Here is a 144,179-nt window from a genome sequence, read left to right as displayed (position 1 = left end):
AAGAACAGTTCCAGGCGGGTCCTGACACAGCCTGGCTCCTGTGTGGCTCCTGTGGGATGACACCTAGAGCAGGGGGTTCCGGGTTTCTGAATGGCCACAGCAGAGCTTCTCTGGGACCTCCTCCCCAGCATAGCCAGGGCACAGCCTCAACAATCAGGCCTGTCCTAGCCTCATACTTGGAAACAAACTCCTCCCATTTCCCTGCTGCCAAAGAGCTGAGGTGAGAAAATCAAGAAAGCAATGGAGGGCTTCCCTGGTGGCGCAGTGGTTGGGAGTCCACCTTCCGATGCAGGGAATGCGGGTTCGTGCCCCGGTCCGGGAGGATCCCACGTGCCGCGGAGCGGCTGGGCCCGTGGGCCATAGCCGCTGGGCCTGCGTGTCCGGAGCCTGTGCTCCGCAATGGGAGGGGCCACAGCAGTGAGAGGCCCGTGTACCGCAGAAAAAGAAAAAAAAAAAAAGCAAGGGAGTTTTAAAAAGAAAAAAAGAATTTTAATTTTCTCTTGCTATGTGCTACCCACCCAAAGTTCCAGGAAGCAAGGCTCCCTGCCTGTTAGGTTGCATAATCCTCAGCCCTAAACCGTCCCACTGAGGGGCCGGCTGTGAATATAAAACCCTCTCCCACTCGAGAATGTGAGGGATGGCCCCTGACAGAAAGGGCCACACAGAGTGCCTGCTGCCTGCCCCAGGCTCCTGCCCTTGGGGACCACAGGGGGAGGTCAGCCAGGCTGGGCTGCAGGCACATCCCTCCCCAAATCAGATGGGGCAAGGCGGAGTCCCTGGAAGAAAAGCCTGAAATACATAGCACTGCATTTTCTTTTGGAACAATCTAAAGCTCACAGAAAATCTGCAACTACAGTACAAAGAATATTTTTCCCCTGAGCCATTTTCAAGTGAGTTCTCGACCTGATGCCCAAAGGTTGTGCTTTAGTGCATGTTTCCTACTGACAAGGCCACGCTCCTCCATAGTCACAACACACCATCCAAACTGGACAGTAACATCCAAGGGGTACATCCCTGCCACGTGCTCCTCAGACCCACCAAGTTTCTCCAGTTGTCCCAAGGGCGTCCATGAGAGCAGAAGGGTCTGGTCCAAACACGTTGTGTTTGTTGCTCTGTGCCTGCAATCTCCTTCAGTCTGAAACAGTTCCTCAGACATGTCCTGGACAGTTCTGAAAGTTGCTGGGCAGTTGTTTTGTAGAACGCCCCTCAGTTGGGCTAGTGTGGTGTTTCCTCGGCAGGAGTCTCACGGAGGTGACGCCGCATTCTCCTCACCGCAGCCCATCAGGCGCTCAGGTGCTGCAAGCTCTCCATTTGGCCCATTACCGACGATGCTTACTTTGGTCACTTCTTTCAAGTGACATCTTCCAGGCTTCTCCACTGCGAGGTGACTCTTTCCTCTTTGTAGTTAATAAGTGTTTTGTGGGCAAGTAATCTGAGATGATGAAAATACCCCATTGCTCAGCAGACTTCCAGTGTATTCGCTTATTTGTTTGTATCTGTGTATGCTCATGATTTCCTGTTTTGCTGTTACTGTCACTATTTTGATGTTCAAACTGTCCCTGATTTTGGCCCCAAGAAGCTCCTTCAAGCTGGCTCTGTGTCCTGGCACGTTCCCATCCTTCTTTAAACAATTCCTTGCTTTCTGGCAAAACAACTTGTTCTGGGCTCATTTTCTACTTTTCCTGCCCCAGCCCTGAAATCAGCCATTTCTCCAAGGTGCTCTGGTTCCTTTTAGTGGAAAGCTGTATTTATTATAGAAGGTGGCACTTGGATGCCAGGAGTGCTCGAGGCTTTGGAGGCAATTCTGCTCCACCCAGACAGCTGGCAGGCTGATGCACACATTTCCATTGACATTTATAGATTCCTCTTTAGGTGTCAAAGTCCACAACTGCACACCGATAGCTCCAATTTTAATCCTACACCATAGGATTCATTCTAGTTTTCTCTCTATATTTCTACCTCCCTTTTCTGACAATGAGAAACCTGGCTCCCATGGTCTTTAATAAATGTACTTATTCGATGGGTGCCCCTGTATGTAACCACTCTCTCACCTCTGCCACCACCCGCTCTCCCATGCGGACCACCTCTTCTCCTCGCTTGGACTCCAACACTCCATGTAGGACCTCTGCTCCCCTGGGGGTGCCCCCCTCCACCCTGCTGTGCCCTGACACCCCACACCACGCTGCTCCTCACGGGGACATTCTTTTCTCCCCGCTCCATCTCTGGCACCACTCTGGGGCACCATAGCTGCCCCTCTCCCACCGTGGTCACCTCTGCTTCAGGCAGGATAGTTGAGAAACAGAAAGTGAAAAAAGGAGAGGACTCCCTTGTATTTTTAACCAAAGATATATCAAGTGCATAGAGACAGAACCACAAAAGAATCACAGCAAACATTCTAGACAACCCAGCAGTCAGCCCCAGCTCACTCTGTAAGGAGACATCATTGTGTGACCATTCTGGAGTCACCCCGCTTGGGGTCAAATACTGGCGCTGCCCCTTACAGCTGGGTAGCTTGGGTTCCCTTAACCTCACTGAGCCTCAGTTTCCTCAACTGTAAAATGGGAAAATGACAGCACTTCCCTCATATTGCTGGTGTGAGGCCTCCACAAGGCCAGGGAAAAGTATGACCCAGCGCCTGCCCAAGGTAACTGCTCAGCAGATGTGAGCTATGACAACTAGCGTGTATTTTTCAGAATCCTAGAAAATAATGACTCTGTTTTAGAAGGCGGGGCCAGGATGCTGGGTGGGTGTTCCCTGGGCAGCGAGGCTCTGTGGCCCCAAGGGCTTCCTCCTTTTGCAAGCTTTTTTTTTTTTTTTTTTTTTGGCACTCCCGCAGCCAACTCTGGGAGGGTTTCCTGGACAGAGGTCGTCGTGGCAGTTGCCTTAAGACGTGCAGCCCAGGCCACAGCCACTAGTGCTCTCTGACCCAGGTCCACTGCAGGCGGCAGCAGCAGCCCCAGCCGGTGCAGCAGCATGGAGCTTTGGGGGCCCTACTTGCTCCTCTGCCTCTTCTCCCTCCTGACCCAGGTCACTGCTGAGACACCTACCTCCAAGGTCAAGAAGGCTGCAAATGTTAAGAAAGGTAAGGAGGGGGGTGGAGCCCCTCCCCATCCTCCAGGGAGCTGGTCGCCCTCTCCTTTGCTGGTCCTCACTCTCCTTCCCCTGCTTCACTTTCCTTCTCCATGAGTCCAGGGAACTTCAATGAAGTACCCCCTGGGACCTGGGAGAGTCCTCCAGCAGCAGGGGCAGTTGTCAAAACTGTAAGAGTCACTGGCTCTTAGAATCAGAAAGAAGCTTCCAGATCACCTAAACTGACATCCACTCCCCCACCACCCCAATATTTTACAGAAATCAAACCTTTGGCTCAGAAGTCTGGAGATGTCTGACTCTCATCAGGAGTGTTGGCAGGCTTTGCCTTGTCATCTCCAAACCTCAGGTTTCTCAACTGTAAAATAGGGATTGTGCCATTTGCTCACAACGCTGGTTGTAAGGATTTGATGATAGAAAACATGTGAAGTGTCTGGAACATAGGATATACTTGATGCACGGCGGGGGCGGGGAAGGAACAAGTTAATTCTTAGTTCTATAGTGTATCACAGCCTCGAGGAAATAAAAATGTTCAAACCCAAACTCGGATAGTGGAGGCAGCTTTGCTCTCCCTCTGTTGCCTCTGGGTTTGGGGTGTCCTTGGATTGCCTTGGCCTCAGCAAGGCCTGCCCTTGGAGCCCTGCCTGCAGTGAGGTCACCGCGGGCTGTTTTGAGACAACATTAGTGAAATGTCATGGCAATGAACTGGGGCTGTCACCCCCCACAGGGCTCCAAGGCGAGGAGAGAGAGTTCCAGGGGATGAGAGTGCTGATTAAGCAGAGAAACAGGTGGCTGGGGCCAAGAGCACAGAAAAGGCAAGGCAGAGGGGCATGGGCCGCCCTCAGGCCCCTCTCTGAGCCTCTTCTGTAAATGGACAGCTGCCCACTGGTCACGGACAATGTACATAAGGGCACATTAGGACCATGGAGACCCACAGGCCTGCAACACAGAATGGGCGGATCTGGGTGCTGATAGGAAATAATCCCCAAGATTCAGTTCATAAAGTAAACAACAAAAAGTTCAATACTTTGAATGGATACTATGCTGACATTGGTTTTGAAAAAGGGACTTATATAAAAATATATATTTACTTGTATATGCATAGAATTTTCTGGAAGGATCCACAAGAGTTAGTAACAGTGATTACCTCTGGGAAGAAAAACTAGGGAGCTAAGGGCAGACTTGATTGGGAAGGAGACTTTTACGTTCTGAACTGTTTGGGTTTTTTAAAGTTATATGGCTATATTACCTTTTACAAAACGTTCATTAAAAAAAAGAAGACTCACAGCATGCATGGTGTGTCCACGAACGTTAGCTGAAATTGCCACCCAGGATGTTCTTTATAAAGGATACACAGTTCCAAAGGCAAATAACAGAATTTTTGAATGTGGAAAATAGTTGCTAATTTCTCAAGTTTACCAAAGATTTAGTATGTATTTATTTAATCATGTAAATCATGTATTTGATCATACGGACAAGAAGGTCAAACCAGACAATGCCCTGGTCCTCTGCAGCTGTCACACTTGAACCCTAGCTCCATGTGGTCCCCATGGAGGTGGCCCATGGAGGTCCAGGACTCTGGAGGCCCGCAGAACAGCTGACAGAGCAAGAGTGGAGTGTCCTGTCCAGCCCTGCCTCTTGCTGAAACCCACTGCAGCTTGGTTTTTCTTCCTTCGACCTGCTGCCCACCTGCACCACACATGCTTACAGAGCTCTTTCTCCAGGTAGGGTCCAGTATACGTGCTGAACACTCTAGCAGACAATCAGCATCCCTGCTCTTAAGATGTGAATCAATTTGAGAACCACGGTGGTTCTCCCTCAGGCATCATCAGCATCATCTGGGAAATACATTAAAATGCAGGCACCTGGGACCCACCCCCAGAAATGCTGGATCTGGGCCTGGAATGGGCCCCAGCATCTGCCTTTCCCACCAGTCTCCAGTGATTCCTGGGAGCAGCCAGGACTGGAAATCAAAGGAACAACCTAGTACAACCTAGTCATAGGGACCAGTGCACAAAAGTGGGGGAGGGTGTCCGGAGGAGGGACAGTCGTGCCCAAGGAGACCCCTCAGTGCCCGCTGAGTGGTGGAGAACAAGCTGGCAGGATGGACGCGGGGAGGAGAGGACAGAATGTGCTGTGGCCCCATGCTGGCCCCCAGGGTGGGATGAGAAGGGGGAGAGCCCAGGCTGCTTCTGGGAGCTCATCTGCCCCTGGTGTGGGGTGTGGTCTGAGCCAGCTGTGTGGGGGTCAGCCAGACGTGAGGCAGGGAGGGCTTGGGTGGCTGGAGCTCCAGGGGCCACGTGGCCACACCTGGCAGAGGAGCTAAGGTGGGGAGGATGGCCTCACAGGGGGTCACAGACTCTTAGAACAGGGACCTGAGGGCATCCATTTCAATAACATGCATCAGGAATCTGAGGCTCAGAGGTAGTGAGGGGTAGCACAAGGGCTCCGACTCCTAGCCCAGAGCTGTAGGAACACCCAACTCCCACGCCTTCATTAGTGGAGTTCTGTTAGCACCTTGCTCCTTGGCCAGTCCCTGGAGGGCCCCTCGTACACTCGGGCACCTTGGTGCAAATCACAAAAGGCTCCCCGCTCTGAGCTGACAAATTACAGAAGAGCATCCCTTTCTCTGGTGTGGTCAAACAGCACAGCCAGGGCAAGGCTTAGGGGCTGGACACGGGCCCCACCTGTCCCCTCAGCTGAGTGCCCTTGTGCAGTACCCAACTTGCACAACTTTACGTGGTGCCCTGTGCTGGTGCATCACGGGACTGAGTACAGAGCTGCTGTGAACCACTGAGGCAGAGGCCCACTGTGAGGCACACATAACCCAGTCAGGCTAGTTTGCCAGCCCCAAACACTCCCTTTTTCGCCTTGCTCATCTGGGTGTTAATTTCCTCATATTTGGTAAGTTACATCATGAATTTCTATATATGCCAGTATGTTTCTTGCTCATGTTTCCTGCGATTCCCCTGCAACGGAATCTGGGGTGGACAAAGGTCTGACTTCACCCCTCATACCGTGCACTTTATGCAGGCACAGCCAAATGGACCATGGAAGCGCTTCCCCGCCCTCTACTCAAGCTGAGCTCAGCCTTTCCTGAAGCTCCTGGGATTTCAGAAAGACTGGGGTCCACCCACTTAGCTCTCAACTTACATACGCAGAGAAAGACATTTCACATCTGCCTCTCATGCATAACTGGCTCCGAATGGGCCTTTGTGCTCAGGAACGCTCACATTAGGAAACCTGCTGCCATCACAGACGTGGGGAGAACAAGCTTGGAGCCGTGCGGACTCGGGTTCGGGCTGCTGGCTCTGCCAGTTCAGGCAAGTTGCTTCAGTCTGGCCTCAGTTTCCCGTCTGTGAATTGGTGGTGGTATAGAAGAGACACAGTACCCACGTCACAGGGCTGACAATGAGCCCAGCGCTGGTCACATGCTTTCTTTCTCTTAGTCTTTATTCTTCTTCAGAATCCTTGGAGGTGGGGCTATTATCATCCCATTTTGCAGATGAGGACAGTAGATTCAGGGAGGCTGTGGAACTTGCCCAGGTCACCCACATGCATGCAACCTCAGAGCCTGTACACACGTTCACCTGTGCTGCTGCACACAGCCCCAGGCCGAGTGCATGCCCTGCTTGGTCCGTGTCTTGTTCCTCCAGCCTGGGGAAGTGAATCTGGGAGGTCTCAAGGGCCGCTGGCCCTGCTTCCTGTGCTCTGTTCTCCTCTAGAGCTGGGAGGGTGGTTGGGTGTCACCGAAGGAGCTGTCTGCACCCTCCACCCCGCTCCTGCCAATCCTGACCCAATCTGATCCCAGCAACTCTCCTAAACAATGCAGTACAGGTCTCACTTTAGCAAGAGCAAGAGAAGGATGGTCCCCCGGCAGAAGGAAAATCACGAGCGATCACTTAGACTACCACCGGCAGGGACAGGGAGAGAGTATGCCAAGACATCAAGGTCAAGGGGAGTCGTTTCCCTCGTCCCCTTGTGGCTGACAGTGGTCCACCCCTCCCAGTCCCTGCCCTGCCCCAATCCCTACTGCCTTTCTCACGTGTTTGTGATTGTCCCCATTTCCTTCTGACTTCATCCTAGATGCCGTGAGCCCGAAGATGCTTGAGGAGCTCAAGACCCAGCTGGACAGCCTGGCCCAGGAGGTGGCCCTGCTGAAAGAGCAGCAGGCCCTGCAGACGGGTGAGTGCACGTGGCGGCCTCTCCAGGGAGGGGTACATGAGACAGAGGGGCTCAGGCCAGCAGCCAGCAACCCACCTGTAGCCTCGAGCCAGCACCAGGGCCCTGGCTGGCCCCTGTAGTCCAGGGCACTGGATTCAAGGAGCCCCCTCCTCAGCCTGCTTCTCTCAGGAAGATCCCCTGACGTGTGAAAGCAGCAATGTCCCAAAAGGACAACAAGCTCTCCCACAGGAATCCATTACAGCCCACTGGAAGTGCAAGCCCTGCAGCACTCATGGAGCAGAGGCAACCCTAATGAACCCCAGGAGACCCTGCGCTCAGCCAGCCCCCACAGCCCTACAGGGCGTGAGCCTCATTCCCTGTGTCAGCAGCTTTGCTGAGGCTGCCACTCTTCATCATCATCATTATGCTGAGGCAGGATTTATCACCCCTATTTTAAAGAGGGGAACTGAGGCATAGAGAGGTTCTGGTTTTGCCACGCCCACCTGGCTAGTTAGTGCAGTTCAGGATGGGAATGGAAGCAGCCTGCCTGGTGCGTGCTGGGTGTGAGGAAAGGTGGGCTTTGGTCTTCCTGGCCCTGCACAAACCAGCTAAACCAGGATGGACAAAATACATGGCTGCGGAGCCTGGGGACACAGCTCGTAGCCCCCTGCCCTAGCACTGCCTGGCCAGCCTGCCTGGGCAACCTGTTCTCTTTCTCTCCACCAAGTTCCTTTCATATTGTCTCTATTTTCCACACATCTCAAACTCACCTACTTCTTCGTGACCTTGCCCTGGAGAACACAGAATACAGACTAACAATAATACTTAACACATGGGGGAATGTTTAAAATGAGCACAGTGTTGTTCAGGGCCTCAGTTTCCTCATCTGTAAAGTCGAAGGGCTGGGGGTGGACTTGCAGGGCAAGCTCTAAGGTCTTATGTCTAAGCTTTGTGCTTGTGCCAAGACCATGCAACCCAGATGCCACTTGCCTCCTGAGGTGGGTGATGTGGTGGGGACCTCCCCATGCAAAGTCCATGGCATATGGAGAACTAAACACCCCCTCCATGTCTGCTGATTCCCAGGAGGTTCACGGGCTCCTGGCCTCCTTGGGGACCTTCTCCCTCTCATCACCCTCTCCTTTACTACCACTACCTGCAAATCACCTTGTCAATAACCCCACACAAAGCACTCCTGAGCTCTCCTGACCTAACTGAAGAGTTGAGAGAATCAGAGGTTAGGGGAGCAGCCCTCCCCTCCCACCATCTGCCCCTTCCCTCCCCCAATCAGCAAACACACATGAGGTCCTCCCCCCAGCGAGCCTCTGCCAGGCACAAGGAGGCAGAGGTGACCCAGCCGGGGTCCTGCTCTGGGAGCCTCAATATATTCATGAAATCAATATATTCACTGGAACCTGCATGTGTAGGAAGATAAAGAAGGATTCCAAGCAGAGGGCACGGTAGGAGCAAAGCTATGGAAGGCCAGCAAGAATTAACGGGATCGGGCTTCCCTGGTGGAGCAGTGGTTGGGAGTCTGCCTGCCGATGCAGGGGACAAGAGTTCGTGCCCTAGTCCGGGAAGATCCCACATGCCGCGGAGCGGCTAGGCCCATGAGCCATGGCTGCTGAGCCTGCACGTCCGGAGCCTGTGCTCCGCAACGGGAGAGGCCACAACAGTGAGAGGCCCGCGTACTGCAAAAAAAAAAAAAAAAAAGAATCAATGGGATCATGAATAGGCCAGAGTGACAAAATGTCAGTAACGATGGTAAGGCACTGAAAACTGATACTTACTGAGGACTAACTATGTTGGAGGGAGTGCTGCAGGTGGGGTTCCCAAGAAGCGGCCCCGAGGTAGAGTTTAGCCTGCAGGAGGTTTATTAGGGAGCACACCCAGGATCAGCACCTGGGGAAGGGAAGAGACAGAACGAGGCAGCAGTGGGAAGAGCGCCCTGCGCGTCTCAACAAAAGCCTCAGCCAACTGCAGAGGGAGCCCTGATGACGGAAGGGCCCTTCAGAGCCGTCCTGAGTTGGGGCAAGAGGGCTCATGGGCCAGTCACTGGGTGCAGGCTGCTCTGGGAAGGGGGCACACCATGGGGGAGGGGGCTGTCTTCCGCTGATGCAATCCCCAAAGGGGCTGAGAATTTGAGTTGTCTCCCAGCAGCACTCCCAGCAGCTGGGGTAGTCAACCCTTCACCCCAAGGGGGTCTTGGTGGCGTGTCAGTGTCCCCAGCAGGAAGGAAAGGCAGTGTGGCGCCAGGCTGGGAAGGAAAATGAAACCCAGCTAGGATGAGTTGCAGGATAGCCCACGGTAGGGCTGGCTGCCTTGGGATGGCATCTGTGAGTAAAGACACCTCTGTGATGCTGCAGGCCCGGAGTTCAGAGTTCCAGGAGTGTCAGGTGCTCATGGGGACATGGAGATGTGTGTTAAGTGAAAGCAACTGAGTGAGAGAGTGAGTGAGTGAGGGGATGGGGGTGGGGTGGAGTGCAGACCCGCCCCTAACACTTTTGGGGTCAGCAGTAAGAGGACAAATGGAGGCATGTACCCCAACTGCCTAAACATTCAAGTTACAAACCCAGCTGAAGAACAAACTGCTAGGACTTCCCTGGTGGTCCGGTGGTTAAGACTCCACGCTTCCAATGCAGGGGGCCTGGGTTCGATCCCTGGTCAGGGAACTGGATCCCGCATGCCGCACGAAGATCCCGTGTGCCACAACTAAGACCCGGCGCAGCCAAATAAATGAATAAATATTAAAAACAAAAAAACCCCCAAACTGCTAAGTAAAAACATTCTATGCTCCTAAGCTGACCAAATATATACCTTCATCACAACCTTTGAGACCAGATTCAAATTTAGAATCTTGGACTCAAGTTCCATGCCTGAGAGAGCTAGCCCCTGGCCCACCGCCTGGGCCATCTCTTCTGTCCCAAGGGCTTGCCCGTCTCAGCTCCGTCCTCCCAGTCGCCGCCCCAGAAGAGGCCCCTGGCAGACTCTGGGAGCTTGCTTGGGCCCCTGGGGCAGGGCTTTGGGGTCCTGGGTACCTGCAGTGTGGTCTAGGTTCTGGGTAGGGATATCCCCTGGCCCTGCAGCTTCTTGATCTTAGGGAGGGTGGGGCTGGAGGAAGATCAGAGTAGATGGCTCCGCCTGGGCTCCCCGGGAAGCCCACTCTGAGATGGAGTTCATTTATTAGGGAGAGCCTGGGGTCCCAACTGTGAAGGGAGGGGTTGGAAGCAGATTGGGCAGAGGGGGAGCTGAGTAGCAGCACAGGCCCAAGGCCAGCCTCTGCCACCCTGTGGAGCCTCCAAGCTAAGAGGTCCCTTCAGAATTATCCTGCTTGGGGGAGAGATGACCCTACCTCTTCCCCTGGGCACTGGATGGGGCACCCAGGAGAGGGGTGTGACCTTGAGGGAGGGGCCGTGTGCAGCTGAGGGGGCTGACCTCACTCTCAGCAGCAGGGTCTCCACCACCTCTTGAATGGGGATCTGAGATGTGCATCAGTGCCCACCACAGCACGGCCCTCTGGCCTGGGTCTGGAGCCTGTCCAGGGAGGACAGGATGTACAGGGATGGGGTGGAGGATGGTGTGACTGCCCCTGGCGGTTGGCTCTTGGCTCCGGAACTGGAGACCTTGGGTGACGTCCATTTCCCCCCCTCCCTCCCAGTCTGCCTGAAGGGTATCAAGGTGCACATGAAGTGCTTTCTGGCCTTCGTCCAGGCGAAGACCTTCCATGAGGCGAGCGAGGACTGCATCTCGCGAGGGGGCACCCTGGGCACCCCGCATACGGGCTCCGAGAATGACGCCCTGTTCGAGTACCTGAGCCAGAGTGTGGGCAGCGAGGCCGAGGTCTGGCTGGGCTTCAACGACATGGCGGCCGAAGGCGCCTGGGTGGACATGACTGGCAGCCATATCACCTACAAGAACTGGGAGACAGAGATCACCGCACAGCCCGACGGCGGCAAGGTCGAGAACTGCGCTGCCCTGGCCGGTGCGGCCAACGGCAAGTGGTTCGACAAGCGCTGCCGGGACAACTTGCCCTACGTCTGTCAGTTCGCCATCGTCTAGCGGGCCGAGAGGGGCGGGGGGCGGGGGCAGAGTCCGGGGGCGGGGCCATGGGAGGGTGGGATCCTGAGCCCCGGAAGAGGGGCCGTGGGACCTTCCCGCCCCGCATCCCCGCCCCCGCGCGCTGGGGGCCTCCTCTTGCAAATAAAGTGGGTGCAGCTTGGCAGAGAGTGGCTGCGGTCTGTGCCGGGTCCGAGGGTGTGGGGAGTCCAGGAGCCCGGCCGGGAGCCCAGGGAGAGGTCGCTTAGAAGGAGGCGAGTAGGGAGGTGGTGAAGGATGGCGAGCTGGGCACAGAGGAGGGGGAGGAGGAAAAGAAGAGGGGGGACGAGGGAACCCCTCACTGCTGCTGCCTTTTTAAAATTAAATCACTTTATATTTCATTGGATCTCCCACTTACGGAAAAGTTGCAAGAATTCCCGTATACCCTTCATCCAGATTCCACAAATACTAATGTTTTCCCATATTTGCTTATCCTTCTATTTTTTCCTGAACGTTTGACAGTGAAATGCAGACGTGATGCCCCTTTACCCCTAAATATTTCAGTGTGTTTCCTGAAAGCAAGGACATTTTCTCACGGAAGCAGAGCACTGTTATCAAGGTCGGGGAATAAACAGTTACAATACTGTTATCTAAGTTACAGCCCTTATTCAGATTTCCAGTCTTCTTACTGCAGACTCCACTTCCTCGTGTTGGAATCCAGCGTCCCCTCCACAACTCCAGAGGAGTAGGGACACCCCCACCTGACACCCTCCTGTTGGGGATTCATTTCTGGGGTGCACTGACAGGCTGAGTCCTGTCGGGGTGAGAGCACAGGCTGCCCACGGGGGATATTTGCATCCGCCTTCTTGCCCAACAAGGGGGCTGGTTCAGGAGCCAAATATGACAGTGGCCAACATTGCCTGACTGGTGTGTCCCCCTCCTTCCCGCTCCTCACAGAAAGTTCCACCCTAGCAATACCAGCTACTACTTATTGAGCCCACAGACTCGCAGGCACTCCACCCAGGACAGGCGTGTTATGATCCCAGTTTTGTAGAAAAGGAAGTTGAGGCTCAGGGAAGTTAAGTGACTTCCGTTGGTCACACAGCTAGTAAGCAGCAGAGCCAGGATTACAAAGGCCTTGGCCTTTCCACCACCGTGATACTTGTCTCATATTACTGGACCTTCCCTGAGATAAAACATCAGAGAAGTGGCCTAGTGACCCCCAGAGGCTATTGGCCAGCTCCTGGTGTGACCTGGCCCATCCAACCATGTAGGCCCAGCTCTACTGACACCCTTAGGGGAGGTCTTCCCTATCACATCAGCCATGGTATCATCCACTGTGTGGACTTTGCCACATCTTTTCTCCCTGGTTGTCTTCTAGTGTGTCTTGCCTTCAGTAATAAATTGATGATAGTTTGATTTGATCAAGGGGAGTGGGCTGGGTTGGGGTAGGTAGCTTACAATGAACTGTGTGTGCACTTTGTGCCAGAGAGCCTGCTTGGCATTGTCACAGAAAGCATCTCGTGTAATTCCACAGTTATAGGAAGAGGTAATGATGGATGAGATCCATTATAGGTGCAGAAACTGAGGCTCAGAACAGTAACGTGATTTTTCTCAAGACGGCCTAGTAAGTGAGAAGCAAAAATGCGATGCAAATCTCGGTCTGGCAGCTCTGAATCCTGGGCTCTTTTTACCCCACTCAGCTATCTAGCAGGATGTAGGCGGCCACAGATTTTGTGAAGTTCCCTGCATTGGGTGGATGCCCGCAAGAGGGCAGCAGGCCTCTGTATGTGAGCACGGGTCCTGGTGGAGAGGTGCCACCGTGGCATTGCCTGCTTCCAGCAGCAGGTGGAAGTATGAGCAAGAGAATCGTTACGCATCTTTAATCAGCCGGGAATGCTCTTACACTTGAGACAGAGACTTGTGGACTTCAAGCTGGGGTACACCTGTCCTGGGATCCTGTCTTTAAGCTTTGATGTGTTTTTTTATCACAGATTTTTTGCATTAATTTTTTTTTTTTTTTTTTTTTTTGCGGTACGCGGGCCTCTCACTGTTGTGGCCTCTCCCGTTGCGGAGCACAGGCTCCGGACGCGCAGGCTCAGTGGCCATGGCTCACGGGCCCAGCCGCTCCGCGGCATGTGGGATCTTCCCAGACCAGGGCACGAACCCGTGTCCCCTGCATCGGCAGGTGGACTCTCAACCACTGCGCCACCAGGGAAGCCCTGCATTAATTTTTATTTTTTAAAACATTGTGTTCAAATATTTTTTATCATAATTACTGAACTTTTAGGTACTTCCTTAAATTTTGTACCCCAGGGAGTGTCTCACTCACCTCACTATTCCTGGCCCTGTCTACAAAATTTGAATTTTCCAAGGCATATATAAACAATGATAAGGTATTGGTTTCTAGACCTTCAAGGGAACTGGTTTCTACATCTTCAACTTCTCCATTCCTCTTTACTAGAGCTGATGGTAGAGCCCTCTTTCACAATCATACATTTCCCTCTTTACCGTGTGTTGCCCTGGTGTGTAAAAAACTCTGAGGATGCACAACAAAGGGATAATTTGAAATACTGCTGTAAGGAGGCAAAAGACTGGGTAAAAACTCCTTTTGCAAGTTCAGTTGTTTCCAGTTCTTTGCCTTCAACAGCCTTGGAGAAGAGCCTAATGCTCACAGACCATGCAAAATAGATTCTGATGACAGAGCGCTTTTGACCTGTACCTTAGGAGAAGTTCAAGTATTAAGTGACATCACTCTTTTCAGTGACACCAGCCTACTTATCTGAACAAGATTGGAGTAATATTGATGCTGAGCCCTGCTTCACTCTAGGATACATGAACCAATGAAAGAAAAATCCATCCATCTGATTAAGAGATTCCTATTTAATCATGTGAGAGGGCGGTTTCTGGAAGGGTCTTTCTCTGTCTGCTTTTTGGCCCTTAACCAGTGTGCTGGAGCCATGTGCTCAGGCTCCCACTGAGCCTTGCTCTCTCCGCCCTGTCCCATCACCGCTGCTACTCCTATTCCTAATCCTTTTGCATTTGGCTGTTCCTACCACCTTCCTCAGCCTAGCTCATCCCAGCCAAGGGAAGGGAGAGTCAAGGGGAGGAAGTACAGATGGAGGCCCCCGGTGTGGAGAAGGGGGTGCCCTGAGAGACGTGGGGCTGGTAATGGTAGCCCTTGCTATGGGATCCTGGAGAAGGCCTGTGGGGCATGTTGGTCCCCAATTTCTTCACCTGCAAAATGAGGTTTAGCTTAGATGATCTCTTAAGCCTCTTGAGTCCAGGATTCTGCCCAACTATCCTCGGGAATGTCTTTTGTAGAATTCTCTCCAGAAAAGAAAGCCGTTTGGTGGTTGTTTCCTCTGCCCAAACAAGCCCCCGCCCCCTGACACTTTACTTTCTGCAGCGATCGTGGGCCCTGCTCTCTCTCTCTCTTAAATCCCAAACAGGTACAAATTCAGATGCCTGGTGGACACCACCACCTAGGAGTCCTTAGGCACCTAAGTTAACATGTTTCAAAAGAGAACTTGGCATCTCCCACTCAAGTCTGCTTCTCTTCCTGAGATCACCATCTCCATGGGAGGTCCCCACCTTACCAGTCACTCAAGCCCCAGGCCTGTGAGGCATCACAGGTGCCTCAGTGTCTGTCATGCTTGAGATCCAAGTCATCAGGACTCCTGGTGATTTTACTTGCTGAGGAAGTCTCAGATCACCTCTCCTGTTCTGCTGCTACTAGGCCCAAGGCTCCTGCTTGACCCTTAAAAATAATATCCTTCCTGGTTCCCATTTCCCACCACATCTCTCCCAGCCTCCCTAAACCATAGCCTTTCCTGTGTAACCACTAGCTAGTTATACAGCAGAGAAGGCTGGTTCAAACTTTGGTCAGAGTCGGCCCCTGGAATGCGAACTTCCCTCCCACACACGTACACATATTTGCTTAAACTGAAAGCATTAATGTGTCCTGGATGCCTTAAACCTCTAGGCACATTCTTTTGATTTTGGCTTTGCTGAGAGACAGTGGAGATATTAATAAAAACAAAGAAAATGAGCAATGTGTGCATTCCTGATGTGTGCTGGGCACTGACCCACAAGCCCCTTACTATGTCCTGACAACAACCCAGGAATTACCTCATTTAATATTCATAATAACCTAGGAGAGAGGTATTATTAAGCCTATCTTACAGTTGAGGAAAATGGAGTACAGAGAGGATAATTTTTCTAAGAACATCCATGGATGGGGCTGGATTTCCAGCACAGGTCTGTTGAGTTCCAAGGCCCATGTGCCATCTACTATATACATTCAGTTCTTCCTGAATCGTGAAGAAAGTTTTCAGATAATTCATGATGTGATTGTGAAAGTTTTGTGAAAAGGAGTTGATGGTGATGTGCATTGGTGTGTATTTGAGATTGCTGGTAGGGAATCCTGTAAAAACACATTTTCCACCCAGATTTTGCAGGGCTATTTCCGAAGCTTAACATTAGATTCTACTTTACCTGCTTTCATGGGTGACTCATGAAAAGCATGGTTTATGAGTGTCTCTTTCAGGCTAAAAATCATGACACAATCTACGAAGAAACTAACCATCTTCTCCACTAGAATGTACTGCTATTTCATACAGTGTGAGAACACAGCCAGGGGAGAAACATCTCAGAGATTAATGCAATCTCCAGATGAAAAGACCGAGGCCCAGGGAGGTTAAGTGACCAGCCAAGGTCAAGCAGCTTGCAAGACAATGAGCCCAAGAGTCTCACTTTGTTAGTAGAAAGAGCTTTGTGTAAACCATTTCTCCAAACAGCCAACTAGTAAGTACTGAGTGCCTTCCATGTGCCAAGCACTCTGCCAGGAGCTGGGCCATGAGACCTGGGTCCTGTTCTTGAGGTGTTCACCTGCTTGCTGAGGGACTTGGCATTTTAAGGAGCTCAGAAACAGAGGGATGGGGCTGGTTTTTGCCCCTAAGAGTAGCTCTCCTGTTTCGCATTGTTGGGAAAACAACTGTGCAGTAGTCGTAGGAAAATGTCTTTCAGAATAGGATAGACAAGCCAAATAGCTAGGTCAGAGACAAATTGGAAAACTAGTTTTTCCTCCAGTTCGTCACCAAGTTTCATCAGGAAAACCTTACACCAGGTTGAAGTTACTCACTGGTAGTGAAATATGGTCAGGAAGAAACCCTGGATTTGGATTCCAGCTCTGCCACTTTCTAGTTCTGGGACCGTGGGAGAGTCACAATCTCTGAGCTGTGGTTTCTTCGATTGCATGGCTTGAAATGGGAGAACAGAGCATCAGAGCCAAGCTCACAGACATGGATGGAGACAAACTTCTTAGCCTCTCATGTTCACCAACCATGGCTGCCTTAACTGTGGTTACTGCAGTCTCTTCCAATCCCCTCTGAATTATTCTCTCCAAGGCCATGGGAGAAGGCATCAGAGAAGGGCCTGGAATCCATATCTGTTAAGCTGTCACCCACTCTGCTTCCAGAAACCAATTCAACTTTCTGGGGTGATGAGAGGATGTGCCCTCGGAGGTGAGAGCAGAAAACCATCCCTTGGGGACGGTGGTGACCCAGCTCAGGATGAATCTCTGGTGTTGTTTCCCCATCTGTAGAGAGGGCATAATGCCTCTCTCACACCACTGTTGTGAAGACTAAATATACGTAAAACCTCTTGCCCATTGCTTGGCACACAATTTTGAAGACCATGAGAAAGTGGTACTGTATTAAAAGAGTTTTATAAATAAGACTGCCGTATATAAAAGATAATAAAAAGCCATGACTTTTACCCGGGTAGGAAAAGCCACAATGAGCTCAACTGTGACCTAATATCATACTGAAAAGACACTTCTCTTGGAAAGATAGTCTGGCAATGTAGTTGGAGCTGAACTAATACGGACCAGGTCAAATTGAAGGTTAGGTCAGTGGTTCTCAAGCCCAGCCAGACATCAGAATCACCTGAGGTACTTAAAGAAAAAACCAAACCCAACAGCCAGGCTTCACTGTAGACTGATTAAATCAATCAGAATCTGTGGGGAGTGGGGCCAGGCACTGGGAGTAGTTAAAGCTTTCCAGGTGATTCCAAGCTATAGTGATTGAGAACTACTGACTTAGGTGAAGCTACCTAATCTTAGGTTAAGATTTTGAAAGAAATCCATCAGTTCCAGAATATCTCCCTCCATGGTCTGCCTCGGTCTGAATTTCCTACCATTCTAAGCATTGAACAGTGGTACCCTGCACAGTAACCAGGATTGGCTACAGTCAGTTTGGTTACTGTTCTATATTGATTTTGACAGGAAGTAGAGGTTCATTTTGAAGGACTTGGTATAGTAAGTTAATTTCAGTACGAATGTTTATCAGTTAGGATTAGATTTTGTTGCATATAATGAAAATCCAAAATAAAAGAGTCTTAAACAAGACAGAGGTCTAGAGGCAGGTAGTCTAACACAGGTATGGCATCTCTATGGTCATAGGGGACACAACGTTCCTTTTATTTTCCCACCCTACCGTTCTAGTGGGGGCTTTCCATCTTTGAGGTCACTTCATGGTCCATGATGGCTGCTGGTGCTCCAACCATTATTATCCACATTATATCCACATCAAGTAAAAGAAAAAGGAGAATGGACAAAAAAGGTCCAGTCAGCTTCTTTAAAGAGCCTTTTCTTTTTCTTTTATCTCATAGGCCAGAACTTTGTCAAATGTCTATCAGCAAGGAAGGCTGAGAAGTAAAACGCTTTAGGTAGCTTCCTCTATACCCCAAATAAAATTAAACTTTATTAAGGAAGAAGGGGCAAGTGGTAGGTGACCAGCAGTTTGTGCCATAGAGCCATTGCAGATCCAAAGCCTGAACGTGGGAGGGAACTAGAGGCTAGGAGGCAGGAGAATTAAGAGATCTTGAAGAAGGAATGGTGATTCATTCATGTGGTTCCCAAAAACTTGCTGCCATGGGTCTTTCAGTAAGGGAAGCTTACTTTCAATAGCGTAGCTGGGTCAAGCCTTCATTCCTTTCAACAAGTTCCTAGTTTCTAGGCATGGCCATCTCAGCCGTAGTTTTGGATCAGTCGTCTCATAGGCCAGCTCTTTTCTTGAGGAGCCTGGACCTAGAAGGCTATTACACCCCAGGTGCCTTCCTGCCTGCCTACACCTGGATGGTAGAGTCATTATTGCTGGTCCTGAGTCAAAAGCCACAGGGCATATCTTGACAGACCTTGGCTGAATTCTGTGAAGCTTTTTCTTTTCTGCTCCTCTGAGGAGTTAGATGCACCCTGTGTCAGTTACGGTACCAGCAGGAAGCAGAATCCAACTCAGGTAGTTCAAAGGACTATAATGAAAGGGGTACAGGCAGTCGTTGTTTTGCACAGCTCTGATATGCATGAATTTCAATGATCAATAATTTCAATTATTTTAGTTAAGTAACACCAGTCCCCCAACAAGATGGTTAAAATTTCAGTTACATTTGTATATGAACTGTGAGCAATTGTATAAAGCTGCAGTTGCTAAAGTATAATTGGACGGCTAGCTCATCAGTCCACAAATCACTATGTAAATAACAAATGCACAGCATGATCATGACCAATCATGTCACCTCTTTCAAAGCCTGTTGGTGACTGGTCACTGGACATCTGTTATTCAATTCATGCACAGACAGCAAGTGTGTGGTTGTGTTGCTTCCTTGTTTCCCAGTGATAAATCCATGTGACTTTTTACAAAATGGTTAACTGAAAGAGGGAACTGACTAATAAAGATGAAAATGCAGCAAGGAAATGAAAAGTGATAATACTGGAACTAAAATTTGAATAGCATATTGACGGAGTTACAGAAGAAAGAGCTGACTATGGGAGTGTTGACACTGCTGCCATTGGAGACTGGATATGCAGCTGGAGGAACTTAGGGAAGGTGAACTTAATACATAAATGAATAAGTGAAGAAAATGATGGAAGTGATGAAGATGTCCCAGAGGAAGTGATGCCAGCAAAAACCTGCTGGTTCTAAAGGAACTCTCAAAGGTATTCTGTGACACTGAAAGTAAAAAGGATAAAATAGTGGCAGCTGATCCAGACTTAGAGTATGTCAGTTTGCCAAGGCAGAGGAAAGATGTTCACTTTCTATCAAGATATACAACAAGGGGGCCTCCCTGGTGGTGCAGTGGTTGAGAGTCCGCCTGCCGATGCAGGGGATACGGGTTCGTGCCCCGGTCTGGGAGGATCCCATATGCCGCGGAGCGGCTGGGCCCGTGAGCCATGGCTGCTGAGCCTGCGCATCCGGAGCCTGTGCTCCGCAACGGGAGAGGCCACAACAGTGAGAGGCCCGCGTACCACAAAAAAAAAAAAAAAAAAAAAAAAAAAAAGATATACAACAAGGAGGAGCAGGCAAGCTCTGTTCAAAGCGTTCTTGGTAAGATTTTTATGAAGAAATACTTTTTATCCTCAATGTTTCTAATGCTTCAAATTAGTTTATTTAATATTAATTTTTACTATTTTTTCTCTTACCAATAGTAAGAGGGCTTTAGTGTTTTGACAAACGTATTGAAAGGTCACAGAATAATCATATTTTTTTCCCACTGATTATTAAGGTTGTTTTGCACAGTCATTTTTACAGTCCCAAAACTACTGTGCAAAGTGAGGACTCCTGCATTTACAGAGATGGGGCGCTATCAGCAAACGAGCAAGGGATGGCAGGGCATTCTAAGGCTAGCCACGACAGAAGGCACACGGCAGAAGGGCCAGGGGAGCAAATAGTGCATCTGGAGCCATGAAGCAGGTACACATGGGAAGAGATCTCTGTGTGGAGGGACACAGCCACAGACAGAAAATGCAAGCACAGAGGGGACTGGGAGAAACATCCCACCCTCCTGACTTTGCAGGTGCTTTTCACTGGGTGAATCCAGCTGAAAGGCAGCTTGCAGTAGGACCAGACAATGCAGTCAGATCAGACTAGGGCATACAAGAGGGTGGAGGTGGGTGGAGCTTGGAAGGGGGGCATAAGTACACCTAACACTGTGCTGTCATTTTTATGTCCATGTCCTACAGTTGAGGACAGAATTACCTGCCTCTCTGATGCTCAGTAAAAACTAAGTGAACACAGATGGGAATCTAGGTTTTCATTCTCTCAATGTAAAGCCCCTTCTAACGTCCACTGTGCTCCAGAATTCCCTTAGTGTTGCTTGTCATATTGGCTGGGACAAAAACACAGAGAGTTAGAGGACAATTGGGAGGAGAAAAAGCAAACTCAATGTTTAAAAGAAAAATTTCTATTGACAGCCCCCCAAACTCAGTAGATTTTAAGCAAGATGGGCTAGGAAAGTGTCAAGTTACAGTCTAAATACCACTGACAGAATGTCAGGGCAGGCGTGGGTACATCTCTCTCTCAGATGTGACTGAATATAAAGCATGTTGCTTGGGATCAAGTTTTAAAGCATCTTACTTTCTAACAGAGTTTCTACAACTTATATAAGCGATTTTGTGTGTTTCAGTTATGTCTTTGGAAAGCTACTGGAGGTCTGGGGCATTCATTAACCAAAAACTTGCTATTTAAATAGGAAAGATGCTCTGGTTGCTCTTCTTCAGAATGCTTGATTGCTACGAATGGTCTACTGTTAGGAGATGACTGTACACATTGCTATTGCTCTGGGGCTAGTCCATCCAGGAGGTCCCAGTCCCTGGGGTCTACCCACTAAGCCCATTTAAGTTACTCATGCTGCCAGCTTCCTTGCAAAAGGATGGAGAGCATCAACAGGGCAGAGTTTCTCACCCTTGGCACTACTGACATTTTGGGCCATATAATTCTTTGTCATGGGGGCTGTCCAGTGCATTGTAAATATTTAGCAATATACCTGACCTCTACCCACTAGGTGCCAGCAGTACCAGTGTTGGAGCAGGCAGATAGCTAGATAGGAACAGAGAAAGGGGGACACAGGCCAAATGATAGGAAACCAAACATCTTGTAGTCAACAGGGGTCCTTGGGCAAAGAAAAGCAGGAACCTCCGGACTGACGGGGAACCATACATTTTGGGGTGACAAGTGTCCTGGAGGCAGGCAAAGAAAGGTGGGAAAAGGCAGGAATTTCTGCTGTCTGAAGGTAACCTTTTTCTCATTATGCTCTCATTACAATAAAATTAGCCTTGCAGATAAGAAGTTTCCATAATGCACCGAGGCCATGATACTTCCGATCAAGACTAAATAAGGGGCTTCCCTGGTGGCACAGTGGTTGAGAGTCCGCCTGCCGATGCAGGGGACACGGGTTCGTGCCCTGGTCCGGGAAGATCCCATATGCCAAGGAGCGGCTGGGCCCGTGAGCCATGGCCGCTGAGCCTGCGCGTCCGGAGCCTGTGCTCCGCAACAGGAGAAGCCACAACAGTGAGAGGCCCGCGTACCGCAAAAAAAAAAAAAAAAAAAAACTAAATAAGGACAAAATTCCCTCCTCCTCTCCACAAGGTGGAGCTGGGGTGAATATCAGGGGCTACAAACCCAGACCCCACCCTCCCCAGTGAATATTCTGCCCCTTCATTTCTACACCCCCGTATAACCTGCTTGCCAAAGAAACTCAGCACAGCTACTCACCTGACACTGCCCACTCTCCTTTTGAGAATGTGCTATCAATTAAATAAATCCTCACTTTGCTTTCTTGACCTCCCTGTCTGTCTCTGAATTCTTTCTGCCATAAGACAAGAACCTACCCTCCGATCTTTGGCAAGCAACAGCCAGGAGACTTGCCTCAGCTTCTCGCCTCTCTTGAGCTTGAGAGGCGCTGCCTTACTTCCTGCCATTACTCTCTCTCTCTTAACTCTCTCTCCCTCACTCTCTCTCTTTTGCTTTCTTATTGTCTGTCGCATTTTCAGACCTACTGCCACAATGATGGGGTCAAGCCGTAAAAGCCACTAAGGTGCTCACCACGAGAGATCTCCCTTCAGAGGATGAGTGGGTCGTGCAGTGGACTACAGAGACGGTGGGTCTGTCTGCCCACCTCAAGACCATTTCCACGCAACGTTTTAGGCACACAGTTAAAAGCATAACCCTGGGCTTCCCTGGTGGCGCAGTGGTTGAGAGTCCGCCTGCTGATGCAGGGGACACGGGTTCGTGCCCCGGTCCGGGAAGATCCCACATGCCGCGGAGTGGCTGGGCCCGTGAGCCATGGCCACTGAGCCTGTGCGTCCAGAGCCTGTGCTCCGCAACGGGAGAGGCCACAACAGTGAGAGGCCTGCATACCACAAAAAAAAAAAAAAAAAAAAAAAAAAAAAAAAAAGCATAACCCTGGGACTTCCCTGGTGGTCCAGTGGGTAAGAATCCGAGCTCCCAGGGCAGGGGGCTCGGGTTCAATCCCTGGTCAGGGAACTAGATCCTGCATGCATCCTGCAACTAAGAAGTCCGCATGCCGCAACTAAAGAGCCTGCATGCCACAACTAAGACCTGGCGCAGCCTAAATAAATATTTTAAAAGAATAAGAATAAAAATAAAAGCATAACCCTGGCCCCTCCTCGCAGTTACCCTTAGAGGCTTATTACTGGTCCACCTATGCCTCACTAACCTTGTCTCGTCTCTGTGCCCCTATCTCACTCTTACTTTCGCACCTTACTCTGCTGGAAATGGGGGGAAAGAAATCTGTCAGGCATTTTCCAACCTTGTCGCTAGGTCCTGCACTTCTCATTGTGCAAGGCGTGTCAGGAAAACTTTCCGGCCCTTCTCACAAGCAGCTAGGGACCCCAACCATAGGACCTTTGCGTCCTTTGGGTTTGCCTTATCCACCATTTAATTAACCATCATCAGGTTCAATTGTGTGGAAATATAAAATACAGCCTTACTTAGAGTTTGTGCCCTGGCCATGGCAGCTGAGTTCCTTCAGGAGTTCCCTCACTCTGTGGGTGGTCTATGGGTGTACCCAGGGGTGCTGGGAAGGGGGACCCATGGTGGTAGGAGGACCCCTCAGGCCACCATTCTTCTCCACCCAGCATTCCGCAGGCCCCCTCCATGGTCCCTCCCATCCCCACTCCTGCCTCGTCCTGTAGGGGCGGGTCTGCTGCGCTTGCCTCCCCAGGCTTGAGGGATCCTTAATGGCCAGTGCCTGTTTTGGGAAACTTACCACCCTTTTAGAGGAAAGATGCTTCCCTGACTAAATAGGTCCTAGAACCATGAGGATGTCCATTCCAGGGGGACATACCCTGGAACACAGGGATTAATACTGCCATAGAGTCTATAGAGAAGCCTTCAGGAAGGTCACTCCTCCTGGGTTCCACGGACGCCAGGATAGGACACAGGCCCCAGGACGCTGGGGCCAGCAGGACTGCCATATGGGGGAGTAGCTAACCCCCATTTTGGCTAGAGTTGACAGGACTAGGTGGAAGGGGACACCTGGAACCCCTCCTGCCTTAGGGAGTCCCTACAGGCCCTCCGAACCCTAGTGCTCCTCTCTGTTATAGGAGCAGCCTCTACCTGAAGGAACGATGGGAAACACCTCCTCCATCTCCAAGGACTCGACCCTCCAGTGCATTCTGAGTCACTGGAATAAGCTTTCTCTAGATTCTTTAAAATGCAAAAAGCTTGCTTTCTTTTATGAAACAGCCTGGCCCCAATATAAACTTGAGGACGATGAGGTCTGGTCCAAGAATAGAAGCCTCAACTGTAATACCATCCTACAGTTTGACATTTTTGAAAAAGGCAGGGGAAATGGACAGAAGTTCCTTATGTTCAGGCTTTTATGGCCCTAAGAGAGAACCCGGAGCTATGCAAGTCCTATGTTAGGGAACCTTGCCAGCTGGGACCCATTCAGGCTACGAAAGCCCTCTCCAGTGGCATCCCTGGAGGAACAGGTGCCCCAGACAGAAAACCCAAGCCCCAGTGCTCTTTAACCACCTTCAGCCCCTCTCCTTCCCTATGAGTCTCTTTACCCTTCTGTACCAGAAGTGCAGCTGGAGCTTCTTTGCCCCCTTCAAGAAGTAGTACACCCCCTTTTCTTTGTCTGACCTCAACCAGTGCTGTACTCATTTGGGCAGATTCTGGGAGGACCCTAGCCAGTTCACCAAAGAATTCCAGGGACTGACGCTCTCCTTTGATTTTACCTGGAAGGACCTAAATATTGTCCTTTCCCACTGCCACCCCACTGAGGTAAAGACCCGTATTTGGGCACAGGCTGAAACATATGTTGATGGATTACATGCTGTCCAACCACAACAATACCCTGTGGGCATGATGGCAGTGTCTCTAATGGATCCCAATTGGGACTATAAACCAGGCCAGGCTGGTATCACTAGAAGGGACCACATGACCCTTTGCCTCATTGAAGGGATGAAGCGATGCATAATTAAACCTGTTAACTATGATAAAGTTAAAGAGATCACCCAAGGCCAAGATGAAAATCCAGCCTTATTTCAGGCCCGATTGGTAGATGCCCCTAGAAAGTATACGAATGTGGACCCATACACGTTTGAGGAATACATTGTATTTGCAACCCACTTCATTAGCCAATCAGCCCCTGAAATCCATTGGAAGCTTCCAAAGCTTGCCATGGGGCCCCAAACCCCTCTCAACCTTCTAACTGACACAGCCTTTAGTGTCTTTAACAACAGAGACCAGACTGAGCAAGAAAGGAAGGAACAGCGTGACTTAAGAAAGGAACGAGGGCAAGCCAGGCTTTTGGCAGCTGTCATGACAAGACCTCCTGGTCACCCAAAAGTACTCCCAGAAGACCCCCCCACCAGGAAAGGGAGCCTGTTTTAGCTGTGGGAGCCCCAAACACTAGAGCAAGGAATGCCCCAGAAACACGTCCCAGCCTCCACCCAAGACACCATGCCCACTCTGTAAGAAGATGTGCCAGTGGAGGAGGGAACTGCCCCCAGCTCTGAAGGGAGCAAGGAAATTCCCCCATGCCGGTCATGGCAGTGGTTGATTGACGGGACCTCGGACCTCCCAAGGCTCCCAAGAAGACAGTCATCATCACACGGGAGGAACACAGTCATCAGTGGGTGACCACTAACGTGGCACATAAGCTTGTCCAGTTTCTAGTGAACACAGGGCTACTTACTCTGTCCTGACTTCTCATGCTGGGCCCCTTGTCCCTGAAACCTGCTCTATTGTTGGGGTAGAAGGAAGACCAAATCTAGAACGTTTCACCACCCCTCTAACTTGCACCCAGGGAAAGACCCTTGTCACACAAGTTTCTTGTCATGCCTAAATGCCCCAGCCCATTTATTGGGAAGGGATTTTCTCTCAGCCTTGGGGGCAACTCTTACTCTCCCTGAAAACCAAAACCAAGGCCTATTTTTGGCTGGGTTATGCATTATGGACAGCATAAAATATGCCCCCCAAAAACAAAAAACAAAAAACCTTACAGATCCACAGGTCTGGGATCAGGGAATCCCAGGGAAAACAAAGTTTGTCACTCCTGTAAAAATCACCTTAAAGGAGGCTAATAACTTCCCTTCCAGGCATCAATACCCTCCCTTTCCGGTAAACTCTCCAAGTTTCTCTGCTCTTTTGCTTCTCATGAAATCATGTCCCCTTTAACCACACCCATCCTAATGGCCTTCCTTGTTATTCACATTGGCACAGCTCCGCCTTACAAACATCCACTCGCAGACACCATAAATGCCATTGCTAAAGTTACTAACTCATCTGCCTGTTGGATCTACCCCCGCAGCTGTACCTCCCCAAAGGACCTACGTCTTTTAGGACTCCCTGCCTCCTTGAAGGACATGGTGGCGCTAACAGCAAAATATTCTGGGTTCTCATTTACCACCCAGTGCGGTAAGGAAGGACTGGGGCAGGAACCAACTGGAGGCCAAACTCTCTGGAACAGACACCCTCCTCCAAAGCAGAGGGAAGGGTATTTCAGCTTTTAGGTAAAGCTAGCCTCTGTTATTTACTGCTATTAGCATTCAGGGACAAGAATTAGGATGGCTTAATGAAACACAGTACAATCACACTCTACTTTTTATTTATTTATTTATTTATGTTTGCGGTACGCGGGCCTCTCACTGTTGTGGCCTCTCCTGTCGTGGAGCACAGGCTCCAGACGCGCAGGCCCAGTGGCCATGGCTCACGGGCCCAGATGCTCCACGGCATGTGGGATCTTCCCAGACCAGGGCACGAACCTGCGTCCCCTGCATCGGCAGGCGGACTCTCAACCACTGCGCCACCAGGGAAGCCCCCTCACACTCTACTTTTTAGTAATCACAGTTGGGTGACAGACACCAACCAGACTGCCAATATCCAACATGTGGGGAACATCACTACCTGGTGGAAGAACCTAGTGACTGGAATAAATAAAACTAAAACTCACAATAAAAGCATAATATTCGGGCCTCCCTGGTGGCGCAGTGGTTGAGAGTCCGCCTGCCGATGCAGGGGATACGGGTTCGTGCCCCGGTCTGGGAGGATCCCATATGCCGCGGAGCGGCTGGGCCCGTGAGCCATGGCTGCTGAGCCTGCGCGTCCGGAGCCTGTGCTCCGCAACGGGAGAGGCCACAGCAGTGAGAGGCCCGCGTACCACAAAAAAAAAAAAAAAAAAAAGCATAATATTCAGTAATAGTTAACAATACACAAGAGAAGCCAGCATAGGGATTGGACAATATTCCAGACTAATGTTTAATATAACTAATAACTGTATTCAGATATACTCCAACATCTCCCTGTTACAGCTGCTGTATCGAAACCTGAGGTGTTGAGGGAAAAAAACTCATGGCTTCAGAAAACTCCAACTTCAAATGATGATGTGGCAGGGATTTCAACCCATCTCACCTGAAGATGAGGACTATCACCAGCCACTGGATCTACTCCCCACTCTCCATCTCCACCACTGTAAACAACCCCGAGATCCCTATCTCTGACAGACAGCAAGGAGATCTGGACCCACAGGTAGGGACAATGCCCGTGCTCACTCGAAGCAGTTACAGAAGATGGACCATCAACCCTTTGCCCCTAAAAAGATTTTAAGGGTTCAGACTCCTTGAAGTGGGAACGTTAGAGCAGGCAGATAGCTAGATGGGAACAGAGAAACGGGGACATGGACCAAATGGCAGGAAACCATACATCGTGTAAACAACGGTGGGGGGCAGGGGGGCTCCTCCGGCAGACAAAGAAAATCAGGAACCTCTGGACTGACAGGAAACCACACATTTTGGTGTGATAAGTGTCCTGGAGGCAAAGAAAGGTGTAGAAAGGCGGGAATCTCTGACGTCAGAACGTAACCTTTTGCTCATTATGCTCTCATTACAATAAAACTTTACAGATAAGAAGTTCCCATCAAGCACCAAGGCCATGACACTTCCGATCAAGACTAAATAAGGACAAGGGGGTGGTGGTGGTGGTGGGATGAATTGGGAGATTGGGATTGACATATATACACTAATATGTATAAAATAGATAACTAATAAGAACCTGCTGTATAAAAAAATAAATAAAATTCAAAAAAAAAAGACTAAATAAGGACAAAAACTCCTCCTCCCGTCAGCAAAGTGGAGCTAGCGTGAAAATCAGGGAATATGACCCCAAACCCCTCCCTCCCTCCCTCCCCCCCCCTCCCCACTCCCTCCCTCCCCCTCCCCACTCCCTCCCTCCCTCCCCACTCCCTCCCTCCCTCCCCACTCCCTCCCCTCCCCTCCCCTCCCCCCCCTCCCCCTCCCCCCCAATGAATATCCCGGCCCTTCATTTCTACACCCCACATAACCGGCTTGCCAAGAAAACAGCCCAGCTACTCAGCTCTGAAAGCCTACCATCCCTTAAATAAATCCTCGCCTTGCTTTCTTGACCTGTCTCCTCTCTGAATTCTTTCTGCAATGAGAGGAGAGCCTACTCTCCCGCAACACAACACGGGCTCCAGCTGTAACAGCCCAAAATACCTGCAGACATCGACAAATGTCCCCTGCGGGGCAAAACCACCCCCTGTTGAGAAGCTGAGAAGCAGTAAGGGAGAGGGTACCTGGAAAGCCCTCACAGAAAAGAAGCCGTGCAAATAAAATAGCAGTTGAGCCAGACCTTGTTTGTTTGATGCTTTAAATTCCAATTTCTTTCTTTCTCTTCTGTAGAGATAAGTCTGTGCCTTTATTGGCCAGCCCGGTACTTGAGGGAAATGAAGCGGGAGGAGTGCGTGGCCCCCATGCCCGGACGGGCGTGCTACAGGCTTGTAGGTGATGAGAACTCGCCTAGGTAGTGGCCAGTCATCTTAGGGTTGGTTTTCACCTGGCTGAAGGTCTTGCCGGTGTAGACGCCCTCCAGGCTGCCCACCATCTTGGGCAGGATGATCACGCCGCGCTGCACGTCTCCACCACCTCAGGCTCCTCCGTGGGAGGCACCGCCTTCTTGGCCTCGCGCAGGCGCTTCAGCAGCCACTCGACGGCAGCTTCCTCTGCAGGACGTAGTGCAGCCGCCGCCGCTGACCCGCGCTGTACGGCTGCGTCAGCTGCTCGCAGGCCGTGTCGAGGTCCACACGGCCGCAGGTGAACTTGCGGAAGGTCCACTTCTTCTGCTCTACCTCCGTCACCTTGTTGGCACTTCCTAAATTCCAGTATCATCACTTAACACGACTTACAAGGAAACCTAAATTCCGGTATCATCACTTAACACTACTTATAAGGAAACCGTATTTCCCAAGCCAAAATTCAGGACATATGACTTAACAGAGGCTTAAAACAAAACACGTCTATGAACGTATTTATTCTCCAGCACTCTACAGTTTAAGTCACACTTGTATAGGTTTTTTTCCCTCCTCTCTTACCCCTTTTATCCTTTACAGGCATTTCCCTTAACAAATCTCTTGCATGTCTAATCCTGTCTTGGCTCCTGCTTCTAGGAGGAGTTGACCTGTTTCAATGACTCAAAAAAAAAAAAAAAGGTATTGGTGAAGGAAGAAACATATGGCCATCGAGGGTGCCGCTCAGATGGCTCTAACAGAACCTGTCGCCAAGAGCAGGAGCTGGCTGACAACCTTGGCTGCCACCTGGGGTTACAGGGGCCAGTCTTTCGCTGGCTGCCTCTGGGCAGTGACTGAGCTCGGCAGGGGCACCAGCACGGAACCATTCCCGCCAGAGAGGTGACCCTTCTAAGGGGAAAGTTTAGCCTGGGCATTCCCCAGAGGCCTGGCCACGATTTTCTCAGAACTGTGCTGTGGTCTGAGGTTCTTCCTACCCAGTCCTTCTTGCCCGCTCTCTTTACACAGGGTCAGACCTGTACTGCAGAGGGCTCTCTTTGCAGACTGCTGCTCTTGAGCCTTCACAGGTGTTTCCCCCAATCGATCTCTTGCACTTCAAATCCCATTTTCCTGTCTGCTTCTCAGAGGATCTGACATGTAATGGATTCCCCTCACTAAAAAAAAAAAAAAAAAAATTATATAGAACAATGTAATATGTAGCCAAACTGTATCCGAGGTAATCGAATAGTTATATGACTTAAAATCAGGGATGTACCAGAAAATTGGGATGTACAATCATCCTATGTTTCCTAGAAGAGTGGATTATATTTCTTTTTTTAATTAAATTTTTAATTGGAATATAGTTGATTTACAATGTTGTGTTAATTTCTGCTGTAAAGCAAAGTGAGTCAGTTATACATACACATGTATCCACTCTTTCTAAGTGAGGATTTCTGTACTAAGAACGGCCACTTCTTATTGCCTTCCCCACCCCTCTACCTGGAACTTCCTCCAATAATTCATGGGACACCTGCACACCAATGTTACCCTAATTCCTTCCCCTGCCCCTTCAACATGGCTTTGGAATACCATTCTATCCAGGTAGAGGAATGGAACCCTGGATCCATTCAGGTGACAAAGATATGAATCCTCTAAGCTAAGATACTATTTCACCCCCCCCAAGGAAATCCCTCTCCTCCTTCTCGTCCATCCCTCCTCCTCTTCCTCTTCAAATGTGAGGACCTCTATCCCACCATGAAGATATGAGACTAGGATATAAAGAAGGTTGGAACTTGAGGATCAAGGCTTGGCCTTTGTAATGACAAAGAGAAAAACAGTCCCTACCATCAGGCACTCAGAGCTAGGCTGCAACATTCTGCTGTCGAACAGAGCCAGTCTCACAGATCACCAACCTCAGACAAGGCTGACAAACACCATTCTGTAGTCATGTCTGAGCACAGACAAATACGAAGCCACTGTGCAAACCACAGAAATCACCCAGCCCCAGCTAACACAAACGACAGCTGTCCCTTCACCAACCACGGCTTTAGCTCTGCTGCCTTTGTCTCACCTTTATATAAAAACTGAAATTGCTGAGCATAGAATCGATCCTGCTTCCTGATAACATCCAATCCAGAGCAAACCCCTGCTTCCTTAAAACTTCCCCCACATCACTTAACACAAGCGCAAGTTCTATTCCAAGTCCCTTGTGCTAAGAGGCCCCATGACTCCTCATCTATGCATGTACACAGCCTCCTTCCCTGCAACAAATCAGTAAATCCAACTTTGTTCCTAGTGGTCTTTGGCTACAGGGCATAGACAGGTGGTCCACAGGTGCTGGATCCAGCCAATGAAAGAAAAAGAGAAGAAATGAAAGGCAAGACAATGATGAGAAAAAAGGTCTCAGTACAAAGAGTCGAGGTGTAGATGAATCTCCTGACTAGGGTTCCAATTCTAACTCAACTTGCTCTGTGCCCTTGAACAAATCATACACAAGTGGAAATACATTGAACCTTCACAGGGCTGCAGAGTTAAGTCTGATGTCTGAGCAGTCATCAGTTTAGAAATGCACAGGACACCTGTGAGAATGGCTATCGTCAAAAAGAATACAAATAACAAATGTCAGCAAAGATGTGGAGAAAAGGGAACACTCGTGCACTGCTGGTAAATTGGTGTAGCCACTGTGGAAAACAGTATGGAGGTTTCGCAAAAAACTAAAAATAGAACTATTTTATGACCCTGCAATTCCACTCCTGGGTATATATCAAGGAAAAATGAAAACACTAATTTGAAAAGATACATGCACCCCAGTGTTCACAGCAGTATTATTTACAATTGCCAAGATATGGAAGCAACCTAAGTGTCCATCAACAGATGAATGGATAAAGAAGATGTGGTATATAAATACAATGGAATACTACTCAGCTATCAAAAAAGAAATTTTGCCATTTGCAGCAACATGGATGGACCTAGAAGGTATTATGCTAAATGAAATAAGTCAGAGAAAGACAAATACTAGACAAATACAAAGACAAATGATGTCACTTATATATGAAATCTAAAAAAATACAACAAACGAATATAACACAAAAGAAGCAGGGAATTCCCTGGTGGTCCTGTCGTTAGGACTCTGTGCCCTTACTGCTGAGGGCCCAGATTCAATCCCTGGTCGGGACACTAAAATCCCACAAGCCACATGGTGCAGACAAAAAAAAAAAAAAAAAAGAACAAGCAGAATCACAGATATAGAGTACAAACCAGTGGTTACCAGTGGGGTGAGGGAAGCGGGGACGGAAAATATAGGGGTAGGAGAGAAAGAGGTACCAACTATTAGGTGTAAAATAAGCTACAAGGATATATTGTACAACACGGGGAATATAGCCAATATTTTATGATAATTATAAATGGAGTATAACCTTAAAAAATTGTGAATCACTACATTGTATGCCTATAACATATAATTTTGTATGTCAACTATACTTCAATAAAAAAATAAGTTTAAAAAAAGAAAGAAAGAAACACACATGCCTTTCAGGAGCAAAAACAGACCAATAATGATCGTCGCCTTCCAGAGACTTAAAAGGCCAAAGTTAACGGCTCAACTTTTAACTTGTGGACCGAAGTAGAGGGCACCAGTTAGGAAAATTCATGCTTCTAGGAGGGACCAGACTAAAGGAACTGTGATCTCAAAGAGAAGAAATCGAAAGGTGGGCAGAAGGTTTTCTATGCATCCTACCTGAGCCAAGTCAGCTTGAGCTGCAGGGAGGCTGCCTGTGTTGAATGGTGCAGCCAGCCGGACGGCCTTTAAGCCACCTGTCCTACCACACGGCTGCCACTTTTAGCTGTGTGCTTTACCTGGGGGAGGATCTGGGCCCCAGGTGGGGAAATGCAAGCTCCAAAGGCAAAGGGGGGCCTTAAGCGAGATGGAGCAAACTTTCTTGCCCTCAGTGGTGAAAATGTTAACCAGAAATGCCCTTGGCACAGTCTCACGGATGACCTGCCTATGCCCTCGACTGGGGATCCTGCAGTTTCCTTACTCACACGCTGGTGGCCCTAAACCTGGCTTTCACGGCCTTCTGTGCCCTGATTCTGTGCCCTGATGAGGGCCCACGTCACCCGTACCCGGAAGCTATGGGAAAGGTTCCTTGCAGGCCGGTGAGGCAGAGCTCTTGGCCTCCTCCGTGCTGTTCCATCCTGAACAGAGTACGGTTCCTGGTTCTCAGCTGGCTCACTGGGTCTCAGGATACCAGCAGGCGGCCTGGACGGAGGCAGTCCAGACTCGCCACCAGGACGCTAACTGGGCCAACCGCCCTCCTGATCCCCGCCCCCCCGCCACCTCCCGCAACACCTCGCCTCGTCCTCGCCCTCCCCTCCCCCTACCTCGCTCAGGGCCTCCTCCTTCTCTGGACCTCGGGCTCCCTCAACTCTCCTCTGGGCCTCAAGGGTCTTTCTCACACTCTGGGCCCCTCAGGCCTAGGTATTTTTTGCCCTAATTGTCCTCACCTGGTCCGCTTTAAACATAGTTTAAAATCATGGCCTAGAAGCGGGAAGGGAGAACGGGAGGCCAGGGCAGTTGGTTTACAAATATGCCTCAAGATGGGCCTCATCCTCTCCTGGGAGATGGGTTGAAAGGAAGCGGGGGATGAGTCTGGCCTCAGGCCCTTGCCTCACAGCTCCAGCATGAGAGCTTGCTCTTCAACTAGAAAGATCTGGAAGGATTAGGAGCTGAGGTAACCCAGGATCCTTGGGTGGGGAATTTTGTTGTTGCTGTCATTTTGGGGGCAGGCCTTGAACACCTTAGGGAGGAAGGGGCCCCCTGAGCACAAACAGTCCTTTATTTAATGGTCCCCTTGTGACAAGAGCCCTTTCACAGGAATTTGCTGGAAGAATTTGACCAACTGAGGAGACAAAGCTCATTGATTCCCTTCCTCTGTCCTCATGTCATCCATTATTTAGCATCTTAGGGCAGCTGTTCAGAGAGGAGGACAGCGTTTGTTCCGCAGAAGCTCGTCCCTAGCACAGCCATGATCTTCAAAACCCTCTTTCTAATTTTCTGGGTCCTCAAAGAACTTGGGAAAGGGGACCTGGAAAATGGCAATTCAGAAACTTGAGATGAGACCAAAGCATCATCGAAGGGCCCACCCTTCTCTATCCCAAACTCTGGGAATGGTGAGTTGGATCCAGGAAGCCCCAAGGTGCCACCCTCCCCAACTGAGCCTGTTTGGTTCCTTTTATTCCTCAGTAACCTAAATATGTTTTTCATCTCTCCTTCAGGCAAGAAAATATTAGGTTGCTGTTCCTAAAGAAACAATAGTCCTCTGTGCAGAGGTTTGGAATCAAGGGTAAATCTTGAGTTGACCTATGTTTTACAGGTGCAGAGTCTATTACCTTCTAGCTGCTCCAGCCCTAAGTGTTCCTGAGGGCCATGATAGAGTGCACGGTTTTCTTTTTCAGTATCCAAAAGGAAGGTTATGGGTTAAAGAATATTGCTGAGAAATCATCACAATATGTTTTAATTAGTTTACAGATTAATGTAGCTTGTTTGTTAAATACTTGCAACCTGGTCTGTTGCCTTGGGAGCAGGGCTAGAAACAAAAGGTCAGAATTGGGAAAATTGAATAAAAATTGGCAAAGAACTCATCACATTTTATGACTGCCTCTCCAGCCAAGCCCCACATTCATTCCTCTTTCAGTTTAGAAGTGTCTTAACAACTCAAGAAAGGATCTAATGGAATCGAGATAACCAGCACCTCGGTTTGGTGCCATGCTTTTTGAATGAATGAGCAAATGTTGCCATGGAAGTTTTGTAATCTCCTCCCCTCCCCGACCCCGTGTCCCAGCCCTCCCTCATAGCACTTTACCTGGTAGCTTCTCCACCAGCACTCAGCCTTAGCACACTGTCTGGCACATAGTAGGTATTTAATGAGTACATTGAAATAACTGGATACACAGCAGAACGAATACCACACAGTTGAGTGATACTCACACTGAAATTCTTCATGCAGATCAAAGCAGAGTTGATGCCATGTTCAACTCTTGGCAAGGATCTGAAGACAAATAGAAACATCTTGATCTATTTGTGCAAGAAGTCTGCTTGCAGCATCTGTAGCAAGTGTAAATTCTCATCTTAAAAACTGATGTCCCTGGCCTGGAGAAAATAGATTAATTTTTTTTAACACCAAAGACAAAGGCTTTATTATCTCAAAAGGAGCTTGTTACCCATGTTATTTAAGGAAAACATAATTGAAAATACTTCATCCTGGATATAGTGGACTGATTTGACACTAGACATTTTTTAAAAGGTATAAGGGGTTTTTATCTTCATTATTGGAAGTACCTATGTTACCACTATTTCTCAAAGACTGTTATTTGTAGAAATATCACCAGGTTGCTTTTCAAGAGGAAGTGAGGAAGATTTAAATCCTGATTGGAAAGGATCACCTCTGAAGAACACATTTCCCAATTATCCTTCCATCAGCTGGCTCACTGGGTCTCAGGATACCAGCAGGGGCCTCCTGGGTGGTGCCTGCAACCAGTGATGAGGTTGGATGGGGGTGGCCTTGGGAGGAGGTTGGAGGGCAGGTTCACCCCCAACCCCCCAGGTGGAAGGTGGGAAAAGTGCTCAGCCTGCAGATAGCTCTGGTGACACTGCAGTTGGCAGGCCGCCAAGCAATTAGTGTCTCTTGAAAAGAAAGGGACCAACAACGGACTTGGCCCCTGCTGATATCTTGAGACCCAGTGAGCCAGCCCAGGGTCCAAAGTACACACTGAATCCAAGTCTGAGGCAGAATGGCTCTTTCACTCCCACAGGGCTATGGACTTGGATTTTGGCTAAAAATATTTTTTTCCTTTCAAAAGACTAAGTATCACAAAATGATTTTCTCTCCCTGAACTCCAAGGAGCCACCCAACCCCCTCCCAGCCCTAGTTCCTGGGCTTAAGATCTGAGTGGATTCTAGTCCCTCCGGCCTGGATCCTGGAGAGGGCAGATCTGAACATCCTGGGCAATGAAGGGGCTGAAGTCACTTCACCAGCTGATGCCGGGACTCCTCTTTCCAGATGGGCGAGGCGGGAATTCCACACCTCCTCTCCCAGGACTGGTTGTCAGCCCCCGGAGGACTTCTTGGCCTGGGAGTATCAGCATTGAGGAATGGAGTTCCCGAGGTGCTGTGGAAAAGCCTTCCAGTGTGTTTGAGCAGCTACCACACCTTCCAGTCTTTTCCAACCTTTAGCCTCTCTGGGAGTAACCTGGGATCTCTGACCAGAGGGGCGTGAAATATGGCCAAACTGGTCCCACCACCGAGGGGTGGGGAGGGGAGAAGGGAGGCTTAAAATCTCTGAAAAACTGCACACACAGGAGGCTGAGAAGAGTGAAGCCACCAAAGAATCTTGAGTTTTGACAAGTTTTTAAAAAGTTTTGTTTTCATTTTCTTTTATTTTAAAATAAGGTACATTTGCATGGTTCAAATTCAAAAGCTACAAAAGGGTATATGGGGAGGAGAAGTTTCCCAGTCACAGTTTCCTTCCATGAAGGCAAACACTGTCCACAGTTTCTGTTTAACAAGCTTTTTTTCAAACTTCTGTTTGAAACTTTTCAAATGCTTAGAGGCTATTTAGAGGCACTGACTTAGCTCTACATTGGAAAAGTGATGAGTTTCTGACCATCTTTAAAGGAGTGGTACTGTTTGCCCAGCCTCTTGTCATTGAGGAAAGGTGTCCTTTGCGGGTAGGGGTGGAGCAGGGAGAAAAGACTGGACCGTTGCTATGGTTACTTCAGGCGATAGGGAATGCTGCACCCCTCACATGTGTTTGTTGGGGTCCGTCTCTGATCTGGGTGCCTGGTCAGGCAGGCCCAAAGACCCAGGGCTGCCTCAGACACAGGCAGCCAAATATCTTAACATACTGCAATAATGTTAGAAAATGAAACCCCACAGTTCCCGGTTCCTTGGCTGTGGAGCCCACATGGCTCATGCTGTGATGCTTCTCCCAGGAACATCTCTTTCCAGGGCTGCACAAATGCTGTAGGATCATATGCCAGCTTGCTGGAGCTGACAGTTAAATGAGTTTGGAGAGAACGAGGTGTACAGCATCTTTGAATTTGACACAATTAGCTAGAGAACTGTCAGCTCACAGGAAAAGACAACCAGCTTGCTGGAGATGAGACCAAGCCAGATGAGCAGACTATGGGCGATATTTTTTTTCTCTTCAATGCAGATGTAATGAAGAGTGGCTACTAAATCCAGACATTGTCATATACATCATCTCTCCCCACCCTGGCAATCACCTTTGTTAAATAGGTATTAGGATTCACACTTTACAGTTGAGGAAATTTTGGTTCAGAGAAGTTAGGTTGCCTGTTAGGGTACACAGGTGGTGCTTCACAGCTGCCTCTTAGTAATTCTGAGGTCTCTTCAGTCTGGGGATAAATGTTACTACTCATGCTGCACTTATGTAAATGATTAGGCCCAATTTTTTTTTTTTTTGCGGTAGACGGGCCTCTCACTGTTGTGGCCTCTCCCATTGCGGAGCACAGGCTCCGGACGCGCAGGCTCAGCGCCCATGGCTCACGGGCCCAGCCGCTCCGCGGCATGTGGGATCTTCCCGGACCGGGGCACGAACCCGTGTCTCCTGCGTTGGCAGGCGGACTCTCAACCACTGCGCCACCAGGGAAGCCCTAGGCCCAATTTAATGAGACTATATTTTTCAAACAAAATATTCTTTGATTATCTTTGATAGAAATGGGGATAATATTTTTGTTGTTGTTGTTGTTGTTGTTTTTTATTTAACAAATTTAATCAGTGATACATATACATATGTTCCCATATCCCCTCCCTTTTGCGTCTCCCTCCCGCCCTCCCTATCCCACCCCTCCAGGCGGTCACAAAGCACCGAGCTGATCTCCCTGTGCTATGCGGCTGCTTCCCACTAGCTATCTACCTTACATTTGGTAGTGTATATATGTCCATGCCACTCTTTAGCTTTGTCACAGCTTACCCTTCCCCCTCCCCATATCCTCAAGTCCATTCTCTAGTAGATCTGTGTCTTTATTCCTATCATACCCCTATGTTCTTCATGACATTTTTTTTCTTAAATTCCATATATATGTGTCAGCATACAGTATTTGTCTTTCTCTTTCTGACTTACTTCACTCTGTATGACAGACTCTAGGTCCATCCACCTCATTACAAATAGCTCAATTTCGTTTCTTTTTATGGCTGAGTAATATTCCAAGAAATGGGGATAATTATAGAGAGAAATTCTATGTGTCAATAGAAAAAATATAGTGTATTCTTGTGGGTTGTCAAATTCTAGCCATGCTCACTGTCTCTGAGCTTTTTGACCTCTTTGTAAACTGGCTCCTAACATTTGTGCATTTTAGTAATTAACTTTTCCAGTTTTCCTTTCACCCTCCCAACTTGGTGCCACTGAGAACTGAAACCTGGCTGCCCAGATCCTTATTATGACTGTCTAAAAAAAAGGAGAAGGAGCAGTAGAAGGAGGAGAAACCCTGCAAAGTGCAGCTGGACACCTCCATGCTCTGCACTGAGAAATATCTGTGACTGTGACGCTGATGTAGATGCTAGCACCAGACTTTCAAATTGCAAACTAGGAAATTCGTTGGCTTGGCACTGCTATTCTCACTCCACCATCTAAAAATGTTTTGAGATGTGGCATATATATACGATGGAATATTACTCAGCCATAAAAAGAAACAAAATTGAGTTATCTGTAGTGAGTTATCTGTAGTGAGATAGATGGACCTAGAGTCTGTCATACAGAGTGAAGTAAGTCAGAAAGAGAAAAACAAATACCGTATGCTAACACATACATATGGCATCTAAAAAAAAAAAAGAATGGTTCTGAAGAACCTAGGGGCAGGACAGGAATAAAGACGCAGATGTAGAGAATGGACTTGAGGACACGGGGAGGGGGAAGGGTAAGCTGGGATGAAGTGAGAGAGTGGCATGGACATATATACACTACCAAATGTAAAATAGATAGCTAGTGGGAAGCAGCCACATAGCACAGGGGGATCGAGATCAACTCGGTGCTTTGTGATCACCTAGAGGGGTGGGATAGGGAGGGTGGGAGGGAGACACAAGAGAGAGGGGATATGGGGATATATGTATATGTATAGCTGATTCACTTTGTTATAAAGCAGAAACTAACACAACATTATAAAGCAATTATACTCCAAAAAAGATGTTAAAAAAAAGAAAAAAAGTTATGGAATGAGGCAGGAGAGTTGGGGAGGGGGAGTTGGATGAAGGTGATCAAAAGGTACAAACTTCCAGTTATAAGATAAATAAGTACTAGGAATGTAATGTACAGGATGACTAATGTACTTAACACTGCTGTATGTTATATACAAAAGTTAAGAGAGTAAATCCTGAGTTCTCATCACAAGAAAAAAATTTTTTTTTATTTTGTATATATATGAAGTGATGGATGTTCACTAAACTTATTGTGGTAACCATTTCATGATGTATGTCGGTCAAATCATTATGCTGTATACCTTAAACTAATATAGTGTTGTATGTTAATTATCTCAATAAACTGGAAAATAAATAAATAAATAAATAAATAAATAAATGCCTTGAGCCCAACATCTAGAAATCTTCTAACTACCTTCTGGACTCAAAAACTGAGGTTACAGTTTGTTCTAACTATTAGCCCTTTCCCCCCTTCATTTTCTATAGAAATGTCCCTCATTAAGTGCCTGATTGCTCACACTACATAGAGGCTTAACTTAAGTGGGCACCCTGCTCCCACCTGCAGTACCATTTCCTGAAATGAAACACAACTGTTTTCACCAGAGTGACTTACTCCCAGGTCTAAGAGACTGATTCAGTAAGATATGGGGCAATTTACTTAGATTTGTTCTTTTCCCCTTGTTCCATCTATGCTGCTTCCGCCTTTGTAGATCTCTTATTTCAATACTTCGAACCCAAATCTCTCTGCACAGCTGCCAATTCAACTTTTAATATATGAAACTTATTTATGTTTCAAATGGGAGAATGAGGGATTCAGAGTATTCCATCCCAAAATATGCAAGCCTGGAGTAAGGATCATTTTGAGCCAAAGGCAATTAAGAAGAAACAGACACAAGAAAAACTCTGTCCTCTCCCTCTCTACCGGGAAGGACAGTTTGATTCTTTTTTTTTTTTTTTTTTTTTTTTTTTTTTGCGGTACGCAGGCCTCTCACTGTTGTGGCCTCTCCCGTTGCGAAACACAGGCTCTGGATGCGCAGGCTCAGCGGCCATGGCTCACGGGCCCAGCCGCTCCGCGGCATATGGGATCCTCCCAGACCGGGGCACGAACCCGTATCCCCTGCATCAGCAGGCGGACTCTCAACCACTGCGCCACCAGGGAGGCCCTGACAGTTTGATTCTTAATCACCAGAGACAACTCTAGACTCTTAGCCCAGAGATGACAGCAGAGAAATCTATACAACACACCTTGCGAAAACCCGTATTTTCCATTAACTCCCCCATATATTTACCTTTTCACAATTTGCCACTCACTCCTAGAAGCTCAAAGTACTTTTCCTTTGTCTTCTCACTTCTCTACAAATTTAATGCTCTTTTACGATGCGATATATGCATCCCCTTAAATCTGAGGCCCTGAGACTGACGCACCCGTAGGCTAGAATGGATGTGACACTGTGCCAGCTTCCAGGTCCAGGCCTTGAGGGACTAGCAGCTCCGACATCCTGATGCTGGGAACACTCGCCCTGGGAAGCCAGCCTCTGTGTTGTGAAGAAGCCCAGAAAGCCCTGTGGAGTGAGTGGTCCACATGATGAGGAATCAATGCTCCCAGCCGGCAGCCATCAATAACTTGCCCGCTGTGTGATGCACCATTTTGAAAGTGGATTCTAGCTGAGCTGCCCCAGAGAGGCTACACGGATAAGCCATCCCTGCTGATCCCTGCTCAACAAAGGTTTGTGGCAAAATATGTGATTGTTCTTAAGTCACTAAGGTCTGCTGTGGTTTGTTACACAGCAGCACCCGGTCTCCTCCATGTACTTGGGTCTCCCCTCCAAGTGCATGGCGGGTGGTGGGGTCCCGCTTGGAGCTTCCCTCTCCCACTGCCTTCCTTTTGCTCTGTTCTGGTGGCTGGTGACCTGCACTGGGTGTAGAGCAGTCAGTGGCAAGGGTGGCCTCTGTGGGGGTCAGGTATTGGGAGGGTCACACAGAGGGGGCTCAGGTTGCCTCAACAAGAATGGAACAAACTCTGGCCTCTCAGTCACTCATCGGCAGCCCAGAATCCAGCTTGCTGGACCATAAACACATAGAGAAGATGGAATCTGCTGAGCCCATGTTGAACCTGGGAAATGAGGGCCTCAGCTGAAGCAGGGGACAAGTCGCCAAAGCATTTAAACAACTTGATGCCTTTTTTTCCTGTATATGTTTATTTAAAAAAGTGTAGGAAATGAATAAAATGCTGCCTCAAAAGTATATACAACAAATAAATTATTCTGAGTTAAGCATTGCAGATCCACACAAATCAGTCCTAACCTTGACCCAGGTTATATTCCATGGACTTATGTTTTTCTCCCTTGACTCTTCCTTGAGACATACCCCTCCCGTGCAAAATGACTGCAGCATTAATCAGTCCTGTCTGAGTCGGGCTTTGTCATAGGTACAGAGGATGGGCGTGAGGGCAGCCCCACATCAGCAGACCCAGCGTGGAGGATACTGTGCTGGCACAAGCTAGGCTTCAACAAATGTGTTTGGTTTTCAGTGACCCTGAAATATTTTACAGAAGTGGGGCCTGGGCTTAAAAGAAAAGAGCCAGGGGTATGTTGGGCTGGCCCCTTCAAGGAGGCATGTCTCTGGAAAACATTAAATCCACCTGAGGTCTCAGGAAGACAGCAACTTGGCCTGGAGTTTTGAGCTCTCGGTTAAAAGAAAATGGCCACGTGGTGCCCTTGTGAGTAAAGGTGACGTGTGATGACAGCCATGCTTTGAGGGTGGGATTCAGAGCACTGACTGAGTGACTGTCAGAAGCGGCCAGGAGGTCAGAGAAGGCAGAGAATGGGGGGCCAGGGCCCCAACGATGATTTTAAATATTGATACAATTTCAGCAGAGGGAAGGAAGGCACAGTCCTCCTCTGGCCCTTCCTGGAGGGTGTTCGCCAGCATCTCAGGTCAAGAGGCTGAGGGTCCCTGGGCAGAGCCAGCCTTTCAGAAGTAAAGGTGTCACTGACAGCACCGAAGGCATAATTTAAAAACCCCCAACATACTCTTCCTCCTGGAAAGAGTTTAAAAAAACCCTGGAACACACACCATTTAGGAGATTGCAAAACTCCTTTTCATGGAGGCAAAGTAGCAGGTGGACAAGTCTGGGCAGTGTATTTCCAAGGTGAAGTCACTGAACACGACGACCTGCATCTACTTTTCTTTATTTTTTTGATGTTAATTCCTTTTTTTATTATTTTTTAATTTATTTATTTTTGGCTGCATTGGGTCTTTGTTGCTGCGTGCGGGCTTTCTCTAGTTACAGCAAGCAGGGGTTACTCTTTGTTATGGTGCGCGGGTGTCTCACTGCAGTGGCTTCTCTTGTTGCGGAGCACGGGCTCTAGGGCGTGTAGGCTTCAGTAGTTGTGGCTTGCAGGCCCTAGAGTGCAGGCTCAGTAGTTGTGGCGCTCGGGCTTAGTTGCTCTGTGGCATGTGGGATCCTCCTGGACCAGGGCTTGAACCCATGTCCCCTGCATTGGCAGGCAGATTCTTTAACCACTGCGCCACCAGGGAAGCCCTGCATCTACTTTTTAAAGGAGGTTTTGCCACAGAAGTATCGACCTGGGACTGTACTGACAAGCCGTAACACAATCCTTCTCCTCCTGGATGAGAACAGGGGCCACAAAGGCAAATGCCCACAGGAGCTGGGCTGGTAATTAGTATAAATGAAGGATGTGGGCTGTGTGTAAAAGAAACTTTCCTGAAGCACCCATCAGCCTCAAGAATTGTCTTCTTATTTCATATGAGATATGAGTCTTGAACTTTCCATTTCATTATGAGAGAAGCAACTCTGCAGGGTGTTGACCAATAGCAGCAGACCCTCAGCCTCAGTGTGTGAGGTGACAGGGTTGGTGGGCCCTGCAGTGAACTGGTGAACCAGATGCCCCATCTAAAGATGAGCTGCGTTTCAACTCCAGCTGGTTGTTGCTCGGTGAGAATGTGAGCCCCAGCATGCCAGACCTTCCGATCCGGATTTTTATGTAAACATTTTATAATTTTAAATGTTGGTGACTAACTCTTTAAAAAGATGCGCAGGCTAAACAAAACACACCTGTAGGCTGGATCATTCTGCAGTCTCTCCTGCAGGGGCAGGAAAGGTGTGGTAGGCAGAATAATGGTCCATGTCCTAATCCCCAGCATCTATGTATATGTTACCTTACAGGGCAGAAGGGACTTTTCAGTGTAATTAAAGATCTTGAGATGGGGAGATAATTCTGGATTATCCGGCCGGGCTTTATAAGTGAAAGGTCCTTGTCAGTAAAAGAGGGAAGCAGGAGTGTCACATTGCCACCATCAGAGGCAAAGAATGTGAGCAGCCTCTACAAACTAGAAAAGGCAAGGAGACGGATTCTCCCCTAGAGCCTCCAGAAGGAGCACAGCTCTGCTGACACATGGATTTTCGCTCAGTGAAACCCATTTTGCGCTTCTGACCTCCAGAACCCTAAGATAGGAAATTTGCGTTCTTTTAAGCCACCATGCTTGCAGTAATTTGTTGCAGTAGCATTAGGAAACTAATACAGGTGGCCACCCTTTGGTGTATCCTTCAATGTTTTTAGAGGATGAAAATACTCTCTAAATTTCTATTTAGATGCTAAAGTATTGCTGAAGCTGGGAGAGCCACACATGGCAATTCCAGGAAATTTCTCTTACTTCTAGGTCAAAGGACAATGGGACTCAAGATGGATTTCTGTGGTAGGATAACCACACGCAGAGTGAGAGAACCAGCATGTCTCTTATCAAAGCAGATGTGCGTCAGTACCCTCAAGCACACACACCCTTTTCTGGCTGGACAGACTGCAAATTATTCCCACCTCCCAGGGAACAAGCACATGTTTATCTAGTGGTCAGCAGAAGTCAAAACCCAGCCATCTAACCAGTTAGCGTGAGCTGTCACTACGTCAGGTGAAAAGAGCTGCATGGCTATACATTTGACTTCTTAAATACACAGGACCACCAAATAAATAATAATAATAATAAAGCACACTGACATTTCTACCCAGGGGGCCCCAGTGAGAGCAGAGGTCTCCGTGGGCTCCTAGGGGTTGGCACTGTCAACTTGAAGAAGTCTAAATCCAAATCCAAATCTAGGGCTCATTGCATCCCTGTCCTGCGTGATTCAGCCTCTCACCTCTCATTATGGACTGGTTACAACCCAACCTGAGTTTAGAAGGACATTCACTGTGATGATAGTATCCAGATCACAATTCATCATTTTCAATGTCTCAGCACTGGAATGAGTCCACTTGGAAATCAGAAGTTGGTGGCATCCAGAAAAACCTCCTGCTATCCTTCCACAGAATTCCTCTTCTTCAGGATTTCTGGGTGGGAACCCTAAAGGGCATCTCAGTGCCCTGATTTATATGAAGTCTTTGGGGTGGGTCCAAGTTATTCCCCAGGCTCCATGGTCTCGTAGGTTTCTAGCAAGGGAGGGTCTGTGTTCCTATTGCTTATATTCCTGTCTTTGGGGTGGGAGGTGTACGGTTTGCTCTCAGACTCAGAAAGGAAGCCAGAGGATGGCTCATCTTTGGTCAACTTTGCAGTTGGAGCCCTGGAGCATATGGGGGGTGGGGAGGGAGGGCAGTTCCCTGTGGGGCCCTGGAAGGGCGGGTAGGTGTCCACCTCTGGCTGGAGGAAGGACCCTTTGGAATCCTGCAGCAGATGCCCATACACCATGGTGTCATCGATGACGGCATACACGTGGGAGTCATTGTCCTTCTGTCTTTTCTGAAACTTTCTTGGCTGCATCGGCATCTGGGTATTGACGTTACCATTGTAGATACCTACAGCTGGGCCCTTGTTGATCTTCTTTTTCCTACTGAGGAAGGGAACAAGACAGAAGTCAGAGGCTCACCAACTGTCCATCCCTACTGGAATGAAGATCATTCAGGGTTCTGACCGGGTCTCCCCCAAGTCCCTCAAATAGCTTAGCGTTTGAAACTGAAACTGCTGTCCTCAGTGAACATTTAGAAAGGGACCAGCTTCTGTCTCCAATTTTTAAGGTGGAAACAGGAGCAGAGAGTGGTTTAGAGAGGGCACTGTTTACACCCTCTGTGCCTGAGTTTGCTTTGATACCTGCGTGGTATCCAAAGGTAGAGACATCTGACAACCTCTCTTTCCTAGCAGAGACAGGTGGTGTCCCAAACCAACCACATCAAGCACGGGTGTGCCTAGGCCAACCTTCTATGACTCTCTGAGTTCTTTCCTGTAGCTAATGCTTCATCTCACTTTTGCATGAGTACAAACTACAACCATCTAGCTTCTAAATGATAGCATACGACACTCAGGATGGAAGGTTGTATCTTAGTTTTTAGCTGGAGTTGGGGACAGTGGGACTCAGCATCAGTAGAGGGATCCAGTGCCTTCAGCAGTAACCTCCAGAAGAGGAAAGAGCTACAAAGAAGACAAAAGTCAGGCTGGGGTGCCCGGGTTCCTCCCTAACACCATTAATGCTTGGTTTGTAATGTTCTTTGGTATTGGACATGGATGAGCATTTGCACTCCCTGCCTCGGAAAACAAAGCCTCGCCCTCCATCTCCACCAATGAAAAGCAGGGGATGCTGACTTTTTAGCCGACCAGAGATTCAAATGGAGGACAGTAGCTCAATTAGCATAATGGACCACATAATGCATGGCTGGCGGTTCACTAATTGTGAACCTGTACTTTCCTGAGATAAAAATAAATCTAGTGCATGTAGCTTGTAACACTGGGTTCCCTGGCCAGGATGACAGGCTGCAAGGCCTCCAGCCTGAAGCCTTGTAGCAATGCTCCGCCCACGTGCTCCTACAGAGCCTTGCTTGTCCCCACCAAGCTCTTCTCACACTGTCCTGACGCCGCCTCCTTATTTGCCTGCTTCTTTAGTCCCTCTGCCCCCATAGACGGCAGGAGAAAAGACTGTGTCTTGTGTATCCCCAGCACCTCTCCTGGTTCCTAGGGCCCAGGAGACCCTCAGGAAATACATGCTTAATGACCAAGTTCAACGGCACTGTCTGCCCTCCTTCTCACAGCAGGAACCCGTCCTCCCTCCCAACCCAACTTGGGGGCAGACAAGCCTTATGCAAACCTGCCAGCCAGTGGCCTCCCCCACAGCAAGGCAGGGGCTGGTAATTCCCAGGCCGGGACTGGGGCACTTTAGGGATGGAGGCAAGTGCTGGCTCCTCCCCTCGTCCAATTCCCTCCTGATGAGCAAGCTGGAGCCCAGTGTTAATGCCATGCTTTCCCATCTGAGTGGAATATACTGTGCACTCCAGACAGGAAAGTTTCCTGAGCGGAATGATACAATGATGTTTCTTTAAAAGAAGTCCTTTTCCCTCATGCGAGATGTGTGCAATCCCATTTCACAGAGGAGACGCCTCCCCCTGAACCTGCCAACCCATCCTCATCAGCAGATACATTTCTGATCAGCAATTTCAATTGTTTGCTCATGGCCCCAGTTAATAAAAAATTTTTTTTTTTAGTTTTTGCTAAGGGAAATAGATTCCCCCCGCCCCCATGGCTTTAATTAGAAATACAAGCAGAACTGATGAAATCTGGCAGCAGCATGTACGCTGTCTAAAAAGGTCAACACTTTCCTCTCATAAAACAGAAGCTGTTATCCTGAGGGGGTGGAAGGTGAGACTGAGTCAGTTAACTGGGTCTTCCTTCCTCTTGCCCACAGGGCTGGCTTTTTGGTGCTTGTCTGGAGGCCAATAAACGAGCATAAAACAGTTTGTTTAAGAAACTGGAGGAGAACAAGCTGGGCAGCGTGAGTGTGTTTTCCTCAAGGTGACAGGGGGAGCGGGTTCACAGGCCTGGTCTGGCAGGGTCTACGTGAGCGCTTTCCTGCCATGATCACCCCTGTGAGGACCACAGTCTAATGAGCAGACAGTAAATGATTCACAGGGAACTTACGCTGAGGCAGCTGTGTAAAACTGCAGGCTAAAATGTCACCGCATGTGTATTTTTTTTTCCTACTAGGTAGGGGATTTTTTCCCCCTCCAAGCATAATTCACATCCAGCAATATTATTTATTTTCCACTTCTCTCTCTTTTTTTTGGGGGGGGGGCCACGCCAGGCAGCTTGCAGGATCTTAGTTCCCCAAACAGGGATCCAACCTGCACCCTCGGCAGTGAAAGGTTGGAGTCCTAATTGCTGGACTGCCAGGGAATTCACCCCCTGCAATATTTATTTTTTTGGCCGCACTGCATAGCACGTGGGACCTTAGTTCCCTGACCAGGGATTGAACCGGCGCCCCCTGCACTGGAAGCACGGAGTCTTAACCACTGGACCGCCAGGGAAGTACCCGTCCCCCCACCCCGCCCCGGCAATATTATTTAACATTGATCTTTGCGGGGGAAAATGGAGAGCAAGGAAAAAAGTCAATAATTAATGACAGCTCTGGTCTGTGTGATGTAAGGAGGTGTCAGCTCAGGTGAAGACAGTTTGAGAAATTCCACCTACTTCTTTTTCACAAAGCAAACGATGAGTCCGAGGGCAAACAGCAGTAAGGTGCCACCTCCCACCACCGCGAGGATGATGACAGTCAGGTCTGTGAGCAGAGACACAAGGGAGGGAGATGGGGAGACACTTGATGTCAGGCTGGTGATGAACTCCAGTAGACAGTCTTCAAAGATGGCTACCATCCATTCCTTCCCTCCCCGTACGCACATGCTGCTCCTCACTTTAAGGGGAATCTGTTTCCTTTCCTCTTGAATATGGGCTGTGCTGGTGTGGACCTAACCTTTTAGAAACATGGCAGCTTACTGCGCTTCCTGAGGAAAAGCCAGCCACCATGTAAGAAGCCTGACCATGCTGAGACCATGCTGTGAGGAAGCCCAAGTAGCCATGTGGAGACTCCATGAGGAAGACAAACCAAGGCTCCCAGCCTTGAAAGTGAGCAAAGATGAACCATCCCAGCCCCCCTCTAGCTATTCAAGGCATCTGGCTGAGGCCCCTGATATCTTAGAGCAGAGATGAGCCACCTGCTGTGCCCCATCCAAATTCCTGACTCATGGAATTGTGAGCAAAAAAAAATGGTTATTGTCTAAGCCACTAAATCTTGGAATAGTTTGTTATGCAGTGAAAGATAACTAAAACAAACTGGGGGACCTACCAGATCTACTCCAAAGGGTACTCCTGGCCTATGCCAGCTGTGCTCCCCTGATCGCCACAGCCCATGTTGGAGGAGAGAAGAGCAGGGGGTGTAGAAGAAAGCAGGGAGTCAAAAGTCAGAGGTGAAGGAGTTAAGGAGAGGGTTGTTTCATGTGTGCTGTCCTTCTACAGTTGTACAAAGGAAAAAGAAAATAAATCAGACAGAGAGCCCTGCACCAAACCAGGATTTAGAATTTCTGGCTTGTTCAATAAGAAAACAAAAGGTGAGACTGTGAGAAAATAGGACTAGAAATAAATGACAGAAAATGAATGTCAGAGAGGAAGAAAACTCAGAAGCTAATCTGAGAGTGTGGGTGAGCTTTTCACTTGTGGCTTCTGGTCCCCATCGATTCTCTTGTTGCTAACCACCTGTGTGGCCTTGGGTGGACACACAGTCTATCTGCCCACCCAAAAGGGAAGGAGCTGGGGAAAAAAACCTCCATGGTTCCAACACTCTGTGGTGCTCTGTGACTACCTTGGAATCAAGGGCTAACATGGCCCCACCACAGATTGCCTGAAACTCTTCAGTGGATACTACCACTTTGGGCATAAAGGCAAAATCCTCACCATGGCTCTGAGGCCCAAAACTGAGGGCATTCAAGGATTCTAATGTTTCACTGGACTAGATAAAAAATGCCAGCATCGTGTATCTGTGTCACACTTTCCAGGTCCTCACAGTTTAATCACCAACACTGAATCCCCAGTGATAATTTTATGGGGTAGTTACAATCATCTATTCTCTGCAGAGGAAGATAAGAGGAGTAAAGAGACTTCCCCTATGTCAGAAAGAGGTTAACAGTAGATTGACTACCAAAATGCCCTAATTCTTCCCCTGCCCTGACCCATATCCTTTATTTACTGTGTGATCCTGCAGCTCCTCCCATCAAGAGATGGAGTCTACCTGTCCACCCCTTGAATCTGGGCTGACCAAACCAATGCTGTCAAAGAGACAGGGCATGAGTTCCTAACTTAAGCGTCAGGAGACCTTGCATGCTTAACCCAGCCTCTCTTGGATCTCTCTGCCTCTGCCATGAGAACAGGCCCCAGTTTGGAGGATAAGAGACCATGCTGAGGAGAGCCAAGGAATCCCAGTTATCACGGCTGATCTTGGCTGGGCCCCAGACATGTGAGAGTGCCCGGTCAAGACTGACAAAGTCCTCTAACCAACCTGCAGCCGCCCACAGGTGCTTGAGTGAATGAACCCTGACAAGCCCAGCTCAGAACTGCCCAGCCAACATGTGAGCAATAACAAATGGCTGTTTTTAAGCCACTGAGTTCTGGGGTGGTTTGTTATACAGTATTATTGACACAATAGCTGACTGATACATGGACAGCCAGGACTCAAATCCATGCTTTCTGACTTGCCTTCCAGTCTTGCTCCTGATCCCTCAGCTACCAACTGCTATCCACCACCACCCCCGAAAGACCTTACCTATGGTCCTTGGGGTAAGCGAGACCCAGAAAAGCAGGTCCAGCTGCTTCCTGCTCATGGGGCTGCAGTTGGAGATGTTGACCCAGAAGCTGTGATGGTGGAAGCTTGGCTTGGGCAGCACCTCCTCCTCCAGGCTGAAGACCTCCTCGGCGTGGGGTCGCTGCTCCTGGATGATCATGAACGCACGCCCTGTCTGGCAGACCACGCCCGTCCGCTCTTTGAGGAAGGTCAGGCAGGCCACCTGGTCTTGGGGCACGCTGATGTTCCAGGACACGGAGGTGAGGGATGGTAGGCCCCTGTCCCAGTTAGGGGTCCTCAGGTAGACCTTGTTTTTCGTGTCCAGGGTCACTGTGAAAACACCTTCCTCTGCAGGAAAAGGAAGAGAATCCACTCAGATGTTGTTTTACTCAATCAAGATGGAGAGAATAGGAGGGTGGAGGAGATGATGCTACACTGTCCAGACTACAGAGCTTCCTGCCATGATGGAAAGGCTCTGGATCTGCAACGGCTAAGAGAGTAGCCACAGCCGCATGTGTCTGTTGAAGACTTGGAATGTGCTTGGTGTGACTGAAGAACTGAATTTTTAATTTTGTTTACTATTAATTTAAATTTAAATTGCCACATGTGGCCAGTGGCTACCATATTGGTCAGCAAAGGAATAGAGTCTCAGATTAGGTTCTCGGGCCTTTTGAAAAAACCAACCAAACGGGCTTCCCTGGTGGCGCAGTGGTTGGGAGTCTGCCTGCTAGTGCAGGGGACACGGGTTCGAGCCCTGGTCTGGGAGGATCCCACATGCCGCGGAGCAACTAGGCCCGTGAGCCACAACTACTGAGCCTGCGCGTCTGGAGCCTGTGCTCCTGTAACAGGAGAGGCCGCAATAGTGAGAGGCCTGCGCATCACGATGAAGAGCGGCCCCCACTTGCCACAACTAGAGAAAGCCCTCGCACAGAAACGAAGACCCAACACAGCAAAAATAAATAAATAAACTCCTACCAACAACATCTTCCTTAAAAAAGAAAAAAAAACAAAAACCAACCAAACAAACAAACACAAAACAGGCCAGTTTGCCAAACTGGTGGTTGTCTCAGCTTCCTTTCAGAAATGCCCTCAATGGAGCTAACATCTATCTAATGCCCTGCTCCATGGTGGGACTGGTGTAAACTGATTTCTATTTTGGAGATTTAGAAAACTTCAGATTCTGGGAAGAATTCTAGAGTTGCAAAGTTGAAAGGGTCTCTGACATGTCAGTTAATCCACTCCTTATCTTCAGGTGAGATAAAACCCCAACACTCCACACTGAGGATGGTGTGTCTTATTTTCAAAGACTCCCCAGAAGGAGCTTCTCTGGTAACCTTGGAGATACCAGGCAACCTGGACTGACCTTAATCTTACGGCCAGATTCATTTCCCTCCCACTCATGCCTCTGAGAACAAAATTACAGAGTAAACCTTGAATTAAGGTCTTGGTCAATTTAAAAATGAACTTAGCAACTTGTAGTGGTGACTGTGAATCTTAAAATCAACAATGTAGAGTTCACCACTGTGACCGATTTAAACCTCACTTGCTGCCTGAGAAGATCATACACTAGGCTCCCAGGAGGGGTCTGCTCCCCCATGCAGGAGAACGCTCTAGAGAGTCATCTCTCTCCCAGTATTCCTTCCTCTGTGCCCTCCAAACTGAGTTCTGAATTGTCAAAGCAGAATTATAAAGATATCTGCATAAGGATTTGTATGTTACCACTTCAAGAATCCAGGACTTGGAATATTTGGTTAGTTCTCATTTATGCCCTGCCTGCTTCCAAAAAAGCCTCAAACCTGATTATTTGTTCTGCTGCCTACCAACCATCACCTCCCACTGTCAGAGAGTCTTATTTCTAACTCCTGGAATTTTCCACACTAGGTTAATGGTAAAGTCAGGATTAGGACTCATCATCTTGTATGAGGAACAGCCCACTCAGCTATCCTTTCTCTTCAAATTGACAATTAAGACGATCAGAAAACCAAAATAAGATAAGTGTCCCAATAAGAAAGGCTAAGAGGGCATCGAGATGGGGAGAGAGTGAAAGACCACCTTACCTTTGAAGTGGGGGATAAAGGACACGGTCAGGCTCTGCCTGGAGGCCTCTTTCTGGAAGTTGGGGGCAAAGGTGCGGAGGGTCACCGAGACGTTCTGCTTCACCTGAATCTGCTCGATGGAGCCTCCAGAGCAGAAGGAGCCGAAGTTAAGGTCCTGGCCGGGAACGGCACTGGCCACGAGGTAGCTGAAGCTGGTGTTGCAAACCCTCTCGTGAGTGTGCTGCTGCAGCTTCTGGGCAGGCACCAGTGCCAGGCTGATGCTGTCTTTGGGCACCAGCAGCTTCCAGGAGAAGTCGTGCAGCTGCACAGGCAGCTGGAGGATGTACCACGGCACCTGGAGCGAGTAGGACTTCCTGTGGCAGTACCGGTGGTCCAGGCAGCCTACAAAAGAGGGGCTCGTGGTACCCAGGCTGGGAGGAAACTGGAAGTGCATCCTCTCCAGCTCTCAAGTCAGCCCGAGGATTTCTCGCTTTTCCCTTTGGTCTCTCCTCTCCTGCTCTGTCCTGCGCTCCTGCCTCCTTGACGCCCCTTTCCTAGCTTCCCTCCTGCTCTTGCATTCTTACTCTCCACTAAACTGGCAGAACAACTTCTGGGGAGTATTCAGGGTTGAAATTTTCTCTTCTTGTTTGCTGAAGTTCTCAACTAAGACAACCTGTGTCTTAGATGCTAAGTGCCACGTGGGCAGGGTACAGGTTTTTCCCTTCACCCAGCCCTGCTGCCCAGTGTCCCTGCCTGTGGGGAGGCAGTTCGCCTAGTGGTTAGAGCTGGGAGCAGAGTTGGGGAGATCTCAGCTGGCGTTTCAGCTCTGCCACTTCCTAACGGGGTGGCCTCGGGCTGGCTGCTTTGCCTCTCGCAGCTTCAGCTACTGCCTCAGTGGAGACCCTAAGAGCATCCACGTCAGAGACGATGGTGGCCCAGCAAGGAGGTGACTATTGGTTTTGCTGCCCTCCACTGATTAAGCATTTCTATGTGACTAGCACATGTCAGGCACGGCTAGTAGCTAAAGGGATAAAAAATGGAAGAAGCCAAAGTTTTTGAGCTCAAGACTTGGTCTCATACAACAGAAGACAAGTGAGCAGTGAGCGTGGAAGCAGGGGGCATGCGCATGGGGGAGGTTGGGGAAGGCTATGAGGATTTCACAGGAGGGAGACTGGAGGCTGGACAGAGGAGACGTGAGCATGGACACGGGGGATGCCACTTGCTTCTGAAAGATGCATGTTCCCACGGGGGCTGCTGGTCTCAAAGGGGGTGTGTCTCCACCTGGCTCTGTGCTTCTTGGTTGCCCTTGCCCACCCTCACGGCTGGGGGCATTTCTGATCATACTATTTACAAACCACCCAGTGGACCCCACTAAGACAGGGCAGGGAGGGGAGAACTCCCACAGCCCGGGAGGAGCACACTGAAGGGGTGGGGGCGTACTTATGGTTTTCTCGGCGTTGATCCACAGGCGTGTCAGATCATCACAAAGGAAGGAGACCTTGTGTTTGGAGCCAGCTGTCAGGGTGAGGTTGGTGCTGCAGGTCCGAGAGTCCAGACACATGAAGCAGCCGGGGACAAATTTGCGGCTCAGTTTTCTGGGCCGTTGCTCAATGGTCAGCGACATGGCTTGCTCGTTACTCAAGTCAACCACATAGGTTTTATCTGGAACCACAAATAGAAAACAGGCATGAAGAATGGATCAGGATGAGCCCCGTGAGACGGCAGAAATGAGCACAAAGTCTCTCATGGCTGGGGAACACTGGGAAATTTTTTTTATTATTAAGAAAACATTACGATAGCTTGAAACAAAATTTAAAAAGAAAGTCAGTGGACTGCATTTTGACCATCCTTATGTAACTGCTTTCATTTCTTCAAACTCATTTTAGTCCTTGTACGTATGCATGCATATTTTCGCCTATTTTACAGTATGGTGTATATAAAATTTTATACTCAGATTTTACTTTATTATTTTATACAGATACACTTATTTTACCATATAGCTTTCATATTCACTAAGCTTTTAAAATATTCATTAATCTTAGTCATCTGAGATTTAGCATCACCTATTTAAATATTCTCCCTCTATGAAGAGTAATTAACAATAGCTGGTATTAGTGCAGGGATACAAGATTCATAGACAGGATGGAACCATAGATATTATAATTTAATCTCTAATAAATGCTACATTTCAAATAAGTGACAAAAAGATGAAGTACTCCATAGGCTGGGCCAGGAGAACGGTCTCTCCCATTAGTAAAAGAAAAAAATTACACTAGTACTTCAAAGCAGTCACCAAAATAAAAACAAAGAGAATATCTTTATAAATGTGGAATAAACACAAATTATAAAAGCAAAAAAAAAATAAATAAAGATTAAAATATCTTTCTGACTTAGGTACCATAAATAATGTTTAAAGGACAAGGGACACACTGGGAGAAAATATTTTCTACATAGAATGATGGAGAAGTTCACAGTAAAGGAAATATAAATGTCCAAATAGCCAAAATATGAAGTGTTGTTAATATCATTTGTAATACTACTTATAATTAGAGAAAAGCAAATTAAAAGAAAATGTATAGTATAAAAATAAAAACCCAGGGCTTCCCTGGTGGCACAGTGGTTGAGAGTCTGCCTGCCGATGCAGGGGACACAGGTTTGTGCTCCGGTCCGGGAGGATCCCATGTGCCGCGGAGCGGCTGGGCCCGTGAGCCATGGCCGCTGAGCCTGCACGTCCGGAGCCTGTGCTCCGCAACGGGAGAGGCCACAACAGTGAGAGGCCCGCATACCGCAAAACAAAAATAAAAACCCTACACCCCTATAACCCAGCAGTGTGACATGGGTATATATGCCCTCATGTGTACATCAGTGCTGTGACAGTGACTGGAGTAATACTGGAATAGTTAAACAGACCATGAAACTTTCACCAGTGGAATATTATGCAGCAGTTTAAAAGAATGAGGGAGATCTAAATATATTGATATAAGAACCTCCAAGATATAGTATTAGGTAAAACAGCAAGTTGTAGAACCATATTTAGACTATGACACCATTTGATTGTAAAGTCTCTATGTAAAATGAAACAGCTATTTCTACATGTACATACTTATGTATGTATGTACCTAATATTTAAATGAAGAGAAAAAAGATTTGGAGAGAAATATAACAAACCCATAATTGTGGTTACCCTAGGAGGGGGGCCTGGAAGTAGGGACAATACAGATGGTCAGGGGGGATTTTAGCTTTGTCTGTGATGTTTGAATTTTTAGTTAGAAAATATGTATGTATTTCTTATGTAATTTGGAAAAACTGCCCAATTATTGTTTTTTTAGGTCACTTCTATTATTGCGCCACTAGAAGTAAAAGATTCTAATAAGCACATGCGCATGTTTAGTTTTTATCTATTTCCTCAGGATAAAATCCTAGAACTGATTGTTAGGTGAGAGAATAGGAATATTTTTTCAACTATTTAGAATGGATTACCAGACTATATAAGAGTCATTTCACTTTATAATGTCATCCCCAGAAGGCTCTACACTATGAACCCCTGGGAATCACTTTTTACTGAGTTGCTTTTTAATTTCATTCGTTCTGCTTTTACAGAAGCCATCAAGTTAGGAAGATGCCTATGCAAGGTGGTGCTGCCTTTGCAAGTCACAGGTGTTGCTGATGTGTCTATCAGGTCTCTTAGCCTCTCTGCCTGCAGCTCCAGTGAATAAATAAGTCCAGTGCCAGTTGGGAAAGCTCTGTTTCCCAAGAGAGTCTGCTAGGCTTCCTCCTTCCTGGTAACAGGAACCATATACTTAATAGAATTGTTCCTTTTGAACTGGCTGCCAGGGAGCTCAGTGTCAAATTAGGAGCAAAATTAGGGAAATGTCTTATGGTTGTCATATTTGCTGACTCCTTTCTTTAGTTCTTATTGCTTATGTCTATGTAAATTTTACTGTAAGTTCTAATAGTGCTTTAATCAGAGAGATGACATACCCAGAGCTAGAGTATATATGCTAATGTTGTTAACTTAAATATGATTTGATTTAGAAAATGGTTAGCTTTTCAATCTCCTAGCCCCACATTCAGCTCATATCTTACTGTCCTTTAAAATTTATCTTCATTGTTACCTCTGGGAAACCCTCCCTAACCCTACCCTGGCTGTGTTAGAAGCCGTTTTGCTTCTGAAACCCCACTCACCCTTATCGAGGTCCAATCACAGGTTGCAGGAGGCTCCCTACCCCCTCCCTCTTTCCTAATTTGTACGGTATCAAAGTAGTGCACGCACAGAATTTAAAGCAGGGTTTCTCTGGCTTGGCACTATTGACATTTGGGGCAGGGTAATTCTTCATTGTGCGGCTGTCCTGTGCACTGTAAGATGTTTAGCAGCATCCCTGGCCTCCACCCACTAGATGCCAGTAGCACCCCCATGGCCCTCCATTATAACAACCAGAAATGTCTTCAGACATTGTCACATATCCCTTGGGGGGCAAAATTGCTCCTGGCTGAGAACCACTGGTTTAACGAATCAAATAGTTTTCTAAGGTTTGTTATGAAAACAAAACTCCCTCCCCACTGTGACCACTCCCCAGAATAACAACTTTCAACTCTTTTAGCAGGTTCTCTTTACAATTACATCCACAGCACCCAACAACATGCTTCTATTGCTGCGTCTAGATATTTCTGTTTCAGGGTTTTTTAAAATTAATTAATTAATTTTTGGCTGCGTTGTGTCATCATTGCTGCGCATGGGCTTTCTCTAGTTGCGGTGAGCAGGGGCTACTCTTTGTTGCGGTGCGCGGGCTTCCCATTGTAGTGGCTTCTCTTGTTGTGGAGCTCGGGCTCTAGGCATGCCAGCTCAGTAGTTGTGGCTCATGGGCTCTAGAGCGCAGGCTCAGTGGTTGTGGCGCACGGGCTCAGTTGCTCCACAGCACGTGGGATCTTCATGCACCAGGGCTCGAACCCGTGTCTCCTGCATTGGCTCGATTTCTTAACCATTGCGCCACCAGGGAAGCCCTGTTTCAGGTATTATTTGTTGGTTTCCCACAAAAGAAGATGAGGATTTCCTCTCCTTCACCCACACACACATCCCCCTTCCCACACCCCACACCTCGTATACAACATACACACACCCACAGTACACATGCCCAGCAAACATCCAAACCACACACTTGCTGTTCGCCCATCTTCCCAATCTTTACCATCATTTTTTTTTTTTTTTTTTTTTTTTGCGGTATGCGGGCCTCTCACTGTTGTGGCCTCTCCCGTTGCGGAGCACAGGCTCTGGACGCGCAGGCTCAGCAGCCATGGCTCACAGGCCCAGCCGCTCTGTGGCATGTGGGATCTTCCCAGACCAGTGCACGAACCCGTGTCCCTTGCATCAGCAGGCGGACTCTCAACCACTGCACCACCAGGGAAGCCCTACCATCATATTTTTATGTTAGATCATTATTCTGTGTTGGCATTATCATGACTATGTAAACAATAGTAACACAGTGTTTACACAGTCATGTTATTTCCGTGCTACCGTTTCTCTTTCTTGCACAAGATTTTATTTCCCTAGAATTAGTTATTGCCATTTAAATCATTTCCTTAGTTTCTATGTACTTATCAGTAATTTGACACCCAAACTCTCCCCCACTTGTATAAATCTCCTTTCAATACCTATGAGAACATTAGGTATATCATCAAGTTATCTTTCTGAAAAGTCTCTCCAGAGACTTCTCAACTGCTCTCATCTAAAGGGGCCCAGGTATGGTCTTGGGTCCCCTTGTACCATCATCCTAAGATTCCCTTTGTCTCTCTCTTGAAAGAAAAAAAATTTTGGCCACACCTCGAGGCTTGCAGGATCTTACTTCCCTGACCAGGGACTGAACCCAGGCCAAGGGAGTGAAAGCGCCAAATCCTAACCACTAGGCCACCAGGGAACTCCTGAGATTTCTTACTTATCCATGGGGATAAGTCAGAGGCCACAATATGTGTCAACTCTTCCAGGACAAATTAAAGACTCACAGAGGGGCTTCCCTGGTGGTGCAGTGGTTAAGAATCCGCCTGCCAATGCAGGGGACATGGGTTTGATCCCTGGTCCGGGAAGATCCCACATGCCGCAGAGCAACTAAGCCCACGAGCCACAACTACTGAGCTCATGCACCACAACTACTGAAGCCCGCACACCCTAGGGCCCATGCTCCGCAACAAGAAAAGCCACTGCAGTGAGAAGCCCGTGCACTGCAATGAAGAGTAGCCCCCACTTGCCGCAACTAGAGAAAGCCTGCATGCAGCAACGAAGACCCAACACAGCCCAAAATAAGTAAATAAAGATTCACAGAGCAGGAGTTACCCAAGAAAAAACAAAAACAATGCCAACATTTAGTTAAGGGCTCCAGGTAGCTTCTGGGGGGTTATAAAAGCCGAAAAAGAAGCAGTGCAACTGTTTCCACAACCAGCATTTACCCAGATCAGTTACTGGAAGTATCTGGTATAACATTCTGTAAACACATCCATCTACCTTATTTGAATCATGTTAACTCAGAAACCTACAGGGCTTGAAGATACACTCAGTCTGCTGGTATTTTCAGAGCAAGTAAACGTATCTTCCAGAAGCTAGAAGAGAATGCAAAAGGTAGCAGGCTAGCAGTCTGCTCCCACTAAAGGGAGTAACATAAACAGGTAGACTACTATTAACTCATATGATTGTTATCAGCAGGGCCATTTGAACCTTTTAGAAATAATATCAGAAAATGAGAGACAGGCTGTGTGGGACAACAGAGAAGTTCTCTCTCTACGGTGACTATTAGATGAAACTCCAAGAGGACCAAAATTATTTTTTATATCTCCAGGTAATGGAGTGGTAATAATGCCAGGTATGGCATGGTAGTATTGTACCATCAAAAAAGATGAGAGGGGCTTCCCTGGTGGCGCAGTGGTTGAGAGTCTGCCTGCCGATGCAGGGGACACGGGTTCGTGCCCCGGTCCGGGAAGATCCCACATGCCGCAGAGCGGCTGGGCCTGTGAGCCATGGCTGCTGAGCCTGCGCGTCCGGAGCCTGTGCTCCGCAACGGGAGAGGCCACAACAGTGAGAGGCCCGCGTACCGCAAAAAAAAAAAAAAAAAGACGAGAGTGCATTATGGAGCACCGAAAAACAAGATGTGTTGGGTGGAGACAAATGCAAATCAGGCTCTCTGACATTGCTGAACTGCACGTTTTGGGCAACATAAGCCATCCATGCTCACACATCTGGTCACAGCTGGCCAGACCAGCCAGGGCAGCTTGTACATTACTCATCTTAAGACACAGGACACTTGTGTTCAAGCCATGGAAATATATTCTCTGCAGGAGTCCTCTAGGTCTAGTTTTAGCTAAGTTGATATTGTCAGCAAAGTAGAGAGAGAGTAGAGAGTAGGGTGGGAGGAGAGACAATCAGGTACAAGGTAACATCTGCCTGCTGCCCGCATTCAGAATTTGGTTTTTTTCAGCCTGGGCTCACTGTAGTCAAGTCCTACTGTGGATGATGAGGGGTCAGGGTGCCTCTGACAGCTGCTTCCACCCTTGCTGAGGCTCTGACTTTGCATGGTTGCTGTGACAGCCACCCTCTTTGGCTTGAGAAACCCTCCCAGCTCTGCCTCCACTCTGTTTTTGATGCTCTTGTCCTTGTCTGCTTCCCCCAGCAGCTAGGCTCCTGGTGCCCCCACTGTGTCCCATCTACCTTGCCCCTTCTGAGGGGTTGTGCCTTTGGATAGTGCATCTGGCTCTCAAGCCACTCTGGACAAGAGGCTGCCTCCTGAGATTAGTGCGACAGTGTTTATGGAGGGCCTGGAATGCGCTGGAAACTGCTGAGTGTAGGAAAATAGAGGAATAAGACAAGATGCCTGATTGGGAGTTTAGTGGGACACAGACATTCAGATGGATAAACGAGACATGGTAGTGATGGGGAGACAACAGAATGAACCACTGAATGGGGGGGGCCGTGGGAAACTCTTTGGAGGAATCCCCTTTTCCCTGCCACGTGCACCACAGGGATTGAACATGGGGTGACGAGGAGGGGTGGCAGGTCGGTTTGGGACACGTCTTTAGAGGGTGTTGAGGAAACAGTCCCTTTCTCCAGCCACAATCTCGAGGCCTCCCAGCATGCCCCACCCTGGAAGTGTCAAGAGTGGCACCTTCTTTAGTCTAAGTCTACCCTTAGACACCACTGGCTGGGGATAGTGCTTGCTGACCTAGCAAAACTGAAGGGTGTGGAGCCTCACTGTCCAGGGATCATTGACATAGAAGATGGGCCGTCTCCCTAGGTAGGCAATGGGAGGCTCTGCTATGACCAAGGGGACCTGCACACACATGTACAACGACTCACTCCCAGCACTAAAGAAAGGAATGAAAGAAGAGCCCCTGTCAACCTAAGTTCAGAGACAGTGGCAATGTCAGAATGCCTTCTTCATGCTCCGCTTTTCCCTAAAGACTCCCCCGGCTAAGACTCTGAACTTGTCCTTGCTGGGTACAAATCCCCTTCTCAATGCACACCTCTTCTCATGAAGCCTCCGTTCCCACTCAGTCACCATCCTCCTCCCCCAAACCAAAGCCACTCTGGGCTCACCCTGTTGCCTTTCCAGGTGCAAAAGAAATCCATGAAGGTAAAAAGACCCTTTCAAGGGGGTTTGAGAAAACCCGAGAGTAAGACTCCAACAATATTAGTCTCTTGCCACAGTCTGAATAAGAAAATGAATCAAAATCAGCCAGAGCAGGACCAAGAGACCCAAGAGAAATCCACCACTCCAAGTAATGACTGGTACAGACAGTAACTGCAGAGCAAAGCCAGAGACTCCAGAACTATCCTCTGGTCTCCAATGGCCCAGCTAGCCAACCACAGAGACTGAATCTTTAACAGGGAGGGTTAAAACAAAATTGACAGTTTGTGAAAGGCTCCTTCATCCAGGGGATGCGTGTGTGTCTCTGCAAGTTCTCTGCTGATGGGGGAGGAAAGAAAGGAAGAGGCAGGTGTGTGACAAGGAATGGAGGTGGGGTCCTTCGAGGTGGAGGACCAGACTGGGTCCTTCAATGTCCAAAGTCAGCCAGACATTGGGAATAAGGACTGGGTGAGCAGTGAGCACCTGAGACAAATTCCCCCTTAACACTTTATCTCCTGTGCAAGGCGGAAAAAGGGCTCAGCACTACTGCTTGGGCTGGGGAGAGGGGCCTCAGAGGAGAGGCATGATGTGTATGGGGTGGCAGGGCACCCACCAAAAAGGCACACAAATGAATTGCTCCCAGCCATCTACCTCTTAGTGGTGTGTGTTGTAACCTACCTTATGCTGTAAACAACTAAAGACCCTCAGAAGGGACAAAAACTCGCCGTACAGAAAATCACCAACCCCACCCTCCATAACAGTGTTTGGAGGCTACAAATCCCACATAGATTAGGACACCTTCTTGCTAAGTGACTTGGAGTCATGCAGTGGCCTATCCATGTCAGGGCAGTGGGGATATTTCATTCCTTGTAAGGGAATAAAGGGGAACAGAGAATTTTAAAACAATAATAAACCTGAGTAAATCCAGGCTTGTTTTTATTGCCACTATGCTCTAGGATTTCTAAACAATGTCAGTGATAAACTACTCTCCCTCACCAAAAATTGTTCTTTTCTTTCCGAAATTGTTTGTTTTCTTACAGAGAACATAATTTTTAAGCAGCTCTACTGAGCAATAAGTGAATTACAATAATCTGTACATATCTAAGGTGTAAATTTGCCTAGTTTTGAACCTATATACACACCTGTATATATATCAACATAATCAAGATAGTGAATATATTCATCACCCACAGAAATTTCCTTGTGCATCCCCCTCCCTCCTCTCACCACCCCCCAGGGTGTTAGGAGGGGTGTTTTGTGATGACTAAGCCATCCCAGGGCTACCACTGGCTGGAGCAGTGACTTGATGACCAAACAAAGCTGAAGACTGTGGCTCTCACTGCCTAGGAGAAGGTATACGTAGGGAGATCAGGAACCCTGGCACAGACCACTGAGAGGCTTCAGCATGGCTGAAGTTACTGGCAAACCATAGGAGTTTAACACAGATATGGACCAACCAACCATAAGTACAAAACAAACACAAGCGTGGAACAACCATCCCTAGCACAGAACAACCAACCGCAGTTGGGGAACAACCAACTACAAGCACAGAACAACCAACCACAAGCAGGGAACAGCCGACCACAAGCACTCAGGAAAGGACGGAGGGGATGACCCCTGCCAATACAAGTGCAGAGACAGTGCCAAGGTGTGAAAGAGAGCCAAGTGGGTAGAGATGCCCGCCAAAATTTCCTCTGAAACATCCATCAGCTGTGCAAGAAAGTACAAGAGAGAAACCAGACCAACAGCATTTGTTACCACCAGCTGATGAAGAGAGTGAATGAAAATAACAGACAGAATCGGCTGACGCAGAACCAAGAGACCCCACCCTGGAGAACTCCGTCCATCCCAGTGATGCACAGTGTATAGAGAGTCCTGGGCACCTACAACTATCCACTGCATCCCCAGAGGAGCCAGTGGAGAAATGGCCACCCACATAGAGACCAAATGTTACACCAATAGGGTACACAGATTGCAATTATTAAAATAAAATCAACAAGATATGAAAAGAAAATAAAAAGAAGAAACTCCTTCTGGGAAGTGACCTCCTGCATCCTATAAGTCTCATCTGTCTTCTGGATTACAGGCTAACGTCTAAGGACCAGTGCTGTGTCTTTTTCAACTTTGTATCCCTTCCTTGACCTCGAGCCTTGCAGGATAACATTTAAAGAGTGCTTACTACCTGCCAGGCACTGCCACCTCATTGCTCCTCACAACACCCCTACGAGGACAGTCCTATTATCTCTGTTTGAAGATAAACTGAGTCACACAGGAGTTAAGTGACTTGCCCAGGCTCACACAGTAAGTAGGGGAATCAGGATTTCAAATCCACGCAGGCCAATTCCAGAGTAAGTGCCTTTAACCACTGGGCCATGCTGCCTGCAAAACAAGCTGTCCACACATATTTACAGAACCAGAAAAACGTGTAAGTGCACAGGGCTGGCTGCCTTGGGCAATCTCTTGAAACTTAGGGTCCACGTTGGGATTCAGAGGATCAAGATGGAGATGTTCAGAAATCAGAGCTCTCAGGGACGCCAGCATCGCCTAAGTAAAGATACTTCTGCTGTCCAAGTTCACTCACTTGCCTAGAAAAATGCAAACCATGCTTGATGTAAAGCCTTGACAGTGCTAAACACATCTAAAGTGCAGTTAACCACTATATACCTCAAAACTGAAGCCATATCCTTCTTGATGCTGGTAATAGCATGTTTAACTATTTGATTATATTTAGAAATCAACCCAGCTGATGTTACAGGAAACAGAATTAATCAGCAGCACTTCACTGTGACTGAGATGATAAACAAATCCCTGTGTCTTCTAAAACTCAAACCCACTCCATTTCTGAATCCTTTCATGGCTGTTTTCAACATTCTGATAAAATTGTGACATAGAGTCATCAAAATGTGTCAGTGGACACACATGCACATACACACATGTATATATAAAGTTATGCCTTGTACACGGTTATTGTGAATTAGAAGGAATCTTGGGTCAAGATATGAAGGAACCGAGGCTTCCTGAGGAGCCGGGCTCCAAGTGGGTACCGAGCGGGCACTCCCAAGACGGTGTCAGAGGTGCAACCCTGGGAGTGGATCCCACATGGTCACTTTTCAGGTGTTTATCAGCCATGCCATTTCACATTCTCAATTTCTCTGCCTGGTTCTGTCTACTTCCCGGAAGTAAATAATATTAAAAACAAGGATGAGAATCAACCCTGTGGGCAGAACCCATCCTCAGCACACATCACAGATGTCCTGGTTCAAGACCACCTGTCACAACTCACAGATTCCAGCTCATAGATGAGCCCCAGGAATAGCCACTCTGAACTCATCCTGTACCTTTTTCTCAGGATCCATGCCACTCCTCTCCGTGAGGCAAGGGCACCCAGGGAGTAAGTTTTAAGGAGGTGCTCACTCTTGGGGGCTGACCTTGAACTGACACAACCCTGAGGGTGAGAGCCTCTGTGAGAGGGAGCTCCTCAGAGCGGGTGCCTCCTTCAGTGTTGTGCCCTGGGCATATAGCCTTGCTGTAGTCCTGGCCCTGATGACCCTTCTCTAGGTTCACGGCATCTCAGTAAATGTGTGTGGAATGATACACAACCTCATTCCCACAGAACCTGGGGTTCTGCATGGTCCAGAAGCACAGGCTCTGGGTTCTGAGACTGCTCTGCTCCTGGCAAGCTGTGTGATACTGGGCTAGTTCCATAACCTTTCTGAAACTTCTGGTTTCTCATCAATAAATGAAGGTAATTCCTGTCTCCCCTGCAAGGCTGTAATAAGGATTAGCTGAGACCATGTGAGTGGTGTGCTTAGGGCAGGGCTTGGCACTCACACAATAAAAGTGTTATCATCACGGCTCACGGTGCTGGTGACATCCTGATTCACACTGTAGGGTCAGTCAAGACATGAGCTCTAGAAGGTAACCTTCCAATGTCTTCATTAAAAACAACTTATCACTCTGAATGCAAGATCATCTTAGCTTCTTACTGTGCTGAAGTGGAACAGTATGCCCGGCATTCACCAGTGACCTGGTCTCACTGCCTAGCAACGCACTTCCTGAAAGTCTTACAGGGTCCAGAGTCCAAGTGTGCCAGAGCCTCAGACAAGAAGTAGGAAGGGAACCTCAGCCCAAGCAGACTACCCAGGAAGGAAAGAAGGCACTGGAGGAGGGGGAGGGGAAGGAAAGTGGGGCTTACTTACTGCTTTCATTTTGTGGATGTTGGACCAATACTTGAAACTGCAGCCGGAGGATGCCTGGATTTTGGGTATCTTGGTCACAGCCCTGCAGAGAGAGGTTGAAGCTCCCGGCCATGTTCCCAGGCTGCTTGTCCTGCAGCTTGAACACCTCGGGGTTGGTGGTGGAGCCTGGGAGGCAGTACTCAACCCGCTCCTCCTTCTTCACGCAGTTGGAGACACTGAAGTGGAGGAAGGAGACGCTCGCCCGCAGGTGCGCGGGGATGATGAACTGCCACGTCATGAGCTCGTCCTCAGGGAAGCCGTCCGGGTAGTTGGCAGACATCAGGGTGGCTGTGCCTTCACCTTCAAACACAGATTCGATGATGCACAGGCCTGTTGGGGGTGGAACCCAAACGAGAGAATAGGAGGTGATTAGACCCTGCCCTGGTCATCCATGGGTGGGGGGACAGGGGTTAGAGAAGAGGTGAAGGTGGGTCTTAGGTCCTGAGCACTGGGTCTGGATATGGCATGTTTATACTCAATTCAAGGTAGACAGTGAGAATGAGGATACATCAGTGGTGTGTGAGTATATGTTTAATAATCAACCCAGCAGGGGAAAAAAATAAAGCCTTAATTTGTACTGTCTGCCCACTTCCTTGGTGTAAAGACTCCCACTATAGCTGATTTCAGGCTACCAACAGGAGACGGATGAACGTGGAGCTGGAAGGAGATGGACAGCCCTCTCACCATCACATAGAATTTTCACCATACAGATCCAATGGGCATACCTAACTTCAAAGCATAAATAGTAAAATGCGGTATATTAACTAGGAAGTGATGAGTTTTGAGTACTTATTACTTTTGTTCCTAAACTAATTTATTTAATTGTAAGTTTATATAATTTTATTTTTAGTAATGGCTCTGTTTAATACCAGCTCACAAAATTCCAGAACACTTAACAATTGGCACTCATGAGCTGCTGTGGGCCAGCTCTGGCATACAGATAAAATTGTATCTGGCATACTGATACAATTCTAGAAACGGTGAAAGAGACAGAAGACAGGAAAAAGACATGAGACACAGAGTCATTAAGGTCTGTAGAGCCAGTCCCATTTCATTTCTTGAAAACAAGCCTCACATACAAAGGACAAAAGAAAGAGTCACCACCTGGTTTGTTTAACAGAGGAGGGTGGGTTCACACCAGGACTGGCCCACATGCTTACAGAAGAGTGGGACTTCCTTTAAGGTATTCAGATGGAATCACACAATTGCTGACATCTGACCATTTCTGATGGAGAGCAAGGGTGATTTTGTAGGTTTCAACCTCAGCAAACAGAGGGGAGGGCATGGCGAGCTCACGTTTTATAGACGACCGGTTTGTGATGCTGAAGCCGGAGAAATTTCTGTTGTGGAACCACGGGAGGGCCAAGGCCATTTTCACTCCCTCTTGCATTTTGATCCGGGACACAGTGCCGTTGCTGCAGAAGGTTCCGATCCTGACCGTCGTGGTGTCAACGCGGCTGCTGATGCTATGAGTGACTCCATCCGGGCAGCTGTCCCCCGGCCCGATCTGCCTCAGGCGAGGGAGGGAGAACTGCAGTTCTAGACCGATGTTCTTGTTAGCTTTGACATCCCAGATGAAGGTTCTGTTGAGGGCGGGCAACACCGACATTGAGGGCTGAAGATGAACCTCTCCAAAAGGACATGGACCTGACATGCAGTCTGAAACACAGTCACAAAACAATCTGGTCACAAACGCTACTGGGCCACTCACTGCCCCTCCTCAGCCCCTGTAGTGAACTCTTTGGAGGGGGCGTTTTCTGGGGGGCCCACCCATCTCCTGGCTACATGAAAGTTGGCTGCCAATGGCTCACGGATGCATCCCTCTCTGGGGAAGTGCCTTGGCTGGAGGGAGCTGCCTTGGGGCAGAAAAGCCTGAGAGGTTTTCCAGCCCCTGACTCCCATCCCAGCAGGGAGTGTCAACCCATAGCCAATCACTGCCAACACAGGAGTGAAAAGCCTGACATCCCTGACTCCATGACACAGCCTGGCAATTGTCACTCAAGCTCCAGATCAGCCTGCAGCTAAAACCACATCTTTGCTTCGCTGTCCTCATTCTACCCTGCTTTCCTCACTTCTTCACAGGTTTCTCCCGAGGGCACTCTCTTGATTCATGACTTAAAGACAAGAATCCCCATGTCAGGCTCTGCTTCTAGGGAACCAGACCCAAGTCACCTCCTAACTACAAGTTTCCCCTGCTTTTTGAACGTTTGCTTTATTCCACTTTGCTTTTACGAAAGATTTGCATTGGTACTTGTTTCCGCTAACCAAAATAAATCCAAAGAGAATTTTTGCTTTTATGAAAAAAGGTGGAAAGCGAAAAGAGCGTGCAGTGTTTGTTTTGCAGGGAGCCATTACAGAGGCAGTGGGTACCGCGAGAGTGGCACCGCCAAGCTCCTTCCCCGGGAACGACACAGCATCTCAGCATCACGCTGCTACAGCTCTGAACTCTGTCCGTGAGCATTTGTGGTTTATTTCAAATTACTTTGCACAGCCGTTAGCAAGATGTGTCCTAAGGTAATTGCTTCTTTGACTTAACGCCATTTTGGCTTGTGAAAAATGTCATAGGAGCACTCTACTTTTGGGATAGCGCAGGTCGGGGAGGGGGGACCCGTACTGTTTTCCAGATTAAGCTAGTCCAGTTGGTGGATCTCTGCCCAGGCCCTACTGGAAGCCAGAGGGAGGCTCCTTGCAGTGGAGCCTGTGCTTTGGGATACATATTCTACTTCCTCTATACCGAAGAGTCATGATTTCTCAATTTTTAGGGTGCTGCACCAAGCTCTACCTTTTAAGACTGGTTTTCCCATCAACACACTCATCAACAGACTGAGTACGCTCTGAATGTACAGCCCTTTAATGGCTGGAACCTGGAGGCAAGGTCATCTTCTTGCCTCCTGGCTTTAATGCTGGTGTTTTATTACCACTGCACTTGAATTTTTTTTTCCCAAAGGCTAACACCTTTTTTTTTTAATAAATAAATAATTTTATTTATTTATTTTTGGCTGTGTTGGGTCTTTGTTGCTGTGCATGGGCTCTCTTTAGTTGCGGCAAGTGAGGGCTACTCTTCTTTGCAGTGCATGGGCTTCTCATTGCAGTGGCTTTTCTTGTTGCAGAGCACGGGCTCTAGGGTGCGCAGGCTTCAGTAGTTGTGGCTCGCAGGCTCAGTAGGGCGCACGGGCTTAGTTGCTCCGCAGCATATGGGATCTTCCCTGACAAGGGCTCGAACCCGTGTCCCCTGAATCGGCAGGCGGATTCTTAACCCCTGCTCCACCAGGGAAGTCCCCAAAGGCTAACACTTAATGACATCCTTTGACGTACTGTTTCCTAAGCCTTTTTAAAACAAAGGGAGAAACGTTTCTATCAGGGAGGCACTAAGAGAAAGCAGGCAGCCTAATAGTGAGGCTTTTGTTGTCTCCAGCAGGGAATCTGAAAGGTGCAATGGACTTTGGACACTGTAATAATAATCTGCAAGTCTTTATTGCTGCTCCAGTGGAGTATTTGAAACTACTGCCAACTCGAAATGGAATTATGGGAGAATTTCAGAGCTGTCTAGGACCTCTGAGGTCATCACGTCAAACCTCTAATTTTTGCAAAGCAGCCCTGGAGTCTGGGTGAGTCGTGGCACTCGCAGTGCACACGCTCCTAGGACAAAAGCCCAGGCTGTGTTTGGTTGACTTCCGTTCTTGCCAGTGCACTGCGTTGCTTAACCAAGAAAACAAGGTTAGATAACAAGGTGACAAATGCAGCTAAAATTAGATTTTGTGTGTAGGTAAGGATAGTACCTATTTTTTGGAGCTCGTGGAAACTTCATTGTTTCTATCAAGCCATCTCTTTCATAACTTTTCAACTACACTTCCCATGTGCCCTACTGGGTTCTGTGTTCTTGTGGGATCACTTAACCCTACTAAGGCAGTGGTTCACAGCCCTGGTTCCACACTAGACTCACTTGGAGGATGTTTAAAAAATACACATGCCTGGGCTACCCAAGCGACTCTGATTTAATCCCGTACCAAGTACTGGGAGTCAAAAAGCCCCGTCTCTCAGCCATGGCTCTGCCACCAGCCATGAGACCCTGGTGGTGTCAGGTTGTGCGAGCACTTTTTAATTTGTTGCTAAGAGCTTTGTTTTCAGAATGGATACACAAGTAAGTGTAGTCAAAATGATGGGCATGCCTCCAAGTTTTCTGCTCCCCATCCAGTGCAAAAATGTTAAATAACTAAAATGATTCCTATCCAGAGGACGGAGAAGTGTAATTTCTGAAGCGATTCACACCTCATTTTCCCCAGCACAGACTTCTACTTTCATTAGCTTTAATGGGGCCATTTAAGAAGGGATGACATTGTAAATCAGTTATACTCTAATATAAAATAAAATTTAAAAAAATAATAATTAAAAAAAAAGAAGGGATGACTGCAGAGGGGCTAAACTTTGAAACTTTCAGAATGTTTATTCAGGAAAGGTTTTTAAAAACAAGAGGCAAGCAGAACACTGAACTTGATTCCAGTGTCTAGATTTATAATCTAAAATTTTTATTTTCATAACATTTTCAAAAACTGTGAGCATGGGTTTTTATTGTATGGTAAACTGTGTGTGGTCTGTGTGTGAGACTGGTCTCGTGAGATGTGTCTTGTGAGATAAGATTATGGTACCCTTTTCCTTTTTTTTTTTTAAATTATATTTATTTATTTATTTGGCTGCGCCGGGTCTTAGTTGCGGCACGTGGGATCTTTGTTGCGGCATGTGGGATCTTTTAGTTGCGGCATGCAAACTCTAAGTTGTGGCATGTGGGATCTAGTTCCCTGACCAGGGATCAAACCCGGGCACCCTGCATTGGGAGGGTCGAGTCTTAACCACTGGACCACCAGGGAAGTCCCATTACCCTTCTCCTTTTTCAAGATGGCAGTCACTTTCTTGGCTTAATTGATTGTAAAAGTAATGCATGCTTGTAAAAAAATGACACTAGAGAAGAACAGAAAAAAGACAATGAATGTCACCTGTTCCCCTCCCCTACTCACTACAGAAATAATATAAGGCTAGCATTTTGGTGTTTAACCCCCCAAACTTTGGGCCCCATATAATTATGTGTATTCAATCAAGTGGGATTAAACTATACAAACTATTCTCCTACTAAAAGCTGCATTGTTTTCAATGGAACAAAATGACCTGGGGCATCTTTCCATGTCAAATACATAGATTTACTTCATTCTTTTAATAGCAACACACTATTCCTTTGAGTTCTTAAGTATATCAATAGTCTTCTCAGCTCTGTAAAAGCTTCATTGAGATTTTAATTGTAATTGACTTAAACTCATACATTAATTTGGGGGAGAAATGACACTTAAAAATTACTGAGATTTTCATCAAGTAACATGGTATATCTCTCCATTTATTTACATTTTCTCTTTGGTCTTTCAGTAAAATTGTGTATTTTGCTTCATATACATTCTATGTATTTATTAAGATTAAATACTTAACTAGAACTTTTGAATAATGGTGACCAAAAGCATTCATAGTGAGAATCCTTATGTTGTTCCTTGATTTATTGGTAACGCTTCTATGGCTGGCTGTTAAATATTATTTGCTATCAGTTTTTTTTTTTCCTGGCCGCACTGCAAGGCATGCAGAACTTTCCCCACCAGGGATTGAACCCATGCCCCCTGCAGTGGAAGCATGAAGTCTTTTTTTTTTTTTTAATTTATTTTGTTTATTTATTTTTGGCTGCACTGGGTCTTCGTTGCTGTGTGCGGGCTTTCTCTGGTTGTGGCGAGCAGGGGCTACTCTTCCTCGCGGTATGCAGGCTTCTCACTGCAGTGGCTTCTCTTGTTGCAGAGCATGGGCTCTAGGTGCACGGGCTTCAGTAGTTGTGGCACGTGGGCTCAGTAGTTGTGGCTCACGGGCTCTAGAGCGCAGGCTCAGTAGTTGTGGCGCACGGGCTTAGTTGCTCTGTGGCGTATGGGACCTTCCCAGACCAGGGCTCGAACCCGTGTCCCTGCATTGGCAGGCGGATTCTTAACCACTGTGCCACCAGGGAAGTCCCTGTTATCAGTTTTTGACAGATACAATTTATTGGATTAAGAAAACATCCCTCTATTTCTGGTTTACTAAGAGTGTTTTATTAAAAACATTTAAGACCATCTATTAAGATGATCAAATGCAGTTTCTTCCCTTTCACCTAATCACACAAAGCAGTACATTAAACTTCCATCTTCCAATAAGCTCTCCTGCTCTTGTTGTTTTAGTCTTTTAATGCAATTTTTTGGATTTGATGTATTTATATTTTACTTAGGATTTTTTTGGCATGTATGTATATTCATAAGAGATTGGTCTATGGTTTTCTTTTTTATGTGGTGGAAGATTTTGACATCAGGGTGGTAAGAGCCTTATAAAATCAACTGTGAACCTTTACCTCTTTCAATGCTCTAGACTAGGGTTTGGCAAACGGCCAAATCCAGCCAAACACCTGTTCTTGTAAATAAATGTGGGATATTCATTGCCCACTTGTTTATCTATTGTCTATGGTTGATTTTGTGCTGTAACGGCAGAGCTGAGGAGTTGTGACAGAGACCATCTGGCATATAATGCCTAAGATATTTACTCTCTGGTCTTTTACAGAAAAGTTTTGTCAACCTTCCTCTAGAATGGTTTAAATATCATAGAAATTATCTGCTATTTGGAGTTTTATAGGACTCCTCTATGAAAGCACCTCTAACTAACCCAACCCTGTTCTCCTTCACATTGGACATTTTTTCCAATCTCCTCCTTGATAATTTACTTATTCAGGTTTCCTCCCTTTCTTTGAGTCAGTCTGGCTCATTAAATTTTCCCTGGAAATCATCCTGTCATTCAGATTTTCACATTTATTATCATAGTCTCTTACAATTTTAGCAATCTGCTTTGTATACATGTCATTAAACCCACATTTATACATTCAATGCTGTATATCTGTAATTTCTCTTTCTTTTTTCCAGGAGACTAGTCAGAGTTTGTCTTTTTTTTTTTTTTTTTTTTTTTTTTTTTGCGGTATGCAGGCCTCTCACTGTTGTGGCCTCTCCCGTTGCGGAGCGCAGGCTCCGGACGCACAGGCTCAGCGGCCATGGCTCACAGGCCCAGCTGCTCCGCGGCATGTGGGATCTTCCCGGACCGGGGCACGAACCCGTGTCGCCTGCATCGGCAGGTGGACTCTCAACCACTGCGCCACCAGGGAAGCCAGAGTTTGTCTTTTTTTTTTTTTTTTCTTTTTTTTGCGGTATGTGGGCCTCTCACTGCTGTGGCCTCTCCCGCTGCGGAGCACAGGCTCCGGACGCGCAGACCCAGCGGCCACGGCCCACGGGCCCAGCCGCTCCGCGGCACGTGGGATCTTCCCGGACCGGGGCACGAACCCGCCCCCCCTGCATCGGCAGGCAGACTCCCAACCACCGCGCCACCAGGGAAGCCCTGGAGTTTGTCTTTTTAATTGGTCTTTACACAGAACCAGGTCTTGGTTTTAGTTATCAAACACAGTTTTTAAAACTGGTTTTTTTTGTTGTTGTTGTTGTTGTTTGTTTTTGCTGTATATGCGGGCCTCTCACTGCTGTGGCCTCTCCCGTTGCGGAGCACAGGCTCTGGACGTGCAGGCTCAGTGGCCATGGCTCACGGGCCCAGCCACTCCGGAGCATGTGGGATCTTCCCAGACCAGGGCACGAACCCGTGTCCCCTGCATCGGCAGGCAGACTCTCAACCACTGCGCCACCAGGGAAATTAAAGTACTTAAAAAACAGTTTTAGTACTGGTTTTTAAGTACTTTAAAACTGGTTTTTAAGTACTTTAATCTCTAAAACTGGTTTTTAAGTACTTTAATTTCTCCTTTTATTTTTATGAATTCCTTCTTCTTAAGGTTTATTTTATCCTTTTTCTTCTCCCATGATCTATTGCCAATTCATTTATTTTCAGTTAAAGGTGAAGTTTTCTGAGTATAGCTTTGATTAGATCAAAATAGTGTTCTCACTGTTATTGATATATCTGTTAGTTCCTAGTGGGCATGCCACCCTAAAATGATTGGGAAAGTATACCTTTAATTCTTTCTGCCTGATTATTGTTTCTTATGTCAATCTCCTATCTCAAATTATGATTAATAATACCAGATATCTGTAGTTTGTTGAATTCTGGTGTGTCATGCACTCTCATTCCATAATTTTATTTCTTCCTCAAAACACCCCTATCGGTTGGTGCAATGATTCTTATATTATAGACTAGAAAACTAAATCACAGAGCCGTTAAGTAACTCATATGAAGCCATGCAATCAGGCCACATGATCAGTAGCCCTGGCACTTGAAGTCAAACCCAGCTCCCTCAGCCTGCAAAGCTGCTGTTTTTCCCCATTGTGCCTTGTGGACCCATTTCCCCACTCTTATCTCCTCAACCTTCCAATCCTTCTGTCCTCCAACTCCCTTGACTTTTGCTCCTGCTCAGCCAGATGTTTTTAGCACATCAGACAGAGCATCACCTGAGAATCCGTAGCTCTGTTACAAAACAGTGTGGCATAGTGGTTACAGGCAAAGACTCTGGATCCAGAATACTTGGTTGGGTTCCCATCTTGCTGCTACACACCAGCTGTGCCATCTTAGGCAAGTTACTTTCTTTGAAAACTTCTCCTAGGGCTGCTCTGAGGATTAAAAAACTGAAACCATGTAAAGCACTTAGAACTGTGAATGGCCACATAAAAGCTAAAGAGAGTGCGGAGTTTCAGAACAGATCTCACCTCTCTAGCAGTAGAGGCTGGCTTAGCATGTAAAAGAGAGGCAGGGAGGCCAAACCGTCCATGAGTGCATACTCACCAATATTCTTCTGGATCTCGATAAAAAAGTGATTCTCTGGATCCTGGCAGGTAAAGGAAAAGACTACTGTCTCTCCAGCTTTGATGGACAATGGGGTTACCAATCCTTTAGAAATGATGTGACATAGGTTCGCTGGCCGAGTTGGGGCCCCAGGCTTTATGAGGATTGTAATGTTGCTTCCACGTGGCAGAGCAATCTCATAAGTTTCTGAAGGAAGGAAGAAAAATGGAGTGAACAAGATGATTTAGGGCTGCCAACCTGCTGCCGTCCCCTCAGTTGGTCCAGGAGGATGACCTCCTTGACCCCTTTGTTCCTTCCCCCGGGTCTGAGAAGTGGGATGATGCAAAATGAAAGTATCATCCTCACCTGTGGGCAAGAACCCAGCCACTGAGGGCTGGGCATTGACACGCATCTCTCGTTTGGCTGATTAATTTTTCTAAAAATTAAAAACACTACACCACATCCTAGGTGTCTGGAGCAGCATGTTTTCAGATACCCATCTGTGCAATATTAAATAGAGAGAAACTGCCACATCTCTTCACAATATGACTGCAGGTGAAAGTCCACACACAGAAACCGTCTTTCTGTAGAGAGACATGCTTATCTGTAAAGAGCTGCTGTCCCCTGCCCAGGCCACTTCATATGCCCTGTACACACATACATGCAGTAGTGGAGGCCGGGAAAACTTGCAGAAATTAGATACAAACATATTGTGTCAATGAACGTGGAAAGTTAAAGCCAAACAATGCTAATACCTCAGAATGGGGCTCAGCAAAATAATCTGAACAAACATTATCAAGCAAGAGAGATGGAGGTTGGTTACCAAACAGAGAGGTGGGTGCACACCAGTCGGGATGGGGCCCTGATTCACAAACAAGCCCAATCTCCTTCCCATTACTTTTGCTTTATGGATTTTTAGGTCCTCTCAGACCAAAAGGAAGAGCTACTTTTCCTCTTAGTAGCCACTGTCCCTTCCCTGACTTGGGTTCTGATTGTAGTCGCTGGGTGGCTGATGGGCTGGGAGCAGAGGATGGGAGGCCGGTTGTCTGGCGGAGGGAATCATGGGGCTCATAGAGAGGGGCTGGCGTCGATGCCTCTGTCCCACCGTGTTCTGCACCAACAGCTGGTCAGCACCTGTTATGGCGCCTTGTACATGGAGGTGCTTGGTAATTGTTTAGCCGGTAAATAGCAATTTAACCAAAAGCTTTACTTTTTCCCTTCCTTTACAAAATTTTTAGAATCAAGTTTATTGATATAATTTACATACATTATAAAAGAACCTACTTAAGAGTTTTGACAAATGTGTGTGCACATGTACACCACCACAATCAAGATATAAAAATATTCATTACCCCCAAAAGTTCCCTCAGCGCCCTTTGCAGTCGACCTCCACTCCTGGCCCCAGAAAACTATAAATTAGTTTTGCCTGACTTAGACCTTCCTGCAAAACGGTGTGCTTCCTTACTCCCTTTTGTACCTGGCTGCTTTTGCTCAGCGTGTTTGAGAGTCAACTGCATGGATCAGCAGTTTGTTCCCTTTTATTGCTCAGTAGTATTCCACTGTCTGGAGAGACTGCAGTTTATTTATCCAGGCACCTGTTCAGCGACATTTGAGTTTTTTCCAGTTTTTGACCAACCTCGTGCTTCCATTTTACCAGAACTGCTAGCCTGCTCGACAGCTGTACTCACTTCTCCTCCCACTCAGTGCATGGGCGCGCCCGTGTTCCCACATCTTAGCTGCTGTGTGCGATCAAACGTTTGGATTTTTGTCAACCTCCTCTTGTACCCCTCTCCCCCACCATTCACTCTGCGCCAGAGTGGCCAGCCAGCAGCTCTTTATATAGGGTGGAAATTGATCTCTCAACCTGTGATAATGAACTGCAAAAATTTCCTCCGGGTCATGAGGGAAGAACTTTACCCTCTTTGGGCCTCTGTTCCCTCATTTGTAAAATGAGGGGATTGGGCTAGAAAAGCTCTACCTTCCCTGCCAGCTCATCTAACATCAGTATCCGAGGAAATAAGAAGCGATTTTGCAAATGTAAGCATTCCCAACTATGGCCCAGCAGTGACACATCTCTCAGAGCACAGGGGCACCAGCACAGCTGGCTTCGTGACTTTGTTTTCGAAAGGGCTCAGGTTTGCATTTTTGGAGCAAGACTTCTTATCTCTCTAACCTCAGCTTGTACCCCTCTCCACCTTGGTCACTGTGCTCGGGCCATCTTTGCCTTCTTTCTTGAACATACCAACCTCAAGGCCTTTGCATGTACTGGTCCTGATTTCTAAAATGCTCTTTCTCTAGCAATAGCTGGCTCCTTTTTGTTATTTGGGTCTCAGCTCAAAGATCACCTCCTCAGAGCAGTCTTCCCCGACCAGCTACCCAAAATGCTCACCCCACCCCTACCCCAGCCGTCCTGTACCTGCTTTCCCTTCATCCCTGCTCTCTTCTCTGAGAGGACCCGTGTTATTTATTCCCACCTCCCACTATCAGAATGCGAGTTGCTGCCTACAGGAAGGCAGCAGGAATTTGCCTGTCTTTCTTCAGTGGTAGTCTCAGGACCCAAACAGTGCCTTGCCTGGTGCCCACATGGAAGCAGAACTGATGACCCTCCCAACAGCACCATACAAAATCTCCACATTCTTGTCTTTGCTGCATTTAGTTTCTCATAGACTTACTACCATTCCTGTGTTTCAGTTTGGGCTATAAATCTTGGTGGGAACCAGGGACTCTGAGCTTTTTAATTAATAGCCTCAGAGAAAGAAAACATCCTCTGAGGCAGAAGTTTCTTTACTTGAATGCTTCATCTTCAAGCAGCATGGTCACTAAGAATCTTCTGAGAAAGATCGGAAGGCCCAGGGGTTCTTTTAAGATACCAGATTAAAAATGGGTCCAGATGCATGTTCAGAAACACAGTTGTCAGATGTATATCTGAGCTGAGTACGTCAACCCTTGCGTTCTCTTTCTGTAATCATAAAAAAGGTCTTACCATGTTATCTGTAAAAAATTATTGGGGTACCGGGTCTCTGAAGGCTCGGCACGCTCTCCCGTGGCCTCCAACCCTGGGTCTCCGGGGGGCTAATTCACTGTCAAGTAAAGCTGTAATCCATCTCGGGGCTGCAGCCTGGCTGGCTAGGTTACCAATTTCTTTGTCATTTCTCCTCTTTGGCAAAAATATTTTAAAATTCCTGATTCTACAATTATGATTACTGTTACCTTATTTTTGGCTGCACCTCACGGCTTACAGGATCTTCGTTCCCTGACCAGGGATTGAACCCAGGCCCCCTGCAGTGGAAGCGCAGGGTCCTAACCACTGGACCACCAGGGAAGTCCGGATTACTGTTATTTTTTTTTTAACATCTTTATTGGAGTATAATTGCTTTACAATGGTGTGTTAGTTTCTGCTTTATAACAAAGTGAATCAGTTATATATATACATATGTTCCCATATCTCTTCCCTCTTGCGTCTCCCTCCCTCCCACCCTCCCTATCCCACCCCTCTAGGTGGTCACAAACCAATGACCTGATCTCCCTGTGCTATGTGGCTGCTTCCCACTAGCTATCTATTTTACATTTGGTAGTGTATATATTACTGTTATTTTAATTGAGCGTTAGACCCTAAACAGACCAGCGGTTCCCTAAGGCTGGAGGTGGGGGGAGGGGATGGAATACAAAGGGGCAGAGGAGACTTTGTAGGATGAGAAAACCATTCTGTTTCTTGACCATGTGGTGATTATAGGTTGTACACAAATGCCACAATTCAGCAAAACTGTGCAATTAAAATTGGTGAAGTTTATTATGTTTAAGTTACACCTTAATAAATAAGGGGAAAAAAGAGGGGAAAAAAACTTGTGCTAGAAAGATTGTATTTCTACACAAAGTGGCACTTAATAAATGAAAAAAGGAATAATCATGACCACAGTTAAAATATGGTTTAATAATATTTTGAGGTGGGCCTAGTTTCTCCCAAGGTATGTGTAATAATTTCAAATAGCTGTAAATTAGATTTTGAGAAGAAAAGGCTGATCTTACTAAAATTTCTCCGTTCAGTCCTTCTCTCCTGTTTTCAGCCAGGTCAGTATCCCAAATAATTCTGCATATATGACAATCTATTCCATTATCAATGACAGCCAAAGAAAAATGTACAATCTTTTTTAGAAATTCATTTTTTTTTCTTTTAGAATCTGAAATCTTCCATTCATTCAAACATTTTCCGGGTTCATATTATGTTCCAGGGATCATCCAGGGTGCAAATATTTAATGACAAAAAAAGCCCTGGAGTTCCTGCCCGCTGGGAGTTAATAGTCTAGACTAGGGGTTTCTAAGTGGTCTGTGGAGGGCTTTAAAAATGAAGTTCTAAGTTACAGTAGGCCCAACATGGGACCTGGGAATCTGTATCGGAACCACTTTTTTCCCCCCTATGGTGGGAGGTAGGGATCCCTTTTGTTTATTTTTTTCAGATGGAAAACCAATCGTCCCAACTCTAATGACTGAATATGCCAATTCTTCCTTCATGAATTGTTAATGCTACTTCTGTTGTTTATATTTCTTATTTGGGGTCTAAACAACCCAGATTTTCATCCAAACTCCTTTTGGAAACAAAGCAGATGAAGCCTTGTAAGGGTTAAATGACTCACTTGGGGTGGACTTTTAACATTTTACCATGTTTCTTTGCTCTGACTTTGAGAAGACCAACCCAGTATGTTCTACGATCAGGCCACAGTTCATATCTCTCCTTCAGTGCCTCATACCAGAGAATCCCCACCTGGCTCAGAGCCCAGGGAACACTAAAGGGCTTATCCACCGTTGCAGCAGGAGACCATTTATATGACATGCTGTTTCCTAGGGTCACAGCCAAGGCTACATCATCCATTGGACTTTCATTTTCAACTGTCCCTCCTCATCCTCAACGATAAATATACCAGCTGGAGGGGGAGAGCCAGAATGAGAAGATAATGATTTAACCATGTATTCACTTGAAATCTGGACCCTCCTTACTGAGCCCCCACTAGAGGCACTTATTCTACTGTAATAAAAGTAGCAGAGAGACCCCCCACTGCTTGAGTAAAATCACTTATAACTTATTTATCACAAATGCTTAGAGTTTGAGAACGACATCTTGGTTGCACATTTTTCCCCTCTTCCCCACTCACCACCATTAATCATCCTTTGAAACTGAAAATTCCAACACTGTAGAATAAATCTCAGCCTCCTGCCACCCCACCCCTACCTCCCAGTCGGGCTGGCACATCTGAGTGCTTGATAAATGTACTGTAATTTAAAAAAGATGGATGGGCGTTTTCTTCTTCAACATCTTTCTTTTGTCTCCCTAGGAACTTGGTGTTTCATTGGTCTGGTATTTTGGAAGACCTATTACCCAAGTTCACAGAAACCCAAAGCTCCAGATTCTGGCGTGATTTTGAGATCTCACAGGCTGAAAGAAATCCAAGGCGACCCTCACATTAGCAGCGCGTGGGCTGTCGGGCTGGAGAGCTTGCAGGCACCACACATGGGCACGTGAATCACAGCTCTCATTCTTCAGCTCTCCTGCCTTCCGACCTCTCTTTATTAGGATGCCTCGGTTAGTTTCTGCCTCACCAGCGGCTTCTCGGGCGGGAATTTCCAATTGTTTTAATCACCATTCATTATTCGCATATCACAGGATATTGTACAAACGCCCCTGTTATTCCTTTTCCCTGCCATCCTATGTCTTTGTAAGGGAAGTAAATGCAAGGAAGGGGGTTCAGCAGGAAGTTATCTGTTCCCAGATGTGTCCAATACAGGTTAAAAGACTGACAAATGTAATTTACAGTTTCTTAGACGGGTCAGAACCTGCTGTCTCAAAGCTGGGTGTGGTTTCCTGGGCCACTCTGCCCTCATCCACTCTCTCTGCCCAACGAAGATGAGCAGAATAGCTCCCAGCCAGGGACTGGACACAGCCTGGGCACCAGGAAATACATATGAAGACCCATGGGACGAATTCCCAGGATGTCGAGGACTCAGACTCAGGAACAAAGCAGTACGATTGTGAATCAGCGCGGCCGATCAGTCACAGTCTGCGTGGGAGTCAGATTCCAAAGCAAGCCCATAAGGAGATGATCACTTCCAGGGAAATAGCCCTGTCCTCTCTCAGGAAGACGTCACACTGCAGACCCACATCGCTCTCTCAAGGAGTCCATGGGGCTGTGACTGGTGTCCGCTCCCCCACAAAGCAGATCCCTGCTTCTCAGACTGAACACCAGATAAAGCACTGATTTGATTTTAGGGACCAGGTTTGCAAAATCCAATTTGTTAAATTGTGGATGCACATATCATGAGAGCTGGAGGAAGGGACACCAGCAGAAGGGCCGGCGATTCACCCTTCTACCCTGCATCCACCCCGTGGGGACACTCACACCATTTGCATGATTTCTCCCGCCTACTCCCTGCAGGAGGCAATTGCTGAATTCACAGAAGTTGAATGTACATTTGCCTGTCTGTCTACTCCATCAGGCCCCATCAGATAGTCAGCAATTTGAGGGCACCAAGAAAGGTCAAAGTACTCTGAAGATGCTGAGGTCAGCCATTAACTGTCTGGGGGTGGTCAAGGAAGATTTCACAGAGGAAACTTAAGATGGGTCTAGAAAAATGAATAAGGAGTTTGCCAATAGAGAAACAGGTGTCGGAAGGGTAGGTAGAGAGAACGGCAGCGGCAAAGTCACAGGTGTGAAGAAGACAGCTTCCTTATAGCCACTCTAGGGAGTTTGGTTTGGCCAGAGGGCAAGGAAATGCGGGTAGAGGAGGCTGGAGACAGGGGAAGGGGCCAGGCTAGGAAGGGGCTTGGTTGCTGCCATGGAGTTTGGGCTTCACCCAGTGGGACCAGCATATCTTAGCAGCTTTGTGTAGTAGTAAAGAGCTTAGAGTCTAGAATCTGACTGCCTGGGATCAATTCCTGGCTTGGTACCACTTACCAGCTGTGTCCTGTTGGGCATATTCCTTAGCTTCTCTGTGCCTTACTTTCCTTACCTGCAAACGGGGGTAATAATGGAATTCTCGTAAGGACTAAATGAGTTAGTACCTATGAAGTGCTTAGAACGCTGCCAGTAGTCAATCGATGTTAGCTGTTATTGTTGATATTAGTAATGATAGATAGCACATTACAACTACTGCTACTGGGGCAGTACTGCTGGGGCGCTGTTGAAGGGTGTTAAGTAGGGAAACAACTGTAGCAGCAACTAGGCTCTCAATCTAAAGCCCAGAGTCCTGGCTGGCTGGGCTGGACTCAGGGCGAGGCAGGTAAGGTGCCTAGGGGCAAACTTCATCACACTCAGGATTATGCAAGTGTGAGTGCTTCCTTAAATTTTCCACACCACCCCTGCCCTGGCCTGGCCCTGCCCACCGACTATTAAGGTCCTTCTACATGTGTTGATTCATGTGACTCCAGCATCCCTTTGAGGCTCAGAGAAGTGACTTCAAGTCCCTGTTTGCTGAGCTCAGGAGGCAGCTGGGAGATTCTGGTTTGACCTCAGCTCACTTGCCCTCCCCACCCCGCCAGGGTACCACACTGAGCTGCCCTCCCGGAAGTTGCCAAAGCTGGTGGAATCAACGAGCAGAAGGGGAGGAAGTGCTGTCATTGTTATGAAGTACTTGGAGTCGTTGGCTGACATGGAGGGCCTGAGCATCAGCACCAACATAACCCATCTGAATGGGGCCTGCTGTGACGAGGGGGTGCCAGACTCTCACACTACCAAAGTCGGAGTGTTATTAATCCAGTGGACCTGGGGCAGCAAGGCCTGCAGGCTGTGGAGGAATAAATGGTGTAGACACGCTAAATCTCTTTGACCAGGTCTGTTTACAGACTGGTAAACCGAGGGGAAAGTCTCACCAATGGCAGGAAGACCAGCCTTCTGTCTGCCTGGAAATAGTTAATTTCCCACATTCGCATCAAAAAGAACCACAAGGCAAGTTGCTGTTTCAGAAACCAATCTGCCTTTCTTGGATGAGAAGCCTTTGGAGTCTAGATACCAGGCCAGTCTTAATAATAACACTGAGTACTTAGTATGTGCAGGGTCCGTGCTTGCACTTGATAAGAATTTATAAATGCCCACAGCCACCCCACAGAGCAGGTTCTAATGTTAATCCACATTTTAAAGATGACGAAACCGAGGCTCAGAGAGGTCAAGTAACTTGCCTGGGCATGTATGATTAGTAAGAGGCAGGGCCAGATTTGTGCCCGAGCAGCCTGATACTGGAGACCAGCACATGAAAAATGGCTCGTCAGCAGAGCCAATCCTGCCCAGGGAAGTCCACACATGGCCAGGAGCCTTGTGATGAGACTGGCCTATTATCATCAACAGTCAATCGAAACGGAATAAAACATTTCCCAGCTGCTGGCTCTCTAGGGAATTTCCAGGATATCAAAAGGGAAAGGTATTTGTTTAAAATGCACTTTGTTTAAATAGGCACTTTGTTTAAATAGGCGCTTCGTTTAAAAATAATTTGAAAATGTGGTTTGAATTTAAACTGAAGATTTAAAGTTCCCCGGAATTCAAAATGTTTGGGGCCTGGCTCTTCTTTTGTGTGATATTTTTGGGCAGCATCTCTAGGCAAGGACCTGAGGAAGGGAACCTGGCGTGTTTGGCCATCGATGGCTCTGTAGCTTTGTGAGACTTGCCTGGGGACTGTTGGCATGGGAGGCAAGTGGCCAAGTTGGTGGCAGAAGAAAAGCAGCCATAATTCTGGAACAAAGCACTGGGTATAAAGGGCTAGTGCCAGGTCTTGGAAGGAAAGCATCCTCCAGAAGCCCCTGCCCGAGGGGCTCACTTCTCAAGGCCACTGTCAGTGAGATTCATGGGCGAAATCACACCTGTGTTTAGGAGAATTCCCCAAACCCCCATCTCCTGAATTTCCTTCCCCTTTACTTGGGCTGCAAGAATCCCAACCCAGACCTCTGTTTGGCTTGGCAGGAAATGCCTCCTCCTGGAAAGAGACTCCCACCTGTCCTTCCAGGTATCTGAGCTGTAAAGCTGTTAGTTCATTGGTTTGGAGATCAGGCAGAACCTGATTGAGAAGGCACACCAATGCTCCCCCATAACCCTGTCCCCTTCCCCACTCCACCCACCTTACTCCCCTGGCTGGCTTGGGAAAAGCAGCCTCTTGCAGTAGCAGGGCAAATCTTTTTTCATTCTCTTTCTTGGAAGTAAAGGGAAGTGGGCTGATGGCTGCCCACACAGCATCCCCACAGAGAAGTTGAGTGTGGGGGCTAGGCCAAGCTGGGGGAATTCTTCAGGCTATTGTTGGAAGTATGGAGGAACAGGAGGTGACAGGACAGGGGATCATGCCATGCCCCAGCCCCGAATAGCATGTGCACCTCCCAAGTGAAGAACTAGCCTGCCATTCCATCACGAGAGCTTCATAGGCTCTTTAAAGGACAGGGCCACATTTTAAGCCCATATACTAAAAACACTGCAATAGTCAGTTAACACACCAGAAAGGATTGAACATCGACTACGGTTATAAATAAAGGGCCTGGGGGTGACCAAGTGCAACCTTGCATCAGGGTGAACTGGAACCCAGGCCTGCACTGGCGGAGCAGGGGTCAGGGCAGGGAAGAAGGCGCAGGAGGAGGACCAGGGCACGCACAACGGAAGTGGAAGGCCCGAAGACAACTTGGTGCTGCGATTGCAATGAAGGCTGACTCAGGCCACATGACTCAAGGTAATGGTGAGCTGCTCTCCAGGCCGGGTGCCAGCATACAGAGATGCACAAGGTTGGGCCCAGCTTCGGGGAGTCACATACATGGACCTCAGAACTCAAAGGACATCATGTTCTCACCCCTTCAGTGAGAGACCCATGGTTCCCTTTAAAATAGTTTACTAGTTCCATAGCTCTGAGAACAATCATAGAGGACAATAAAGTTCAAAGAGCAATTTTAAATAAAAGGAACCATGGGCATTCTTAGTCAATCTGACTTGTTGGAATAGTTTATCAAAACAGGGACCGTTGTGTCCATCCATTCACTCCCTATTCTTAATTCCCAAACTCCCTAGGAAAGAAATTTATATGCAATGATGCAAGTTAATTTTCTAAAGTAACTGAATGATTCTCCAAAGTGGACACTAGCGATCAACTGTCTGCAGGGCTTGTGCTTTGAATTACTTTTTAAAGTGGTGATGGGTTTGCAGGGAGCCATCCAAACCTTCTGTTGTATCTTTCCCTTTTATGATCAAAGACACATGCCATATTGGAGACGTATGTTAGAGATGCATAACGAGGTCATGGGCCCTGTCTGGGCCACAATCTGAAGCAAATGAACACATCTATGTATAAACCCCTCTGGGACTGTGGCCATTTTAAGGCTTCTTGCCGCGATAAGACGCGGCATTTCGCTCCACATGGAATGGAATTGAACTGGGTGGAGGAATGATTTCAAAGAGGCTCACAGAAGTAGAGAAATCTGCATAATAAGAGACTTTGCACGTGGGAATTGCAGAATTAAACAACAAATATAACTGAGTTTATGACCACAGCAAATAAGTCAGGATGATATGCTAAATTGCCACAGGGCCAGTGTAAATCACATTAACATTTTATGAAATGTTAAAAAGATTCATTTTGCCAGACCTTGAAGTGTGAGTCATGACGAACTTGAAAGTCACTGAGGATCACAAGGACAGATGGGGAAGAACCAAAGGAGCAGAGTTAAAAAACCCATCTGTATGTGTGCTCAGGGACACGAACAGAATGAGGGGCCTTCCCCTTCTCCGTCTGCCAGAAGTTCAGAAGTTACTGAAATTCCCATTTCTTTAGTGTTCCCTGAGTCCTTTGCCAATGGTCTCACCTTGCCATCAAAGATTAGCTGTTCAAGTTCCTCTGATAAAAAGCTAGCAGGGAGATGGTTAAATAAGAATCTACAGGGTTTCCCTGGTGGCGCAGTGGTTGAGAGTCCGCCTGCCGATGCAGGGGTCACGGGTTTGTGCCCTGGTCCGGGATGATCCCACATGCCGCGGAGCAGCTGGGACCGTGAGCCATGGCCGCTGAGCCTGCGCGTCCGGAACCTGTGCTCCGCAACGGGAGAGGCCACAGCAGTGAGAGGCCCGCGTACCGCAAAAAAAAAAAAAAAAAAGAATCTACACACATCAGGCCTAACTGCTTCTTCTTCTTCTTTTTTTTAAAATAGATTTTATTTATTTATTTTTGGCTGCGTTGGGTCTTCCGTTGCTGTGTGCGGGCTTTCTCTAGTTGCCGCGAGCAGGGGCTGCTCTTTGTTGCGGTGCGAAGGGCTTCTCACTGCAGTGGCTTCTTTTGTTGCGGAGCACAAGCTCTAGGCGCGCAGGCTTCAGTAGTTGTGGCACACAGGCTTAGTTCCTCCGCGGCATGTGGGATCCTCCTGGACCAGGGCTCAAACCCATGTCCCCTGCATTGGCAGGCGGATTCTTAACCACTGCACTACCAGGGAAGCCCTAGGTCTAACTGCTTCTTAACTGCAGAGACCCAACCTCCTGATCACTTAGGGGGACAGGATTGGGAAGTATGGGCCAGCCCTATCCCAGGGGCCAGGGCTGCAGCCAACTGGGAATACATCCTTCTGTTTAAACCTCTTGTTTTAGGGAGTAGGAGTTAGTACCTTTTGTTGTTGTTATCTCCAGCAATCTTTTAATATTTTTATTTAAATTTTTTTCTTCCAGCTTTATTGAGATATAATTGACATACAGCACTGTGTAAGTTTAAGGTGTAGAATGTAATGATTTGACTTACACGCATCATGAAATGATCACCATGATAAGTCTAGTTACCATTGTTTCCAGCAATCTTAAAGGCAGGGGTGGGGGTGGGGGTGATCCATCCACATAGCCTGACTTGGAGAGTAAGTCTTTGAATGAAGCTCTCTCAAACGACCATGGGCCAGTCAGTACAGTGATTCCTCCGGCAAACCATGTAGCCCCATGGTAAAACAGGTCAGCAAAGGAAGCCTGCACACTCTAGGAGATATTTGGGGCCAGACAGACACATGCTTTCTTCATCCAGAGGGGTCAGGACAGCCCCCAGGAGGTGTCATGTCAATGAGGAGGGCCATTATGGAAGGTACTATGTCAACAAGGATGGTCGTTATGGAAGGTGTATGTCCACGAGGATTGCTGTTACAGAAGGTATTAACATGGGAGGCGTTAAATCAATAAGAATGGACATTATAGGCGTTCAGCCATCACGGATGAAATTATATCAACAAGGATGATCATTATGGAGGGTGTTACATCAACTAGGATGGCCGCTATTGGCACCTGGACAGTGCCAGTGGTGGCACTAGCTAATGATCTTAAGATAATTATGCCATAAATTCAGGGAGGTGAAAAACTGAGCTGAGGGACCAAGAATGCTGAGCTAGGGGTTTTGAGGAGGCTGGCTCCAAGGCACATTGTGCCTGCAGGAGGAAGAAAAAAGTAGATGGTTATTCCTGAAAGGGAGAGAGGCTGTGGTTCAGAGCACTTTCCCTTTCATGACCCGTATTCCTTCCTCACAGCAGGAGTTGGTCCTGCTGCTAAGTGCTATTGCCAAGGAAGGAAGAGAAGGATGGGAACAAAACTCAGTTAGAAAATCCCAGAGTAATGAGGCATTTAATCATCATTCAAACTACATTCTGCGGGCTTCCCTGGTGGCGCAGTGGTTGAGAGTCCGCCTGCCGATGCACGGGACACGGGTTCGTGCCCCGATCTGGGAAGATCCCACATGCTGTGGAGCGGCTGGGCCCGTGAGCCATGGCCGCTGAGCCTGCGCATCTGGAGCCTGTTCTCCGCAATGGGAGAGGCCACAACAGTGAGAGGCCACAACAATGAGAGGCCCGCGTACCGAAAAAAAAAACAAAACAACTACATTCTGCTTCGTGCCTATAGCTGGTCTCCAGTCATGAATCATACATTGAAGGATTACTCTTCATTACATTTTTCCAGATAGAGGATCACTTTGCAAGTTGTCTTTTCAGAGATGGTGGGAGAACACTTTTATTTATTTATTTTACTGGGGTATAGTTGTTTCACAATGTTGTGTTAGATTCTACTGTACAGTGAAGTGGAGTTCCCCGTGCTATACAGCAGGTTCTTATTAGTTATTTATTTTATACATATTAGTGTATATATGTCAATCCCAATCTCCCAATTCATCCCAGCCCTTGGTGTCCGTACATTTGTTCTCTACATCTGTGTCTCCATTTCTGCGTTGCAAACCAGTTCATTTCTATCACTTGTCTAGATTCTACATACATGCGTTAATATACGATATTTGCTTTTCTCTTTCTGGATTCCTTCACTCTGTATGACAGTCTCTAGGTCCATCCACATCTCTACAAATGACCCAACACTTTTAAATATCAAAACAACACCATGGGATTACTGGTGATGAATGACAGAGCCGTACTTCTGTTCCAGGGCCTATCTTAGGGTTTTGCTATGATGATCCACAGACCTCAGACACCAGAACACCTGTCCTCCTCCTTCTCTTTTCCTGCCTGTGGAAGGTATTCTCCATCCCCAACCTTTATTGCAGTTCTCATACATACATCTTTTGCTGTACTTACCACACTGGATATTGTCTCAAACTCAAATGCTTTCAGGGCCTAGGCAGGTAATATAAATGAGAAGAGCCAACATAGTGAGGAGGCTCTTTATTGAATCAGAGGGTACATGCTCTACTAAATATATTGTAATTCAGCTTTTTTCAAAACACATCAAACAGAACTGGGCTAAGGCCCTCAGGCCACCCATTTGTAGCTCCTGGTTTACATGTTTGAATCCCTTCTGGGTGGTGAGTCCCCAGAGAGCAAGGGACTAGGGTTTTCTACATCTGAATGTCCAGCATCCAGCACAAGGGACCTCCAATATCTGGGGAATGAATGGAATCTGTTACCAAATAACCCAAGACTAGGCTAGATCTTTTCAAGACAGTCTAGGCAAAAATCAGATTCTCTAGGCCTGCTCAGTGCTAGGCCCTAAAAGTGGATAGAGGGGTGGGAAATGCAACAAACTGTTTTTCAAGAAAAGCTGCTCCAGGTGGAGAAGGCAGTTTTGGTCATTAGTTCCTTGATTCCCAGTGACTTAATACTTCTACTCCATCCCTTCTACACAACCAAATTCTTGCAGGAAGCATCTGTAGACTTTTTTGAAGACAGAATCATTGCTATACCCATAGCTGGCTTTAAGTTTTTTTTTTTTATTTAAAACTATTTTTAAGACAAAACTGTGGTGATAGAAGGCAAATCAATGGTTTCCAGGGGCCAAAGGGCAGGGACTGCCTGCAAAGGGGTCTGGAGGAACTTTGCAGGGTGATTGAAACGTTGTACCACCTGACAGCACTCATCAAATAGTGCAGTTGAGTGGTGAATTTTATGGTATGTACATTATATTTCAATAAAGTTGAAAAATATATTTTACTTTTAGATAAAAAATACATGAAGCACAAAGTAAAATATGTAAGCATATCTCTATAAGGCACCCCTATGTTATTTCATTTCACTTTCCCAAAGGGTGGCATACCATCCTCACTGTTCTGAATCTTGTGTTTTCCCCTCAAGAGTATATCTGGGGGGGTTATGACATGTCAGTACACCGAGAGCCACCCCATTCTTTTAAATGGCTGTGTAGCATTCCACTGTTTGGATGTACCATCATTAATTTAACCAGTCTTCTAATCATGGACATTTGGCTTGTTTCCAGTCTCCAGTCACCAGGGGAAGAAGAAGATGCTTATCTGGAGTTTCAAGGTGCCAGTGGGACACACCTTCCTTGGTGTCCTACGTTCCTGGCTGGAACTGGAATTGTATTCCCACAGAAGCAGAGACCAGGGAGGCTGGAAGATGTTATTTCAAGGGTTTGGCTGCATTGTGTTGGGATAGGCTTCTGCAAAATGACCCAAGCACTGTCTACAATTTGAAAAAAATGTCTTCTTTGTTGTGATAACTTGAGAACTTGCTCCTGACAGCCCAGGGCTGAAGTGCCTGATAAGCCTGTCAGCAACTTCAGGGCAGTTGAGCAATCCTCCACCTCTCAGCAGGGATGAAAGCAGGGGCCCTGCCAGACTCCACGGAATATCCAGCTCTGGTTTCATGGCCTGGCACACTCCAGCCCAGTCTCGGTTTATGACACCTGCTCACAAGGACAGCTGTAATCTTCAGAAGCCCACTGGGAAGTTCTTTTCACTTCTCATGTGTAATTGGGCCTGATGTTTAAGTTATATAAAACCGGTCTGGTCAGTTCCTTGGCAAAAAGGAAATGTGTGTGTTTGTGCGTGTGTGTGCATGCATGCATGCACGCGCACACACTGGCGTGCGCTGGTGCTCACCTGCAAACAATTTTTTAAAACATGTTCTAGTGTCATTGAGAACAATTTCTTGCAGTTTTTAACCCAGCAGCTTCGATTCTAGGAGCTTCCCCTTCCTCATAAGGTCCCAAAGCTGACTGCACTGGGATAGTGGCTGAAGCACAGCATGTAGTAGCAGAGGCTGAAACAGCCAAAATGTCTCCCAAAAGCAACCTGGTTACACAGACAACGGCCCGGCTGTTTGGTCCATGTTGTCTGCTGCTGAAAATTTCAATGCTCTTCTTGGGCTCAACTCAAATAATCAAAGTAATAACAATTAAGTGAGGAATCTGTTCGAGGCTGGACACTGTGCTGAGTGATTTACAGATGTTATTTTCATTGGGTCTATGCCTCGAAGATACTCCAAGGCCCCACTCCAGTGAGACTTGTCAGCAGGGCGGTTGGTGGTAAAGATAGCCCATCACCACAGGCTGAGTCCTCCCGAGACAGTGTCCCCAGCTGCCTGGGGCCTCCAGCATAGCGTAGACTTCTAGCAGGAGCAGCAGCATTTGATAACTTCACCCTCTGTGCTGCTGGCTCTTGGACTCTCCTCCGTGGCCGGTGTGCCACTGTGCACCAGAGTCAAGCGTCTGTCTGGGTCCAGGAGATGCCCTTCACACTCAGGGGCTTCATCTCACCATCCTTGCATCCTCCATGATGTCCTGGGATCTCGCACCAAATGTTTGTGAGTTGTTAAAAAATGTTTCAGGCAGACATCCTTGTTTGAAATACTTGATGTCCCCACCACCAGCTCAATGATGGAAGATAAAGCATCTGCTTGAAGGAATCTGGCACGTGCCTGGACATACACCATCCTAGCCCAGCTCCCAGCTGGACCACAAATTGTCAAGTGTTGAGAAGTCTCCTCATGGCTCCAAGCATTGTGTGACATTACTTGGAGATGGCCAAGTGGGCAGACCCCAAAACAAAAACAACAGCCTGACTTGAACTCTGTGTAATTTTTGGATGCAGAAAGTTGATGAACTCAATTCTGGAGACTGTCTTTTATTGTCCCAGCCAAAGACAGCAGGTAGGCACCCATAAGTTTTTTACAGAAGTGGCACATTTCCCCCAGAATGCTTTGATTGTCTGCCATTGAGGGTAGGGAATGTTTGCACTTCACTTAAAACAAAGAAAGTTATACCATTTGTGCTCATAGAACAGTTATAATTTGTTTTGTCAAAATATTTCCGAATTTATTATTTAAAGATGTTCACAGTCTAGGGTGAGGTGGTTAATGGCCTCATAGTATACTGTTGAGCTGCATTTCCATCTGGCAGAATGGATGGCCTGTCCAAGAGTACAGCCTCTCCCTGGCAAAGTCAGACTAACAAGGCTCTCAGTGGTGCCCTTGGCTTGGGCTGTACTCAGGAGAGAACTGAAGAGTGCAGATTATTTTTTAAGTACAGTAACTGAAGAAAGAACTTTAAATTTTATAAAAGTTTGTGAAGTATATGTCTGTAAAACAAATTCTGATTTTCTACTCTATTCTATCACAAATTCAGTATTACTGTTTAGAGAAATCCAAACCAAACGAACCAAGCTGGGATATTGTGAAGCAATGTGGTTCACATGGGAGAATGTGCAGGACAATACAAAGTCCTCGTCATGATCATCACGGCTACCAACAAACCATCCTTCACGCAGGAGGGCTCTGCTGGCTACACTGTAGGCCAGATACTTCTGGTGTAACTTCTTCCTTCCAGTCTTTTTTTCCTATGACTAGAGTCACACTGTACGTACACACATTACTTTACACCTTGCTTCTTTCACTGTATCGCGATCATTTTCTAGTTTTTCCCTTGCAAGTACCCAGGAGTGGGGTTGCATTCCCGAAAACCCACCCACACCCCCATCCACTTCCTCCTGGAAGTGGACCAGCAGAGACTTATGAGCATGTTCTACAGAATGAAGATCCTGGGCCCTGGGGTGAGGAAGAGAACCCAGACCACCAAGAAGGTGTCTTCCACACCCTGAAGGGATACAGAAAGCTGTGGCTCCATCTGTCAATCCACACTTCCTTTTTTCTACTTTCTAGTTTTCCCAGTCCACACACGCAGTCACTGGGACTGTGCTTCCCCCCTCCTCCTCTTCTGTCTGATTTGCATCAGATTTGGAGCCAGAAGACCTGGGCTTTAGACCTTTTTGCCCTTGCCACCTTCTCACAGTGACCTGAAGAAGTCATCTAATGTCTATAAGCTCGTACCCTCTCCTAGAAGGAACTGGCCTTGACCTGGATTATCCATTTGTTTATTCCACAGATATTTATTAAGTGCCTGCTATATGCCAAGCACCATTCCAGCCACTTCCCTAATGGGGATTGGATATGACCCTGTCTGAACTCTTCCAATAGCTCGGGGGTCTCCAGAAGATCCACAAATCAGCTCTGATGTAAATCAGCTCATAAGACATTAGGGCTGGTGGTTCCTCTGCACGGTCCAAGCCCCTACATGAAAGACTGGAAAACTGAGGCCTAAGGAGACAGGGCAACTTTTCCCAAGTCATAAGGCTAACTGTTGACAAGACTTGAAGTTAGAACCAGGTGTCCTGACCCTTAAGTCTGGCACTCCTACCACTCTGCCCGCCACAACGATGACTTCTTCCTGGGTTCCCATCTATACTACATTTCAGTCTCCCTTTCAGTTGGCTAGAGCCATGCCACTGAGTTCTAGTCAACAGAGTGGCAGCAGAAGTGATATGAAACAAATTCCATTCCTGGACCATAAAACCCTCCATGTAAGACCCTCTCCTGCTCTTTTATCTTCTATCAGTTTGATATGGATGAACACAGAAGCCACACTTCTTGAAGATGGTGGAGTCAGAAAGTGCAAGGAGCCTGGGTCCCCATATCACTGCTTGGAGGAGATCCCCTGTTTAGGACCTTCTGTGAGTAAGAAATAAACATCTATTGCGTTTGAGCCATTAGACACATCTGGGTCTCTGTTATAGCAGCTCAAAGGGTGTTACACCTTAACTATTATACTTATCAAGGTAAAAAGTCACAAAGAATTAATCAGTCCTCAATGCAAACATGAGGAGCTATCAGAGGGCAAGCCCGTCTTCATCCTTCTCAATACACAGTGCTCATGGCATTCTGATCACGGAACTGAAAGTAAATATTTGAAAGGAAATTCAAAATATTTCCCTTGCCTAAAGTTTATGATTAGTTTCAACTGGAAAGAATAAAGAAAGGAGTAAATTGCACCCTGGGGTGGTTAAGAGCCTGTACTCTGAAACGAGACTGCCCAGATTTACAGATGGCACTACCACCTATTAGCTGGGCTCTTGGGCAAGTTACTTCCCCTATTACTCACTTTCTTCTATTTGACATTTTCTGTACAAACCCTTTGACCCAGTAACTCCTCATCCAGGAATTTCACTTACAGATAAACTTGTCCATATACCCAACAAAGTAGGCTGCAAAGATGGTCAGTGAGGCTCTGTTCATAGCAACAGAAGATTGGAAACAATCCATTAACAAGTGGCTGGTTAAATATAACATGATGCTCCCAAGACAAGGAATATTATGCAGCTGTCAAAAAGCATGACAGTTCCGTATGTTCTGGTATGGAGTTAGAACCAAGATGGATTGCTACATGAAAAAAATCAAGACGCATATGGGACACATCCTATACTATATACTATATTTGTGCTCCGTTTTGTGTAAAGAAGGGGGGCATGTATATTTGTAAACTTGTACATGCTCAGGAACAATGCACAAGAAACCACAGCTGCCTCTGGGAGGAGGCCTGGGGTCAGAGGTAGAAGGGGACATACTCCCCTCTCCCCCCCACAGATCATTTTGTACTATTTGAAATTTTGTTACCATGTACAGGTAATTCTTTTTCTAAGCACAGTTTTTATATTGTTTACATATTAAAAACATATACACATTATCATATGATCCAGCTATCCCACTTCTGGGTATTTATCCAAAGATACAAACACACTAACTGTAAAAGATACATGTACCCAGATATTCATAGCAGCATTATTTATAATAGTTAACATATGGAAACAACCTAAATGCCCACCGATGGAAGAATGGATAAAGAAGATGTGATATATATATATATATAGATAGATAGATACGCACACACAGACACAAACAATGGAATATTACTCAGATCTTGCCATTTGCGATAACATGGATGAACCTTGAGGGTATTATGCTAACAGATGGAGGAAGTCAAATACTGTATGATTTCACATATATGTGGAACATAAAAAACAAACAAACAAAAAACAAAATAAATGAACAAACCAAACAAAAACAAACATGTAGATTCAAAGAACAGAGTAGTGATTACCAGAGGGGAAGGGATGGGGTCGGGGGTGGGGAGGCGCGAATGTGTAAAATGGGATCAACTGCACGGTGACAGACGGAAAATAAATTTTTGGTGATGAGCACGCCGTAGGGTCTACATAAGCTGAAATACAATGCTGTACACATGAAACTTATACAATGTTATAAACCAATGTGACCTCAAAAAAAAAATTTTTTAAACACACACTCCTAGAACAAATATGAACACAGCACTCAGTGTTGGTTGATTTTTCAAAAAATGAAAGAAAATTTCTGGAGTGCAGACATTGTCTCTAAGATGACCAGCAAATGCTGTCTTTAGGAGTCCCACTGTGCACAGGGGGCATGGCACACTGGTGACAGAAGCTGAGTTCTGAAGTTAGGCTACCTGGGCTACCATCTCAGCATCACTACATACTTGCTGGGTAGCCCTGGGCAAGTTACTTCACCTTTCTGTGCCCCTCTATTCAGGGGCTTATAGGAGTACTTGCTTGAGGCTGGAGAGCTAAATGACTAGCAGGTCTACTCAAGAACGCCTCCTGGATTTACATTTTCACAAGAGAAAACAGCTGAGTTTTTATTACTCAAACATTGTGTCATCTATCACAGTTATTTTTGGCCAATGTCTATTTAGGAAATATGTATATTTACATCTCCAAACACAACACAACATTTGGAAAAAAATGTATGTTGCAAACACAATAGGCAGAATATGAGGATCTGGTGGAGATGCCACGACTGCCAACAAAAGGGGTGCAGGAAGTTATTACACACAAATCAACTGTCTGTGAAGAGCCACATACAGTAAACGGTCTGGCAATCCAGAAGGGATGTCATGCATTTTACATTTAATAGAATTGGTTGTTAATTATATATGGGTATCTTCTGGTGTTTCATTATGCTTTTGGAAACTGTTGGGGGTTTGTGTTTTGTGCAGTGGGTTTTTATAGTTTGTCCCACATGAAATAATGAGATGTAGGGCATCAGTTAGTGTTTTCATGCAGAATGTCTGGTTTTTAGGGATGAATTACTGATGTTAAGTGGGAGATGCTTACACGTAAAATACTCAGAAGAATGGCTGGCACAGAGCAGAAGCTCAATATGTGTTAGGTATTACAAGTAGTAGTTAGTAATTAATAAAAAAACAAAAACAAAGAAACAAAAAACTTGTGTACTGAATACAAACCCAAGGCTACAAAGAGGTGAGGAAGGGGACTTGGGTCTCCTTGCTGGTTTCTCTAAAATGTTGCCAGCTGCCCAGGAGAAGGTGATGGGCTAATTACAAGGTTGTAGGAAGTGGTTTGAAATATTTTGATTGTGGAATAATTTTTATAATTTAGAATGATAATTAAGGGTTGTGAACTTTTCTTAATCACCCAGGTGGAGAGCCTTAGCTATGGCTCCCCCATATCACGCCCCATTGTTCTACACATCTTGACCTCAATCATGGATCCTTCTGACCAGCAAACTCCCCTTCTCCTCCATCCAAATCAAAGTCAGCACCACTGAGCAAAATCGAAGGTGAGGCTTGTGTTATAAGCCAAGGGACTCAGTTCTGGGTTTTTGTTTTTAGCAAAAAAAGTGCTGCTGGACTATTAGTACCACCTAGCTGGGGCGCTCCTAAGATTCCTGAATACCCACCAACACCGTTCAGACCCTGCTTGCTGATCTAGAGGGAGGAATGCTTCTCCCATAGTTGCTAGTGAAATAACAATGATGACAGCCCAGAGGAGTGTGGGAAAAAGGCATTCATACTCTGTTGGCAGGAAGGTACACCAGGACAACAGGACAAGCTACCCACAGGGCAACATGGACATGTGTATCCAAAACCTTAACCTCTTCTCCACTCTTCATCCCAGCAATTCTATTTCCAGAATTTTAGTCGGACAAAATAGTCAAGAATGTGCAGAACAATATAGCCACAGGAACACATTCTCAGATATATCAAAATGGGATAATCCAGCTGACACTATTTTATAATCTTAGCAACGCAAAGACAATATCACTCATGTCATTATAGAATCTGTGCTATATAATTTTTAACGTCTTTTCACTGAACAGACCCCTATTGTTGGACATGTTCTATTTTTTAAAGCTTTTTAAAAATATATATATTTATTTTATTTATTTTTGGCTGCGTTGGGTCTTTCTTGTTGCACGTGGGCTTCCCCTAGTTGCAGTGAATGGGGACTACTCTTCATTGAGGTGCGCGGGCTTCTCACTATGGTGGCTTCTCTTGTTGTGGAGCAGGGGCTCTAGGCGCACGGGCTTCAGTAGTTGCAGTACGCAGGCTCAGTAGTTGTGGCTCGCGGGCTCTAGAGCACAAGCTCGGTAGTTGTGGCACACAGGCTTAGTTGCTCCGTAACATGTGGGATTTTCCTGGACCAGGGATCGAACCTGTGTCCCCTGCGTTGGCAGGCAGATTCTCAACCACTGCGCCACGAGGGAAACTCTGGACATGTTCTATTTTTAGTAGGAAAAATTGAAAGCTATCTAAATGTCCACCAATAGGGGACTAGTTAAAGCTATACAAAGAGATGGTCCCATTTTTGGTTTTACACACACACACTCAAATTGTGTGCCAAAATGACCAAGGTGGTTTGCTCAAAGATATTTTGTTATATTTGTTGCCAATTTTTCTACAATAATTATATATATATTACTTAAAACATTTAAATAATTTCAACTTCCTTTTGCCACATTGATAGCCTGGGAGAACCCCTAGAAGAATGTGGGGGGGCAGGGTACAGTCATCGCAGACAAAATGGTAACATATGAAGTGACCCCTGAGGCTGATGGGTCAGCACCCGGACACATGTCTACAGCCAGCAGAGAAACAGTCTGTGTGGGTGTGGGGGTTAGAGTGGGGGGAGGACTCATCAGTTCTGCCAGTTACACATTTGAATGTGAAAAATGATGAACACACACACTCACCCAGGGTGAGTGAACACGTCATTTGATGCCTACTCATATTTTTGGCAAGAAACAATGGCGGCAAGAATGGGGTCACTGACCCAGACTCTGGTACTTGAGTGGTTCTTGGAAAGCCACTAAGTTGAGGGGTTTTTTTCTTTCTTTCTTTCTTTTTCTTTTCTTTTTTTTAAATGTTATCCTACTTGAATCTCTTAGACTAAACTTTTTAAAAAAACAAATAAATTTATTTATTTATTTATTTTTGACTGTGTTGGGCTTTCGTTGCTGCGCACAGGCTTTCTCTAGTTGTGGTGAGCGGCAGCTGCTCTTCGTTGCAGTGGGTGGGCTTCTCATTGCAGTGGCTTCTCTTTTTGCAGAGCACGGGCCCTAGGCTCGTGGGCTTCAGTAGTAGTGGCGCGTGGGCTCAGTAGTTGTGGCGCACGGGCTTAGTTGCTCCGTGGCATGTGGGATCTTCCAGAACCAGGGCTCAAATCTGTGTCCCCTGCATTGGCAGGCAGATTCTTAACCACTGCACCACCAGGGAAGTCCCTAAGTTGAGGTTTTAACAAGGCTATTTTAACTTAACCAGTCTTTCATTCTTAGAAGTGGGAGAGCTGGTGGGAATACCAAACTCAAACAAACACACCCCACCAAGATGCAAACTTTCCTTTACTCTTCATCTCTGCAGTGACACCAACACACACCCCACCAAGATGCAAACTTTCCTTTACTCTTCATCTCTGCAGTGACACCAACATCATTTTCACTCTGCAGAGTCTTAAGAGAGTTCAGGGATTTATAAAATAAATCCACTGTGCTAGGCTCTCTGGTTCTCTCCATCTTTTCAGGACAGACTCTACTAACTTCTCGAAGGCCTCCACCAGTTAGATCAACCCCAAGACTTTGGGCAAAGCAAATGTACTCTGTGACTGCTCCAACCACAAAGGGATAACCTTTAGTTCAGCCCAGAGATGTGGCCTCACAGGTCCACTTCCTAAGACCACAGGAAAGATTTAAGAAGGTAAAATGGGAAAGTTCCTGGGCTTCCCTGTATCTATACAATGAACCAAGAGACACGGCTCCAACAGTCAAGAACTTCCTGGAAAGAACAGACTCCACTGGAGCCACTGGAGACCAAAATGGCAGCCTCTCCAGGCCACAGGGAGGAATCAGACATGTAACAGAAGCCAGTTCAGGATAGGCTGTCACAGTTGTCAGTAATGCACTGATGCTTGATTTACACCATACTCGTACTGGAGGAGTTCTCAACTGCTATCACAGACAACCATCACAGACAACCGGAAACATCTCAGACAATTCCCGAGTTTCAAGACAGCTCCCAAGTGTGATGGGCACACTTTTTTTCTCACACATACATTTACACCTATTTTCATTAGCTAAACTACTCTTTATTCTTTTTTTTTTTTTTTTTTTTTGCGGTACGCGGGCCTCTCACTGTTGTGGCCTCTCCCGTTGTGGAGCACAGGCTCCGGACGCGCAGGCTCAGTGGCCATGGCTCACGGGCCCAGCCGCTCCGCGGCATGTGGGATCTTCCCAGACCAGGGCACGAACCCGTGTCCCCTGCATCGGCAGGCGGACTCTCAACCACTGCGCCACCAGGGAAGCCCCTACTCTTTATTCTTAAACTGACTTTTTCTTCAAGGGAATCTTGAAAACTCAGTCCAAATTACAATAAACACAGTAAATATTTTCAATGTCCCATCTTCTGTGCAGCAATATGTCACCTCACTGCTGTTGGAGAAAAGAACCAGGAAGCTTTCCTGTCTGGGATTTGTCATGATGGCAATTGCCGGAACGCCCAAGTTCAACTCATCTGCTTAGATTGATTCTTTAACTTAATTTCCTCTAATTTACCTGCCTGCCAAACACAAACGTCCCCTTAGATGCAGCAAAGGGTAATCAAAAACCCAAATCGCTTCCTGGATAGCTCTTTTAAAAACACAAAAGTTGTACTAGTCTCAGGAAAGGCCTCAAATCAAGTTCCTTCATGAAGAGACCAGTACGGTTTTAATGCTTCCAGGGCCCACAGGGCACCTCCTCGTAGGCCCAGGTAGCTGGGATGTGGCGGTCCCTGCCCCCCACCGGAACTCGGAATTCCCACACAACTGTGGACCGCCCCCTCTGCCGACCCCCTTCCGCTGTCCAGGTCCACTACCCACAGGTGCGAGGGGCGGGGGCGTGCAGAGCCTCCGCGGCGCAGAAGTGCTTTCATTTTTGGATTAATGTTCCTAAACTTCGGGAGAGCGAAAAAGGAGCGGACGGACAGGGGGAAAGGTGAGAAAAAAGGTGGGATGTCGTGGCGCCAAACCACCGTTTTCTCGCCCCGTCTTTCTGGCCCAGGCGCTGAGGTAGAGGGTGCGCCAGAGAGGGAAGTTCCCTCTTCACGCCCAGCCCGGCGCCATCAATAATCCAGGTAGAGCCCCCGAGCGCGCGGCGCGCCACCTCAGCGAGGTTCCCCGGGCCCGGCTTCCGCGCGCCCTTCCCTCCTTCTTCTCTGCCGGCGCCCGGCTCGTGGCCCCGACCACCGCGGTGCTCCCCGCTCCGGGACACCTCCACTTGCCGCGGTCTGAGCCCTGGGCGAGGTCGCGCGGAATCCAGGAGGGTACGGCCACCACTCCCGACGGGGCACGCCCCGGAGCCGGGCTTCCGGGGGGCCCCAGCCGTCTGAGCCCCCCGCCCGCGCCGCCCCCGCCCCACCGTGGCGGGCGGTGTAGACCCTCAAAGCCCAGTGCCCCCTCAGCGTTCCGCGCACTGGCAGCGCCGCACTCACCCCCTCCGCGGGCCAGGCACGCAGCGCCCAGCAGCAGGACCCCCAGCAGTCCGACCGTGACCCTGCAGTTCAGGTCGGCCATGGCTCCGTGGCGCCTCGGTGTCGGCGGGGAAAGCGAATGTGGCCCGTGATTCGGAGCGGCGGCCGCGGGCGCCCGAGCCTGGCACGGGCTCCTGTTAGTTCCGTCCCGTCTAGCTCACCTGAGCGCGGGACGGACTGGCCCTGGCTCCGCCTAGCGCCGCGGGAGCCCGAGCTGGCTGGGTCAGTCCCCTCCTCCCTTTCCTCCTCCCCTTCCTGCCTCTACACCCGCCTCTCTAGTCCAGAGCAGTGGGACCTGTAGCCACTTTCTGGGGCCTAGCTGCCGCCCCTCTCAAGACTTTGTCTACAGGCGCGAAGGTCGCCCTTGGGGAACCCAGTCAGGCCTCCTTTTACTTTCCGGGCGACAAAGGAGGCCACTGTGCCGCCCATTTTTCCGGGGGATCATGTCTGTGGATCACTCAAGCCCTGGCTTCTGCCTCTGCTTCCTGATTTGGGCTGGAGGCTTGCTGAACTTTAACGCCGGTGCTACAGCTACTCTTTGCAAAACTGTGAGCCTGAAGCCAACTCCAGGCACTTCACAGACAGTATTTCTAATGCGCACAGCAACCCTTCCATATAACAGTTGAAACATTTACTGAGTCACTCAACCTGCCCAAGGTCACCAGGCCAGTTAGTAATTTATGGAGGCAGGATTTGATAGCCCCTGAAGGGGTTTCCACAAATGGGGCTGCTTTGTAACATTTTTGAAGAGTGAATAAATGCATGAGCCTGGAGAGGGCGAAGAGAAGAAACCTGAACAGGTCCACAGAGGCCCCTTCCTTGAGTTGTGAATAGTATGTATGGTACTAGCGTGAGGCATTTACTCCAGTCGTTGGGCTGTAAATCAATGGCGCTGGGTATCTTTCCCTCCTCCCAGCTGCTGGTGTGCCATCTTTCTCTGATTTCCGAGGTCCTATGGATTCTCCTTACTCCCTGCAGACCACACACCATGTCCAGGGTCACAGGGCCACAAGGAGAGGCAGTGGACGGTTCAGGGACTCTCAGCTAGCAGACCAAGTTTCTGCCAAAATGACTCCAAGGGCCCCCCGGGTCTGTCTGTGCCAGTGGGCAGCCAGAGGCTGGGCCAGGGTCACCCAGAACAACCTGGAAGAAGAACACATGAAAGAGCGTTGGTCTACGTTCAGCTCCCACTTTTGTTTGATTCTTGGGGGAACTGAGCTTCTCCAGGCTGTCCTTACACTCATTGGGAGCAGGGCTGAGAAACCATCTCTTAGGAGCTTCATCCCCTCCTTCTATGTGTCTTCAACGATGAGAATAAAGCAAACTCTGCCCACAGTCCACGAGGGAGGCAGGGATGTCCAGGCTGCGGACATGACTGCCCCCCACCCTTCCATCTATGGCAGGGCCTGGACTGTGAGCTGGGGGGAACATGAGAGTTTATCTTCCAGTTCACTTTCTGCCTCAGGCAGACAGATGGGGAAACTGAGGCCTAGAGGGAAGGAAGAGGATGAGAAAAGTAGGAAAGCTTTTGGTGCTCCCCAGGGAATTGAGGGCAGATTCATCAAGAGAAAGAAAGTTTCAGAACATCTAAACATCTTTCAAATATGTTTATGGTAACAGGAGAGTAAAGCAGATTTTCTCTGTTTTCCTAATTCTAAGCAGGCATGTATACCCCAGCATCTTTTCCTAGCATCTATAACACCATTGTTTTCCACATATGATGATGATGATGATGATGATGATGATAATGGCAATGTGTTGAATTGAAAATACTGGAAATATTTTGTGACAACTTTAAGCCTAAGGAACAAGTCATTTCTTTACTGTATCATTTTTCCAAAGTTTGCTTAACTGGTCTCCCTGGGAGAGTGAAACTAACTTACTGTAAATGACATGAGTCAATAATTCTCAGATGTGAAGGATTAGTGATGGTTCCAGATAATGGCAGCAAAGAGAAAGAGATGAGGAAAGTGGGGAGGCACTTCAACATCCTTTGCATGACAACCCAGCTACATAGTTGAATTCAAGATGTCTTGAGGTAATAGCTTGGTTCTTGGAGTAGAGTGTAATCAAAGCATTGCCAAACTTTGGAAATGTCTTGTCTTTACAAACTTGGCTGAATGGAAGGAGTCAATTTTAAAAGGTTATTTTTGAACTGGCAGAAATCCAGGCAGCTGCAGTCTGTTGCCAGAGAAAAATGACATTGAAAGATGAGTTTTAAAACAGACTGTTCTATCTAATTTTGACCCCTCTGGAAACCCTACAAAAACTACAAAACAGGAATTAAAAAAAAAAAAAAAAGACATAAGCCTACAAAGACAGGGAGAACAGACAGAAGACAACAGCAGGATCCTCTTGGAAGCTGGAAAGCAGATGGACCAGTGGTAACTGTAAGCCAGTAATGGGGAAAATTGAGAAGTAGCATGATGTATCAGATAGAATTCTCAAAAAGAAACAAAAACGAAGCAAAACAAAACAATAAACCAACCCTAAGGAACTGGCAGCACAAGGTATTCTGGAATGGGAGGCTGAAGGAGAGGCTAAAACAATGAAGCCCGGGAGAAAGCTGTTTGAAAAACACTATATTTAGATCTCTGGAAACTGTCCTCCATTCCTTTTGGCTGGGCAACTGTCCCTCAGCAGAAATCTGAAGCATTGTTTTCTGAAGAGGTTAAAACTGAGGGAACTGGGCTGAGGAGTGCCAGGCATAGCTGAAGGCCTAGGAAACATTCTGAAAAATAGGTAGATAAAAGGAACATATGCGTTCTCTATGCTGAGCTCCCTAGCCGCCTGGCCCCAACTTGCCTCCCAGATTGCAATAGTCTCAGTCCATTCTGGAGATGGAAAGTGTCTTCTTCTGGAGAATCTGACCAGCTCAAGGGGAAAAGACCTAAAGATACAGATGTTTATATCCCCATCAATAGGCTAACCAGATCCCTACAATGATGTTTCCAGTTGGTAAGCACCACCAATTCAGCTTTTTGATCTCTCACATTTAAATATGACCAGGCGGTAGGATTTCAAGACATCTGAGGAAAGTGTCTAACATGATAGAGTCAAAATCAACCAACTAACTAAACAGAAAAACGCAACTTGGAGAAAAGAGACTATATAAGGAGAATAAAACAAGACAAATCAAAAACAATTACTGACTTCTTTAGAAAGGTAGCAGATAACATTGTATCTATGCAGTAGGAACAGGTTTTATAAAAAATGACTATTCAGGGACCCACAGAAGAGTTCTTAGAAAAATTTTAAAACTATAGTAGACATTAAAAAATAAATAGAAAACTTGGAAGATCTCCCAGAAAGTAAAGCAAAAAGATAAAGATAAAAAAAATAGGAGAGAAAAATTAAGGTAATTAGAGGTCCAGTTCAGGAGATCCAACATCTGAATAATGGGTTTCCTAGAAAGAAAGAGCAGATGAAATAGAGAAGACATCATCAATAATATAATTCAAGAAATTTCCCAGGCCCGAATGACACAAGTTTCCAGATTTAAAGACTCATGGAGCATCCAGCACAATGGATAAAATAGGCTCACATCAAGGTACATCACAGTGAAATTTCAGGAACCTATGAACAAAGAGAACATTTTATGATTTCCAGATAATTTCCAGGGTCTCATGAGAAGAAATGAAAATCAAAATGGCTTTGGATTTCCCAATAGCAACACTAGAAGCTGGAAGACAATGAAGCAATACCTTCAAAATTCTGAAGGTATAATAACTTCCAACTAAGAATTCTGTACCCAGCCAAATTACCAGTTAAGTGGTAAGGTTCTGATTCAGACATTCAAAATCTAAAACAAAAACAAAACCAACAAAACCTCCAAACAACAAACTCCCACACACCTTTCTCAGGAAAATACTGGAGGATGTGTTCCATTAAAACAAGAAATTCATGAGACACAGAGAGAAGTGGATACAGGTGTGTGGGCCTGAACTTAATGACCTTAAGAAAAAGAATACAGAATTACAAATAGAAAATCAAGTGGGAAAAATGATTATTTATTTAGAATAAGTAAAGAAATGACAACAAATCACAAACTTGAAAAAATTGAAAAATACCCCAAATGTCACAAAAGCCAAAAAAAAAAAAATGTGATATCTTCACAATTAACTCACTGGTACAGCTCTATATCATTCATTCATTCATTTCTTCAGTTCATTTTGCTTCACTGATGTGTGTACTACCTGTTCTGGAACTTCCAGATTTCATCAAGATGCATCAGATAAGGTAAGATGCAATCTTTATTTGTTGGCACACCTTAGACATGTGAATTCACACATAGAAATACTCAGTGTTTATAGAAACATTACAGTGTTGTGCCCTACAAATACAGGAATTCTTACAAATTGTGTATGTGTGATTCTTATAAAAGAACAAAATAGTGTGGGACATTTGTAATTTTATATGCTGCATTATCCATTTATTTCTGACAGAAAAAAGAAAAAAGAAACCTTCATTTTTGATAAGACATGATGAGAACTGCATGTTCTGCTTCAAATTTTAGTTTTGATAATTGGAAGAATTTTCCAGACTAGCTTCTTTGATTCCTCCTCCTCCACTATCCACATACTTCTGGTTGGGCACTGTAGGACACATTCATAATATAATACCATCTCTGACCTTGCTCCTTTTGGTCGCCTCGCCTGATGAGTCAGCCCAGTGGATGGGAGGAGTATTCCTGGAAGCTGCTACTACAGCATGAGGGCAAGCAATGACACGAAAGTGACCGTGCATTATGTAAAGATATCCTAACAACCCCCAATTAAATGTATATCCAATTCAACTTCTCCCTAGCCAGATCCCAAAATGCCCATAGCCACTCAATCCTGCATTGCATCAGGAGAGGTGGGATAGAGGGGAGGTGGGGGAAAACTCTTTTTGCAGTTGAAATACATGCCTTTGCAAATTCTACAAGAAACATGACCAGATGAGCACATGCCTTTGGAAGGGCTGCACAGTGATATTTGAGCTTTCTTATCTTCATGATATATTTGCCTCTGGACACAAGAAGCACAAGATCCAGCTCAAGGGAGAGGTAAGGAATTTCCAGGGTCATGTGCACTAGGCTTAGAAAAACTGGAGACCAGACTGAGTCAAGTTGTAAAATGTACGGCCAAGGATTGTGGAAGTCCCTCCCGAGTGAACCATTGCACAGAATAAAATCAAATGGAGTCATTACATTTATCGATGAGATCCTCAAATAATAACAGTGTCTGGCCAGGATGTGCCTACTCCACACCTCAGCATACCTATGCTCTTAAAATGCACTTGAGCCACACGCGGCTGAGCAACCAGAGACAAGGAGCTGGCACCATGGAGTGACACAGCAGCCCTGAGGAATAAACTTTTTTTTAAGCTTCTGTGATTTGGGGCTTCCAGTCACTTGTAATGGAACCTCATCCTTAGGCAAGCACAGGATATTTTTCTGGTGCCGTGGAATGTTAAGGGAAAGCAGACCCAAGTGATTCACTGCAAAAAGGAATTTGACCTAAATGAGAGAGGTGGAATGGCTCAATGACTAACAATGCGATTCTGCAGTCAGATGTCCTGGATTCAAATACAGGCTGTGCAACCTACCAGCTTGTGCAACTCTGTATATGCCTCAGTTTCCTCACCTGCAAATTGGGGCTATGAGAGGACGTCCTTCAGAAAGTGCTGTAGAGATTAATGAGATAATATATGTAACGGGTTTAGCACAGTGCTTGGCACATAGTAAATGCATAATAAAGGTGGCTGAGATTGCCTTTGCTGTGGGGGTTGGTATGAAAGGAGAGGGTATCAGCTTGGTGGGGGTGGAGGGGAGGACTCTGGAAAGAGAGGTCTGGAGACCAACTTCTTCATGATCTCATTCAAGCACGAAAGCGTCAGTTCTCCAAGACAGGAAGTTGTCTCTGCTTTACTCATCTGGATGTTCCCAGTGCTGAAAACAGTGCTTGGTACGTAGTCACTGCTCAGCAGATAGTTGGGGAATGAATGGATTCATCAAGCCAATGAATGCGTGGATGGCCCTGCTAACCCGGCCAGCTGAGCCTGGGGAGATCCTTGTAACTTGGGACCCTGAAAAGATGAATGGCAAGTGTTCATTTTTAAAAGGGGTGGGGCCCCTGGCTTCCAGAAAGAGGCCACTGTGGCCCATGCCAGGTGTCTGGCAGAGACCCTGGCCTTGTGGGACTGGCCAGTGTCTGGTGGGCCAGGACTTCATCTGGTTTGAACAGAGGGGTGGAAAGAACATCTGTCTGCATCAGGCAGCTTCTCTGAGACTTTGCTTTCCAGGGGATTAAGCAAGTTAACAACGGGGAGATTCTTTCGGTGCACAAACAGCCCTTACTGTCACTGTAATGCCAACCACTGTTTCAAGGAGAAAACCTCCCAGTCACAGTTTGGGCAGAGGCCCCTTTGTGAGCCTTGAAACAGAGGAGTTGGCTGTGGTCTGGGGATGAAATAGGTGCTCCTAGTTTGCCAAGTAATTTTTTTAAATTAATTAATTTATTTATTTTTGGCTGCGTTGGATCTTTGTTGCTGTGCACAGGCTTTCTCTAGTTGCGGCGAGTGGGGGCTACTCTTCGTTGAGGTGCGCACGCTTCTGGTTGCGGTGGCTTCTCGTTGCAGAGCACAGGCTCCAGGCGCGTGGGCTTCAGTAGTCGTGGCTCGCGGGCTCTAGAGTGCAGGCTCAGTAGTTGTGGCGCACGGGCTTCATTGCTCCATGGCATGTGGGATCTTCCCGGACCAGGGCTCGAACCCGTGTCCCCTGCATTGGCAGGCAGATTCTTAACCACTGCACCACCAGGGAAGCCCAGTTTGCCAAGTAGTTTGCCCAAGGGGGAACCATGTGGTACAATTTCAGTCCTGGGATGAGTAAGACAAATAAAGAAAATCCTCAAGGAGCAGCTAGTCATGCTGCTGCGGACCAGGGCTGCGTGAACGTGCATCTGCGTGACTCAGGAACTCGCCAGCAGACCACCAAGCACCTTCTGTGCTCACACCAAAGTTACCTGAAGCCCAGGAATCCGCACTTCATCACCTCCCCAAATCATGGCACCTAGGAGGTCAAGGTAAAATGACAGGGGAAGAAAGAGGAAACGTGAAGCAGGAGACAGAGCTCTCCTCTCCTCCCTTTTTAAGCCTGTGAAGCCAGCTACCTGTAAGTCTCTTGCCCGCAGGATGAAGAAAGCCAGACCCTGCCCTCCCTGGAGAGCACCGCCCTCGGATATGACCCATACCCACGTCAGGCCTGTGCTTGCCAGCCTTGTTTCTTTCTTTCCTATATTTTCACTTGGAGTGTGGGAGGAAAACGGTCTTTAGAATGCCTTCAGAGATGTTCTTCCCCCAGGAGAGGGAACTGAGTCATAACCACTGAGCTGGAGCCTTGGAGCTCATCTGGTTGTCACTTCCTGTTGGATGGAGTCACAGAGAGGGGATGTGACACCGTCAAGTCACACAGCAAGTGACCTTCAGAGCGGAAGCCAGGTGTCCAGCCAAGAGTCTGTGAGCTCTCCTTCCTAAAAAAACCTGGTCCAATTCTGCCGGCATCCTCATGCCCACCGCCCACTCACCACACTACCATCTGCCTCTGACCTTGGCAGCTTGGCTTCCACCCCCACTGCTCTGCTGAAATGTTTCTCCCCAGAATGGCCAATGCCCCTCCCCATGGTCACACCAGGCCTGGTGACAGGAAGATGGTTTCAGAAGGAGGAGAGGATGGGGAAGGGGTGTGGGCCGAGGTTCTGAGACTTCCCTAGTCCAGAACTGGTTTGGGAGCTGCATGGGCAAAGACAGGTCTAACCCAACAACACCAAAGCCATTGGTTACTACCTTTGCCTGCAGTGCCCTCCCACCCCCACTTAATGGGCTGAGAATCCAATCCATATCCTCAGGTGGCTCAGGTTGCACTTGGTGTGCAACCATCACCATCCACCTCCGGAACTTTCTGATCTTCCCAAACTGAAACTCTGTATTCATTAAACAACCTCTCTCCATTCTCCCTCCACCACTACCGCCCCGCCATCCCCTGAGCAACCATTATTCTACTTTCTGTCTTTATGACTTTATTATTTTAGGTATCTCATATAAATGAAATCATACAATGTTTGTCTTTTTGTGTCTGGCTTATTTCACTTAGCATAATGTCTCCAAGGTTTATCCATTTTGTAGCAGGTGTCAGAACTTCCTTCCTTTTTAAGGCTGAATAATATGGATATACCATATTTTGTTTATCTGTTCATCCATCAATGGACATTTGGATTGTTTTCACCTTTTAGTTATAGTGAATAATGCTGCTATGAACATGGGTGTACAAGTATCTATCTGAATCCCTGCTTTCAGTCCTTTTGTTTATATACCCAGAGCAAAATTGCTTGATCATCTGGTAACAACAAAGCCATCACCACACCTACAACTAAATGGATGATGATGCCTTAATAGCATCAAATATCTAGTCAGTGTTCAAATTTACAGTTGTCTCATTAAAATCATTTTTAATATCTTAGTTGTTTGAATCAAAATCAAAACATCTTTCCTGTATTGCAATTGATTGGTATGCCTTTTTTTTTTCTTTTTTCTTTTTTTTGCAGTATGCGGGCCTCTCACTGTTGTGGCCTCTCCCGTTGCAGAGCACAGACTGGACGCGCAGGCTCAGCGGCCAGGGCTCACAGGCCCAGCCGCTGTGCAACATGTGGGATCCTCCCGGACCGGGGCACAAACCCGTGTCCCCTGCATCGGCAGGCAGACTCTCAACCACTGTGCCACCAAGGAAGCCCTGGTATGCCTTTTTTTTTTTTAAATAAAATAACCTGTTTAGTTTGGAATAATTTTATATTTACAGAAAAGTTGCAAAGTCAGTACAGAGACATCCCATGTACTCTTCACCCAGGTACCTCTAATGTTAATATCTTCCATAACATGAGAGATTGGTCAAAAATAAGAAATTGACTCTGGTACTTTACTATTAACTAAACTCTAAACTTTACTTGGATTTCACCAGTTTCCCCACTAATATCCTTTTTCTGTTACAAGATTCCATCTTGGATACCACGTTGCATTTAGTCATCATGTCTTCTTGGGCTCCTCTGCTCTGTGACATTTTCTTAGTTTTTCATTTTTCATGACCTTGACAGTCTTGAGGAGTGCTGGCCGGGTATCCTCTGGTCCCCCAGTCTGGGTTTGTCTGATGTTTGTCTCATGATCAGACTGGGGATATGGATTTTGGTAAGGACAACACAGAGGCAGATCCATCCCATCAGGGGTGGGTGACATGCACAGGACATCACCGGTGATGCTCACCTTCATTTCTGGGATAAGTGGTGTCTCTTGGCTTCTCCATCATAAAGTTACTATCTCCCCCTTTCCCTGCTCTGTTCCTTGGAAGTGAACCATTAAGTTCAAGGTATGTCTTTCAAATTCATTTCAATCAGTAGATTCCCCCATCTCTTAATTTTTTCTCAAAATTTATTTGTTGAAGAAACTGGGCCGTTTGTCCTATTCCTTTGCCCTCTGCGGCTCCTTTAAACTGGATCTCGAGGCCTAATCTGCCTCATGCTTGATTTTTTCAGCAGGGCCACTGCACGGGTGGGGCTGTGGGCTTCTGTCAGGAGGCACCAATTGTCTCCTTTTTGTAACGTTAGCAACTACTGATGTCTACTATGTTACCTCAGTTCTGATACCTTTAGATTCCTCAGGACTAACCTTATCATGCAGGTAACCTTTCCTACATGAAGACAGTTCCTTTTCCTCCTTCAATACACATAGTAGATGTCAGCAAACCAAAGATAGCACCAGTGGTAAGAAACATTATTGTTTCTGTACAACCAAGAAAGAAAAAATGCTGTGAGTTCACCTATGGCGCATTGCCAGCCATAGAATACCAAGGTAGTGTTCTTCTTTTCCACTAACCTCATAGTTTTATTCTTTCCTCGGATGAATTGTAGAAGTTCAGTCAAATTCAGCAGTTGCTGGCGGGTGGATGTTTGGGCAGCCCTTGTTGCAGGGGCATCGCTCACACCGGCTTTTGTGGTTGAGGTGTCACATTGCCTTCATCAATCCCTGGGACTCAGTTTCCTCTACACTCCCTTGCGTTGTTGCTTGCTGTGTGGTCTGCCATCCTTTTGCACACTTCTCAGTGACAAAACAGCTTAATGGAATTCTATTTCTTCTACGTCCTTTCTTAAGTCCTGTAAGCACTTGCTTATAGCTTTGCAAGAAAATATGGAATTGTAGTCATTCCTCTAAAGGCAGATAATTGCTACTCTGCTGTTACATTTGTGTCCCACTGCCCTGCTTCCGTGCCTTCCTGTGCCCATGCCAACTGTTTGTTTCCACAGTGAATTATATTGTCATCTTTTTGACGATATTTTAAATGATAGTTAGACCCCGTATGCGTAGAACCAACCATGCATATAATGCAATGGAAGGTGATGCATTATGAACAGTGATGGTCAAGTGTGAGTGTGTCCAGTCATGGTGACCGCGCTGCCGCTGGTGGGCAACGACTATGAGAAGTGCCCCAGTTACAGAGATGTTAAAAGTTTTTAAGGGGCTTCCCTGGTGGCGCAGTGGTTGAGAGTCCGCCTGCCGATGCAGGGGAAGTGGGTTCGTGCCCCGGTCTGGGAAGATCCCGCGTGCCGCGGAGCGGCTGGGCCCATGAGCCATGGCCGCTGGGCCTGTGCGTCCGGAGCCTGTGCTCCGCAACGGGAGAGGCCACATCAGTGAGAGGCCCACATACCGCAAAAAAAAAAAAAAAAAGTTTTTAAGACATGGGCCTTGCAGTTGATGAAACACAGAGTTTCTGGTTAAGTGGCTGGCAAGAATCCCATTTTATTTATCTGGGTGATCTCCCCAGACCTTAGCTCAGTGTTTACAACTATTTCAAAAATATTTGTGGAGGAATGAAACCAACAGTAAGCAATATATATTTATTGAGCATTTACCAGGAACAAGGTCTAGCTGGGATAAATACTTGAGAACCCAAACCAGTTCCCTTTCTTAAATGTTAATTTGCTTTTCCCCATTCTCATCACATTTCTGCAGCTGTTCTTGGCCAGGTTGAAGTCTTCCACTACTATATTGGTAGCCTTTCTGTTTCTTTTCCACTTGAGTAATAAATACACCCAACTGTCTATCTTAGATTTTCTACAAGAGTCCTGATTCCCATCTTCAGGTCACCTGAATGGATTTGGGGATCAGAAAACATGGTCATGTTCATGACCACCCTCTAGTTCATTTTCCTCCATGGACTCCTGACAAATCAGCTGGAAGATTTGCCTGAACCACAAAATGTCCATGTCAGGATGGGTGATTTCCAGTTAAATTCAAGCAACATTACCCTTTCTTTTTTTCCCCACAGGACAGATAATTGTCTCTTTGGATTCTTTCCTTCTTTCTTTTCTTTTATTAATAGGCTTTATTTTTTAGAACAGTTTTAGATTCACAGAAAAATTGAGCAGATGGTACAGAGAATTCCCATGAACCCCCCAAGACAGTTTCCCCTATTAATATCTTATATTAGTGTGGTACGTGTGTTACAATTAATGAAGCAATACCAATACATTATTATTAACTAAAGTCCATATTCAGACATCCCTAGTCTTTACTAAGGATCCAGGATCCCACATTACAATTAGTTATCATGTCTCTTAGGCTCCTCTTGGCTGATACAGTCTCTCTCCCTTTCCTTGTTTTTGATGATCTTGACAGTGTTGAGGCGTCTAGTCGGGTATATAGTAAGATGCCCCTCTATTGGGATTTGCCTGATGTTTTTCTCATGATTAGACTGGGATTATGAGTTTGCGGGAGGAAGACCACAAGGTAATGACATTTTCATCACATCTCATCAAGAGTGCAAACTATCAACATGGCTTATCACTGTTGATATTAATCTTGATCACGTGGCTGGGGTGGTGCTCATCAGGTTTCTCTCCCTGCCCCCACTTTTCCATGCAGGACTCTCTGGAAGGGGGGTCACTAGGCTCAGTCCCACATTAGGTGATGGAAAGTTACAATTCCTCTCATTTAGGGTGGAGCTTGGATTTCTTTTTGAGTCAACCTCCTATGTTTCTCTCATCTCTTCTTCCCTTGCCCTCACCTCAGTTCCCTCCCAAAGTCTTCTTCTGAGGTTTTTCTTCCAAAGTCTGTTTGATGTTTTTCTCTTCAGATTTAAATACTCCTGGGTTTGGGGCTCAGTTCCCACATGCTCCTCTCTTCCTTAAAGTAGGTTTTTCTGAGTTGGTGCTACAGATCGCCCTTTCTCTGAGACACTCTTGTAGAAAAGGTTCTTTGGAGCAATGCTTGCGGAAAATGCTCATTCCTTACCCCTTCTTAGAGACTCAGAGCACACATGAGCATAATAAAAGGTCTGACAAGTCTGGCAATAAAGAGGCCTGATTAACTCAAAGGTTTCTCAAGCCTATTTCACCTTGAAACCTTTTACCATATTTCATTGACTCAGAGACACTCATTTTTTTTTCTCACATATTAACATTTTTGAAGTTGGGTTGCATCTTAAAGATCATTAGATAAGAAAATAGTTTGTTTCTTCTTAGAGGTACCTGCAATAATGGTGTCAGATACACTGATGGTATTTGAGATTTGAGGAAATACAGTATTCACAGCACATCTATAGATATTTTTCAGAACCAGTGAAAAGTGGAAACTGAATTAAGAAACTCAGCCTGCCAGGTCCTCAAACCCCACCTCTTCCTACTTGGATGACCTGCCTCCTTGATTTTAGGTATTCTTCAGTTTGGGGTACAGATGTCCTCTGCTAGCTCTGTGAGATGTGCCCCAGGGCCCACTCCCCACCCCCTTCTGGCACGGCCAGCCATGACTGATTGGCTAGGCCAGTTTAACTTAAGAGTGAGGTATTAAGGAGTCCCTTGGCCACAGATCTAAGCTGTGTCCTCTGATCAGCTTTATCATTAATGAGGTGCACTATTGTCCTTAAGGAAACACATTCCTAGACTGCCTGGCTTGAAATCTAGCCTGCTGTGTGATCTTGGGCAAGTCAGTTAACCTCTGTTTCCATTCCCTCACCAGTAAACTGGGGATAAATAATTGCATCTACTTGATAGGGTTGTTGTGAGGATCAGATAGGATATTACACGTAAAGCACTGAACCCAGGGCCTGGCACCTGGCAAGCTACTCTAAAACATCGGCTATTACTAGAAAGACAACATTTTTATCTTTGGTTCCTGGGTCATTTTTCAGGAATAAAAAAGGCTTGGAGACACTGATTAGCTTGGGTCCTAATGGTGGCAGGAGGCAGTTGGTAGGAGGGCAGAAGAGAAACTTTCTGTAGTAAATCACGGCCTGTGGTCAAGCTGATCTTGGCCTGCTGCTCGGAGCTACTGACCCCAGCCAGAAGGTGGAGAGGAGAGAGCAAGAAAGTGATTCTCTTCCAACCAGCCCAGCCTCTAGAACAGAGGAACCTGGCAAAATAACAGCCGGAAGATTCAAAAGCAGTGAGTGGCATTCAGGCCCCAGGCGACGTTGTCTTCCAGGGTCCCCGCTGCCTGCTGCCATGTGCATCGCCTTGGGCAGGACTCTGTCCACTCTATGCAATCTCCGCAGTTTCCTCCTCTTCCCCTTATTATTCAGGACGTCTGCTTCATATTCATTCCCCCACAGGTTCTGTCCAATTTAATTGCTCTGTCACCAAAGATTAATCCCGACAGATAAGAAAAAAGACATCTGGAAATATTGACTCTGCTCCTTCTTATCGTCCCCCCCAGGGCCTTCACACCTTCAGCGGCTTCGCTTCAATGCCTTTCCAGGTTGTTGGAGTGGTTCATTTCAGGGGGTGAGCTCTCAGGGGTTCTGGTGCCCAGCGCTCCCGGAGGCTGGTGGCTGTCAGGGTCTGGCCACCTGTTGCTGTGCTGGAAGGACAGGGCTGGGACTGGAGGCGGAGCCAACTGGGACCTCAGGTCCCATCCCAGGCAGGACAGTCCTTTGCCTTTCTGAGTTGCTAAGAGACAGAAAGACATCCGAGAGGCAGGCTGCTTTAAAGAATATCATTTTTTAAAGGCTCATTCTAAATGAAACATCATCAGAACTTTGCCAAGATCTTCCTGGTTGTTCAGAAGATGGCCACTCTTTCTTTTTCTCACTCCCTTCCCTCTGTATCCCTGTCCCTTCACTCTCCTTCCATCTCTCTTTTTAGCTTCTGAGGGCTCAGTCCTTGCTGGTCTGTTGATGGGGCTGAGCAGGGGTCAGGGGTGATGGGGTGGCAGGTGAGGTCTCAGCCACAGGTCAGCCTGGGGGCCCAGGAAGTGTTTGGGGAAACTGGCTTCACTTCATCCAACCATGTCTGTGTCATTCACCAGGTGGCCTCTTCAGTGAGCAAACTCTTACCCATGTGTAAAATAAAGTGATTATCTGGGGAACAAGCATCCACACTTTTCGTGATTGCCACTGGTCATTGTGTAGCCCTTTGCTGCTCTCTGGGTCCTGAGCTCCATATATATTTTTCATATGTGTATCTGGCTCTATATTTTATTTTTATACAAATAATAGCATATTATCACCTTGTTCTAGCCCTCGGGATTTTTTTTCTTTCATCCTAACAAGAGTCTTGATTATCTTAGTGTGTCTGTACATAGGAAGCAACATCAATCGTTTTGTTTTGTTTTAAACCACTTCACTAGATTATTCTTTTAAAAAAAATTTTTTTTAAATATTTATTTATGTATTTGGCTGTGCCGGGTCTTAGTTGCAGCACGCGGGATCTTTTAGTTGCGGCACGCGGGATCTTTAGTCGCATCATGCGGGATCTAGTTCCCTGACCAGGGATTGAACCTGGGAGCATCGGGAGCGCAGAGTCTTAACCACTGGGCCACCAGGGAAGTCCCCAGTTGTTTTCAATGGTTAATCAAACACTTCTGCTCTAGGGCACTGCTGCCAGCCCACCCTGAGGCCTGCAGACTATACAATGCATGTCCCCAGGCTGCTCTGTTACTCAGGGGGCAGGAAACAGGTGGCAACTCAAACCTGGTGACCGTGGAAGGCACTGTTTACAAAGGTGTGGGTGCAGGACAGAAAACCAGCCCGGGTTGCGGGCACCAGGGCCAGCACCATCTAGTTTGCTCATTTTATCCAGTCCCGAAGGGCTGTGTGACTTGCCCAAGGTCACACAGCAAGAGGCAAAACCATCAGAAAACCAGGTGTCCCGACTCCCAATCAGTATTCTTTCCTCTGGGTTTGCTTTGATTGTCAAAAATGAAACAAAACAAAAACACCCCTGGTTATTTAACTTCCAATCATGAGTCTAGGAAAGTTTTTTTTTTAACATCTTTATTAGAGTATAATTGCTTTACAATGGTGTGTTAGTTTCTGCTTTATAACAAAGTGAATCAGTTACACATATACATATATCCCCATATCTCCCCCTCTTGTGTCTCCCTCCCACCCTCCCTATCCCACCCCTCTAGGGTTGTCACAAAGCACCAAGCTGATCTCCCTGTGCTATGCAGTTGCTTCCCACTAGCTATCTATTTTACATTTGGCAGTGTATATAAGTCCATGCCACTCTTTCAGTTCATACCAGCTTTACCCTTCCCACTCCCCGTGTCCTCAAGTCCATTTTCTACATCTGTGTCTTTATTCCTGTCCTGCCCCTAGGTTCTTCAGAACCTTTTTTTTTTTTAGATAGGAAAGTTTTTAAATTAATCTTTTCCACAATCAAGACCAATTAGTCAACTCTTCTGTCATGAGTTTCCATAATTTTTCGATTTCCCTAACTTACAAATTGCTTTTTAGATCATATATATATATATATATTTTTTCGCGGTACATGGGCCTCTCATTGTTGTGGCCTCTCCTGTTGCGGAGCACAGGCTCCGGACGCGCAGGCTCAGCGGCCATGGCTCACGGGCCTAGCTGCTCCGCGGCATGTGGGATCTTCCTGGACCAGGGCACAAACCTGTGTCCCCTGCATCGGCAGGCGGACTCTCAACCACTGCGCCAGCAGGGAAGCCCTTAAATCATAATTTTCAAATTTATTCATGACAAATGTTTTTAAAAGCCAAAATTTGGTATCAGCTTAAGTGTCCCCAAATAAGATAATGGGCAAGTAAATGAGGATACATCTATCCAGTGGGAAATTATGTATTTCTTAAACTTGATATTTATGAAGAGTGTGCAATAAACTGGAAAATGCTTAGCTGTAATGCTCAAGTAAAATTGTAATCTCCAGTTTATTTAGAGTGTCATCAGAATTATGTTAATTCACACATGCACTGAAACAAACCAAAAAAACCCCTAAAGTTACATAAAGAAAAACAAATATAGTAAAGGAATATACCAATATGTTACTGATAATGATTATCTTTAGCTGGGTGAAATATGGGTGATTTTGATTTGCTTCTTTCAACCTTTCCAGATTTTCTACATTGATCTACTAATATGTTCATAATAACAACAGCATCAACTATAATAATCACAATTCAAGATTTTTAAAAGTCACTGTGATAATTTGACAAGGGATGCATATCAAAAACCATACAATTCCACACCTTCTGACCCAGTCATTTCTCTTCCAGGAATCTGTCCTGAGAAACTAATTCTGCTTTGGGGCAAATCTCTAGGCAGGAAGAAGTTTACTGCAGGGAAAAGCTGGAAACCACCTAAATGCCAGACAGTGGAGTAATGGTTACAGAAAATGTGGTTCAGCTGCTCAATGCTGCTACGTATTCATTAGGAAAGAAACTTATGACAAAAGTATGTGCTACAACATTAAATGGAAAATTCAGGATTATAATTAAATGTAAAATATGACTCTAACAGGTTTAAAAAAAAGGTGTAGGTTTGGGGGGAAGATACACAAAGATGAGCAGAATGAGCTGGCAGGGCGGGGTGGTGGAATCATGAACAATTTTTCTTCTTGATTTTCTAACATTTTCTGTAATGTAGTTACCTTGCCTTTGTAACTTAAAAAACACGATAAGTAGCTGTTCATCTGGGAAGTTGGTTCTCAAGTTGTACCTGCTAAGCCACAATCTCACAGGGAAGGCGGGTGGAGACACAGCCCCGATGTTGGCAGGAGGACAAGAGGAACGTGTTCATCAATGAGGGCCTGATGAAGTCTGAGTTATTTACTCCAGGGCTGATGAAGCACTGAGTAGGTAAAAGAAATTGCTGGGCCCTGCAGGGGTCAAGGTGGGGAATGAGATAAGTATAAGAGATAAGGGGGCTTCCCTGGTGACGCAGTGGTTGGGAGTCCGCCTGCCGATGCAGGGGACGCGGGTTCGTGCCCCGGTCTGGGAAGATCCCACATGCTGCGGAGCGGCTGGGCCCGCCCGTGAGCCATGGCCGCTGAGGCTGCGCGTCCGGAGCCTGTGCTGCACAGTGGGAGAGGCCAGAACAGTGACAGGCCTGCGTACCGCAAAAAAAAAAAAAAGAGATAAAGAGTGCAGAGCACACAGTTAAAACAATCAGTTCACTGACCAGGTCCAGCTGCCAAACAAAGCCCTCACACCTGTCAGGGAGAGAACTGTAGTCATGGATGCCCAGGCTGAAACAGCATGCAGGCAGCCTGCAGAGGGGAGGCACCCAGAATAGGGCCCTGGAGACATGGGTTCTGGGGTCCTCACCACCAGTCCTGAACCAAGGATCCTGGGGTTGACTGGGGGCTCCAAGGCCCCTTCCTCATACTCCAAGGTGTGGCACTAATGCCTTCACCCCTGTGGGACCTTCCTTCCCTGCCCCTGCCTGGACGGCACATCCATCAGTCTGTGTGTCCACAGTGTTTGAAACCCAGTTCAGAACTGACTTGTTCCATCTGAAAACAAACAGAATAAACTTCTGGCAGCTAAGGGAGCATTTAGGATGTGCCAGATATTGTGCTTGGCTGCGTGTTGTCCGGAGATGGGCTTGTCTGTCCTCCAACGACTGGGTCTGTGTATTTGTGCCCACTTACCTGTTACTGCACGGCAAATCATCCCAAAACTTAGAGACTATAACAACAACTGCTTCTATTTTGCTCACCTTTATGGTGATAGCTGGGGCAGGGCAAGAATTGTCTGAAGGACTCTCAGTCACACTCTGGTGGTTGATACTGGCTTTGGGTGGGACCACGGCTGGGGCTGTTGACCCACAGTTGGCCTCCTTCTGTATGGCCTGGGCCTCCTCACAGCAGGGTGGTAGAGAGAGAGAGAGAGAGAGAGAGAGAGAGAGAGAGAGAGCCAGACAGGAGGAAGTTGTATTCCTTTTATGACCTGGCCTCAGAAGTCACACAGTGTCATCCCCACTGTATTTTACTGAATAGAATCGCGTAACTAAAGGTGACCCAAATACAAGGGAAGGGGAGTTGGAATTCGCCGTTTGATGTGAGGAATGTTCAAGAGCTTGCACATATGTTTTCTAACCACCACTGTTGGCCTTCCTTGTATCCCCCTCTTCCATGTGCCTGACACAGAGCCTTGAACTAAACATTAGCCAGAATTGATGGTAGAGCTGAATTGCCTTTCGGGTTGGTGCAGACCTGGGTGCAGAGGATAGTTTGGTGTGAACCCACTTGCTTCCCATTTATGTTGTTCAGAAACACAAAACACTTGGAGAAGTCATGAATTTTTTGCCCCCGGCTGCCCACAAGCTTGGGATCTGGGTGGGTCAAGGATGCTGTCTGTCATCTGCCCCTATTTTCCCATCCAGCCTTTCCCCAACTGCTCCATAAACTCAAACCCATGCTTTAATCATACAGGTCCCCTCACTCTGTCCCAGTGGGGACAGCCTTTGCCCAGGTGGGTTCATCGGCTGGTATGCCCTCTCTTCTTTCTATCGATACTTTCCAACTGCTACCCAGCCTTCATGACCCAGCTCAAGGAACTTTCTCTCTTGGCATTTCCCTCTCACCACCACCAACCTCTTCCCCCTTGGCAAGAGAAGTGAAAAACAGGCTTAATTCCCAAAGCTGCAGTCCTGAGTCCTTAAGGAAGCCCAGGGGCAGCAAAGACAAAAGCCCTGGCACCAGGCAGGTGAGGAGGCTGAGAGAAGCAGGCTGGAGGCCAGCTGGACCACAGGAAGGACCACAGCCAACTGGTCTACCAAAGGGGGCAGTTCCTTCTTGCTTCAGCAAGTTGTTACCAGGGGAACTGAAGGAGAGATCATCTAATCTTTCCTGAGAAGCAGAAAAATATGGATTTTATGTGGGATTTCTTAATTTGTAATTATTGATGATTAATTTAAAATTTTAGAATGCAAGCTAATTCCATGGGCCACATTTGCCCCACCTCGGTTCACAACTTTTGGCTGAAAAGATTTGGGGCAGAGAGAAGGGTTTGGGAGGGAGGGAGTGAGGAGGCTGGAGAGGACTCCTCAGGCGGGGGTGGAGTTGAGGGGGCTGTTAAGGATGGAACTTCTGGAGGGTTCTCAAGGGGCCTCAGTCCAATGTAAGCTTCTGAACTTGGACTTCACACCAGGAGAAGCATACAGAACCTCAGCAGAATGGGGCTTCTGTGGAAGTTGGGTTCAGTTATAGAAAAATAAAATCCTACTTCTTGCTCCCCTGAGTTTGGGGTGAGATTCATACTCTAAAACCTTCAGCAGAGGCTCACTGAATGAGGGTCCCAGTCTCAAGTCAGCCCCCCAGGGAAATAGATTTGGCATAGTTTCATCTGTAAAATCCAGGCTTGGGGGAGAGAGCTCTTGGGATCAAGAGCTCTAGGAGATAAAGAGAGCAGACCTGGCCAGAGGGCAAGGCTGAACATGAACATGATTCAGTCTTGACAAAGACTTCAGTCCAGCCTATGGAGAGCTCTGGGTTCCTCCGAGGTCTTCCAAGTTGACCTGGATGGGGAAGAGGTTGCTGGACCACAGTGACCAGGTACTGAATGCAGGCTGCCCTTGTGAACAGAGCTCGGCCTTGGGCAAGGGGGTTCTCTGCAGCAGAAGGCAAGTCCCAGAGAGACTCAGCGGGAGCCATCAGCAGGCGGAGGAGTGAGATTCCAGTCCTGGAGGGAGGAGGTATCTGGGTGGTTCACACAGTGTCCACAGCCCCTCGCACTACTCAGATTCACTAGTTTCATATGATAAGTTTTGAGAAGCAGCTCCTCCGATTCCATTGGGCCTCTTTTCCTGGGGACTCTTACAGGGGGAAGCTTAGAGGGGTGGAATTCAGCTCCTTCCTCCCTGCAGCTGGTCTTGAGGGTGTAACTGATACCCATCATCCTATCCTCTACCACCATCCTCGTATCCCCATACCCTGAGCTAGCACCTCCACTGGTTAGGTGGCTTGGATGGGGTAACTGAGACCCTCATCCTTGAGAGGTCTGCTCCTCTCATCACCAGGCCCTTCTTGGTCCATGCACTTGTTTATTTCCTGTTGAAATTGGGGACAGGAGAACCAAGAGCTATCCCGGTGAGCCGCTTGGGTGCCAAACATATTCTTTCCTGCCCCCGTTGAGCATCAGCAACTTGGCTGTCTCCTGATGACCAGGGTCCATTACCCATGCCAGGAAGGTGACTCCTCTCCTTTCCTGCTGGTCTCTTGGCAAGAGGAGCCCAAAGTGACTGGGCAGCTTGGGGTTTGATGGAATTCTCACTCTGTCACCAGTGGAAGCATTTCCTCCTCTAGAAACCAGGATTTCTAAACTCACAGTTTGGGGATGGGGCTTGAAATTCTCCATCTGGGTTCCCAGAAGTGACAATAATTGGGGCTGCTCTGGCTCTTCCCACTTGGTTTTCAGACTGTGTATCTCCCCCTGATGGGGACACAGCCCCATACAATGCCCACTGACTTAGGATGGCAGGGTATACAGTGCCTCTGGGAGGATGGCACCCCATCCTCTCAGGGCACCCTCTCCATTAATTCTCCAATGTGTTCTTGATGTCGGAGGGCATGTTCTGTCATGCTCCCACACCACCGGACCCCTAAATACTTGCACAGTCTGGTGGGTGCCTGAGTCCTCCTAGGATTTATCTCCCACCCACTGGAGTGCAAGCGTCTTGTTAATGTGTCTAACATACCTGTCACTTCTCAATCCTCTGTTCTGATGACATGATCTCCTCAATGCAGTGGACCAAGGGTGTTCTGGAGGATATACAGGTGAGACAGATCCCTTTGGACTATGCTATGATAGAGGGCAGGAGAGGTAACATAGCCCTTGGCAGGCCCATCAGTGTGTACTGCTGTCCATTCCAAGTGAAAGTGAATTTTTTCGGATCCCCTTTTCTGATAAAGGACGGAAGGAATGGATTTGCCAGATTAATAGCTACATACCATGTGTACAAAGTCTTGTTCATCTGCTGTAGCAAAGATACCACATTTGGTAACAGCAGTTGGGGCTACTAGCTAATTAAGTTTGAGATAGTTCACTGCCATCTTCCAGGACCCTCTGGCTTAGATAGGGGACTACGATCCTTGTATCTCTTAGGATACTAAGAGAGCACTAGTCTCTGCCATTCTCCTAGGGATGTGACATGGGTAGGGGCAGTTTCAGAAGCTTCCATATGGCCTTTTCCACCACGGTAGCTCCCATCCCACAGGCCAAGCAATCAAGGAGGGATTTTACTCCCAAGTATATCCACTCACATTACACATTTGAGGACTAGAGAAATGACCACCAGTTGGCTCCAGGGATGCACCACTATGAGCTGGACCTGGGCCAGGGATTTATTTATCTCAGAGGCTGATGTTAAGGTCAAATAAGATAATATAGGAGAGGAAGATTGTAACATGCAATAGGTGACAGTTTTTTTCACTTTGGAACCAGGTACTCTGGGTTGCAATCCTGGCACCACCGTTAATGGACTGTGTACCTTTGGGTAGGTTGCCACACCTCTGAGCTTCAGTTTCCTCATCTATAAAATGGGTATAATGACATCTGTCTTGCAAAGTTGTCATAAGTGTAAATGAGCCACTACAAAACATGTAAGTGTCTGGCATAGTTCCACACTCAGCTTTTCCTGAATTAAAGCTTTATTTTATCAAGAACTCTTCATTCTGAATGCCCAACTTCCACAGGGTTCTTTGCCTTTAGGACTGACGGTGCTTTGGCTGAGCCCAGAATCAGCTTTATGTGAGACTGCCCAAGCTGGATCCCCCAGAACTTGCAGGTCGCCTGCTTCTAAAGGCAGCTCCTCTTCTGGGCTGCATGTGCTTGAGACTTCACCATTAGAAAGCCATACTTTTGCCTGTTTTTCATCTCCAGGAAGCACCGGTTTGGCACTAACATCTCCCATTTGTATGGCACTTGCTTTTTGCTGTCCAAAGCACTTACCTGTCGTCCCAACAGCCCTGGGAAGTTCAGAGATGCCCAAAGTCACTTAGCTGGAAAGGGAGGAGCTGGGGTTTGAACCCAACACTGTCCGTGAAGAGGCTGTCAGCTGGAGGCAGTCTGAGCGGTTAACGCCAACACCGTGTAGTCTTTGTCTCCCAAAGCACATTCTGCCACTCTAGGTGAGGTACAGTGAGTCAGGCCGTATCAACTACAGTTAAACATTAGGAGTCTACTCTGTGTCTCAAGGGCCCTGTCTACATCTCATCTACCCAGAACTTTATGACGAGAGCTGTAGAGAAGCTGAATAACTCATCCACATTCACACATTTTTCAGCAGCACAGCCTGGAACAGAGCCCAGGCCACAGGATCTCAGAACCTGATCCCAAGCCCTTAACCATTATGACACACTGCCATATAATAGATGGTTTAAGATTTGTTTACAGAGTGGAGCATGGCGAGGGCTCTGCAGGCAAGGGGAACAGCCCTAGCCAAGGCCCAGAGGGGTGGAGCAGTTCTGTGTGTTCAGGGTCACTGGAGCACAAAGTGGGAGAGAGGTCATGGAGATGAGAACAGGATGGAACAGGATGGCCTGGGGAGACCCGGTGACAGTGAGAAGTCTTAGCTCGTCCCCCAAGTCATCTCCAGTGCCTCCAGCTGAAAACATTTCCTTTGGGAGTCTGAAACTGGGACTTTTGGCTTCCTTTGAAAGTGCACGTCTTGAAGTCCGGAGGAAGATGGCGGAAGAGTAAGACGCAGAGATCACCTTCCTCCCCACAGATACATCAGAAATTCATCTACACGTGGAACAACTCCTACAGAACACCTACTGAACGCTGACAGAAGACCTCAGACCCCCCAAAAGGCAAGAAACTCCCCACATACCTGGGTAGGGCAAAAGAAAAAAAGAATAAACAGAGACAAAAGGATAGGGACGGGACCTGCACCAGTGGGAGGGAGCCGTGAAGGAGGAAAGGTTTCCACACACTAGAAGCCCCTTCGTGGGCAGAGACTGCGGGTGGCGGAGGGGGAAAGCTTCGGAGTAGCCGAGGAGAGCACAGCAACAGGGGTGTGGGGGGCAAAGCGGAGAGATTCCCGCACAGAGGATCGGGGCCGACCGGCACTCACCAGCCCGAGAGGCTTGTCTCCTCGGCCGCCGGGGCGGGCGGGGCTGGGAGCTGAGGCTCGGGTATCGGGTTTCGGTCGGAGCGCAGGGAGAGGACTGGGGCTGGAGGCAGGAAGAGCCTGAAGGGGTTAGTTCGCCGTGGCTAGCCCGGAGGGAATCCGGGGAAAAAGTCTGGAGCTGCCGAAGAGGCAAGAGACTTTTTCTTCCCCTTTGTTTCCTGGTGCGCGAGGAGAGGGCATTAAGAGCGCTGCTTAAAGAAGCTCCAGAGACGGGCGCGAGCCGCGGCTGAAGGCGCGGACCCCGGAGACGGGCGTGGGACGCTGGGGCTGCTGCTGCCGCCACAAGGCCTGTGTGCGAGCGCAGGTTACTGTCCACCGCCCCCTTCCGGGGAGCCTGTGCAGCCCGCCACTGCCGGGGTCCCGGGACCCAGGGACGGCTTCCCCGGGAAAGCGCACGGAGCGCCTCGGGCTGGTGCAACGTCACGCCGGCCTCTGCCGCCGCAGGCCCGCCCCGCACTGCGTGCCCCTCCCTCCCCTCGGCCTGAGTGAGCCAGAGCCCCCGAATCAGCGGCTCCTTTAAACCCGTCCTGTCTGAGCGAAGAACGGACGCCCTCCGGCGACCTACGCGCAGAGGCGGGGCTAGGTCCAAGGCTGAGACCTGGGAGCTGTGAGAGCAGAGAAGAGACAGGGAAATCTCTCTGTGCAGCCTCGGAGGCAGCGGATTAAAGCTCCACGGTCCGCTTGATGTGCCCTGCGTCTGTGGAGTGCATGAATGGACAGCGAATCATCCCACATTGAGGAGGTGGACTTTGAGGACAAGATTTAAGGTTTTTTCCCCTTTTCCTCTTTTTACAATGAATTATCCCAAATTAAGGAGGTGGACTTTGAGAGCAAGATTTCAGACTTTTTCCCCTTTTCCTCTTTTTACAACGAATTATCCCAAATTGAGGAGGTGGACTTTGAGAGCAAGATTTTCGATTTTTTTCCCCCTATTCTCTTTTTGTGAATGTGTATGTGTATGCTTCTGTGTGAGATTTTCTCTGTATAGCTTTGCTTCCACCATAGGTCCCAGGGTTCTATCCGTCCGTTTTTTTTTTTAATAATTACTTTTTATTTTTAATAACGCTACTATATTTTATACTTTATTCTATTTTACTTTATCTTCCCTCTTTTTTCCTACCTTCCCTTCCTCCCTCCCTCCCTCCGTCCCTTTCTTTCTTTCTTTCCTTCCTCCCTCCCTTCTTCCTTTCACTCTTTCTTTTTCTTTCCTTCCTCCCTCCCTCCTTTCTTTCTTTCTTTCTTTCCGTCCTTCCTCCCTCCCTCCTTTCTTTCTTTCTTCCTTCCTTCCTTCCTTCCTTCCTTTCTTTCCTTCTTCCTTTCTTTCTCTCTCTCTTTCTTTCTTCTAATTCTTTCTTTATACTTTTTCTCCCTTTTATTCTGAGCTGGGTAGATGAAAAGCTCTTGGTGCTGCAGCCAGGAGTCAGTGCTGTGCCTCTGAAGTGGGAGAGCCAACTTCAGGACACAGGTCCACAAGAGACCTCCCAGCTCCACATAATATCAAGCGGTGAAAATCTCCCAGAGATCTTCATCTCAACACCAGCACCCAGCTTCAGTCAACGACCAGCAAGCTGCAGTGCTGGTCACCCTATGCCAAGCAACTAGCAAGACAGGAACACAACCCCACCCATTAGCAGAGAGGCTGCCTAAAAACATAATAAGGCCATAGGCACCCCAAAATACACCACCAGACGTGGACCTGTCCACCAGAAAGACAAGATCGAGCCTCAACCACCAGAGCACAGGCACTACTCCCCCCACCAGGAAGCCTACACAACCTACTGAAACAACCTTAGCCACGGGGGACAGACACCAAAAACAATGGGAACTACGAATCTGCAGCCTGCAAAAAGGAGACCCCAAACACAGTAAGATAAGCAAAATGAGAAGACAGAAAAACACACAGCAGGTGAAGGAGCAAGATAAAAACCTACCAGACCTAACAAATGAAGAGGTAATAGGCAGTCTACCTGAAAAAGAATTCAGAATAATGATAGTAAAGCTGATCCAAGATTCTATTTCCAAGATCCAAAATCTTGGAAATAGAATAGACAAAATGCAAGAAACAGTTAACAAGGATCTAGAAGAACTAAAGATGAATCAAGCATCGATTAAAAACACAATAAATGAAATGAAAAATACTCTAGATGGGATCAATAGCAGAATAACTGAGGCAGAAGAACGGATAAGTGAGGTGGAAGATAAAATAGTGGAAATAACTGATGCAGAGCAAAATAAAGAAAAAAGAATGAAAAGAACAGAGGACAGTCTCAGAGACCTCTGGGACAACATTAAACGCACCAACATTTGAATTATAGGGGTTCCAGAAGAAGAAGAGGAAAAGAAACGGACTGAGAAAATATTTGAAGAGATTATAGTTGAAAACTTCCCTAATATGGGAAAGGAAATAGTTAATCAAGTCCAGGAGGCACAGAGAGTCCAATACAGAATAAATCCAAGGAGAAATACACCAAGACACGTATTAAACAAACTGTCAAAAATTAAACACAAATCATATTAAAAGCAGCAAGGCAAAAACAACAAATAACACACAAGGGAATCCCCATCAGGTTAACAGCTAATCTCTCAGCAGAAACTCTACAAGCCAGAAGGGAGTGGCAGGACATAATTAAAGTGATGAAGGAGAAAAACCTGCAACCAAGATTACTCTACCCAGCAAGGATCTCATGCAGATTTGATGGAGAAATTAAAACCTTTACAGACAAGCAAAAGCTGAGAGAGTTCAGCACCACCAAACCAGCTTTACAACAAATGCTAAAGGAATTTCTCTAGGCAAGAAACACAACAGAAGGAAAATACCTACAATAACGAACCCAAAGCCATTAAGGAAATGGGAATAGGAACATACATATCAATAATTACCTTAAATGTAAATGGACTAAATGCTCCCACCAAAAGACACAGAGTGGCTGAATGGATACAAAAACAAGACCCATATATATGCTGTCTACAAGAGACCCACTTCAGACCTAGAGACACATAACAGATTGAAAGTAAGGGGATGGAAAAAGATATTCCATGCAAGTGGAAATCAAAAGAAAGCTGGAGTAGCAATTCTTATATCAGACAAAATAGACTTTAAAATAAAGACTATTAGAAGAGACAAAGAAGGACACTACATAACGATAAAGGGATCGATCCAAGAAGAAGATATAACAATTGTAAATATTTATGCACCCAACATAGGAGCACCTCAATACATAAGGCAAATACTAACAGCCATAAAAGGAGAAATCGACAGTAACACACTCATAGTAGGGGACTTTAACACCCCACTTTCACCAATGGACAGATCATCCAAAATGAAAATAAATAAGGAAACACAAGCTTTAAATGATACATTAAACAAGATGGACTTAATTGATATTTATAGGACATTCCATCCAAAAACAATAGAATACACATTTTTCTCAAGTGCTCATGGAACATTCTCCAGGATAGATCATATCTTGGGTCACAAATCAAGCCTTGGTAAATTTAAGAAAATTGAAATTGTATCAAGTATCTTTTCCGACCACAATGCTATGAGACTAGACATCAATTACAGGAAAAGATCTGTAAAAAATACAAACACATGGAGGCTAAACAATACACTACTCAATAATGAAGTGATCACTGAAGAAATCAAAGAGGAAATTAAAAAATACCTAGAAACAAATGACAATGGAGACACGACGACCCAAAACCTATGGGACGCAGCAAAAGCAGTTCTAAGAGGGAAGTTTATAGCAATACAATCCCACCTTAAGAAACAGGAAACATTTCGAGTAAACAACCTGACCCTGCACCTAAAGCAATTAGAGAAAGAAGAACAAAAAACCCCCAAAGTTAGCAGAAGGAAAGAAATCATAAAGATCAGATCAGAAATAAATGAAAAAGAAATGAAGGAAATGATAGCAAAGATCAATAAAACTAAAAGCTGGTTCTTTGAGAAGATAAACAAAATTGATAAACCATTAGCCAGACTCATCAAGAAAAAAAGGGAGAAGATTCAAATCAATAGAATTAGAAATGAAAAAGGAGAAGTAACAACTGACACTGCAGAAATACAAAAGATCATGAGAGATTACTACAAGAAACTCTATGCTAATAAAATGGACAACCTGGAAGAAATGGACAAATTCTTAGAAATGCACAACCTGCCAAGACTGAATCAGGAAGAAATAGAAAATATGAATAGACCAATCACAAGCACTGAAATTGAAACTGTGATTAAAAATCTTCCAAGAAACAAAAGCCCAGGACCAGATGGCATCACAGGTGAATTCTATCAAACATTTAGAGAAGAGCTAACACCTATTCTTCTCAAACTCTTCCAAAATATAGCAGAGGGAGGAGCACTCCCAAACTCATTCTACGAGGCCACCATCACCTTGATACCAAAACCAGGCAAGGATGTCACAAAGAAAGAAAACTACAGGCCAATATCACTGATGAACATAGATGCAAAAATCCTCAACAAAATACTAGCAAACAGAATCCAACAGCACATTAAAAGGATCATACACCATGATCAAGTGGGATTTATTCAGGAATGCAAGGATTCTTCAATATACGCAAATCAATCATTGTGATACACCATATTAACAAATTGAAGGAGAAAAACCACATGATCATCTCAATAGATGCAGAGAAAGCTTTCGACAAAATTCAACACCCATTTATGATAAAAACCCTGCAGAAAGTAGGCATAGAGGGAACTTTCCTCAACATAATAAAGGCCATATATGACAAACCCACAGCCAACATCGTCCTCAATGGTGAAAAACTGAAACCATTTCCACTAAGATCAGGAACAAGACAAGGCTACCCACTCTCACCACTCTTACTCAACTTAGTTTTGGAAGTTTTAGCCACAGCAATCAGAGAAGAAAAGGAAATAAAAGGAATCCAAATTGGAAAAGAAGAAGTAAAGCTGTCACTGTTTTCAGATGACATGATACTATACATAGAGAATCCTAAAGATGCTACCAGAAAACTACTAGAGCTAATCAATGAATGTGGTAAAGTAGCAGGATACAAAATTAATGCACAGAAGTCTCTGGCATTCCTATACACTAATGATGAAAAATCTAAAGTGAAATCAAGAAAACACTCCCATTTACCATTGCAACAAAAAGAATAAAATATCTAGGAATAAACCTACCTAAGGTGGGCTTCCCTGGTGGCGCAGTGGTTGAGAGTCCGCCTGCCGAGGCAGGGGACGCGGGTTTGTGCCCCGGTCTGGGAGGATCCCACATGCCGCAGAGCGGCTGGGCCCGTGAGCCATGGCCGCTGAGCCTGTGCGTCCGGAGCCTGTGCTCCGCAAGGGGAGAGGCCACAACAGTGAGAGGCCCGCGTAACGCAAAAAAAAAAAAAAAAATCTACCTAAGGAGACAAAAGACCTGTATGCAGAAAATTATAAGACACTGATGAAAGAAATTAAAGATGATACAAACAGATGGAGAGATATACCATGCTCCTGGATTGGAAGAATCAATATTGTGAAAATGACTCTACTACCCAAAGCAATCTACAGATTCAATGCAATCCCTATCAAACTACCACTGGCATTTTTCACAGAACTAGAACAAAAAATTTCAAAATTTGTTTGGAAAAACAAAAGACCCCGAATAGCCAAAGCAATCTTGAGAACGAAACACGGAGCTGGAGGAATCAGGCTCCCTGACTTCAGACTATACTGCAAAGATAGAGTAATCAAGACAGTGTGGTACTGGCACAAAAACAGAAAGATAGATCAATGGAACAGGATAGGAAGCCCAGAGATAAACCCATGCACATATGGTCAACTTATCTTTGATAAAGGAGGCAGGAATGTACAGTGGAGAAAGGACAGCCTCTTCAATAAGTGGTGCTGGGAAAACTGGACAGGGACATGTAAAAGTATGAGATTAGATCATTCCCTAACACCATACACAAAAATAAGCTCAAAATGGATTAAAGACCTAAATGTAAGGCCAGACACTATCAAACTCTTAGAGGAAAACATAGGCAGAACACTCTATGACATAAATCACAGCAAGATCCTTTTGGACCCACCTCCTAGAGAAATGGAAATAAAAACAAAGATAAATAAATGGGACCTAATGAAACTGAAAAGCTTTTGCACAGCAAAGGAAACCATAAAGAAGACCAAAAGACAACCCTCGGAATGGGAGAAAATATTTGCAAATGAAGCAACTGACAAAGGATTAATCTCCAAAATTTATAAGCAGCTCATGCAGCTCAATAGCAAAAAAACAAACAACCCAATCCAAAAATGGGCAGAAGACTTAAATAGGCATTTCTCCAAAGAAGATATACAGACTGCCAACAAACACATGAAAGAATGCTCAACATCATTAATCATTAGAGAAATGCAAATCAAAACTACAATGAGATATCATCTCACACCAGTCAGAATGGCCATCATCAAGAAATCTAGAAACAACAAATGCTGGAGAGGGTGTGGAGAAAAGGGAACACTCTTGCACTGCTGGTGGGAATGTGAATTGGTACAGCCACTATGGAGAACAGTATGGAGGTTCCTTAAAAAACTAAAAATAGAACTACCATATGACCCAGCAATCCCACTACTAGGCATATACCCTGAGAAAACCATAATTCAAAAAGAGACATGTACCAAAATGTTCATTGCAGCCCTATTCACAATAGCCCGGAGATGGAAACAACTTAAGTGTCCATCATCGGATGAATGGATAAAGAAGATGTGGCACATACATACAATGGAATATTACTCAGCCATAAAAAGAAACGAAACTGAGCTATTTGTAATGAGGTGGATAGACCTAGAGTCTGTCATACAGAGTGAAGTAAGTCAGAAAGAGAAAGACAAATACCGTATGCTAACACATATATATGGAATTTAAGAAAAAAAATGTCATGAAGAACCTAGGGGTAAAACAGGAATAAAGACACAGACCTACTGAGAATGGACTTGAGGATATGGGGAGGGGGAAGGGTAAGCTGTGACAAAGTGAGAGAGAGGCATGGACATATATACACTACCAAACGTAAGGTAGATAGATAGTGGGAAGCAGCCGCATAGCACAGGGAGATCAGCTCGGTGCTTTGTGACCGCCTGGAGGGGTGGGATAGGGAGGGTGGGAGGGAGGGAGACGCAAGAGGGAAGGGATGTAGGAACAGATGTATATGTATGACTGATTCACTTTGTTATAAAGAAGAAATTAATTTTAAAAAGTTAAGGTAAAAGAAAAATAAATAAATTAATTAATTAAATAAAATAAAAGAAAGTGCACATCTCTGCCTTGCCAGGACCTGTGGGGCAGTGGTCAACCATCCACCGTCACCACCAGCCACATTTTTACACCAGGCTCCATTGCAGCATTGCCTCCAGAACTCTGCCTGGGATGGAACCAACCACTCTGGATTGGAATCCTGGCACTGCCATTGATGGGTGAGCTTTGAGGGCTGCCTCTTCTTTGGAACATGTGTGATCTTAGTGGTAATTGGATAAGTGGGTCTGTGTTTCTGGGTTAAAAAGACAAACAAGTAGAAACACCTCCTAACCAGCCTAGATCGGGGTGGCAGAGAGGTACAGCCAGGAGTGTGGCCTTGGAGGAACAGATCTGAGACTGAGTCCCAGCACTTATCTTTGCCATGAGGCTTGGGCCAGTCTCTTAATCTGGCCCAAAAATTGAATGCCCAATTTCTCCAGATGTGACTTGGCACCCAAAATACTCCTGTTGACATCTGGCTCTGAAGATGGAGGGCACAGCCCAACTCATAAGTGTGTGTCCAGTGATGGTAACTCTTGCATGACTCTTGGAAGGTCCTGTGTTTTCACAGTCTCAGGTCAGATTCTTCTAGAGCCTGGCCAAGGACTTGATGCCAGCAGTTTCTGAAGGCAGTGTTCTCAGGAGAACCTGGTCAGGCAGTGGGGAAAGCAGGAGAGGGAGGTGAAAGAGACACTCCCCCAACCCCACCTTCCCTCTGCCCAAGGGGGAGAGTTCAGGTGAAGCACAGCCTCAGCCTGATCCTGGGCATCAGGGAGCCCTGGGAGCTGGAGGCAAAGAAGCTGGTATTTGTCCTCTCATGTAGAGAGTTCTTGGTCACAGGCTGCTGGGGAGTGGGGGGATGCAGAGCTCCCAGGCCCTTCCAGCTCTCTGTAAGGGTGAGGCAGCTCCAGTGCAATCTCCTGAGAGTCTCAGGGACCAGCCCCAAGGAGAAGAGCATGCAGAAGCTGGGGGAAGGATTAGAGGAGATTTGTGCAATCTTGAATTTCCTCGCTTGTGCTCTAAGGGCTTTCCGAAGCCCAGGCTGCTGGGACCAGGACCCGTTCCCTTGCCAAAGAACAAAGTTAACAAAATCTTGATTTTTAAGTCTGGAAGCCTTTGTCAGGTGTAAGACAGAAGATGTTTGGAAGGAAATGTGATTGAGTTCCTTTCCCCAAGAGAACTGGCCAGCCTCTGGGAAGGCCCCCTGCCTGCCCTGAGGCACCCGGCCAGATCTGACTCCAGGTTGGCGCTCTCTCTGGGATGTGGGGATCAGGCAGCGGCTTTCCTCTGCTGTTTGGGGCAGCCAGAGGGAACTGAGGGCTTAGATACCTTGTCCAAGGACACAGAACTGTTAAGTGGAGCTGGGATTTGAACTTACGACTGCAGTGCTTATATTTATTACCTAATGCTGCATAACAAATCACTCCAAAGCATGGTGGCTTAGAACAACAAACATTTATTATCTCATCATTTCTGTGGGCCTGGAATCTGGCAACAGCTTAGCTGGGTGGTTCTGACTCAGGGTCTGTCGTGGGGTTGTACTCAATCTGTTGGCTGGGGCTGCAGTCATCTGAAGGCTCAACTGGGGCTGGAGGATCCAATACCAAGCAGACTGACTCACACTGCTGATAACTGGAGGCCTCAGTTCCTTACCACTGGGCTTTTCACAGGGCTGTTAGAGTATACCCCGAAATGGCAGCTGGCTTCCCCCAGAGCAAGCAGTCCAAGAGAGAGCAAGGAGGAAGCCATGGTGTCTTTTATTTCCCCATCTTACACACCATCACGCACCGTCACTTCTGCCACATCTTATTTGTTAGGAGCAAATCACTAAGTATAGCCATGCTCAGTGGAAGGGGAAGTGCCTTTTAGAGGGAGAAATATCAAAGAATTTAGGGACATGTTTTACAACCACTGCATTGTTATACAGCTGCTCCCCACCTTGCAGGTGTGCTTGGAGACTGCTGCCCTCAATCCCTGGGTAATGAAGGCCCCTGTGTCATTCTGCCCTTGGGGTTGGGGGGGGCTCTCTCCCACCTGTTGCTGCACCCACCCTTCCCCAGACCTGTAATACTCATGGTTCTTCCCTCCAATCTCTTCCTCTCTAGGCATCTCCGTTCTGCTTTCCCAGAGACGGATGTGAGATGCTCTAAGACCTGTGATTTGACCTTTGTGGGAAAGGGGTGTTCAGTGTGGTCACATCTGCCAATGATGCTGGGGAGGAGTCTCTGTGGGGCTGAGGCAGAGCGTCCCAGTCCCCATGAGAGATCTGAGCCTGTATGAAGCCTGATCCACTCAGCACACACCCACCCTTTGATCTGAGGATGAAGAAGTACCTGACCACATCACCCATTTCTCTTTCCAGTGCACCTGTGAGGCGGGGCGGGGAGGGAGGGTGAGGGAACTGGGGCAGAGATGTTTTATCGTGACCTCATTTCAAAGAAGTTGAGCCAGGGCTGGAAGACAGGTGTCCAGTGGCAGCTGGTGCTGACCCCTCTGCCACTCTGGGCTTTGTATTGGGGTGTGGCAGCTGTGAGCATGTGCCTTGAAGACCTCCAACAAAGGGGAGCTTAACCAACCCAGGGCCACAGATCCTGGATCCTGAATCCACCCCCTTATTTGTGCTGAGGCCATGGCATTTCCCATGACCCATCAATACTGAGTGCAAAAGGGATACTAAGGCCAGCCCGTTTTGGGGAGACTCTTCGGATGTCCCCTAGCTTTAGCTCAAGGACTCCCCAGTAGCTTTGCTGAACCTCCTTAGACAGCAGAGCAATCTAGGATGTTCCCACTCAACCTACCTTTCTCCTTTGCTCAGAGTTAGGACTGCCAGATAAAATACAGGACACCCAGGTGAATGTGAATTTCAGACAAACAACTAACAATTCTTGTATAAGTATGTCCCCAATACTGCATGAAATATGCTGATACTAAAAAATTTTTGTTGTTTATCTGAAATTCATATTTACCTGGGCATACTGGCTATTTATTTGCTAAATCTGGTAACCCTACTTGGGGTCAGTTTCACCTTGTAGCCTCCTCTGTTCCCTCTCTATTTCTTGTCACACATGCATTTCCTCTGATAAAATCCTTGCATGTTTAATCCCTCTTGGCATCTATATCTCAGAGGACCTGGACTAATACAGCAGGGCAGGGCTGGGAGTGGGGAGCTCAAGTAGGCAGGCTTGGCTTACAAACATCTCGTTTCATTATAGCTGGCATGGTCCTGGCAGTGGGGCATGTTTTGCCACTCAAAGCTGTAGTAGTAGGGGAAGAGGAACTACTCTTTGGTCCAAATTGGAATGCACTTTACAAGTGTAAGGAAGCTCTAAATCATTTATCCAATTTCAGGGTGCTCAAGAACTGCATGGGGAATACAAGGGAAGTGCAGATTCTTGGGTCCCTCCCTTCAGAAATTCCAGTTCTATAGGTCTAGGGTTGGGGTCAGAAACTTGCATTTTTTGCAGGCTTCATAACTGATTTTAAAACTGCACAGGGGGGCTTCCCTGGTGGCGCAGTGGTTGAGAGTCCGCCTGCCGATGCAGGGGACACGGGTTCGTGCCCCGGTCTGGGAAGATCCCACATGCCGCGGAGCGGCTCGGTCCGTGGGCCATGGCCACTGAGCCTGCGCGTCCGGAGCCTGTGCTCCACAACGAGAGAGGCCACAACAGGGAGAGGCCCGTGTACCACAAAAAAAAAAAAAAAAAAAAAAACTGCACAGGGTAAGTAACTTGGCATATTTTGTAAAACTTTCCATGAATGCTACTGCCCGTGCTTATTCAATGCTCTCTCCAGGTGATAATTAGTTAGCATTTAGTAGTCAAGGTGTCAAAGCTGGGAGTAAGTTTGCTTTCCTTTCTTTCCCTCCATGCTTATTTTTCTGAAGGCTCTCTCTGGGTTAGAAAAATTTGCCAGAGTCTGGGTCCCTGAGAAGATATGGTAGACTTTCTTTTGTTTGATAATGAGAGTGATAGTAAAAGTGATAATAAATCACTTTTCCCCTTGCCTGCTAGGAGGCTCTGAGCAAGATTTTTGTGTAAGCGGCAGTACTCCTCCTAAATCAGGATTTCTGATACAAGAAATTCCTGCCCCCTGCCAATTAAACACACAGGGACTTCATTACACTGTTACTGTGGTTTCATTCCTGGCAGTAATAGTGGACTTGTCTGTTTCTCATTTTAAACAGCAGCCCCCAGGGCTGCTTATGCAGAGTACAAACTCCTTATGCATAGTACAAACCAGTCCTCACTTACCTGACTCCTGAGAACTGGAGGTGCTTCCCAGGGCCCAGGATCATCTGTTTCTGTGCTTCTGTGGGAGGGTTAAAGTAGAGGGTAAAGCTGCAGAGAGGGTGTGGGCCTCCAAGGAACAGCAAGCTGGGTGCTACCCTTAAAGGCAGAGCTGGGTGTGTATCAACATGAGGGTGGTGGCTGGCCGGTGTAACCAGTGTGTTTGGAATGGGTGTTGGCTGATTCGGATCCCAGGCAGGCAGGGCAAGTCGGCAGGGAAGGAATGTCCTGACTCATCCCTCTCTTAGTTTCTCTTAGGGTGGGGGCTGCCCCCAGGGGCTGAGGAATCTGGAAAGGAAAAGAGGGATAATTTGGGCTCAATATGAAGCCTGTGGGAACAGCAGCCCTGGCCACAAGGGTTCAAGGCCTCTTTCATTCCGACATTCCACCACCAACCACTTATTGAAGACCTACAAAGAGTAGCTCTGTACTAGGAGCTGGATTTAAGGCCCCAGGATATCTCCCACTCCAGAGACTCAGGCCACCAAGTGCTTGTTTTAGGATCTTGTTTAGGATTTAGGCATCCTTCCTCCCATTTCCCTGCTCTTTAGCCTCAGCTGGGTGACGTGGGGCAGGTTACTTGAGCTCCATCTGTTGAATGGGTGCATGGGGTTGGCGGGGAGGGCAGAGGGCTCTGAGTCACAGTGTCTTCCCTCTCGTGTGCTGGCATCACTTCCTCCTCCCCTGGCAGTGTGATGGCTGGACATGCTGATAGAAGCTTGGTGGTAATAGACTCTGTCCAGGCATCTCTCCATGTGCCCAGCCCTGGGCTGCTGGCTCAGAGCCACCCCCAGAAGGGGTTAACTGGCCAGAGTGACCCCACCTGCCTAGGAGCCAGGAGCATCTGTGTTGCATCCGATCTCCTGCCTTTCATTGTGGAAGTCCCAAGGCCAGTGTTCTCATCAGCCCTAGGGACATGCACTTCTTCTTTTAAACAGAGCTCCAAATCTAAGGGTCTGGGGCTGGGGAAGTAGAGGTTCAGTTCTGAGCAGGTTCATTTGGTCCATTTTCCAGAGGGGCTTCAAATGGGGATTCACCTACTGAAAGAAAAAGAAGCAACCCCTAAACCCTAGGCTTCTAAATGTGAGACACAGGAGTGATGACACTACAAATGGGTTTCTACGCCCAAACCAAAGGTGGCCGGAGAACACTGCTAACAGAACCAGGCCGTGGCCAGTGGCTCTGCAGGTGGGGGATTTGGCAAAATATGGCCCACAGGAGCCGAAGACCCTGGGCGAGTCGCTACCCATCTTGGAACTTCAAGTCCTCCCAGTAACACAGGGAAAATCTGTCTTCTGTGGAGTTGTCCCAAGGCCGTGGTGATGCGTGTGTGAGTATACCAGGTACTAGGTACTGGGACTCTCACTACAATTAGCTCCTCTCTGCCTTCCAGGAAAATGAAGATCAGGATCTTGGAACTCCACTCTGCAGGGGGATTACAGAGCCATTTTAGGCCCTGCTAGGCGCATTTCAGGAAATTAAGTCACAGTCACACAAACACTCCTCAAAAGGTACCATTTCAGAATATGGTAAAATGAAAGGACCCCTAATTCCACCATGTTGGTATTTTCCCAGACACTGCTCCACCCCTGGAGAGCAGACAATTTCCTGTCCTTTTAAAAAGTGAGCTGGGGGACTTCCCTGGTGGCACAGTGCTTAAGAATCCACCTGCCAAATGGAGGGGACACAGGTTCGAGCCCTGGTCCAGGAAGATTCCACATGCTGTGGAGCAACTAAGCCCGTGCATCACAACTACTGAGCCTGTGCTCTAGAGCCCACAAGCCACAACGACTGAGCCTGCGTGCCACAACTACTGAAGCCCGCACACCTAGAGCCCATGCTCCTCAATGAGAAGCCACAGCAATGAGAAGCCTGCGCGCTGCAACGAAGAGTAGCCCCCGCTCGATGCAGCTAAAGAAAACCCTGCGTGCAGTAACGAGGACCCAATGCAGCCAAAAAAAAAAAAAAAAAAAAGAATCCGCCTGCCAATGCAGGGGACACGGGTTTGAGCCCTGGTCCAGGAAAATTCCACATGCCGTGGAGCAACTAAGCCCACGCGCCACAACTACTGAGCCTGTGCTCTAGAGCCCACACGCCACAGTTACTGAAACTTGCACACCTAGAGCTGGTGCTCTGCAACAAGAGAAGCCACCGCAATGAGAAGCCCACGCACCACAACAAAGAGTAGCCCCCACTCACTGCAACTAGAGAAAACCCATGTGCAGCAACGAAGACCCAACAGAGCCAAAAAGGAATAAATAAATAAATAAATTTATTTTTTTAAAAAGTGAGCTGCACTGAGCAGGCCTCTGTAGAAATAACTTGCAGTTTGTAATTACCACTGAGTGTAGAATCTCTGGCTGGTGAAGACAATCATTAGCTAATAATGCCCGGGGCCATGGGAACTGCTAAGTGTAGCCCTCATTGCACAAGGGAGGGAATAGATGGAAGTGTGATGGGGCTTGTCCTGGTGGGGTCTCAGTGGTGTCTGTTGCTGGCAGGTAGGAACAGTAGTGGTGATAAGAGCTAGGTGAGCCTCGTTAAGTGGACACCCATGCTAGTGGCCCACCTGCAGACTCCACCTCCACCACATGGCTACTCCATTCATGAGCTCACGGTGCAAACACTGGGTGGTCAGGGGCAGAGACTGACTCATCTACTGGCCAAGTCATCCTGTTCACTTAATAATTTAGTGCCTCTTCTGGAGCAGATCTTGATGATGGGCACTAACAGGTGACACAGAAATCCTCACAATTTGTGCCTTCACAAATTGTCTCCACCATATGCCTTTCCTGGGACTTCTTTGTTCCTGATCTTCCACTCTTGCTCCTCCCAGGCCTCTGATCAACTGGCCAAGTCTTTCTTCACCTCTCATGCATCTGTGTACATTCTTACCTCAAGCAAGGTGGATGGATGACCAGTTGCCCTTTGCCCAAAGCCCCACCCATCAGGGACACTCCCTTTCTCTCCTGTCTTTCCTTTCTTGTTTGTGTGTGTTAGCACGACAGCAGTACCTTCCATATGGTACCCACACACTGAGTTCATCACCCAGCAGCCAAGCTCCAGCCTTTTCCTCTCTGTCAGCTGGCCATAGCAACCCCTCATGGGGCCAAAGGGGTGAGCTGAGAGAGAGACATTTGTGCAACAGTGATGGGTGGCCTGAAGGTCCGTGCCACCTGGTCATGCAGCTTAGTTTTCCCCTCCAACCCAGTTTAGGCCTGATCCTGGATGTCCCACTTCCATCGTATGAAGGATTGTTCCTAGGCCTGCCCACTTAATGAATTGGTGGGTCTGACACTACCCAGCTCATGATGGCCAGTCCTGCCACATGGCCATTTGGTCAGTCCCTACCTGGGTGCAGTAATATGATTGGTGCTTCTTTTTGAGAGGCATGTAGTTCTTTCCTGCAGTTGTGTGACCTTGATCCAGAACCCCATGGATCTGTGCTGTGCATCTCTTGTTGGGGCACACAGAGGCTCTGCATAACAACTCTTTCTACCTCAGATACCTCTAGCAGCATGGGATCTTACAGGTCACATGGCCCATGAAGCAGGGCTGCGAGTATATATTATAGCCAGGACATACTGCAGGGCCCTTTCTTGCTCTGCGCCCCACTCATAACCATCAGTTTTCATCTTTCACCCCAAAGATGGATCATAGCATTTTTCTCAAAATGCTACCTCCAAAACCCAGAGGCATATGCAGTATTGTGCTACTTTCACACAGGTAGAAGATCAAAGGACAAAATTTTATCTTTTACTTTGAACAGAATGTCTCCCTGTGTCCCAGAACCATTGCACCCTCGAGTCTTTGTATGACCCATTCTTTGTAGGGACTGTGCATCCAAGGTACTTGCCATTAATCTTGCACATCTGGTCCAATTTATATAATGTCATCTATAGAGTAGATCGATATGATGTTCTCAGGAATATCTAGCTAGTCTAGGTCCCTTTAGTCTCTATTGTGGCAGAGGTAAATTAACATAGCCCTGGGGCAAAACCATGAGTGTACACTGTTGTCTGTCCCAAGTGAATGTAAACTGATCTGTATGGAACACAATGCATTTGCCACACCCCTTACCAGAGGCTATGTTAATCTGCTCAAATAAAGGTACCATATCAGGTTTAGCAGCAGCAATATGACTATTGTTTAGTAATTTTGTGGTAGACTACTGTCATCAGACTATGCTCAGAGGCCAGGCTGGCTTTTGCAGAGGCCAGGCTGTCGAATTAAATGGGGATAGATTGGGGATGACCTTTGTCTTTGTGGGTGGCCTGATCTCTGTCATCCCCCTGAAGCGTGATATCGTTTGTGACTTACTGCCTTGGCAGGAGAGGATATGGTTTTAAGAGCTTTCACTTAGTCTTTGCTACGAAACATAGCTCTTATTGCTCTTATTCTACTGATCAAGGAATCAATGAGAGGATTTATTTTCAAGTAAATCCATTGCAATTAAACAACTGGGAGCTGGAGAAATGACCACTGGATAGGTCCATGGACCCAGTGGACCCACTGTGAGATGAACCTGGGCTGAAGCTCCATTTATTAACTGACCCCTACAAGCCTCAGTCTCATAGGGGGAGCATGATGGCTCTTTAGTGCCAGAAGATCTGGGCATTTCTCTTTTCCCATTGTGTAGAGACCTGGCATCTCCTTCAAATGATGGGTTCTGAGTCTAAGAGCTGGCTCAAGTCTGGAAATTGAGCAAGGGATTGTGACTGTATATTGACGTAGCTAACCTTGGCCTTCTGTTCATCCTGATCACTCTTGATTTTGTGTATGAATCAATATCCTTGTTAGATGACCATCTATTTTGCCACTAGGAGCATCATCTCATATTATCCATATCCATAGATCTGTGCAGGTTGGGCACCCCTGGCTGCTATTCCAAAATTGTCATCCATTATGGTAATTACTCCCACCTTGACTCTGATGGTTATGTGTTGTCACTGACCTCAGCTATCCCTAGATCCCTGCATCCTCATAGTTACTAAGGAGCCCAGTTCTGTAATAGTTTCTCTTACATTTATCCCCTGCCTATGGCAGACAACCAGCTCTGAGATTTTCAACAATTCTGGTGCCCCCATACCAGAGCACTGCTTTGATAAATGGAGTGACCTCCAGGCCCTCCCAAGGAACACAATTAGCTATGGGGTCTTTCAGTCTTATACGTTAGTCCCATTCTAGCTGCCCACTTTTTGAATCTTTTGATCCATTTCCCTAGAGTCTTCCATGGTAGTTTTGGCATTCCAACCTAATTTAATGTATTAAGTATTGCTTTTTCCAAGCTTCCAAGGGTCATCTTGTTACCAACCAGGGTTCTTGGCCTCCTTAATAAATAGAAGTTGATAAGAGGCCAGACAAAAAGTCAGGCAAGACTTTATTGGGGCCCCTGCTGCAGCAGGGGGGAGTGAAAACAGGTAACAGTTTCCCTTGCGTGCTCCCCAAGAGGGGAGCGAGCTGGTTCCTTATATGTGGTATGTCCAGGGATCAGGCAGGAGGGGTGACTTAAGTGGTTTGCTCACCCTTTTGGTGGTGTTGAGTGCAGGATAATACCCTGCTTTTGCTCCCTACACCCTGTTTTTGCTCCCGGCTCTTCAGAAGTGGCAGTTGGGTTTTTTATCTTTTTGTATCTTGTTTTTCATAATTTGCCCCAACTGGGCATGCACGCAGTTATTTTTAGTCCCTCTTAGTTTCTTTATATTCTGTTGCTTGAGGAGACATTTGTCCAGGTGCAAGCACTGCAGTGAAGGGTCCCAGATCCCAGGTCCCAGCCTGTCTTAATCTCAGCAGAGTATCAGGACAAGCTCCTAGGACCTTCTCTGGGTGTTAAATCCTGTGTCATGGGAGAGTGTGCTCATATCAACAAACTCTTCCTTATTTAGTTTAGATTCTGGCCCCCTTGATCTAGCACCAAGAGGATCTCCTTCCAGGCCTATTCTCCCAGATCCTGCTCGTACATATTAGGCAAGAACTTCAGCTCCTTCAACACAATCTGTCTCCTTCCTTAGCGTGGCCAGAACTTCCCCATCCAAACAAACTAGCTATGCTAAGATTCAAGCAAGGCTAAAAGTTAACCCTAGTTGTACGTCTGGTGGCCAGGAGGGGAGGTGGGGCAGATTCTGAGGAGGGCAGACATTGTCTTGTGTGGCCTCTGTCTCATCTGAAGCTTCTGCACAGTCACCGAGCAAGGGGAGGTACTTCTATCAAGGGGCAGTGAGCCACCTCTGCAGGCACAGAGGCTTCAGGAGAATCAGAGGTCAAGTTTTCCAAGTACATCTACCTAGATATTCCCATCCCGGGTCTCAGAGTCCCACTCCTTCCCTACCAGAGCTTTGACTAGGTGGAGAAATCAACTTCTCTGAAGTTCTGCTATTCTTATAGTTAGAGCTTAAGGCTGCTCCTCAGCTTGATCTGCCCTTTGGTTACAGGAGATGAGGATTGCCTTAACCACTGCCAACGAGGCCCTCTGGCTTTTACATTTTGAACTTAATACTTGCCCTCAGTCTATTATTTTTTCTCTCTAAAGCATGAATGGTGTTCAGCAACAGTCTTACAGTTATCCTCTCTCTCCCCATATTTTTCACATGCCTGAGACGTAATATGAGCCAGTGCACCCCTTCCACCCGTATCCCATCCCAGTGAACCACACATGAAAATCTTAGCATTTGTGCAGTTATAGCCCACCAGGCAGAGAGAAGGAAGAAGTGACTTGCCCGGTTCAGCCAGCGAGTGGATAACCAAGCCAGGACCAGTGTCCTTCTTCTGGCTCGACTGCCTCACAGGGTAGGGGGAGAGGTGGGGCTTCCTGGATTCTAAGAAAAGCAAACTCCCTCCAATGACATCAACTAAGGGAAAGTATAGTTACTGCAAGGAGTCATGAGCTCAGAAAGCCAGGGAAGCCCAAGATCCAGTCCTGGGAAAACCACGGAATTGGGTCTACTGAGGCCAGAATCCTTATAAGTACCTCTGGGACCACAGCAGGAGGAGCTGTGAATCTCCACCTGGGATCTGGGTACTTGCATGAGGCCTGCCCTCCTCTCTCCTCTCCATTCACTGGCCTTTTCTGTTCATACTTGACAGCTGGGGAAATCTGACTGGCACAACTAATAACTGTTACCCTGCTGGGAAGCCATTTGCTATCAGACCACATCCTGCGCTATTGACCAGACTGCCATTGGGCCAACCAGGAGGCAGCAGAGTACAGTGGGTGTGAGCAGAATCTGGGGCTGGCCTGCCTGGTTTCCTATCCTGGCTCCACCACCCATGGGCTGTGTGTCCTTGGCCAAGTCATTGAACCTTTCTGTGCCCCATTTCTCATTTATACAACAGAGATGAAAATAGAGCCTGCCTCTGAGGGTTGCTAGGAGGGTTCCATGAGTTAATATTGTTTAAAGTCCTTAGAACAGTGCCTGGCACATAGTCCAATGCTCTGTGTCTGTTAAAGAAAAAAATGTGACATAGTGGAGTCGGAAGGCTTAGAGGGGAAAACAGAAAACCTGCAAAGGAAGAAATTTGTTGAGGAAAGGACAGGTCCCTAGAATTGTTTCAGTTACCAAGTCTCCCATTTTCAGTTTAGTCCATATACTTCCTGTAGGAGAACTCTTTTCATGAAGTGGTCTGAGTTGGGTTTTTCCCTTGCTACCAAAAAAGTCGGTCTAGAACAACCCCCTTTTCCCACTTCCATGCATTGAAGCCCCGCCCTCTCTTTCAAGTCTCCATGAGCCTTTCTTTCTCTGAAGTCTGCCAAGGTTTCTGGTCAGACATCTCTACCTCTAAGCACCCAGAGCAGGGTCTGAATCTCAGGCCTCTTCCCACTGTCCACCTCACACTGTGGGTGCTTGTGCGCAAGCCTCCCCTCCCCAGATAAACGGCATGATGTCCATAGAGTCAGGAAACCCAGCGAAGAGATACAGCACCAAGAGCTCTTCAATGTGTAAAGTAATGAGATATGATCTACACCTCCGACTTCCTGGCCGCACCAGTAGATGCTTCTAGGGTACACGAACTTGCCTTATTCTATCTTGAATGCACCCTCGCAGGACTCTATGCCTGTCACGGGGAGAGGGGGGTCTTCCTAGGCTGTCCCCCCATCTAGCTCCTCCCAAGTGAGGAAGTATTGGCAGATGGTTGGTCAGAGCCTGAGACATCCATTGGGCCATGTTTTACTGGGGGGAAGGCTCACTGGGTGTTAGAAGTGTGGGCACATTAGTGAACTTCCTCTTGCCCTTTCTGTCTCCGGGTGATGAGTATGACAAAGAAAAACCTGTTTTCTCAGGGCAGGCCCAGCTGTCCTCTTTCGCTTTCTGTTCCATGCAGACCTCACACCTGGCAAGGTCTGCCTCCCTTTCTGATCCACTTTCTCCACCTGAGGCTGGAAGCTGCAGATGCCGGTACCTGAGATTCAGTGGTTGGGAGGTGAGTGAGAATCAAGGGACCCCTTAGTGACCACTAACCTGAACTGCCTTCTCCAAACCAGCTTGTCCCTGAGGCTGTCGTTTGGGACACCATATAATCCATCATCCAAGTCAGGCATTTTGAGAATGAAAGGGGAGGTTATTAATATTGACCTTGGGAAAAGAGTCACAAACAGGGCACGTTCCAGGCCAACCAGGGCCTCTGGGCCCCCTCGTTGTCAGGCTCTTGCTCTGTATTCATGCAGTAGTACTCTATTTCCCATTCGGTTCTCATTCCTGGGGAGTACAGCTCCTTTGGCGAGAAATCACAGAGGGAGAGGAGAGGAAAGTCAGGATCTGAAAACCAAAACCCAACGTTGAATACCTTACATGTGTAATAGACTCACTTTTTTTTTTTGGCCATGCCTCGCGGCATGCGAGATCTTAGTTTCCCAAACGGGGATCAAACCTAGGCCCTTGGCAGTGAGACCGCAGAATCCTAACCACTGGACCTCCAGGGAATTCCCTAGACTCTTGATTAATATGGGTGAAAGTATAATGAATGTAGCTGAATTATTGCCAGTGATAATAAAACTAGCAGACGATATTGTGGCAATACCAGTAGTTTAAAAAATAACATGGAAGACATGTTTCTTTACTTTGATGGATCTGAGTTAGAATGGGCTTGGGATCCCAGCTCATCTCTTACTAACTGTGTCATTCTGGGCATGATGCTTAACTCAAGACTGTGCGTGATCTGAATGTCCCATGGGGCCTTCCTGCCCCTTGGCGATTTGGCACATTTGACATCCTGTGTAGTGGATTAGGTAATTCAGAGTTTTCCTCATCTTTTCTGCAAATTCTGATCCCTAATGTTTTTTAAAAAAAACACTTTTCTTGATGCTGCTCTCTGTCCCCACATTCCATGTCTGTATGTTGCCTCACATCAAACCCCGATGTGAACTTTAGCCCCATCACTCTCTTTCCACAGGAAACCCAATCTTTCTCAACATCTCCTGAGTTTGGAAACTTCATGGATTTGAGGGGTTATATGGAGGAGTTCATCGCACACCACGACCATCTGCCGTCTGGGTGGCTCCAGATCTTCTTCCCCTTTCCACTTGGTTGTCATTCAAAAGGGAGCAGCACCTCCTCCTGTGTGTCTCTTTTCCTCAAAGAAATAGTTCCCAAAAGCCACCCCCATAAACTCTCACTACTATCTCATTAGAATTGTTTTATCATATGTTTCTGTCTAAACTAAGCACAGGCAAGGTAATGGTACAACCAACTTGGGCTTAGACTAATTAGGACTCACTCCTGGGGGTAAGGATGGACTCAACCCCCACAAATCATCTAACTGCCACAGTGGAGGGTGGATACCAGGGTAAAACTGGGTTTGTTGGACAAGTGATTGGGTTTGCAGCCATGTGTCTGCCACTGTGAGACTGAATTAATTGAGCTTCGAGTCGTGGAAGACAGGGGGAAAGGAGGGCACAGCCAAAGAAGGGTGTCATTTCCCTGGCGGGGGAGGCACGAGATGGTGGGTCAGACAGATCTCTGTTCTGGGGTGATGTACTGCTGTCAGTTGGGACATTTTGGTGATTCCCTAAAAAACTTCAGGGCAAATAGGGGCTGAGGAAAATATTATCGGAGTGGCCATGAGTGTAAGCTCTGTTGAATACTTTGCTTCTTGGGAGAGTCTCTGATAAGATCTCATTTGCATGCTGTGATGGCAGTTGTTTCTGCTTCAACATTTCCATTTCAGTTCCTTTTCCATTGACTTTCTCTAACACCGAGCATGTCTTTCCTTGTCTCAGAATCTTTAAAGTATATCTTTTCTGTTCTTTTTCTTTTTTTTGTTACCAAGTCTTTAATTTTCATAAGTTCTCAAGAAGTAGTTTCCTCGTCGTTAATGTTTTCTCTGGACACTCTAAGTAGGGAAACAGCTGCAGATTTCAGCTCAGATTCTGTTCTGCATAGTTATAAAAATGTTCAGTCCTTGCAGACCGCCCCCAGTGCCCAGGTGGAAATACCTTTCTACTAATGGTTTCAACTAATCATGTAGACCTGGTCTCAGATAACCAGCTCTTAGCTGATTTCCAGTCTACGGTATAAAGTCATCTCCATCTGCATGGCATAATTTAAGTGCATTTTTATTTATTTAAAAAAAATTTTAATTAATTAATTTATTTATTTTTGGCTGCATTGGGTCTTTGTTGCTGTGTGCAGGCTTTCTCTAGTTGCGGCAAGCGGGGGCTACTCTTCGTTGTGGTGCGCGGGCTTCTCATTGTGGTGGCTTCTCTTGTTTCTGAGCACGGGCTCTGGGTGCACGGGCTCAGTAGTTGTGGCTCGCAGGCTCTAGAGCATAGGCTTAGTAGTTGTGGTGCACGGGCTTAGTTGCTCCGCGGCATGTGGGATCTTCCCAGACCAGGGCTCCAATCCATGTCCCCTGCATTGGCAGGCAGATTCTTAACCACTGCACCACCAGGGAAGTCCTAAGTGCATTTTTTTTTTTAATTTTATTTATTTATTTATTTATTTATTTTTATTTTTGACTGTGTTGAGTCTTCGTTGCTG

General features: G+C 47.1%; 2 protein-coding genes across 2 annotated transcripts; one reads left to right on the top strand and one right to left on the bottom strand.

The window, feature by feature from the left end:
- The first annotated feature begins 2,878 nt into the window (after window positions 1-2,878).
- On the top strand, window positions 2,879-11,467 carry CLEC3B (C-type lectin domain family 3 member B). Its single transcript, XM_079713065.1, has 3 exons — window positions 2,879-3,082; window positions 7,174-7,272; window positions 10,907-11,467. Exons 1-3 carry the CDS (start codon window positions 2,974-2,976, stop codon window positions 11,305-11,307), a joined length of 609 nt encoding a protein of 202 aa, XP_079569191.1. The 5' UTR covers window positions 2,879-2,973; the 3' UTR covers window positions 11,308-11,467.
- Window positions 11,468-44,014: 32,547 nt separating this feature from the next.
- Window positions 44,015-98,309, bottom strand: CDCP1 (CUB domain containing protein 1; the record flags this gene model as incomplete). Its single annotated transcript, XM_079712495.1, has 9 exons — window positions 44,015-44,444; window positions 47,066-47,153; window positions 49,188-49,553; window positions 51,263-51,643; window positions 52,682-52,903; window positions 64,047-64,415; window positions 65,382-65,744; window positions 72,897-73,103; window positions 98,228-98,309. The coding sequence occupies 9 exons, from the start codon at window positions 98,307-98,309 to the stop codon at window positions 44,015-44,017; spliced, it is 2,508 nt and encodes an 835-aa protein (XP_079568621.1).
- Between the last annotated feature and the right edge of the window lie 45,870 nt (window positions 98,310-144,179).

The sequence above is a fragment of the Hyperoodon ampullatus genome, assembly GCF_949752795.1.
Source record: "Hyperoodon ampullatus genome assembly, chromosome: 10".
Lineage (NCBI taxonomy): Eukaryota > Metazoa > Chordata > Mammalia > Artiodactyla > Ziphiidae > Hyperoodon > Hyperoodon ampullatus.
Note: the sequence above shows the minus strand (reverse complement) of the source record. Positions and strands in the feature narration are given on the sequence as shown.

What these genes read in the sequence shown, in the direction of transcription:
- CLEC3B (XM_079713065.1), top strand. Translation starts at nt 2,974, where the DNA reads ATGGAGCTTTGGGGGCCCTACTTGCTCCTCTGCCTCTTCTCCCTCCTG. An exon ending in GGCTGCAAATGTTAAGAAAG is followed by an intron (nt 3,083 to 7,173) that starts GTAAGGAGGGGG and finishes ACTTCATCCTAG; the next exon opens with ATGCCGTGAGCCCGAAGATG. An exon ending in GCAGCAGGCCCTGCAGACGG is followed by an intron (nt 7,273 to 10,906) that starts GTGAGTGCACGT and finishes CCTCCCTCCCAG; the next exon opens with TCTGCCTGAAGGGTATCAAG.